Genomic DNA, 144,179 nt, shown 5'->3' with positions numbered 1-144,179 from the left:
TCCCATTTTGATGGTCTGGGTTTGTTGCATTTTCTCCTGAAAGTTTTGGAATTTAGTCATTTTCTTTAGATTTGTGTGTTTCTGTACCAGTTGAGGTGATCTAGGTCCCAACTTCAGATGTGCAATCTTGTATCAGGTGTCCTTGAAGTGGTCACAAATAGTATCTAACTCCTGTACTTGATCGTTTAAGTGGGTTCCCTATTGCATAAGAAACAATTTAGCACATTTTTAGGCTCTCTGAACAACAAATTTTTGCAGATGTAGTCCATCTAAAATTTGGATATTTTAAGAAGATATCCATCCTATGCATAACTCTGATATTCTGCCTCTGCAATGGTTAATTATATACTCAAGATCCAAATCCCATTGGAACAAAATAAAAGTATAAGGATTTGATTTCATGTGATATATCCAAGTGCATGTGCAGTTCTTACATAACAGAAAATGGAATAAAATTCATAGAAAAATTAGGAAAATTTTGTCATAGATAGAGCCCTCAATTGATTTTGTTATCACATATTCCATTTTCATATGTCAAAATTTTCACAAGTCAAATGTGCCTTTGATTTAAATAAAATTACAATATCTGGAGGTAGTGAACCCATTACAGACGTAAACCAATGTTCCAAAAAGCTACAAAACAATAGCCTCTACGGACATTGGGAGAAAAACATGTAAGACATGACCACAAACAAGATGGGTATATTTATGCTGCTTTCGGAAATCCAACCCTCAGCTTTCAAAAGTCGAACATGGTGTGATACTGATTTGGGTTTGGTGGTTGGGAATTTGTTGTTGAGAGTTTAGAGATTTGGGTTTTGCTTAATAAAATAGATTGCTGATATGGTATCAGTCAAGGCTCTCTACAACTGGTGAGATCTAAAAAAAAGATCACTAATTTTGGGGGGGATTTTTATAGCTAATTTTGTAAGTTATATCAAATGAGATTTGGAGATTGTGTGGTTTGGTGAAGATGATGTCTACATCTCCTTCTCTAAATTCCTTTCCTACTGTAGTCCCACCAACTTCTAGTACTACTAGTCCACCACCATCACCACCTTCAACTTCATCCCCTCCTCCAAATACTAATACTACTAGTCCACCATTGTGAATGAGACAATAGCTGCATTATATATATTCTATGTGTCATTCTTGTATATTTTGATTCTACCCACACACGCGCATTTATATGTTTATCTTTTGCTCTCATTTGAGCCAAACAACAATTAAATTAGTCCATGCAACTACTTGATTAATGGTTCCAATCATACCCAATTGTTTCGGGATGTCAAATTCCTTAATTCTATGAGAATAACTTAATGGATTGATAAGATTTATGATTTTGAGTCATGGGTAGTTCAACTTTTGTTCACCTTTCGCACCAAATACTATTAGATTTATCCTTGTACCTACTTGATCCAAGTTTCACTCAGAACCTCATTGCTTTTTATGTAATGACACACAGGTGAGAATTAAAACCCTCTCATGAATGGCTTTTGAGAACTGAGTTAAAATTGATGTTCTTATCACAGGTTTCGTGCTGACTAGAGTTTACTAGGGACTAGGAAGAATGATAGACATGAAAATGGAGTTTCTTGTTTTGTGATGGTCAAAATATTTGTGTTTCCTCAATTTTTAGTTCCATTGAATCATTTTGTGTGTTTGTGAGCTTTTGAAGCCAGTTAATGTGTCATGAACAATACTCAAGAAGCTTGCATTGATCTAACTTTTTCGTTTGGGTTCAAATTTTATTGTTGAGAATGATTTGTAATAAGTGGTCTGGTACTGTTCTTGTTGCTTTAATCTGATAAAGAAACAAGCTTTAAGGTCCTAATATTAGTTGTTTTCTGATATCCATGAAGACTAAAAGGAACAAATTGGATCAAAGTGTGCCCACCCTGAACAGAAAGTCCAAGTCAGCAGATAAGAGGGCTCCAGCAAATCAGTGAAGTCATAACGAACTTGCCCGTGATCACTTCAACAGTTAGATTGAAGCTCAAAATAGATAAGGCCTATATTGCATTCGCATATCATCTTTGGTCTGCTATCTTGTTGTACCGATTTGTTTGTAAGTATCTATTTCACTCTAGAACCAAGTCAATACCATACTGTTTAGGGAGGTTTTGTTTTTCAGCTATGGCTATAAGGGTGTCCTGAAAAAATTTCAGCTACACAAACTAGATATTATAGTTATTGAATATTTAGATTGTAATATTATAGTTATTGATTTATCTTTATTTTATCTCTACCAAGTCATCGCTGGATTCACCAAGTAGAAGTATGTGGGATTTGAGTTTTCGAATTGTGGGTAGCCCAGCCTGACTTAAGTTTATGTATTAGAATTTAGCATCTTCGATGATCCATTATAGACATTGTTGGTCTGCCAACTATAGATTTTATTCGTTGTGGTTATCACGCCCATTGGACTACAGAGTTTGCGTTAAATGCTGGAAGAATTCACTATTAATGGAATTTGCTCATGTCATACTTGTAGGATCGTATGCTAGGATGCTGTTGCAATGCTTCTTTAGGAAAAATATTAATGGCTGGGAGATCGATTCTTTAGTGAGTCTCATTAATCATAATCCTAAGATCTCCCTTTGTCCCTCTTACAAGAAAACAGTAGGATTATGCTCAAAGACTGATAATGGAGTTTTTGAAGTCAATTCATTTTATTGTTTCCTTGCAATTTTCATGAAGGGTGTTGTTATACTTCCATCTCCAAATAGAGCTTGGTTGTTGATTCTTTGAGTCATATATTGACATGGATTTTGGCACGACTGTTTTAGGTGAGGGGAATAATAGTCTTTTGACTAAAAATAATTTCTTACAGCTCAACTCATTTATCGACTCTTTAGTAGAGTACAATGGTTATTTGTAGATTATGAAGGGTATAATAGTCATTTGACCAAAAATAATTTCTTGGTATGATATTTGGTTGGAAGATGAATATTTATTATGTTCTTAAGTGTTTATATTTTGTATCATCGTACAAGTAGAATTTTGTTCTTTAGACTATGAAGGGTATACTAGTCATTTGACAAAATCATTTTCTTCTCTTCTCTTCTCTTCTCTTATGAATGCTAACCAAACAGGAGAAACTTGATTCTTTCTCTTCTCCTCTTTCAATCCAAACATGGTGGAGAAAAACTAGGTTTCTCTTCTCTTCTCTCAATCCAAACATAGCCTAAATGTATTTTGAGTATATTAATTATATTATTTTAATGAGTCGACTCTCGAGTTTTCGAGTTAACTCGACTCGTTGGACTCACGAATCGAGTTCTTGAATTTTAAACTAAATCCTCACACAGTCGACAGAGGGGTTCTCTGGATTCTCATCGACGGAGAGACCTTCTTGTAAGTTTCTCCAATTTTTTTTATTTGATTTTAGTTCTTCTGATTTGCTCGTTTAGTATCTTTTCACGTGTTAATCTCTCATTTCTCTTTGAAATTTACAAGTTTGATTCAATTTCTCATATTAGTCTCTTTAATTGTAAATCTAGATTCTGAGATTCAGGTATTTCAATGTAGATTTTGGAGCTTCAAATGCTAATGTTGAATCTAGGGTTTTTTTTGTATTTCTCATTTAGGAATTAGGGGTTTGTGATTTATTCTTGTTGGAAATATATTCAGATTAATTCATACAGATCGTTTTGCCTGTAAGTGGAAGGAAGAAATCACATGAGAATCTGAACTTCTGCAGTTTTCTTTTGTGTTTATGTTTTAGTGAAAAAATATTAGGTTTAGAGAAATTATAAGTTTCACAGATGGTGGAGTTTAGTTCTACATCTGGCTATAACACACAATCATATCTAGGCCTCCTTTTTGTTAATCAAGCCTTTCTTTTAGAAAAAAATTGGGAAGTTTCTGGGGTGACATCCAGAACTCTTAACTAGAGTTTCCTTTTGTGTTGCGGCTTATAGAAAATGTAATTGACAGAAATTACAAGTTTCTAGTTCTACATTCAGCCATAAATTTTTTGTTTTTGTTTTTTTTTTTCATTTTTTGTTTTGTGAATTAAGTTCAATTTGAAAAAAATAAAAATAAAAAAAGGGAAAAAGGGTTTTCAAGGTGACTATTCAGATCTCTTCATTGGAGTGGTGGTTTTTTTCTTATAAACAACCCTTTGGATTGGCCACATGAGCAATGATTTGTTGACATCATACCCCTACGATACATGTTTTCCATGCAGTAGTGACCTTGCATCCACTCATTTTACTGAAAAGGAAAGTAAAAAAAAATGCATTTTCCCATTTTGCATAGTGTTATTGGAATGAATCTAACAATAGTCACAAAATTCTCTGAATTGTTCCAAAAATTTGTAAAATTCTCCGAATAAGGGACTAGCCGATTAATTCGGCGAATTAGTCTATGACTTATCGATTGATTGCGACATATGGTAAAAACTTTTACTCTTCAGCCTCAAAATTTTATTTTCTTCAACACTCAAATCTCAAGAACAACATAGGGTTTTAAGGGGGTGAAGAATATGGATTTTGGTAATAAATCCAAAAACATCGTTTTATATTTCTTGAAATTTTCCCGATTTTTTTATAGGACTTTTATGAATTTATCCAAATTAACCGAATTGAAGCCCACCAAATAATTACTGAATCTGAACTTTGTTACTATGAATATAACCACACTAGGAGATGCTAATGTGGCAAAACTTGTGGGGTCTCCTTGGGGCCTGCTAGCTTAATTGCCATGTAGAAAAAAAACTCTGTTAGAAGTTGTATGTAGCGTTGTTTTAAAAAATTTGTCCTCTTTCAAGTTAACATGTTACTCCTAGATGACAAATCTTGTAGAAAGTCAATTTCAAAGGTCATGCCCAAGTTATTCTCTCCAAATGGGCAAGTAGTAATACATAAGTGATCGGACCCTCGCATATTCTAAGAATGCTATTAAGGACATGTACTTATCAATAACTAATCCATAAATCCACTTGATGTAGGGCAAAATGCCTTTGCAAATGAAAAAAAGTCCTTGCATTTTTTCCTTTGGTGGTTTAATATAATTTCTTTCATTCAATCGCAGGACGTAATTTCATCTTTCCCTAGTGCGGAAGATCTGTAGATTGATCACATCCCATGATGTTGATGAAGCTAACCCACTAAAGGAAATCAGCTCAAACTTATCAGTCTTTTCAAAATACGAGCTTACTCTAAGAGAAGTGTAAATCTTTTGGGATTGAAAGTCATTAAGAAATCTTTTCATTCTAATATTCTGTTGGTCCTCTTTCTGTTTACATTACTGTAGTTGCATCTTTCTTTCTCTGAGGGAAGTCTTCTGTCATTTCCTCGTTCTACATTTTAAATGGTGCCTAAACTTTATATTTGCTTGGTTTCACCTAATACCCAATATTAGCCATCTACGACTGCTAACTTTTATGTGTTTTACCTTTTTTGTTTATTTATGTAAGCATACATTTCCCAACCTGGCAGGAGAATGTGAAAGGGTATAAGATGTCTTCAGCTCAGGATCCATTTTATATTGTTAAAGAAGAGATTCAGGAATCTGTAAGTGCAAATTACATATGATTTTTTTCTTTCTTTCTGGACTTCAAGTAGTTCTGCTATTTGTTCGCATCAATCACGGTCGGTTGGAACTTTTTTTAATTCAAAATTTTCATTTTAAGCATTTTATTTGGCAAAAATTTTCTTGTTGCACTCACGGGATACAGGCAGATCGAAAAGCCTTCTGGATTGGCCACATAGTTAGTGCTCTTGCCCATGTCATATCTATACCTACATGTTGCACTTAAGTGGTGAGATGTTTGGAATGTTGTTCCCACGTCCTAGGTTCAGACCTCCTTGAACCCAACTTCATATGCTGACCACTAACCCTATACCTATCAAAAAAAAAAAAAAAACCCTACATGTTGCACTTCTCGAGTGTTGTCGATAAATTTTTGGAATTTTTTTTCAAATAATAAAAAAGGTAAAACAAATATGCCTATTTTTTCTGTCTCACTGAACTATTTGGCCCAAAATTACCTCATGAGGTGAGGATGAAGTTTTGAAACACACGAATACCTTTGGGCTTGTGACATCAGCTGCCACGTGTAGAAAGAACCTGTCTATGCAAACTTTCTTTTCCATATCATGTGCAGAAAATTCGTCCTCCTATTGTTATAAAATTTTCTTTTCTTTCTGGATTGACTCCATCTTTGTAATGGTACGGATAGGACTAGCAACGTGTGAAGAAAGGGTCGCCTACACATGTCATGGGTACCAAGTGATGCAGGCTCCCTACTTAAACCAAGTAAATGATGTTGGAGTGCTGTTGTAACAAACCATAGAAGAGGTGCAAGGGGAACCTAGAATATTAGTGAGGAAAGGGAGGAGAGGAGTACCAAGTAGGTCTAGGTGAGTGATGTGCTAGAATCAGAAGCCCTTTCCTTTCCCCCAATGGTCTATGAACTATTGCTTAGATAGGAAACAACGAAAATGCCACATGCACACGCTCTCTATCTCTCTCTCTCTCTCCTTATCTGTGCACTTTATCTAGCTTTTATCGCCTGAGTGGGTCCTTTGTCAATATGATAGCTCTTGGATTTTAATGATGGCTCATTTATTCTTAATGTCGATCATCACTTTCTGATCAACGCCCTCATACCCTCATACCCTCCTACGCTTACCTTCTTGCCCCCCTTTGTGCATCTGGAAACAACTTGTTTATATCACACTTTTTGGGAGTGCAGCCGGATGGAAAGTATATAATATCTTTGTGAGTCCTTGATAGATGCCATGCAACCGATACATGCTGTGTATTTGACATGCTAAAGTTGTGTGTTACTTTGGTATGGCATTCACATGTTAGTCTATTTTCCATTGACCACTGTCTAGTCTTTATATTGTAATGCTAGGATTGGTCTCATTGGTAGCTGCGTGGCACATTGTAAGGCTAGCAAGGAAGTGTTTTCCATATCATTATCCCTTGTAGATTTGTATTGTCAATTTGGGGTCATTTCCTTTCACTGTTCAAAATCAATCAGTGATTACTTCAATCGTATTCCTGGCAATCGTTGGAATTCTTATCAAGGGTAATGATTCTTTGGAGCTTAACAACCTTTGCAGTTTGTTGGGCCATTTAGAGGGAAAGGAATTATCTAGTTTTTGAATGGATGGAGCGCTCAATCCAGGAAGTGAATATAAGTGCTACAAAATTTGAGGATCTGTTGTTTATGTGGGATAGGGTTGTTATGATGCTTCCTAAGGGCAATGCATTCTCGACCTTGGAATGTTTCTTGTTTATGTGCCACTTGTTTTTGTTTTATTGTTTTTTCCCCTTCTTTGTAGGTAGGCCAAATGTCTCCTTTCCTTTCATCAATAACTCTCAACTTGCACACAAATATATATATATATATATGGTTTCACTTCTTTTAACATAAGTAAACCTAAATAGGAGCGGATGGTTCAACCGTTTGATCGAATTATTATAACCATTCAATTGACCAGGGGGTTGGAGAGTGGTTATAATCGTCCAAATTAATAGAGGGGTGCGAGTCATCTTTATCAACTCCTTTTAATTAGTTAAGATTTGGTACTTTTTCTTTTCTGTAAATTTATATTGCATTTTGATAAAAGAATCCACACTCAAGCTTTGGGTCCACTATCCCCATCATAATTTTCCTACTGGAAAGTCCTTCCTCTTTGGGCTGGTTGTGGGTGAGGACACCATGGTTTGTAGCTATGTGCTCTAATCCTCTGAACTACATGCCCGACCATCTCTGTGGAAGTTAGGTGCTTTGAGGTTGTATATGGTTGACAATGTCTTCATTTATTATTATTATTTTTCATCCTTTAGCATTTATATCCTTCTTTTTTGTATTTTGTATTTTCTTGGTCAGATCGATAAATTGCAATCTACTTTTCACCGATGGGAAAATATTCCTTCTAACACTGGAGAGCATGTTCATTTTACAAAGGAACTCCTTACCAGCTGTGAAAGCATTGATTGGCAGGTATGGCAGCCAAAGTCAGAATGATTCCTTAGTTACCTAATTTTGTATTTTGGGACAAAATTTTCACATATTTTCTTTCTAAAATGAAAAATTCAGAGGACAAGATAAGACAGAAATAGGCATAGCTCTTCAAAAATTACACCCATTTTACCTCTGTATGACCTACGAGTTTCACTTTTAAGTACCAATTTTCATTACCAGCTTACCTCGAATGGCAACTCTTTTGTCCATCTATAGTTATTTGAAAACTATTCAAGTCATAGTATAACTATTTTATTAGTCCTTTCTGTAGCTGCTGATCACTTTAGTTTTGTGATAGGAAGGTGGATGAATTGGATAAGGCAATTTCTGTAGCTGCTAGAGATCCTGCTTGGTATGGCATTGATGAAGCTGAGCTTGACAAACGAAGAAGATGGACCAGCACTGCTCGTACTCAGGTATAATCCATATTGTATTAGCAGCATTCGAAATTATTGTGGGAAATTATCAAAAAAGGATCAAAATCTTTGTTAATTATAAAAAAAATAACAAATTTTTTTTTTTAAATTACCAAAATCAACTTAAATTGTTGGACTGTCCAGAGTTTTAGTAACTCGTTGGACAGTCCAATGTTTTCTGCTATTTTATGAATTTAAAGGCAACTAAAAACCCTTAATAGTAGAGGGACATTTCCGGTGTTTTAATGCAAAATACAATATAAAACTGTTTAACCCCAAGTGGTTGGCCTAGTGGCAAGCCGAGCCTTGATAAGCTCCTCAGGAAGGGTAGGTCAAGTGTTCGAAACCCCCACGAAGCTATGAATTCCTTGGGAACACCCTCGGTTGACCCTTGACTCAACCAGTTGCACGTAGGACTTTCCAAGGGGGCGGTGTGTGTGACTGTGGGATTAGTCTCATCCGAAGGTTGGGGATACCCACGATAAGCAAAAACAACAACATAAAACACTGGAGTGTCCAGCGAGTTACTAAAACGCTAGACAGTCCAGCGATTTAAGTTGTTTTTGGTAATTTAAAAAAAAATGTTATTTTTTTTATAATTAACTAAGATTTTGACCCTTTTTTTTTTATATAGTAATTTTCCCAAATTATTAGCAGATTATTGCCAATTTGGTAAAAGATTTAGTGGTAGTACCAGAGACCTTGGTTCAAAACCAACCTTCACATGTCGCCTGCTGAATCCAATTTATCTATAAAAAGAAAATTGATTGTTAGAGAAATATTTGAATTTTGGACTTAAATTTGTTCGTTCATGGGCTTTGCTACATTTTTTTGGCATTTATCTGTGGTCTTCGTTTCTGTTCACTAGTTCTGATTTTAAAATGTATCTGGGTCTCCTAAAAGGTCGTAAATTTTGTTAGGTGGCAACCGTGAAGAAAGCTGTAGAATCTGGAAAGTCAGCCACTACCAGTGCAAATGGCATGCGCCAAGAGCTTATGAGGCTCCCAAATGACCTTCCATATCATGCTGGCAGATCTAACCAGTTTGCAGCCCAAGATACTGATGATTTCATATCATCAGAATCAGATAGGCAGCTGCTTCTCATGAAGTAATTTTTCTCCCTCTTTCTTTGCTTTGTTTGTTTGTGTTCTTCTGTGGATATCTTGTCGTCTCTTCGATAAAGTTTATATTTATCAAAAAAAAAAATGTAATTTTTCTCCCTTCCCTCCCCACCTCCCCATTTTGCTTTCATGCTGTTTACTACTTTTTTCGTCCCACTTTTACAATATTTATTTTCTGTGTTCCAATATTTGGTTCCATTTTTCTCATGAAAAAAGAAACAATAGGATTGGTTTATTGCTTTACCCTTGTTGCAATTTGCAATTTCTTATCTCTTGTTCAGGGTTCCATATGTTTGATCAAGGTACCTAGGTGAATGCATATATTTAAGGCCTCATGTTAGGCAGAACCAAATTTGCTTCTTACTCATGTTTCTTATCTGCCAATTGATTCTTATGTAGGCAGCAGGATGAAGAACTGGATGAGCTAAGTGCAAGTGTGGTGAGAATTGGGGGTGTCGGTCTTACCATACATGAAGAACTTACTGGACAGGTTACTATTCCTTCGTGTTATTTCTTAAGACTCATAATTGATGCAGTTATTAATTATTTAAGAAATATTGTTGCAGTCATTATTTTCAAAAAGATCCTTCTGGCCTTAGTTGCAAAAATTGAAGACAAAAACATAATGTTAGGTGGTAATGGTACTTTATATAGCTTAGAAAAATAACAAACTAAAACTGTGTTCACTTTTAGTAAATACAATGTAGTCAAATGTGTTTGTATACTGCAATATGCAAGCACATACTGTTCCAATGGTCAGATTTCTGACCGTTGGCCAATAATTGTTATTATTTTTCTTTGTTTTAATTCTACCACTTCCATAAATACCCCATTCCTACCATTGTCTAAGCATCGAATACTCTTGAAAGGGCTCACATTTATTCTCTAAATATCACATTTACACTCTAAATCTCTCTAAAACTGACATCTGTCTTATTTATCATAAAAAACTTGCATCTGTCTTCTACTAGATGTTTGAGTTTAGGCATTCTTGGCTTTTTTGCATGCTTGTTACATTTAAATTTGAAAATGTAATAAATTATAATCAAATTAGAAATAAAAGTTTACAAAAGATGTTTTTCTAGGTTGGTTTTAATAATTGCATTTTTTTTTTCTTCTATTTTTAATTTTTTCCTACTATTCCATCGCATACACTACGGGTGTCAACGGGTACCCAATTACCCATTGTACCCGGAACCCATTTATCAGTTTTGGGTCCACCATGAGAGACCCAATTAATTTTCGGTTTGGTTATGGATAGTCATTTTAAGGACTATTAAGAATCGGGTATCCATCTGGTAAACAGGTAAGCAGAGTGTTTTTTTACTTATTTAAGAGGATGCTTATATTTATTATTCAGTAGTATAATTAATTAAAGGTAATTACTAATTTGGTAGAGATTTTTCAATTTTCTAGATCTTCTCAAATAAGTAATTAATACAACTCTCAACCCTTTCTAAAATGTCTGTCAATATTCCCTTTTCTCTTTCAAGTTTCAACTTCAAAGTTCAAACAACTTCAAAGAACTCCATTTACGAGTTGTTTTCTTCTCTTTAATATTTTTAATTTAATAAGTATTTTATTTTGACTTACTCTCTAGGGCTCTAACAGATTTTTACTATTTCAAAGAACTCCCTACTAAGAACTCCACCTTATACACCTTATATGTTAGTTTCTTTTCCTCCTTGTTCTTTTTAGTAAATGTTTTTCTGATTTGCCCTCTATCCAACAGATTTTTGATATATTGAGAAAATAAAAAAATTCCTCAAAATGGGCAAAAACTCAAATTTTATTTCTGTGTCGTGGGTGGATTAGTTTTTTTTTTGTTTTGTTGGGGGGGGGGGGGGGGGGGGGGTGCTCTACTAATGTATTTGCATACATGTTTTTTCGTTGAATTTTATCATCATACACATCTCAGTTTTAAAATTTGATTGTATTATTCATTAGCATTCAATCTAATTGATGAATTTTTAATATTATATTTTAGATTTATTCTTTTCAAAATGTCAATGGAAAATAGCAATGCCATCCCAAGGGAATATTCAAATGAGAACTCTGTTAAGAAACGGAAAATGACATTTATTGTGTGAAATGATTTTGAAAAAATAATGAGGTTATTGTAACGTATAATCACTATTGTAAAAGATTGAGTGGTAGTAGCAATAATGGTACTAGTTCATTGCATGAGCATTTGTTGTCTTATGCACTTTATAAGAAATTACAATCACAAGTAGACCAACTAATGCTCAAAGCAGCAAGTGAATCGAAAAAGGATGAAACTGTCAATATTCAAAATTTTAAGTTTGATCCCATTAGAACAAGAGAGGACAGTACAAAGATCATTATCTTACATGAATATTTACTTTCCATTATTCATCATTCTGAATTTAAAAATATTCTCAGTTGGAGGCAACCAAATTTCAAGCCTGTGATATGTAATACTGTTAAGGCAGATTGCATAAATTGTATGAGAAAGAGAAGGTGTACAAGGGGATAAATTAGAATGTCGTATTATTCCGTCATCTGACTTGTAGACTTCGATTCAAAAGTTGAGTTATACAACTTTTACTGTACATTACATTGACGGTGATTGAAAATTATAGAGGATCTTAAATTTTTCAACAGTTGAAGGTCAAAATAGTGGAGAAAATATTGCTTAGGTTTTGTTCAAAAAGTTAATTGAGTGGAACATAAATCGAAAAATTGCATCAATAACCTTAGACAATAGTTATAACAATGATGTAGCAGTTCATGAAATTTTTTCAAAGCTTATTGGAACGGGAATACTAATGAATGAGAAACCTTTTCAAGTGTGTTGTTGTACAAACATAATAAAGTACACAAGACAACAAATGCTTATGCAATATACTTGTACCATTCTTGCTATTGCCATTGAATTTTCTATGGTAGTGATTAAGCTTTGCAATAACCTCCTCATTTTTCTTTCAAGATCATTCCAAACAATGGATGTCCTCTTTCGTTTCTTAAGCGAGTTCTCATTTGAATTTTCCACTAGGATAGTATTGATATTTTCCATTGACATTTTGCAAGAAGAAATCTGAATATAATACTAAAGGTTCATCAATTAGATTATTTACTTGTAGACACGAGATTTTCGAGTCCAAAGAAATCTCCTATTTGGGTTTGGAGTCACCACCATTCTTTTGTAGAAAAAGGGTGTGAATGGTCACCCGGGAAGTACTTTTCAAAAAGTCATTTTTTGTTAGTGACTCTCATACGGATAAGGTTCATTGGTCTACCCTAGATCTTGGTAAGGGGGTCCACATTAGGGAGTTAGGAACATGTAAAATAGGATAAAAGTCAGAAAAAATCGGTTTTGTGCCATTGAGTGTGAGTGACTTTGATTTCGGTTTAAACCAAGAAAAGCTTCCTTATTGAGGAAGAGGCCTTTCTATGGTCCATACATTTTGGCGATTTTGAAGAATGTAGACTTTTAGTTAAGAGCCCATTTCCATAGGGAAAAGGCCCAAGGCCTTAGTCTCTAACTTTTGTGGTGCATGCACTAGTGTAGAGATTGTGTAAGAAAATGTTTAGAAAAGATTTTTTCAACCTCTAACCTTTCGACCGAGCCGAAGCCCAATCTACCGGAGGTAGAAGAGGGTTTGCATCACATCAATTTTAAAGAAGAATAAAAACAAAAAAAGGAGAGGGGAGAGAAGGGGTTTTTTTTCTTCTTTTTATTCTTTTTTCTCTTTGACTTTTTTCCTTGATCTTCAAGTGGTGAGCTCCTTTGACTTAGTCTTGATATGCTTGTAGAGTAAAGATTGAGAGTTGAGAGTGAGTTGAAAGTGAATTTTGAGAGAGATTTTCAAGACTTTGGGGTCTGGAGGTTGTGTTGAGAAGGAGGGGGGTTTTATAGGATTTTGGAGGTAACTCTTAGGGTAAAGTGGGATGAAAGGGTGAAAAAAAGATAGAATGGTGTGAGGTTTATGAATATGATGTGTGTAATTTAAGTGTGGTGGAAGGGGGTGTAAGTGGGTAGTTTATGATCAAAATGGGTTGGATCTTGCAACCCATTTGGGTTGAGTGTTAGGTGAGTTGTGGATTGTGGTTAGAAGAATAGGGGTGTAAGGGAATGGTTGTAGATTGAGTGTTAGGTGAGTTGAAATGAGTGGATTTTAGTGAAAAGAATGGGGGTGTAAGGGAGTAGTTTTAGATTATCTTGGGAGGGTGGAGGATGTGGTGGCATGTCTCCCTTTATGATGATCTTTGGTGATTGGTTGTGATTGTTGGATTTGGGTTGAGATTTGGGCTTGGGATAGTGGTTGGGCTTTGAGTTTAATGGGCTTGGTGGTGAGTTGTGTGCGTATAGAGTTGGGTTTTAATTCTAATAGGCTTAGGTGGTAGGTTGAGTATGTATTTGGGTTAGGGTTGGGTTGAGTTGCATTTGGTTAGGGTTGGGTTGAGGGGTGTGTGATGATGGTTTAGGAGAGGGTGGGTTTCTAGCCCATGGGCCAAGCAAGAGGGGCCCCTAGACTATTTATTGGAAAAATGAGTGAATTTTTGTAGGATTGGGGCCTATTCCAATTTTTGTGGACTTTTGCATTTTGCATGCAGGGCCTGTCCAAATTGGGTGTCTACAATACTAATAAATAATATAATTAAAATTTAAAATTAAGATATATATGATGATATAATTTAACAAAGAAATATGTATGCAACTACATTAGTGGAACAAGCATCCCCCCCCAAACACCAAACTGATACACCCATGTCACACATACAAACAAAATTTGGGTTTTTGTCCATTTTGTGAAATTTTTTATTTTCTTAATATAACAAAACTTTGTTCAATAGGAGGTAAATCAAAAAAATATTTGCTAAAAACAAATATAGGGGAAAAAAAACTAACTTGTAAGGTGGAGTTTTTCTTTTAAATAGTAAAATTCTGTTGGATAGTGCCATAGATGGTAAGTCAATTTGTTTTATTAAATTAAAAAGATTAAAGAAGAGAATAAATTAACTTGTAAGTGGAGTTCTTTGAAGTTGTTTAAAGTTGAAACTTGAGAGAGAGAAGGAAATATGGAAAGACACGTTAGAAAGGGTTGAGAGTTAAATTAATTACTTGTTTGAGAAGATATTGAAAATTAAAATATCTTTACTTAATTAGTAATTATTATTAATTAATTATACTACTAAATAGTAAATATAAACATCCTCTTAAAAAAGTAAAATAATTATAATTAAAAAGTACCCCACTTAGCTGTTTACCCAATGGGTACTCGATTGTTAATGGGTCCTTAAAATTACTACCCATAACCAAACCAAAAATTAATCGAGTCTCTCATGGTGGGCCCAAAATCAATAAATTGGTTCCGGGTACCTCGGGTAATTGGGTATCCGTTGACACCCTTATATGTTCGAGATTTATGTTCAATGATATTCAATTATGTTATTCGTTTTGGTAAATTATACCATTATGGGGAAGTCTATGACAAAGAATCACTTCAGGTTTGCGATTTGCCACTCCGGAATGAACCCAATTCGTAGAGGTAGATAGAGATGAGAGCATTTGAAGCTTGAAGTAAAGAGTAGGGTAAAAAAGAGATTGGAGATGGTTGGTTTTGAGAAAATACAATTAAGCTTTTCTAAATTATTAGTTAAAGAAGACGGCATTTGGTAATTTTTCATTAGTCTATTAAAAAAGACTAGGTCAGAGGTGCATGCAGTCAGTTTGCGTTATGTAAAAGTAAGTTGGAAATACACAGTTCGCTAGGTTCGTTACACTTCACGACCCTAGTGAGAATTGTACAGTATTGGTTCGATTCAAACCGGTTCGCTGTTTGCTTTATGTCGAACGAATTAGGTAACCTAGCGCAACACATACATAAATTGGGGATAAGATTTTAAATGACATGGACATGCTTCCGGTAGGAAAGGTTTTGCCTTTACCATCACCTTCATCATACTCATTGAGAACCTGAACACCTTCTTCCAGCCTTGCATCTCCATTGGATGAAATTTCAGTACGAGATTTAGCATGGTGCAACTACAGGTTTAGCTAAAACCCCTACCCTGTTGTCCACCGGCTATCAAAGAAAACTTAGTGATGACAGGTCCAACAAATTTGACATCCTGGGGCTCGCAGTTTTCGCGCTTACCACCTCCTGCTTCTTACTCATGGAGAAATTCATCATGTTAATAGTTCTCAAGATTTGTAGCAAGATTAAATCCCATTCCGTCTTTATGTGTGCGTGTGTGTGTGTTGGGGGGGAAGGGGTTTAAAGGGCGTAGGTCCAATGTTGTGTTTTATTATTCGTAGCAAGATTCGTCTTTCTTATTCTTAAGCAAGCCCTTGAGAAGTTTAGTTGATCCATGATTTATGTTTCAGCTTTCTTACCATCATTTTTGCCGTTGTGCTTACTAATTATAATTTTTGGTGCAGTCATGCTTACTATAGTGTCTCAACCCAACCAACCAAACGGTCAAAAATTACATTCGAAAAAAAAAACATATTTCATGAAGGAAAGTGTTTTCCATTGCAAAATCTTTTATAGTGAGCGAAACTCAGCTTTATTCCATGGTATTTATGTGAGATCCCACTTTCCTATATATTCTTAAGCAAGCCCCCGAGAGGGTTTAGTTGATCCATAATGTATGTTCCATGCTTACTAATTGTAATTTCTGGTGCAACAGGAGAAGATAATACATGAACTTGGCTTGGAAATGGAGAGTACTTCAAATCGTCTCGATTTTGTTCAGGTTCCTTCTCTCCATATTTTGAAATAATACTTAGCAAGGGCTTACATATCTGTCTAATCTTATTATCTAATATTTTTAAAAAATTGTATTTCTTGCAGAAAAAGGTTGCACTGGTCATGAAAAAAGCTGGAGCAAAGGGCCAGATTATGATGATCGCGTTTTTGGTGATTCTGTTTATAGTTCTGTTTGTTTTGGTCTTCTTTATGTAGACAGAGAGATGAATGTTTATGCTGTTGGTTATATGTGTGAGAGACATCATAGTAGAAGGGCATACGATTAGGAATTTGGAAGGAACATAGATGTATTGGTCACTAGTTCTGGTTCTTAATAAATCCTCACATGGCGATACCTTCTGATAAGTGATCTACCCTTGTTGACGGGTATAGCTGCATTTTTATGAACTCGTCGTGATTAATGGTATAGCTTTTGTTGTTTGTGACAATCTATTATTGAAAATATAAACCAAGGCTCTTATGATTCTTCTTGGTTTTTTAACAGTTTTGTTTATATATATATATATATATATATATATATATATCCTGTTCACCACCCTTCCTTTACCAAACGTGTTTTGTCCTACATGGGTTAGAAGTTTTGGAATAGGCTGATTTTTGATGAGGATGATCTCTATGGTGAGGATGATATTTTTGGTGAGGATGATCTCTATGGTGAGGAGATCATCCTCACCAAAAATCAGCCCATTCGAAAACTTCTAACCCCATAAAAAATGATTTACAAAAAATGGACGGTCCACGATTTTTCAACTTGTAAACATGGGACTAGAAATTTCGGAATAGGCTGATTTTTGGTGAGGAGGGTCTTTTAATCGTAGAGATCATTCTCACAAAAAATCAGCCCATTCTAAAACTTCTAACCCATGTAGGACAAAAGTGCCCTTTCCAAAACTTCTAACCCATGTAGGACAAAACACTTTTGTCCTACGTGGGTTAGAAGTTTTGAAATGGGCTGATTTTTTGTGAGGATGATCTCTACGATTAGAAGATCATCCTCACCAAAAATCAACCTATTTTAAAACTTCTAACCCTAGTAGGATAAAACACGCTTGTTAAAGTGTAGGGTAAAACTTCTAGCCCCAGTTTACAAGTTGAAAAATCGTGGACCGTCCATTTTTTGTAAACCATTTTTGATGGGGTTAAAAGTTTTGGAATGGGCTGATTTTTGGTGATGATGACGTGAGATCATCCTCATCAAAAATCAGCCCATTCCAAAACTTCTAGCCCCAGTTTACAAGTTGAAAAATCGTGGACCGTATATTTTTGATGGGGTTGGAAGTTTTGGAATGGGCTGATTTTTTGTGATGATGATCTCCTCACCGTAGATATCATCATCACCAAAAATCAGCCCATTCCAAAACCTCTAACCCATGTTTTGTCAAAATGTTTGTTGCTGAACATTTCCCTATATGTATATGGGGACGGTTCAGCAGCCCTAAAGTTTGTCAAGTTTGGTGCCAAACATTTTTCAAAACATGTGTTAGAAGCTTTGGAATGAGTTGATTTTTTGTGAGGATGATCTCTATGATGAGGAAATCATTCTCACCAAAAATCAGCCAATTCCAAAACTTCTAACCCCATCAAAAGCGATTTGCAAAAATTGGACAGTCCACGATTCTTCAACTTGTAAACTAGGGTTAGAAATTTTGGAATATGCTGATTTTGTGTGAGGATGATCTCTTCACGGTAGAGATCATCCTCACAAAAAATCAGCATATTTCAAAATTTCTAACCCCATCAAAAGTGATTTACAAAAAATGTTTGGCACCAAACTTAGCAAACTTTAGGGCTGCCGAACCACGCCCTATATATATATATATATATATATGGGAAATGTTCGGCACCAAACATTTTGCCCAACCATTTTTGTCTTACATGGGTTAGAAGTTTTGGAATTGGCTGATTTTTTATGAGGATGATCTCTACGGTGAGGAGATCATCATCACTAAAAATCAGCCAAATCCAAAACTTCTAACCCCATCAAAAATGGTTTATAAAAGATGGACGGTGAGGAGATCATCCTCACCAAAAATCAGTCCATTTCAAAACTTCTAACCCATGCAGGAAAAAAAATGGTTGGGCAAAATGTATGCCAACATGTTTGGTACTGAACGGACCTATACATATATGTTACTGAACATTGTTATATTTGCATTAGAAAGATTAAAAGTCCAGATCAGAACAAAAGAAAAAGAAAGGTGTCCTTTGTCACCCAAATTTTCATTTCAACCTTAAGATTCTATCAAAATAGAAATTTGGTTTGGGTTTTTCATAAGGATTAAGGTGAGATTCAAAATGATGGATTGAAGATCAATTTGAATAGATAAAAGATAAAATTTACCATAAAGGTTGGAGAGCATGACCTATTTTGAAAAAAAAAAAATCTAGAGTTTTGACTAAGCTTAAAATGATGGTATTGAGATCATTTTTATTAATCTATAATAGAAGACCCACGAAGGAATGTCTCGTTGGCCTACAAACACATATTATCTCAAACATTTACTAAAATGTGAAGAGTCATGCCTAAACACCCTAAAACATTATTTCGAAAATTGTTGAGATCAAGGTGACATGGATGAATATATCTCATTTTCTTCTTCTTTCTTGTTCAGGGATCAAGAAAGAAGTTTTTGTCTCATCCAAATAATCGCAAGTTCTGATTGATTGAGTCGTCTCAATATGACTAAGGAATGTGCGTTTGATGGTGCGTTATAATTAAAATGTTGGAGTGGCAATATAAATTTCATACGTTAAAACCAGGCCCACCCAAACAAATTAAACATCAGCCAAACTAAAGCAGGTACTTTTCTATATGATAAGTATAGGTCCCGTTCAGCACCCAACATTTTGCCCAACAATTTGCCCAACATTTTTTGGTGAGGAGATCCTCACCAAAAATCAGCCCATTCCAAAACTTCTAACCCATGTAGGACAAAACATGTTAGGCAAATTGTTGGGTGCTGAATATTTCCCGATAAGTATAGCAAGAAAAAAATAACACGCCACCAAATTTTCTCTCAAATCAAAAGATGAAAACGAGAGCTGTTCATTATAAAACCCCGAAAGCAACGAAGAAAACCCCAAAAATAGGAACCCATCGAATTCGAATGTTAGTGATATATTCGATTGAATTCAAAATCCCTTTGAGACTGTACACGTGTCCCCTCCATTTAATGTACGAACTAGTGTTGTTCCCACAACGTCCGTCGATAGTGCAGGTAAGCAAAAACCTAATGGAAATATCAAATATCACAATTTAAAATTTAAATACGATATGATCAGAGTTAGCAATTCCGTGGAGTAAAAAAACAGTACGGAAATAAATCGGGTACCATTTGAAATAGCGATGCACCGGTTCACTCGAAAATTCGGTGAAAAAAATATAGGACAGTAAAAATACGATACGAAAATAATTCGATAATGATTCGGATTTAACAAAAACTTTCAAAATTTTGGATATATATAACATATGATATGACCTAATAATTCTAATTTACAAATCAAATTATCAAATACTTAAATTAAAAATATCTTAAGTAAACAATTCACAATCACATGTATCCAATAAAATATATATTCGCAATTAAAGATTTAATTTTAATCCATCTAATAATCAATGTAAATGAAAAGTATAAAACATGATATATTAATTAATGTCAAAATCATCATGTCCCATGACCTAATTAAATTCAAAAAAATATTTCTTGTTATTTCTAAAAAGTTATTAATGCAAAGTAGATAGATCAAATAGCTCGTCAAAAAGAATATCTTTATGATTAGGTGTAATTTCGTCTTCCTCTTCAAACTCTTCACAATCATCATCAACGTATTCTGAAAGGTCCCCAAGTTGTTTAAAATTAATTATTTTTATGGGGGCGATTTTCAACTTAGGGTTTTTTTTTTTTTCCTTCTTTTGAGTTTTGAAGTGAGAATTGAGAATAGGGAAATATGAAGTATTTTCTTAAAATACTTACGGAATATACGTACAAATCGTAATTTATTTGTTGAGATTCAAAGATCTGCGAATTAGTCCGAATCTTTGAAACCAACATCAGTTTTGATCGGAAAGAGTATTATTCGTCTAATTCGCGAATCAATCGCAAATTTACTAACTATGCTCATGTACTCCTGGGTGTGCTTGCAATAACACCTCTCCAACACCCAAATCAGAATCTTAGTACACAAAGTAGTGTAGAGTTTTAGAGATGAAGAATTGTATACCTTTTAGTGCTCATTACTCTTATGTTTATAGAGTTCAAATCCTAGGATCCTTCATGTTCCTATTTCTAAATTTAGCCTTATATGTTTTAGTAGTTTCATCTTTTTAGGGTTGTATTTACCCCTCATTCCATGTTCATTCATTCCTTTTATTAAGGGATCTTCCCTTTTCCCTACAAATTCCTGCTCTCACTATATTTGATCCCTAATTTTTCAGGAATTCATTTGATCAAATCCCTTTTCGATTTTCTGACCCTTTCCCTCCGAATTCCCAGAGTTCATCCTTTCATTAATCTGAATATTTCTATCATTTGACCTTCCCTTTTTTGTTGGGCCTTGTAAAGGGAAACTCTACATTCCCCTTTTATGATCCTTTTGCCACATGTCATTCCCTAATGCTTTACAAAAAATATCTTCCACAATACCCCTTAGGTTTTTGGATTGTTATCCAACTATTTTGTTTCCTTGACAACGTAATAATGACTTTTTTTTATTATGCATGTTAGTAATTTTCAAGCCTTATTCATTATGCGTTTTAATTATGGCGTATTTTTGTGTCGTATACACATGGCTTTCTCTCATTATTTGGTCGTACACGTGTGTTCGTACTTTTTCTTCGTTTCTTGTGCGTAATTAAGGCGTTGTCAACCCATTATTATCTTTACGATCAAGGCTACCTTGGCCATTGATCTTTTCTCATATCTCAAGGCCCTGAGGGTCTATAAATTCACATTTCACTTTTTCATTTTCTCTCATTTCTTTCCATTTTCCTCTAACGAAGCAGTAGTCTTTTACTTCATTCTCTCCTCCTGTACTTTCATTGTTAATTACTGGTTTTTGGTTTCACTGGGAGCTTTCAAAGGTTAATGACTATTTTCCCCTCTTTTTTCTTCCTCTTTCTTTTACTTTTTTGGCCATAGAAATGGAGAATCTTATCTTTTTGTTTGCTTTCCACTTTCCGAGATTCGGGATACCTATTATATCCCTGAGGAGAAGAACCCCCCATTCTCAGACGATCTCCCCTCTAATACCACTATGGTGTTCTTGGGGTAGTTCATAGTGGGATTTTGAGTTCCCCCAAGCCCGCTAACTTGTTAAGTCTTAAAATTCTACATGAGGGCTCTTGGGTAGATGAGCAGTAATTTTTACCGTCTTACCTATACAATTGAGCAAATTATTGCTCAATTGGATGAATGTTTGAAAGTTGGGTTGTAAGATATGAGAGCCCAATTTTCTTTAAGGAGGTACTCTAAGAGATCGGGGTACTTCTATTTGTCCAAGAGGAAGGGAAAAGACTCCTTAATCGAGCTCCTTGATTCGGATAAAGATTAGTTTTTTTATCTGATAAAGTTAATTGGTTAGAGGGAGCATGCGGTTGGGGAAAAGGTTTCCCTCATTTCCTTTTCAATACCTTCAATCGGCTGGTGAGTACCATTTCTTGTCTTTTGAGTTTACCTTAACATTTCTTGTTTCTTATATTAATCAATGTGTTTTCTTTCTTCTCAGATCTGAGTAAGGAAAAGAACATCCTCGACTCAATTGTTATAACACTTATCCTCTCCAACAAGGATTTGTACGAACGGATTACCAACTTTTTAGTTCTAACCGAGCCCCAAACTAGAGGGGAACGTCAAGAAGATTCAATGATGAGGATATCTCCTAACCTTCACTCTTTTCAAAGTTTACAAGAGGATCCCGAAGATGATCTTCAAGACATGGGCATCTTTTGCTATAATTTTCCAACTCCCGTAAAGTTGGAAGATTCGAATGTTGAAGTACAAAAGATTCCCAAGTATCTGTCGTAGGTCTCTGAAACCAATTAGCCTCCCCTAAAGAGGCTTAGGAAGGTCGTTCATGTGGCACCCCTGAAACAGTAACACAAAATCTTATATCAAATCTCAAGGTACTAGGTGGCACCTCGAGACTTCAGCGTAGTTTCCTTTATTTATGTTATCATTTTAAGGCACTCAAATACCTATTAAACTATATACATAATAGAAAAACAACGAAAGTCTATCTACATCTAACAATGTAAGCTAGATCAGAATGTAGAAGAAGTAAATAGTATACATGATTATACAGAAACTTCATTCTCTAACAACATCCTAACTCTCGACCAAAATCTATATTACAACTGAAAGCGTCCTCAATCCACGAGTGTAGATCCGATTTTTGGGTTTTGGAGTCGCCACCTAGTTTTACGGTCTAGGAATCGAAACATGAATATAAAAAGATAAAAAATATTGATTTACGAAAAAAATAGTGTAGACACCCCATTTTCGCACTAGCCTGATTAATCAACTCGTCAACTCGATTGCGACAGTTCCCAATCAATGATGGATAAATATTCCAATGTTTTTTATTTGTTACTAGATATGTTTTAGATATTTGAATAAGGTATTTTAAACAAGCAAAACTTTAAAAACTATGTTATGCTAAGAAAATATGACTCAAAACACAGAAATCATCATTTTGAGATAAAAAGAAGTTTTACGAGAAAAATCACTTTAAAATAATCAAATTACTAAAATACCCTTAACATCAAAATATCCCTAGAGCCTACATTATACTTAAGAAAACTCTTTCAAACACAAAACAACAAATTAAAATCAAATATATTGTTTCGTTAAATTTTACCAAATGACAAAATTACGAAAATGCCCTCATAGAGTCCAAGACCATTTCACCCAAAATACCCATAAGTAACACAAACCGATACTTCCATTGAATTTCTTACAAAAAATTGATTTCAAAACATCCTAAAATGTCAAAAATCAACTTCTCAACTCAAAAACCCTCTTTGAGGGCAAAACAATAATTTTTCAACCCTAAAATTTTAAAATTTTGAAATTAATAATTAAAATATTAATTAATGTAAAGTGAAATCTTAATAAATTGAATTAAAATTTTGAACAAATAAAATCAATTAATCAAGCCTACAAGTCAAATTTTAAGTGGTGACACACTTATTCAAGTGGGATCCACATGATATTTATAAAAGACCCCTCTATCTGGGGTCCTAAAGAATTAAAATATAATTAGGAGGTTCTCCAAAAAAAATTTAAAAATCTTTATTGTATGTAAGAATTAAAACCTTAATTAAACCATAATTAAACAATTTAAAAAGACCTAGTCAAATTGAAAAACTCCCAAAAAATTCTATAAAAATAAGTCTCCACAACCTAAACTTGTAGGTCAAGAAAAACTCTAGGAAGGATAGGTCAAAAACTTTTTCCAACCTTCCCAAAATCCTAAATCTGAAGTCCCAAGTCCCTACCTAACACCAAAATCCCATTTTTTACTCAAAAAACACTAAAGAATCCTCAAAAAATACCCAAAAACCTTCAAAACACCTAGAACATCTAAAAAATATTCTAACCTAGGAAGATAATACCTCATCTCAGAGATTGAAGCGGATTTAGTGACGGAAACAAAAGTAAGAAGACTCACACAAGGAACACTCTCCACCAGTCTTGAGGGAATCGACCATCGCAATCATTTAGGTAATTTTTTTTATTAGGTCATTTTTAGCAATGTAATTTTTGAAAAAAGTATAGACCGATATTTTTCGGGCAAGATTGATGCCTAATACCTTCCAATCCTGTAACGTGATCCCTGGACCTATAATTTCTTTTTCATAGATCAGTATTGTTTATTTTCTTAGAGTCATGATTCGGTTCCTAGACCGTAAAATTATGTGACGACTCTCAAACACCAAAAAATGGATCTGCCCACGCAAATCAAGGGCGCTTTCAGTGGCAACTTTACTGGGGATCGTTTTGAAGATCAAACTTGAAAATCCCAAATATCGGTGCATTGCCAAATTGACCTAGTTTTTTTATTTTTTTGATTTGTTTATTTTTATTCTTTTGGCTTGATTATAAATCATTTATTTGATTTTTGGGTTATGTTATTGTTGGTTTTTTTTATGATCCAATGGAGGGTCACTTATAATGATTCTAAATAATTCAAGATTTCAAAAAATTAATGAATTAAAATGGAATGATGGGGATTGAAATAAAGAGCCATAAATTTATTTTATTTTATTTTAAATTTGGATGGAAAAACTTTTAGCGCATTGCTATGCACATAGTTAGTAAATTAACGATTGATTCGCGAATTAGACGAATAATACTCTTCCCGATCAAAACTGCCGTTGGTTTCAAAGATTCAGATAAATTTACGGATCTTTGAATCACAACGAATAAATCGTGATCTGTATGTATATTTCGTAAGTATTTTAATAAAATATTTATTATTTTCCTATTCCCAGTTCTCACTTCAAAACTCAAGAGAAGGGGAAAAAAATCCTAAATTGAAAAAAGTCCTTACAAAAATAATTAATCTTGAACAACTTGGAAAACTTTCAGAATATGTTGATGATGATCGTGAAGAACTTGAAAAAAAAGATGAAATTACACCTAATCATGAAAATATTATTTTTGACGAGCTATTTAGTCCATCTACTTCACATTAATAACTTTTTAGAAATGACAAGAAATTTCTTTCTGAATTTAATTAAGTCATGAGACATGATGATTTTGACATTAATTAGTATATCATGTTTTATAATTTTTATTTACATTGATTATTAGATTGATTAAAACTAAATCTTTAATTGTGAATATATATTTTATTGGATGAATGTGATTGTGGATTGTTTACTTGTTTATTTAAGATATTTTTAATTTAAGTATTGATAATTCGATTAGTAGATTAGAATTGTTAAGTAATAGCATATGTTATATATATCCGAATTTTTGAAAGTTTTAAAAATTGTTGGGTCTGAATCATTTTCAAATTATTTCCGTATCATATTTTTATCGTCCTGCATTTTTTCATCAAATTTTCGAGTGAATCGATGCATTGCTATTCTGAATGGTACCCGATTTATTTTCATACCGTTTTTTTCCCGTCCATCGAATTACTAACTATGTACACGTGGAGGAAATCAAACTAGATGTGAGTATCTCTAGATAATGCAAATTTTTTGCATCTACAATATCCATATCCAACTTGTACCTAGATTTCAACTGGATATCCAAGTCGGATATCGGTTAGGCTATTTACACCCATCATTTTTGTGCTCATTGCACCCACTTTTAGCACAATTTAATGGGTGCATTGAGCATAGAGGTAGGTGCAAATAGAACAGTCCATTGAATATATTACATGTCAGTGTGAAGACGATGGAATAATCATAATTTTGAATCATACATATATATCTTATTATGAATTTACCGTATTAAATTCAGATAAATGGATATTTAGATACAATATATGCATATCCAACCTTCAAAGTTTGGATAAAATAATTACGAATAATTTTATCCGAATAATTAATCGGATTGTACCCATATCCCCAAATAAGTTGGGTTGGATGTGTCGGATAAACGGATATTATCCGACATTCGGACCCATTGCCAGCCCTGACGTTGACGCAGTGAAAGTCAAACTTCGTAGAGATAATTTCCGATACAAATGCTGTCTGACGTTTACGTCGCGCTAGTCATAATTTTCCATAAAAATGCTGACGTGGACGACTGATCTTAACAAATAATAATTCAACGGTTCAGATTCTGAAATTTGTCACGTGGCAGCACAAGAATGACCGAAACACGTATATATTTTACTTAGCCACGAAGCGACTTCTCCAAAGCGCCACTCGTCTTCATTACGGGGCTTCTCTCGAACCCCCGCGAACTTTCGAGGAGAATATTTTCTTATTACCAAACTACCCCTATCCTCTAAACAATTTCTCTATACCCTCATATATGAAACTTTCAGTAAATGGCCCATAGCACAGGGGTAAATATTATACTGTAAATTATAAAGAAGGAAAATTGCTCACCTCTAACTCTAAAAGCCTATATATATTAAACACCTCTCCCCTCGTTGTTTCGAATTTGACGTTTCTGCGAAGATATTTTCCTACGAATCTTTCTTCAAAAGCGATTTCGATTTCTGGTCTATTCTTTGCTTTCGATCATCGAAAGAAATGGACGCGTTTTCTTCGTTTTTTCAGACTCAATCGTCTTCTCGTGGTGGATGGAGTTACGATTCCTTGAAGAATTTGCGGCAGATCTCACCTGTCGTTCAGAATCATCTCAAGCAGGTAATTTTCCCAAATTATTATTGTTATTAGTATTATTTTTTGGTTTTTAGTTTGTTTGTGCGTTTTTATCAACTGATTTCCATAGGTTCTCTGCTTGGGTTGTTTGATTTTGATGTATTGTGATGACACATGTGTTTTGGTCCCACTTTTTCTATTTTTTCGTCTTAGGTTCATCGATTTGTATATTATTTTTATTATTATTATTATTATTATTATTTTTAATTTTTAGTTTTGATGTTAGTTTTTTACTCTTATTTCGAATCTTGGAATCTTGATTTTGAAGATTGCAAATGTAATGATTTTTTTGCAAGGATGATCCCCTCACCATAGAGATCACCCTCACAAAAAATCAGCCCATTAAGAACCTTTTTGACCATATAAGACAAAACACGTTGTCTACGGATCGGGACCCATATATATATATATATACATTCTGTTTGAGTTGATTGGTTCTAATTATGGTATATTAGCACTTTGATTGGTTAATTTGGATATGTTTTGTAAAAAAATTGGGGAATTTTTTGGGGAATATGTAAATGATGTTTTTGGGTTTCCTATCAAAGTCCATCATCTTAAAATCCATATCTTGTTCCTTCTATTTGAATGTTGAAGAAATAAAATTTCAAGATTGAAGGATAAGAATATTATCATATTCGGTCATCAATCGAGAAATTATTGATTAATTTGTCAATGTGCTGATTTAATGGTCTAGTCTTTTCTTTGAAGAATATTACAAATTTTTGGAAAATTTTGTGACATAAGTTGTAATTGGTGTTCTTTGGGGCCAAATTTGGGCTTTGAATTTAATTAGTTCATGTTCTTGCAGGTTTATCTGACTTTATGTTGTGCTCTAGTAGCATCTTCTGTTGGTATTTACTTGCATCTCCTTTGGAACCTTGGTGGGTTTCTTACAACAATGGGATGCATGGGAAGCATCATATGGCTACTTTCAACTTCTCCATATGAGGAGGTATTAATCCTTATCTGTGCTTCTTTTTTGCCCAGTTCTCCAATGTTACAAATTTTATTGTATTTGAGCTTAATTTGGAATGTCTACATTTGTTGATGGACAGAAGAAGAGAGTCGCTCTTTTGATGACAGCTGCACTATTTGAAGGAGCTTCTATAGGTCCTTTGATCGATTTAGTCATCAAGATTGATCCAAGGTACATATAGTTTACCCTTACTTGGAACTCTTTGTTGGTCTTATAATCGTGGTTACATAGATGGTTTTATTTTTTTTTTTAAATGCAAAAATCTTAATTCATGTTTTTGATGGACAAGTAATTGATGGAATTATGAATGGTGTTGGTGATTAGCCAGCTTCGATGGTACACCTTTCCCAATCATTAGGATCAGCAATTTGTGCAATGTTTAGCGAATCTTGGTCCCATAATCTTATCCAACTCTCTAAAACTATCGAGGGAACTAAACCCAAAACTCTAAAAGCGGTGTTAACTTCAATGTCTACACCTCATCTGATCATTACGATGGGCCTTACCAATTTTATGAATCATGGAGTAGAATCCATGATTAAACTTAGACCAACTGATTGAAGAATTCACATTTGGATCTAAACATTGTTTTTATGTGACTGCAGCATCCTGATAAGTGCATTTGTGGGAACCGCAATTGCGTTTGGTTGTTTCTCGGCTGCAGCCACCTTGGCAAGGCGTAGAGAATACATGTTCTTGGGAGGCTTGCTTTCATCTGGGCTATCCATTCTCTTCTGGTTGCACTTTGCCTCCTCAATTTTTGGGGGTTCCGCTGCCATCTTCAAGTTTGAGGTGAGGCTTCAAACGTTTCTGCGAGCATTTATTTATATATATTATAATATAAAGGTAGAAGAGAGGACCCAATTATACATTGTTATTGACATTGTTGTGGATGGTGTCAGCTGTATTTTGGATTGCTGGTGTTTGTTGGATACATGGTGGTGGACACACAGGACATAATAGAGAAGGCTCACTTTGGGGATCTGGATTATGTGAAGCATGCCCTCACCCTCTTCACTGATTTTGCTGCTGTGTTTGTCCGAATCGTCATAATCATGGTGAGTGATTCTCTGCTTCTACCACTATTGTTTCCATTGTTTCATGTACCGAGTCTGTTGTTGACATAGCTTTTTTCTTTTTCTTTGTTAATTCAGCTGAAGAATACGAATGAGAAGCAAGAGAAGAAGAGGAAGAGAAGATTCTGAACTCCTTCGGGCACATAAGGTTAATCTCCATGTGTAAATCAGTGGTATACTTACATACTATGTTTTGTACATGTTTTTGCGAAGAAATGAAAGTTGATAAAATAAAAATTCCTGTGGTTTTGTTATCTTAGGTTTAATCATCTCTGTTCTCAATCCCCTTTGGAGGGTCTTACTAGTTTTCTGCATCTGTTTTTGGTCATCTTTAAATCTTAATTGTCCAGAGGGATTCTATGGAAATCCCTTTCTCCTAATCTTCCAATGATATTTAGCTGTAACTGTATTTGTATCTCAGCAATTTTAGCAATTTCTAATAAGGGTGTTCCTTTTATTAATTTGTAGGTATATATGAGAGAGTTATTAATTATTTGCGGGCACACCAAATTTTATTTATAAAATCTTTTAATACTTTCAAAAGGGTTGGTGTGACAAAAGAATTTCTCCTTTGATTTGTACTCGTAATGTAATGGAATTTGCTAATAACCGTCAAACATAGTTTGGAGAAATGTATTATGAGTCGTGCTGGAGTGAACTTAATGTATCACATCAAAGTGTGTAGGAATCATAGGTGTTTTTTTGACTCATATCTCGATGAAAACATCTATGATTCCTCCACACTTTCACGTCCACAGTGTGATATGAGGTACACTGTTGAGATCCCTTCAGCATTATTCATATATTATACCTACGAATGTTAATTTTAAATTGACTTTATGCGAGCTGTTATTGGCACCTCAACTTTTACTTATTATACCCCATTTAGAAAACCAAAAAAGATATTAAAAAAAGAAGAAGAAGAAGACAACGTTGCCAATCTCTCTCTTTAGATTTCAATTTGGTTAGATATAGGATTTTTCATGATTCTGTTCCTTATTGTAAACTATTGTTGAAGTTCTTTGAATGTGTTATATTGTTTTTAAATGTTGAGGTAGTAATTTCAACCAAATTTTTGTAATGTTTCAACCGTGTGTCTTAAAAATAATCTAAGAAATTGGTGTGTAATAGTCATCTTTCTAAATATAGAAGGCTGGTTTAGGCCCATCTTGGTACCCTACAAATGATTTGCGTTGCAATTGTATTGTCATGAAAAATTTATTTCTTCTTAAATCATTTTTGTTTGTTTGTTTATTTGATTTTTTGCAATGCAAAATTTTGTACTATTTTGTAGTGATTTTTTGTTAAAACGTGAAAATAATTTAACTTAATTAACCTCATCAAAAAATTAATCTTATTGTAAAAGTACTTTTAGTATTTCCTACATTAACATACATTTAATAATAATAATAATAAATAAATAAATAAATCCTTATCAAAATTAATCTTATTGTAAAAGTACTTTTAGTATTTGCTACATTAACATACATTTAATAATAATAATAATAATAAATAAATAAATAAATCCTTATCAAAGGTATAGTAACCTACTAGAAGTTCAAAAACAGTCAGTCTAAAAAAAATAACCTATATATTCAAATTACAAATAACTTATGGTACTTGCTTACATGGTACAATAACATGCATATTGATTTATAAAAATTCCTCCATAATAAAGGATATTTCTAATAACACTCATGGGGTCATTTTGTAATTTTATATGTCAAATAAATTTATCTTTGATGAATTGTATTTTTGTGAATTGATATTTATGTTATTGTAACAAGTATTGGGGGTTGTTTTTTTTAATTTTAAAATTTATTTGATGAGGGTTAGTTATGCAAATTTATGTGCATATTATGACCCTTATTAACAATCTCCCGTTTAATTCTTGAAAAATTCACAAATTTTTCATTTTTTTTCAATGAAAGTATTATTCTCTGGATTATTGACCTATTCTGAATAATTCACGGATTTTAAGTATGAAAAGAAGAAAACACGATTTTTACGAATTTTACGACTTTTATGATTTTTTATAAAATTCATTGGAAAAAAATGCTACTATAACTTGTTGTATATTGCAAAGTGTAAACTTGTAAATTGTGATGTGTAACTTAAGTTGACTTTGGAGCAGTTATGCTTCTAAATTTTGGAATTTTGGAGGAATCTACATTTTTACGTGACAAATGTCCTGTTTTATGTTTTAAAAATGACATGACTTTCTACATTTATTTGAGATTACACCTTAATTTTTCAAATTGATGATTTTTCCCTTGACTTAGTTTTCTTTTAAAAATCAATGGAATAATAACCTCAATGTCCTCATTATCACTACCATCACTATTATCATTACCATTAACATCACCAATTTAATCATCACTATCATTTGGTCGAATTTTTGAAATGAAACGGATAATACACAAAGGAAGCATATGTCGCATATTTTCCATTTATCGAATTTTAGATTAGATTTTTGCAATCCAAAATCGAATAGAACTTGAATTTTTCACGAATCAAATTTTTGTCATATTCCGAATTGCTAATAAGGGTTATAACAAGTATATTGAAGATATAAGGGCTATTCAAGTAATTTTGATATGCATGCATAATTTTGCAAATAATTTACAGTACTTCATGTAATCCATGCAAATTTTTCGCAATGGAAATCATTTGCATTTGGTGCCCAAGCATTCATAAAATTGATTTTCAAAAATTATTTGCATTTGCAAATGATTTGCATCTATGTTACCTGATTTTTAGTTTCGTTCAGTTTGAATTCGAGTTCATGATTTGTGGTTCTTGTTAAAAATAAATATAATTTATATTTGTTTTGTGCTAATTCAAATAAAATTTTGAAAGTCACTTTTAAGGTGGTTGTATTTCTTTTAAGTAAAAAAGTAAGCGTGGTGATTTGGAGCAATCGTACTAGTCGTATGGATAGAAATTTATGAAAAATTTGTTTTGACTTTTTTTTTCAAATATTTTGTAAATCCCATATTGCTTTCTAAAATTTTTGGAAGGATTTTTAAAATCTATAAATCAAAACTTCTTTTCATCTCTTTCTTTGTTCCAAAGACTCTCCTTGAGAGCTTGCCATTTGAAAATTAAAATAATTTTTGGTTTTATAAATATATATATATATATATAGGGAAATGTTCAGCACCCTAAGTTTTACCACACACTTTAACAAACGTTTTTTGTCCTACATGGGTTAGAAGTTTTGGAATGAGCTGATTTTTGGTGAGGATGATCTCTATGATTAGAAGATCATCCTCCCCAAAAATCAGCCCATTCCGAAATGTTTAGCCCCATGTTTACACGTTGAAAAATCGTGGACCGTCCATTTTTTGTAAATCAATTTTGATGGGGTTAGAAGTTTTGGAATGAGCTGATTTTTGGTTAGGATGATCTCCTCATCATAGAGATCATCCTCACCAAAAATCAGCTCATTCCAAAACTTCTAACCCATGTAAGACAAAACGCGTTTGTTAAAGTGTGTGGTAAAACTAAGGGTGGCGAACGGGACCCATATATATATATATATATATATATATAGGGAAATGTTCAGCACCCTAAGTTTTACCACACACTTTAACAAACGTTTTTTGTCCTACATGGATTAGAAGTTTTGGAATGGGCTGATTTTTGGTGAGGATGATCTCTATGATTAGAAGATCATCCTCCCCGAAAATCAGTCCATTCCGAAATGTTTAGCCCCATGTTTACACGTTGAAAAATCGTGGACCGTCCATTTTTTGTAAACCATTTTTGATGGGGTTAGAAGTTTTGGAATGAGCTGATTTTTGGTGAGGATGATCTCCTCATCATAGAGATCATCCTCACCAAAAATCAGCCAATTCCAAAACTTCTAACCCATGTAAGACAAAACACGTTTGTTAAAGTGTGTGGTAAAGCTTAGGGTGCTGAACGGGACCCATATATATATATATATATATATATATGAGAGAGAGGTGTTATTGGATTTCAGTGTAAATAGTGCCTCCCAAAGGACACCTTCCAATGAGTTTCATACCTATTAAGTTCTTTTGTTCATTTTTGAATGGATGTGAGTGTTGAAATTGTTCTGACAAAGGAGATCTATCAAGAAATTTAATCTTTCCGTCTTTCGAACTTTCTTCTTAATTAAACATTTTTTTGTATTTTTACAAAAAGAGGCATTCGTGTATCCAAGATTAATTTCATGTGACAGATTTTTTCAAGATTAGTGCAAACTTTGAGGGAATTTATAGTTTTGAGCCTTTTGGCAAAGACTCCTTGAGAATATAGATTCTCACCTCTTTCTTCATCTTAAAGACTCTCCTTGAGGGCTCTTAATAGCTTTTTAGCTATATAGAAAATTAAAATAATTTTTTATTTTATATAATATATATAATAATATAATATAAAAGAGACAAAGAGAGAAAAAAAAAAAAGAAAGAAAGAGAGAGAGAGAGAGAGGAAGAGAAAAACGAAGAAGAGGGGGCCATCTAACATTGGATAGGCCCCAAACCGACCCAAAGGGTGCCTAATGGACCCACGGGGTTTCTAATGGGTTCTTGGATCCAAATAGCTTCCAAGTGGTTCTAAAAGGTGCCATTGGATTTTGGTATAGAGGGTGCCTCCCAAAGAACACATTTCAATGGGTTTTGTATTTATTAAGTTCTTTAGTCCATTTTTGAATGGATGTGACTTTTAAAATTGTTCTCAATATATAAAGATCAATTCTATCTAGAAATTTAATCAGAAAAATTCATTTTCCTCCTCATAAGATAGAGATGAAGGCATTTGAAGGTTGAAATGATTTGTAGGGTGAAAAAGAGATTGAAACTTGTAGATTTTGGTTAGAAAAAATCAAGTTTTTTTCTTTCTTATTTATTTATAGATTGAAAATGAGGTATTTTGATCATTTTCTTTAGACTATTAATAAATACAAAGGTCAAAGGGACATGCTATCAATTTAAGATTTTGAGAGATGTCTCAAATATTAGCAACAAGGGAGGGGCATGTAAAAAATTTAAGAACAATTCAGTTCGTTGAGTTGAATTCGCTGGATTTGGCGAGATGATCCTATGTCATATTGCACTAAAAACGACTGCTCTTAGAATCACAACAACAATCGTTTTAATAGTAATTTTTCATTTATGACAGACAAGCCCAACAGGAAAAGCATTGGAAAAACCGACTGCTTTTGATTAGTCCCCATAAACGATAGTCTATAGCCATTGTTTTCTTGGATTTATAAGTATTAAAAAAAAAAATTATTTTCTGGATGTGTTGCTCAAGTGCTCTTCACATAAACACCTAAAAATTTTCAAGCAAAATCATGGACACGACCATGACCTATGGGTTTTCTACAATATAAGCATGAACACCAATTATATGTGTGAATTTATAGGTACAAGGCGTGTCATCCAACAAGAACAAATTCATTTCAATTGCACTAGACTCCTAACTGAATGGATCATCAATCTACACTATTTGAACCACGTCGATGCATGCAACTAAAAAGTGAAAGAAAAAAATATATGGGAAGCTCACCATTCATTCCACTGTTTAAATGCCCTTATGTTGTTCCATAATATTTCAAAGAAAAAGCCTAAGTGGTAAGGGCGAGCACGTGAAGTGTGGGTTAGGCGCACATCATGGGTTCGATTCCCCTCTTGGATTTTCTCATGATTTATCTGGGGGATCATGGCGGTGGGTTGCTGTGGTAGTCCTCCCCGAGATTAGTCGTGGTGCGCGCAAGCTGGCCCGGACACTCGGTTAGCAAAAAAATATATATATTTCAAAGAAAATTGATGTAAATGGAAATTTCGGCTGACTCAAAACTATAAATAATTCAGAGCTTTTATAGTGAAGAAATCTAACTCCACACTATCCTCAAAGAAAAACACTTTTGATCTTTGACATACAAGTCTATATTCATTTTGTCCATGAGATAGTAAAGTTTGGCCCTCCGATCCTCACTTCCGTCTTGTCCAACACCTTCATTTCCTTTATGTTTGAAGAATATATGTCATCATCCGTCAAGTGGTTCTTAAGTACACAATTGCATTAATATTAAAAATAAAAATAAAAAAACAAATAATAATACCAGCCATAATAGGGCTTTTTCCTTGGAAGTCTGGGAATTATTTCTTCTATAAATATATACTCATGACATTTTGTCCTCTTACGAAAAAAAAGAGAGGATTGTTGTGATATGTAAGATTCTCTTGTAAGTGTGAGGATTATTTCTTCTATAAATAAATGCTCCCATCAGTAATGTCATGTGGATTTACCTTTCTCGAGTTAATTCCAGTACTCGTCACTTTAGTACCCGATTTTCTTGAAACATGAAAGACTAGCGTGAACACAGAGAGACACTAAGGGTATGTATGGTAGCAGAGAAAAACTAGTGGCCATGTTTCCAATATGGAATGACCTATCAAACTTGAGTCTAAACATCTTGCTCTTGTTCTTTTTTTTTTTTTTTTTTCAAGAATATCAGGGTTTTAAAATTGCTATATTACTGGCAGCGGGCAATGTCGAGACTATAAGGATACATGATTTTATGTATGTAACAGAATCAAGTTAGACAAAACATATTGAATTAAGTCATATCTTGGCAAGCATTTTCAGTTAGGAAGTTGTGGTACGTGGCACACAATTACGACTGAAGTAGAAAAGAAGAAAAAATGGAAAATGATGAACACCAAAAAATTTAACGTTGAAAACCTCCAAAAATTGGAGTAAAAATCACGGGCAAACTGTAGAAGGATTTCACTATTGCAAAAGAATTGCAACTCTTTCTCTATATAAATAAGGAGAGCACAATTGACAATACCCTCTCTCTTATCATATGAGAAAAATACGCTCTCTCTCTCTCTCTAACAAAGGAAAGGCTATGAAGATTAGGAAAAACCTCACATTTTTCTCTCTAAACTTTCTTTCCCTCTCTCTTAGTTAGGATGGGATTATAACACAATACGGGGATAATCTCAGGAGAAGAGGAGGCATGTATTTATAGAGGGAGATAGGTGGTTCTTCAGTCGTTATATTTGACTTTTCTTAATTGCCTTCAACCAACAAAAGTAGCATTATTATCTGACATTTTCTTAGGAAGCATCTCCACAAGTGTCGTTTTGAGAAAAAAAAAGTTTGGCTATTTTTAACCCTTTGATATCTGAAAGCACCCTCGATCCGCAGGGTGTGCGGATCTGCTTTTGATTTTTGAGATTTGGGAGTCGCCACCTAGTTATTACGGTCTAAGAATCGAGCATTGACTCTAACAGATAAAAACAACTAATCTATGAAAAAAACTATGGTTCGGGGATCACGTTACGGGGTTAGAAGGTGTTAGGCACCAACCCCGTCTAGCAAATGCTAGTCTCTACTAATTCCCAAAAAAGGGTTACATTGCTAAAAGACCTTAAGCAAACAAAATAATAAAACAAATAAAAAAGTAAGAAAATATACCTAGATGATCGCAATGATTTGTTCTTTCAGTACTAGCGGGGAGCGTCCTTGTACGAGTTTCCTTGCTTTTCCTCTATCACTCGATCTGCTTCAGATCTCCAAGTTAAGGTGTCTTCTTCTTAGATCTGAGTATATTTTATATTTTTTAAAGGATTTTTGGATGTTTTTGAAGGACTTCTAGGTGTTTTTTGGGTAAAAGCTGGGGTTTGAATGATAGGTAGGGAGTTAGGCTTTAAAATTAGGGTGTGGAGAAGGTTAGGGAGACTTTTTGACCTATTTTTTCTAGGGTTTATTTTGACCTGCGAAATTAGGTTGTGGAGACTCTCTATTTATAGAGTTTTTTGAATAGAGTTAGTGTTTGATTAGGTTTCTTTTAGATAATATAAATTAGGGTTTTGACTTCAGTCTTATGAGATTGACTTGGTCTTTTTAGATTAGGGTTTTGTCTTAAGTCTTATGAGATTGACTTGATCTTTTTAGATTAGGGTTTTGACTTAAGTCTTATGAGATTGACTTGGTTTAGATTTTTAAATTAATTTTATTAAGGCTTTACTTTACGTTAATTAATATTTTATTTATTAATTTCGAAATTAATTTTTTTTTTAAAATTAGAAAATTATTATTTTGCCCTCGAAGAGAACTTTTGCGTTTCAAGTCGTTTTTCGATGTTCCGGGATGTTTTGGAATCGATTTTTCGTAAGGAATTCAATGAGATTATTGGTTTGTGTCACTTATGAAATTTTTTAGCATAAAATGATTGTCAATCCTTATGAGGGGCATTTTCGTAAATTTATCGAATTTGGTGAAAATTGGAGAAATGGTTTATTTGATTTCATTTTGTTGTTTTATGTGTTCGAATGAATTTTCCTAAGCGTAAGGGGGCTCTAAGGATGTTTAGATGTTAGAAGTATTTTGGTAATTTGATCATTTTTTAGTGATTTTTATCGTAAAGCTTCTTTTTGTCTATAAGATGATGATTTCTATGTTTTTAGGGTTATATTTTCCTAACTTAGCGTGGTTTCTACAGTTTTGTTAGTTTGAGATATCTCATCTGAATTTCTGAAACATATCTAGTAACAAAATAGAGTATTGGAATAATCATCCATCATTGGGAACCGTTGCGATCGGGTTGACGAGTTGATTAATCAAGTGAGTGCAAAAATGGGATGTCTACAGATGCCCCTCTTTGGCAGAAGGTTGAAGCAAACTAGATAGCAAATCTATTTTGGTAGATAGTGCGATATCTGAATGCCAAAGCTAGTGACAGCTCATTTTGCAACTTGATTTAACAATTCGTCGAGGCGTTCGGATCCTTAAGGATAATACTCTCCCCGAACTAAAAATTTGTCCGGTCTTTGAGCACGAACTCTCACTTACAGCGTCAGATCCTTGAATTTTAGAAAGTTCTCCTTGACTAAAAATGTGCAATTGTGTGTACTCAAAATCTAAGATAAATCTCAAAGATGGTCTGAGCTAAATCTGAGCATAAATTAAGTAAAATTTGAGCATAAACTGAGCATAATTTTGAGAAAACCCTCGACGGTATTTGAGCATAATTCCGAGTTTTCTCGGCGGCATCTGAGCATAATTCTCAGAAAACCCTCGGTGGTATCTGAGCATAATTCTGAGAAAACCCTCGACGGCATCTGAGCATAATTTCGAGAAAATCCTCGATAACATCTGAACATAATTACGAGAAAACCCTCGATGGCATTTGAGCATAAAGTAAATCTAGGAAAGAATGGATGAATCTGATAAATCTGAGAAGGAATTAATGGTCTGGGAAAGAAAGAATGCTCTATCTCTCATTCTATACGGAAAGGTAATGAGTTAATCACTAGACAAAATCAAATATGAGATCAGAAACGCTTCTGTTTGAATCTCAAGGTTTTTACAAAATTTTACAAATTTTTTAACTTCTTTGTACCTCAGGGGTTTTAAAAAAAAATTGTTATCAAAAGGGTAACCTTAAATTACGGGGTTCTCATTATCCATCAGGATTAACATTGATCAAGTTTGAGAACAAAATGAGTCTAGTTTGACAAGAAACATTGTATTGAACATATCTTGTAAAAAAAAAATGACCCTAGTATAAGGGGAAAACTACATATCAAAGAAGAAAGAAAGTGCCCCTTGTATGAAGATTTGAAATATTTGATTAGCACAAACGCAATAAAGATTCAACTTTTAATTTTGATTGAAGATTTTGATTCAGGCTCAAGAGAGCAAAACATTTTCTTTTGAGACTCTTCATGGAATTCACCCTCTCCCCCTTGGTTCACTTGGGAAAGTAAAAATTTTCAGATCAATCGTAGATAAGATACTTGTGGCTTCTAAGTCGTTGTCTGATTTAAGCTAAGTGTTGAACTTGATTTTTCGGACTTCATATGTTTCGCTTCGAACCACCTTTTAGCTTTTCAACTTTATGGAGATTTTCTTATATTTTTCTTTGTTGCTCTAACTTTTACCTATATTGCCCTTTCAGATTTTCAAACTAGCGAGCATGCTCTAACTTTTGCCTAGATCGCCTTGTCAGGTTTTCGATCTAGCGAGTTTTTTTTTTTTTTTTGGCCAAGACCGTCCTTTCGGATTTTCAATCTCACGAGTTTGCCTTAATTTTTACTTAAGTCGCATTTTTAGGTTTTCAACTTAGCAGACTTTTTTCTTTGCTCTAATTATTACCAAGACCGTCCTTTCGAATTTTTAACCTTGTGAGCTTGCCTTAATTTTTGCCTAAGTCGCCCTTTCGGATTTTCAACCTAGCAACCCCATTTTTCTTTTTCTTCATTTTTGAACTTTTGGAATTACTGTCTGATCATGATTTGCTACCTTCCTTAACTTTTTCACATGGTACTTAGAAGGACTTTCATGAGTAAGCTAAGGACTGGGTATAAAAAGAAGGGAATTTTGAGGCTCAAATACCCGAATGCCCCTTGTGTGACATTTTCTCTTTTTTCCTTGAATTTTCTTCCTCATTTGACAATATCTTTTATTTTTATTTTTATTATTATTATTTTTTATTTTGATGTGGTCAAGTCTAAAGTAACTTCTCAGGTTGCCACGTACTCTAGAATTTTGGGATCAGACCAAAACGTAGTTCGAATTTTTCCCTCCCCTGAGTTGGGTGATCGGGCTGAGAAAGAAAAAATATTTTTTTTGTTGAAAAAGACTGTAAAGGGTTGAGAAAGAATATGTTGAACTGAGTAGCAGGAAAATTGATTCGGCCAAAGATGGCCTCCTTAAATGTAGTATCGCTTGATCTGGTCAAGGTTGGATGGTTCTAGTGGTTCAATTCTATCATGATCTTGAAGTCTGACGACTTTTCCCGGTAATATTTCCTTAATGATTGAATATCTTCAATTGGGTTCAGACTTCCTCATATGGACAAGGAGGAGTGCTCACATTTATTTGAAGTCTGATGGTTAAATCCTTGACTTGTAAATGTGAACTTTGACCTTCTTGTCAAATGTGCGAGTGACTCTTCTCTGATAAGTTTGCACGTGATACAAAACTTTAAGTTGTTTTTCTTCAATCAAGTTTAATTCTTCGTACTTATGACAGACCCAGTCTATTTCTAATAATTGACTTTCCATCAAGACTTTGAGATACGGGATTTCCATTTAAACTGGTAAGACAACTTCCATATCATACACTAGAGAGTAGGGAATAGCTCTAGTGGAAGACTGTATTGAAGTACGATATGCCCAAAGTATGAATGACAACTTCTCTCACTAATCCCGATGCGATTGACACATTTTTATGATGATTATTTTGAGACTCTTATTAGCTACTTCAACTACTCCATTAATCTGAGGACAGTAGGGAGATGATGCTGGATCTTAAACTTTGAATATAGAGTAATAATCTCGACTTTGAAGTGTGACCCGTTATCAAAGACTAATTCCAAAGGTACCCTGTATCGACTTATGGCATTTGCTTTGATGAACTTTGTAACTTGAGATGCAGTGAGGACAACATTGACATGTTTTGTAACATCTTCTTTTATCTCATTAGTATTTCCATTCCATCGAGTGAGTATCTATTCTATGTCAGATAACACCCAAGCTTGCATCTAACATATCCTCATCGGATCACGCGCATAGGTCTTTTGAATTTTCTGAGTAAATTCATTATCCCCTCATGTTCCTCTAGGGATAGGATGATTTCTATTTAAATCTCTTTAGGAATTATTTTCTATTCTGAGGTCAATAACCTTTGTTTTCTCGATTATAGGTTGAACCTGACCATTATCTTCTTGTTTAGGAAAGAAAACTATCCTTGAAATTAGATTATTAGTTAATCCGTTAATGCATTCGAGGTATGCAGAAATTTCTTTTATCCAATTAAATTCAAATGGGGCGACAGACACCTCTATAGACTCGACAACCTAACTTGACTCAATAGAAAAATAGTAGACTTGATCTAAAGAAAACATGACATTGAAAAATTGGACTCAAGCTAACCTAAATAATTCAAGACAAGTACCCACAACAGACTTGATTAGGAGTGAGATATTGCTTACAACTGGCAGGACTGAGGTACTGTGATCTTCAGGGAACAACTGTGTAATTTTGAGAGATATTGGGATCATTTCTGACGATTAACTTGGTGTTGATGTTCGTTCTAACTGATCGGACTTACGACCCTAGCAAAATGGTGAACGATTGAGCTTAGGTGCAATGATAACCTTGTAACCTTATTGAAGGTGAATTTAATCAATTTCAGTGTTACCCCCTTGATAACATTTTAAATGAACCTTGAGATTTTATTAAATTCTGTGCACCAATCCATTAAACAATTCATCAATTCAATGATTATTCAGAAGGAAAATAATTTTATTGCACTCTTGAAAATTATTGAAAAATAATATTTTTATTATATAAAATTTTTCACAAATCTGATTATTTTTTTCAATCATTTTCTTTTTAGAAAAATATATTTTGGTAATTTTTCAAGGTTCATGCAAAAAATAGATTTTTGTAAAAAATATATTTAAAAAAATTTTCATGCAAAAATAGATCTTTTGCAAATCATTTTTCTTTCCTTTTTTTTTTCTTTTGGAAAATATTTTTTCTGAAAAATATTCTTCTTCCGAAAAATATTTTTCTTCTTTTAAAAAGGATTAAAACCCGAATTAGTAAAGAATTTGAATTCCATTTTTATTTAAATGATCCGGCCCATCATGATCGTTAGATCGAGATGGACTGGGTTATTATGAACCATTGCCAAGTTTAAAATGGATTCTTTATTGGGTTGGTGCACCCAGTGATATGATAACCTAGAGTTAAATTAAAAAAAAATTTTGACTTGAGGACAAAATCGAAATTTCCTGATTTCAACATTTGAAAAGTCCATTTTCGAAAAGCAACTTGGGAACACCCACGTTAGGTTCGAGTTGTGACCTATAGGGAGGTTTCTAGACTCTAGGTTTACTACGTGCAATGCAATTTTTTTTTACCACCCTTGCCCAAATACACCTATATACCTCTCGAGCGTACTCAATCAGACGGTACGTGGTGACTTGGTTTGATATACCGTATAGGTGATAATCTAAAAGCTCCAACTCACTTCTCTGAAGTCAAAAGTAGCCAGTTTAATCCCCAGTTGAGAGGTGGCGCACAATGCTGAGCAAGGGCCCTCTTAAATACCTCTCATCTAGAATATACATAGTCTATCCCCTTCGTATAGTAAGGTACAACGGGACAAGATCTTGCTTAGACACTGATTTTGATCAAGAAGTGCAGTTGGTGAAGTTAGATTAACTTTGATATACCATATATGTACGAGTCTAGAGTTGGCAATCGGGACATGTGATTTTGCTGTTTACAATAGGACAAAGGCTCAGGTCGTGCAGCCTAGGTGCATTGATATACCTTTCAGTATCACCTGATCGAACGGTACTGATGCCCCAGTTTTATATACCATAAAGGTACGTGACTGGAATTGTGATTTTCATGCATGACATCGCATCCCACGAGGAGACCGGACCACGCACTAGTACCACGTTGGCTAGAAGGGACATGCAATCGTGCAATAAAATAAAATAAATGTGCTAGTGGTGTGTGCCAAGTAAGGTGGGGTGTGCCCAGGGTATTTTCCAAATAAATGGGCCCATGACCGGATTAGATCACAAGAGTATGGATTTCAAATATTGATCAAGACATACAAACATTATTCATAACATCAAGATCGAAATCAAGGCATGCACATCATAAATATATATCAATCAGATCATGGCCTGTTAGATAGACAATCAATCAGATATATCACAAAAATAATCAATCAAATCTAACAACATGCACACAATTTTTTTTATTATCCATGGTCCAATCAAGGATCAGTTTGGGCGACCTAAAATGATTCAGAATTTCAAAGAATATCGAATTAAGGATAACACGATAGTTGTTGAGATAAGAAGTGATGATTTTTTTTTTTAAAAGAAAAACTATATAAAAAAAAACTAAAAACACATCCCAAAAAAAAGCAAAGAGAAAGATCATGTTGCCACACCAACTTGTTTGTAATCAAACAAATAATTAACAAACACCAATTGTTTACTTACAACACACCAATTCTTTTAAAAATAAATAGTTCTTTACATATAGATGGGTGCGTTATAAATAAGAATTGGTGTGTTAATAGTAGCTCTCTAAAACTTTCATCAAGAAGCTTCTTGCCCCCCCCCCTGCCCCTTTTTTTTTTTACGTATACATGAGAATCACTTCATCCCCTAAACAAACAAAAACCCATTTAAAATTGGTTTTATTTTTCAAACAAATCGATTTTTTTTCAAAGAAAAGAGATTTTTCCTTCTTTTGTTTTTTTTTTTATCCCATGGAAATTCAAGACTACTGTCGCAACATAAAACAATTTTGAAGTCCAAGTTTCCATGGATCATGGAAAAAATAACAAAAAAAAAAAAAACCTTTCCATCTTGATGCAAGGGCAAAGCACATTTGTTCTCGAAAATGTTTCCACGGAGAGTTTCTTTCATCAGCAGAGATACGAATATAGAGAATTTTCGCATTGATTTTAATACCCAAATTGATCAATTTCTCGTTCCCTTGTTCATCTTTCAAAACCTTTCCACCAGAAATGAGTTTGATCAATGTGGGTTCGTGATTCGATCTTCTTGCAACCTCTGCTCTCAACATGGGTATCGTCCAAGTCCCCAATTCGACTTCCAAAATACCTGAACAAGTTCCTGCTAGTTTTAGTTTCACCATGATCAGATTACTGCATGAAGGTTTAGGCTCCATAGGAGTTGAAGAATGAAGAATTCTACAATCTTTGAGATTAAGCAAAGAGAGAGAGGGAATTCTATAGTTCCAGTAATCGATTGCAGCAACAAGGTTTTTTTTTTTTTTTAATTTCTTTTCTTTGATTTCTTTTTTGGTTTCCAACACGTTTGCCCCTTCCATGTCTGGATCTGAGATTGAATGAGTTGGTGGAAACTGAGTCTCCAAAAAAATGATGAAAAATCGATTTGAGAGAAAGGGTACTTGCGGATTTAGTTCAAAGAATCGAAAATCAGTCCACAAAATTGAGTCTCACAAACTAAAAGGGAAGAAGATGAGAGAGAGAGAGAGGGGAAGTTTTTTACATTGCTATTTTTTTCTTTTTTCCATTGGAGAAGAAGATAAAAATAGTAAAAAATATATTTTCTACTATCGGCACACCACGCAAAGATAAATAAATATTTTTTTTGAGATTTTTTTCTTGGAATCCCCTCCTCATCATGAACAACTTTAAAAAAATAAATTTTCTTGTTTCTTAACGCATCACTTACAAATAATGTATTTTCATAACTCACCACACATACATAGTAATGTGCTAAAAAAAAGATTTTTTATCACAAAAAAAATTCTTTTAAAAGTTTATGGCTCCTCATCCCAACCACCATCATTCTGTCCTCAATTCATATGTCAATTTGAATATTTCATTGTTTAGAGTTATCCCAAAATGACCCTAAATTGAATCATAGAAAATGATACTCCAAAATAACATACTCAAAATCAATCCAAATAATGCCTAGAGAAGATAATACAACCCAAAAATATAAAATAAACAGATAAAAAAAAAGGGTCAACAATCATTATTTCATATCATTACCCTCTTGAAATCCTGCATTATTTAGGGTCATTCCGAGTAACCCTAGATTGAACCATAAAAAAATTTGTTAAAACAAAATATTCACCATTCAAACAAGTAATTAATAATCGAGCCAAAAAAAATGATAAAAAAAAATAAATAAACAAAGAAACAAACAACTAAAAATAAAATAAAAAAGTTAGGTCGTTCTGGCAATGCTTTCCATACTTGGGATTTTTCAAGTCTGATCCTCAATAATCTCCAGTGGAGTCGCCACTAAAAGTGCCCTCAATTCGTGAGGTGTGCGGATCGACTTTTGATTTTGAGGTTTGGGAGTCGCCACCTAGTTATATTACGGTCTAAGAACCGAGCATTGACTCCAACAGATAAATATAACTAATCTACGAAAGAAACTATGATCCGGGAATCACGTTACGGGGTTGGAAGGTGTTAAGCACCAACCCCGCCATGCAACTGCCGGTCTCTACTAATTCCCAAAAAAGGGTTACATTGCTAAAAGACCTTAAGCAAACACAAAAGTAAAATAAATAAAAAAGTAAGAAAATATACCTAAATGATCGCAACCATTTGTTCCCTCTTGTACGAGTTTCCTTACTTTTCCTCTGTCACTCGATCTGCTTCAGATCTCCAAGTTGAGGTGTCTTTTTCTTAGATCTGAGTATTTTTTATATTTTTTGGAGGGTTTTTGGGTATTTTTGAAGGACTTTTGGGTGATTTTTTGGGTAAAAACTAGGGTTTGGATGATAGGTAGGGAGTTAGGACTTCAAAATTAGGGTGTGAAAAAGGTTAGGAAGACTTTTTGACCTACTTTTTCTAGGGTTTATTTTGACCTGCGAAATTAGTTGTGAAAGCTTTCTATTTATAGAGTTTTTTGGGTAGAGTTAGTGTTTGATTAGTTTTCTTTTAGATAATATAAATTAGGATTTTGACTTAAGTCTTATGAGATTGACTTGGTCATTTTAGATTAGGGTTTTGACTTAAGTCTTATGAGATTGACTTGGTCTCTTTAGACTAGGGTTTTGACTTAAGTCTTATGAGATTGACTTGGTTTAGATTTTTAAATTAATTTTATTAAGGTTTTACTTTACGTTAATTAATATTTTATTTATTAATTTTAAAATTAATTTTTTTTAAATTAAAAAATTACCATTTTGCCCCCGAAGAGAATTTTTGCGTTTCAAGTGTTTTTCGATGTTATGGGATGTTTTGGAATCGATTTTTCATAAGAAATTCAATGGGATTATTGGTTTGTATCACTTATGAAATTTTTTGGCATGAAATGATTGTCAACCCTTATGAGGGGCATTTTCGTTAATTTATCGAATTTGGTGAAAATTGGAGAAATGATTTATTTGATTTCATTTTGTTGTTTTATGTGTTCGAATGGATTTTCCTAAGCGTAAGGGGGCTCTAAGGATGTTTTGATGTTAGGGGTATTTTGGTAATTTGATCATTTTTTAGTGATTTTTATCGTAAAACTTCTTTTTTTCTGCAAGATGATGATTTCTCTATTTTTGGGATTATATTTTCCTAACTTAGTGTGGTTTCTACAGTTTTGTTAGTTTGAGATACCTCATCTGAATTTCTGAAACATATCTAGTAACAAAAATAGAGTATTGGAATAATCATCCATCATTGGGAACCGTCGCGATCGAGTTGACGAATTGATTAATCAGGTGAGTGCAAAAATGGGGTGTCTATAATATAAAGATCCCAAGCTAATAATAATTGATATTCGCAACAAAAGCAACAACAATAACAAGAAGAAGAATAATAATAAATACGAAGGATTAAAATAGATACTCTATTTACTTAGAATTGCAGATCTAAAACAGAGGTTAGCTTTCGTTACTCTAGATTCCATTCAAGTCTTCAATCCCCAGAAGGCATAGACATCTTTTCTTTCCTTTTTTTTCTGGCATTTAATGCAAGATTACAATTGAAGTTAGGCACTCATGCAATATCCCCCCCCCAACACACACAAATAATTAGCTCTCAAGGCTTTGGAGCAAGACCTGCTGGAATAGGATATTGTGGATGGTTAAAAATGCGGCAAATGACCGAAAAACAAGGCTAACAGATAGGGCATTGAAGAGCTTTTCAGGTATACCTTTGAGATTTGAGATGATGGGTTCTTTATTTTCCATTGCTAGTGAGAGAGAAAGATAGAAGCTTGAAGGTGTGAAATTGGGGGAGGTGAGAATTTAACGAAGTTACAAGATGGCTTAGAAGATTCTTCTCTCTTCAAAACTTTAAGAAAGTATAGGAGGGTATTTAATATCAAATGCATTTCTTGCTTTTCTTGTGTGAAACTAGATGGGGTTGCAGGGAAATGAATAAGGAACTACCACTTTATAATTTTTCCAAGTGTACCATTATTCTGAGTCATATTCACATTTTGGTTTCCTCATCTTTTTTTACAAAAGAGGAAAACCTACAAGTGCTTCTTATAAAGCACAAATGACAGTGAAATCAACGTAAAACTTTTAGCTGTCACACATCATATGGAAGTTTCATTTGCATAAGGAAATGAAAAGCTGCAAATCTTGAGTGACACTAAGTTGTCATCTAAATCATCTCATACTAAATTGAAAATGTGACGATGTTATGCTTCGGAATACGATGCTTATCGAGGGGTCAGAATCTAACAACTATCTAATAGGTGGGTACTTAACCAATGCAAATGAAACTGCATCAGTATGAAGAACATGCATCAATTTCCAAGGTTGTGTTTAACATGACTATAAAGGCGTCCCATTTTATAAAGAAAACAAGTCACACAGTAGTTGCAATTCCAGAAGAAACTATACAGGGGACCTACAACTTTTAGAGTATAGCACCTCTAATAGTAAAGAAAACTAAAATTAGGAAGGCTCTTATCGGTAATGTAAAACCATCTTTTTTTAAGAAATCCATAAAATTAGGAAGGCTCAAGAGAAAGTGACTTATTTGTTATATGTTCTTTTTTAGCTTTCCACTTGATTATGCTCATTTCTCTGCCATTTCCTCTTGTTACCCCTTGAAAAAAAAAACAGAATTGATTAAAATTCCTTCATCGTGTTGATATTTAAAAATAATAACGTTGTGGTCATGGAAAGAGGAACAAACCTTTTTTCATCATCTCGGTATTGATTTTGTCTTGCAACCCCTTGAGAAAAAAGACAATTGATCATTATGTTGATATTCATAAAGAACACCACCAAGAAACATACTCTTCAAACTGAAATGAATCTAACTAATAACAAAGGAAATGAATCTACGCAATTTTCAAAGGAGATAAGGATTGCCAAGTTGTAATAGATCCTCTTTCTTGTAAGTAAATGGTATCTGAATCATAATAGTTAAATGGCATGAGCCCCGAAACATTCAAGAGCGAGTGAAAGTTGTAGCAATAAAATAGAAACTCAATTAATTTTACTCATGGTTCCTTAATCAGATAATCTTCTGAGGTTGATTATAAGAGCAAACATGTTTACCCTAGAGATAGAAGAGTACAAATTTCAAGAGAACATCAAAGGTTTCTACCCAAGAGTGAAATCTCATGTATATGCAACCATGAAAGACAACTGTTGGGTTGAGAACACTGGCTATAAAGGCAACACCCTTCACTCCCATAATCCCATCAACACTGACCATCTGACTACAAATGCAGATCACAAAGTATTTGAGAGAGAGAGAGAGAGAACAAGTCCAAATTCCACTCATTCATTTGAAGAGAAAAACTGAAAAGTTAAAAAGAGAAGATAACAACAAGTCCAAATTCTAATCGTTCATTTGAAAAGAAAATCCAAAATAATTGCAAGTGGATAGAAAATAATAATAATAAAGAAAGAAATAAAAATACAACCAATCTAGAAGGATCTAGTAAGGGGTGAATAGGTTGAAGCGGTTACGACCTCATCTCTTATTAGTTATACAATGATCCTAGTGCTTAGAAACAGGGCCATAACACCAATGATACTTATACAGAAAAAATCAACAAAACATATACTCTGCCAACCTGAATGAACATGTGATAAAGAAGTAGGAAACGAAAATAAATCAGCACCTCGAAGCAACTATTGTCAGGGAGATCGATAATTGGGACAGAAGTTGCTTGATCAATTGTTGCTCTATCCCCAGCTTCCTTAGCTCCGTCAAACCTCTCTCCACTAAAAGAAGAAACACCTCATCATAAGTGATACACTTGTGTTTTTATCTTCAAATATTTATCAACGAGTCCAAATTGATACTGAATATAATACGTATGTACAAGTAAAATGGTGCATTCAATCAATGAATGTAAAAATCACAAGTTTACTTGTTTGTATTCATTTTTGTTATTTTTTTGAAAGGTCAATAGGGTTAAGGCAGACCCAGACCAGCCTCAACCTCAGGTATTGAAAACCTCTACGATTCTGATCAATGATAGAACCGAGGTTACAAGGAAAGCGCCACTATCTAGTTCAGAACATTTCACAAAGTCTTGAGAGGATGCCAAATAATATGCAGCTCGGTTAGCTTCCTTAAAAACACGGTTGAAGGTGTACCAATGGAAACTATGAAGGAGCTTTCTAATAGAAAGGACTAAGTGGATAACACTCCATGGAGTACTCCATCGGTCGTTAAGGATATTGACAGTCATTAAGGAGTCTGCCTGAACCTGAATGTTGAGGCAACCTTTTGCAATACATAATTTGAGCCTTTCAAGGATAACCTGTAATTTGTGATAAAGGATTGAGACAGGGTTCGCATGGTTTATTACTTCCGTTTGACAAGTCATTCGAGGGTGATACGTCGAGCTAGTTTTCAACTCTATTCCCTGTAATTTAAAAAATTCTCACCATAAAGAACTGATGAAAATTGGCTCCCTATCACTGACAATGACCGAGGAACCCCATGGAGCTTCATAATACTAGTGACAAAGACTTCTGCAATTTTTTTAGCTGAGAATGGATGACTCAAAGAAAAAAAAATGCATACTTTTAATACCACCAAAATAGAATTTTTTCCTATGGACATACGTAATCCATCAGTAAAACCCAAGCTAATGTCTTCCTATACCTGAGTGGGAATGGGCAAAGGTTGAAGAAGACCCGCCAGAGATTTTGCATCATATTTGTTTCATCGGCATACGTCACACTCTACCACAGTCGTGTATGTTCTTTTTCATAGATTCCCAATAAAAATTTTGGGACAATCTCTTAATGGTGCGTAATACTCCCGAATGCCCAACTAGTTTAGAATCATGAAATTTGTACAATAATAATCGTTTGAGAGGGGAGTTGGGTGCGATCACTACTCTGCCCTTGAAGATCAGTAACCCTTCACTAGTAGAAAATTGCTTGCAACTATTGGGCTGCTCTTTCAACCTTCTATGTCGTGCAACCATGTATGGTTCATTGGAATTTTCCCTTTTTAAGTCCTCATATATGCTAAATTGGGGTAGTGAGATGCCTCTCTTATTATATGCAACACTAGGCTATCCATGCAACATGAAAGGGAGTTAGTTGTTGTAATAGGCTTCCCTGGCCAGTAAACTATTTCATATTCAAAGCCTACAAATTTCGACACCCACTTTTGTTGTTCTGGAGTAACCACCCGTTGCTCTAGTAAAAACTTTAAACTCTTTTGGTTCATTTGGATCTGAACTTTTTTACCTAAGAGATACGGTTTCCATGTCTTGATTGCTTCCATGACGGCCAAATTTTCTTTGGCATATACGAACCAATTCTTCTTGGAAGATCCTAAAGATCTACTTATAAATGCAATGGGTCTTCCTTTTTGGTATAACACTGCGCCACTTCCATAATCCGAGGCATTTGTTTCAACAATGAAAATTTCTGAGAAATTCGGTAGGGCTAGCACCATAGCTCTTTTTAAGTTTACAAATGTTGTGCCCGCTTCTTGGTTCCACCCAAAATTGCTTTTTTTATGGAGATTGGTTAATGGCTTTGCTATGATTCCATAGTTCTGGGCAAACTTGCGGTAATATCCTATGAGGCTCAAAAACCCTCTCAACTCCGTGATGGTTTTTGGTTTGGACCATGATTGCATTGCTTCTATTTTCCGATTATCCACCCATACTCCTTCATGAGGGATAATGTGTCTCAAGTAATCCACTTCCCGTGCCCCAAAATTACATTTAGAAGGTTTCACAAAAAATCATTGGGCACTTAAAACTTCAAAGACCAACCTGAGATGACCCATGTGTTCTTCCCACAACTTGCTATAGACCAAAATATCATATATAAAAAAAACAAGAGAAACTTTCGTAGATAGGCCTAAAAATGTTGTTCATTGCTGCCTGAAAGGTAGATGGTACATTGCATAGCCCAAATGGCATAACCACATACTCATAATAGCCACTATTAGTCCGAAATGCGGTTTTATGAATATCTTCGGGGTTGGTGGTAGCCTGTGCATAGGTCAACTTTGGTAAAATACATTGTCCCATGCAATTCATCGAGCATGTCATCCACAGTGGGTATCGAAAATCGATCTTCCCTCCCCTAGGTTAGGTGATCGGGCTGAGAAAGAAAAAGGCATCATTTTTTTTTGAAAAGGCTGCAAAGGGCTGAGAAAGGAGATAATGAATTGGGTAGCAGAAAAATTAATTCGGCCAAAGATGGCCTCCTTAAATGTAGTACCATTTGATTCAGTCCAGGATGGTTGACTCTAGTAGTTCACTTCTTGAAGTCTGACGACTTTTCCAGACAGTATTTTCTTAATGAATGAATTTCTCCAATTGGGTTCAGACTTTCTCCTATAGTCGAGGAGGAGTGTTCAATTTTCTTTGAAGTCTGATAGTTAAATCCTTGACCTGTAAATGATGAGCTTTGACCTTTTTGTCAAATGCACGGGTGATTCTTCTTAGATAAGCTTGCACATGGTACAGGGCTTTAACTCGTTTTCTTCGATCAAGTTTAATTCTTCATACTGCTGACGAACCCAATCTGTTTCTAGCAAATGATTTTCCAACAAGACCCTGAGAGACGAAATTTTCATTTCAACTGGCAAGACTGCTTCCATGCCATACACTAAGGAGTAGGGAGTAGCTCCAGTAGAGGATCGAATTGAAGTTCGATATGTCCATAGCATGAATGATAATTTTTCTGACCAATCTCGATGTGATTGACACATTTTCCTGATGATAGTCTTGAGACTCTTACTAACTGCTTCAACCGTTCCATTGATCTGAGGATGGTAGGGGGATGATTTGTGCTTCCGGATCTTCAACTTTAAACATAGAGTAATGATTATGCTTTGAAGTACGACCCATTATCAGAGATCAGTTCAAAAGGTACCCCCATATCGACTGATAATATGTGATTTGAAACTCAAGATGTAGTAAGGATAGTGCTGATACATTTTATAACATCTTCTTTAATTCCATCGATATAGATGAGTATCTATTCCGTGTTGAACAACACCCAAGCTTGTACCTAACATACCCTCATATGATCACACGAACAAGTCTTTTGAAATTTCTGAGTAAATTCATTATCCCCTCGTGTTCCTTTCGGGATAAGATGGTTTCTATTTGAATCTCTTTAGGAATTATTTTTTGTTTCAAGGTCAAAGACCTTTCCTTTCTCAATTAAAGGTTGAGCCCGACTCTTATCTTCTTGTTCAGAAACAAAATCTATCAAATTATTAGTTAATTCGTTAATGCGCTCGAGGTATTCAAAAATTTCCTTTATCCAATCAATTTCAGATGGGACAACAGACACCTCTATAGACTCGATGAACTAACTTGACTCAATAGGAAAGAGTAGACTCAATCTAAGGAAGACATGACCTTACTGGAAAAAGGGACTCGAGCTAACCCAAATGACTCATGAAAACTCAAGATAAGTACTCCCACAAGTTTGATTAGGACTGAGGACTGAGATATTGCTTATAACCGGTAGGATTGAAGCACTATGATCTTCAAAGAACAACTGGACGATGTTGAGAAATTTTGAGGTCATTTCTGACTATTGATTTGATATTGACGTTTACTTTAACTGACCGGATTTACAACCCTAGCTAGACGATGGACGATTGAGCTTAGACACAATGATAATCCTTAAACCTTTTTTAAGGTGAATTTAACCAATTTCAGTGTCACCCCCTTGATAACATTTTAAATGAACCCTGAGATTTTATTGAATTTTGTGCACCAATCCATAAAACAATTCATTAATGTAATGATTATTCAGAAAAATAATTTTATTGCACTCTTGAAAAATATTGACAAATAATGTTTTCATTGAATAATAACTTCCACAAATATATTTCAATAATTTTTCATGCAAAAATAGATTTTTTGTAAATCATTTTTTTCTGAAAAATATTTTTTTTCCTTTTCTTTTTTTTAGAAAACATTTTCTTTTAGAAAAATTTTTGGGAAAGCATTTCCTTTTGGAAAATCTTATTCTTCCGGATAATATTTCACTTTTGAAAAGCATTTCTCTTCTGAAAAATATTTTTCTTCTGGAAAACATTTTTCTTCTTTTAAAATAGGTTTAAAATCCGAATCAGAAAGAAGTTTGAATTTCATTTTGATTCAAATGGCTCAGCCCATAATGATCGTTGGATCGAGATGGACTGGGTCATTATTGTAAAAGAATGGATTCTTTATTGGGTCGGTGCACCCATTTTAATTTTCAAAAACAACATTTGATCCTTGAGGACAATCATACACTCTAATCTACACCATTCACATCACTCACATACATTCATCAATCAACAGGCTCCATTTAATAAACAACCCGGGAACACCCACGATAAGTTCGAGTCATGACCTACTGGGAAGATTTTTAGACTCTAAGCTTACTACGTGCAATGTATTTTTATCTAGCCACCATTGCCCAAGCACACCTATATACCTTTCGATACGTGGTGACTTGGTTTGATATACCGTATAGGTGATAATCTAAAACTTCAATTCACTTCTTTGAAGCCAAAAACAGCCAGTTTGATCTCCAGTTGAGAGGTGGCGCACAATGCTGAGCAAGGGCCCACTTAAATACCTCTCGTCTAGAATAGACGTAGTCTATCCCCCTCGTACAGTAGGGTACAGCGGGGCAAGATCTTGCTTAGGCACCGGTTTTGACCAAAAAGTGCAATTGATATACTTAAATTATCTTTTATACCTACGGGTACGAGTCAAGAGTTGTAGCTTTCATAAATGGTTTAGCATCCCACGAGGGGATCGACCACGTACTAGTACTACGTTGGCAATTGGGACATGTGACTGTGTGGCTTACAATAGGTCAAAGGCTCAGGTCGCTCCAGCCTGGGTGCATCAATATATCTCTCGGAATCACCTGATCAGACGGTATTAATGCCCCCAGTTTGATATACCCTAAGGTACGTGACTGGAGTTGTGATTTTCATGAATGACGTCGCATCTCCGAAGAGACCGGGCCACGCACTAGTGCCACGTTGGCTATATGGGACGTGTAAGTGGGTAAAACAGTAAACGTGCTTGTGGTGTGTGCAAAACAGGGTGGGGTGTGCCCGGGGCCTTTTTCAAACACATGGGCCCATGGGCCAGATTACGTCATCACATATGGATATCAAATGAATATTGATCAAGAAAATAATCCAAAACCATCACATCGAAATTAAGATGAAATCAAACACATCACAAATATATCTGTCAAGATCATGGCAAATCAATTAATGAGTATGGCATATAATAATTGATCAAACAAACATTGCAATAGGCATAATTTTTATAATTTTTAAGGTCCAATCAATGATCACTTTTGGGTGATCCAAAATAAATCGAGATTCCAATAGGTGTTATATTGATGATAGAATGACAATGGTTGAGATGAGCTCACTCTCAAGAACATTAATTGTGCCCACATTAGATAAATTCAGATTTTCTGTGAATTAGGAAAATACAATCTGAACTTGCATCGATGATATCTAAGGCTTTCGATAACGAAATCGAGTGAACTCAAGTTCTAAATTAATCTACTCGATGAGATCTACATTTTATTAATAGGTGTCAAGACTTAGTTCTCACCAGAATATTCTGTAAAAACGTTTTAACGTTGCTGTCCCAACTTTCATTCAGAAATAATTCCAGATTTACAGATTGAACTTGCATCGATGATATCTAAGGCTTCCGATAACGAAATTGAGTGAACTCAAGTTCTAAATTAATCTACTCGATGAGATCTACGTTTTATTAAAGGCTCCTGGACTTAATTCTCACTAGAATATTCTATAAAAACGTTTTAACGTTGCTGTCCCAACTTTCATTCAGAAATAATTCCAGATTTACAGATTGAACTTGCATCGATGATATCTAAGGCTTCCGATAACGAAATTGAGTGAACTCAGATTCTAAATTAATCTACTCGACGAGATATATGTTTTATTAAGAGGTTCTCAGACCTAATTCTCACCTGAATATTCTTTAAAAACGTTTTAATATTTCTGTCCAACCTTCATCATTCCATCATTTTCATAGGTCAATTTGAATCTTTCATTATTTATAGGTCATCAAAAAGTGATCCTTAATTGGAAAAAAAAAATGTAATACCCAAAATCATCTACAATCAAGACAAAAAATAAATAAACAGAAAAAATAAATAAAATAAATCCAACTAAATAATAAAAAAAACTAGGTCATCTTGGCAATACTCTCATACTTGGGGTTTTTCAAGTCTGATCCTCAATAGTCCCCAGTGGAGTCGCCACTGAAAGCGCCCTCGATCCGCGGGGTGCGCGGATCCGCTTTTGACCCTTGAGGTTTGGGAGTCGCCACCTAGTTATTGTGGTCTAGGAACCAAACTGACTCTAAAATGGATAAAAACTACTCTACTACAGAAAATCTGAATCCGGGGATCATGTTACGGGGTTGGAAGGTGTTAGGCACCAACCCCGCCCGGCCATTGCCGGTCTCTACTTATCCCAAATAAATCTACATCGCTAATGACAAACCTAGATTAAAAAAAAAATAAACAAAAAAGCTTACCTTCGATCTACAAAAGTGTTATTCCCTCAGATCTGGCGAAAATGGCTTCTTGTATCGTATTCCTTACTTCGTTCTATCTCCGGATATGATTTCTGATCTTCGAGGTAAGGTATCTCCTTCTTGGATTTGGGTGCTTCGAATTTGTTGTGAATTTTTGGGATGTTTTTGAGAGGATTTTAATTTAGGGTTTTGACTTTTAGTCTTATGAAATTGACTTGAATAGTTTAGATTAGGGTTTTGACTTTTAGTCTTATGAGATTGACTTGATTAGTGTTTTGATTTAGGGTTTTGACTTTAGTCTTATGATATTGACTTTAATACTTTGACTTTAGTCTTTTTTGGTTGACTTTAATGTTTTGACTTTAGTCTTACTTGACTTTAGTCTTACTTGATTGACTTTAATGTTTCTTTTTACATTTTTTAATGATTTATTTATTAATTTCGAAAATTTTAATTATTAAAGTTGTAAAATTACCGTTTTGCCATCGGAGAGGATTTTTTACGTTTTAAGTCGTTTTTCAATGTTCCAGGATGTTTTGGAATCAGTTTCTCGTAAGAAATTCAATGGAAAAGTTGATTTTTATCATTTACGAAATTTTTTGTGTGAAATGATCGTGAATTTTATGAGAGGTATTTTCGTAATTTTGTCGAATTTTGTGAAAATTGGTGAAATGATTTATTTGGTTTTGATTTGTTGTTTTATGTGTTTGAATGGGTTTTCCTAAGCGTAATGTAGGCTCTAAGGTTGTTTTGATGTTAGGGGTATTTTGGTAATTTGGTCATTTTTAGTGATTTTTATCGTGAAGTTTCTTTTGATTTGCAAGATGATGATTTCTATGTTTCTGGGGTCGTATTTACCTAGCGTAGCGTGGTTTCTAAGTTTTGTCAGTTCGAGATACCTCATCCGGATTTCTGAAACATATCTGGTAACAAAATAAAGCATTGGAATAGACATCCATCATTGGGAACCTTTGCGATCGGATTGACGACTTGATTAATCAGGCGGATGCAAAAATGGGGTGTCTACACCCTTATATCTTCTTTTAATTCTCCAAGAAAAATACCCACAAGCGTTTTTTGAGGCCATCCACTTACATGATTTTCAAGTCTTTTGAACTCACGTTGGTATTCTCTCAACGTCTCGTGTTGATGGATTCTTGATAGCGCTTCATCATAATCCACTATTTCGGTTGCCTCGAAACGGATTATTAGCTCCTTCTCAAATATCTCCCATGTGATAAGGAGTTGCTTTTCCCAATACACCTTCTCCATCCATCTTTTGCATCCCTTCTTATAGTTCCAGGATCTCTGCTTCAAGTTTCTCAGTACGTTCTTTGTTTGTCAACATGGCTCTGATACCCCATTGATGGATACCCACAACAAGGAATAAAAATATGCTAGAAATAATAGCTCCTTTTAGGTATGAAAGACCATAATATTCCAATTGGGGCTAGAAATAAAGCACAAAAGCTTAATAATTATTCAATGATCATCCCTTACACATAGAACCTATTTATAATACTTGTTCTACTACTACCAAACGTAATAGGAAGACCCTAGACTTTCAGTTCTATTATAGCTCGTAATAGGACCAAAACTAACGACAACAACAATACCAAAATAGAAAGACAACTCTAATCCCAACTATTATTAGGATTTTGACTAGGACTCCAGGACTTCCTTGTCAGCCATGATGACCTCTTAGCCATTTCTTTGGATCATAGAATCCTTCTTTAATTCTTCCTTTACATCTGTAGCTTCAATGATTATGTATTTGGGATTAGGTTGCGCTGGCCTTGTAAACCTACGTGGTATTGGTGTGCCATCACACCAATCCCTTTATCCTTTGGATATATGACTCACTCTAAGCCAAGAAAATAAAATTTTAAAACTCATTTTTAATGCCCATTCACACCCGAACTCATTGAATTGTGGCGACTCCTTAACCCATGTAGATGAGATTAAAACTTTGAAAAGTTTTGAACCTCATATGTCCATAGCTTGGCGACTTCACTGGGGAGTTCGGAGGCTCAAACTAGCTCTTTATTTGACCATTGGTGAAGTTTACAACACTAACTTGCTAATTTCTGCAACTAACTTGTTGTTTTCTATTTTTTTGTGGTGAATGTTGTAATAATGTAGGAATGATTTATTTATCTTTTGTGGTTGATTTCTTTGTCAAAGTTGGCGCACTTTTTGATTTTAAATTGCACTTGATGTAGACACTCCATTTTTGTACTTGCTCAATTTCTCGACTCGTTAATCCGATTAAGGAGTTTCCCAATAATGGATGGATATTCTTAAGATTTTTGTTCGTCATTAGACATGTTTTCAAAGCTCGAATGAGATATTCAACGCAAACAAACTTTATAAACTACACTACGCCAGGAAAATATGATTCAAAGCATAAAAATCATCATTTTGGGACTAAGAGAAGTTTTTTGAGAAAAATTATCAAAAAATAATAAAATTACAAAAGTACTATTGATGTCAAAGTACCTTAGAGGCTACATTACACTTAGGAAAATCTTTTTAAACACATAAAATGATAATTTAGAACTAGATAAACTATTTTTTCAATTTTCCCAAAATTTGACAAAATTACCAAAATGCCCATCATAGAGCTCGCATCTATTCCAAGCAAAAATTTCATAAATGACACAAATCAATATTCTCAATGAATTTCTTATGAAAAATCAATTTCAAAACATCTCAAAAGGACTTCCCAATGCAAAAAAAACCTTTTTTTGAGAGTAAAACGATAATTTTCCAACCCCTAAGACACGTAAAAATCCTAAAAAAAAACACCCAAAAAAGTTTTAAAAAAAAAACATTTAGATATAGAAAAAAGAAGTTCTCCTATTTGAGTTTGGGAGTATATCTAGAAGTAGATACAGATTAAAAAAATTTGCATAAGAAATGCTTACCACCAATTTCTGAGGGAACCAATCGCCACAATCACACAGGAAAAATAGGTAATTTTCTTATCTCTATTCTAGATTTAAGCTGTTCTTACAATGTAGATTTTTTTAAGAATAGTAGAGACTAGTAACCTCATCCCTTTTGTAGATTTTTTTTAATCATGTTTAGAATCTATTTTTGATTCCTAAACTGTAAAATTAGGTGGCGACTCCCAAAAACCAAATCCACACTCGTGGATCGACGCATTTTAAGTAGCGACTCTACTAGGGACACTGAGGATCAAACTTTAAAATCCTAAATATTGGTGCATTGCATGATTAGCACATTTTTTTTTAATTCTTTGGACATGTTTGTGGATTGAATAATTCTTTTTATCGTTTTTGGGTATTTCCTTTATTTTTTATTTTTATGGTCCCAACCAACCAGGATTTTTTTTATTAACCCAAAGATTTAAAAAAAAAAATAACGAATATTAGGATAGCATGCTGGTTATCAATATAAGAACCAATGAAAAATGGATTGAAAAGAGGTGAGTGAAAGAATTAAGAAGTGAGTGTGGATTGAAAAAAAACAGGGAAAGAAAGTAGTGAAATGTGTGGGGTTGTGTAGAGTAAGTTGAGAAAGTTTTAATATTTGGGGATTCTTGTAAATCAAGAAAATAAGAAAGAGAAATAACAAAGGGAAAGTTAGGGGCAGCAAGGGTTGTCTCTAATCTTTCTATTTCTTTCTCACAACTTTCTCTTCTTTCACATAATCTCTCTCACCCCTCTTTCCCTCTCTATTCATCTCTTTGTGGGCCACGCCTACCTTAATTCCCTCTTGTTCTCATTCATCCATCTTCCATTAGAAAATCTTCAAATAAAAAAGGAAACAGAGAAGATAGAAGGCGAAGATAGAAAAAAAATCATCAAAAGAGTGCTTCCATCCATTGAAAATTTGAGATGGTTGAAAAAAAAAAGAGTCATGTTGTGATACATTGTGGAAGCAATTGTTGTGTGTGCAGAAAAAAAAAATGGGTGCATTGTGTTGGGACTCTCAATTGGGTGAAAAAAACTGATTTTTTTCCTTTCTGTTGTATTTGTTCTGGGACTGGGACATGCACATCAACCTTGTAAGTACACATGTCATAAGTTGGTGATTGGGTTTAATATGTTCCTCCCTAACACTCAAAATAATCAATCTCAAGTCGTTGAATTACTTAACATCTAGGGCTTGAAATTTTTGTTGGTGAAGGTGGTTTGTCCAATGGGCAATGAATCATAACTAAACTTGAATTTTAAAACAAATATCAACAACTTACAACGTGTATACATTCCATCCCACAAAGAAATAAAGAAAGAAAATAAATATTACAGCATTCAGCATAGAAGAAATAAGCTTACAAACAACAGAATTGTTATGATCATATCAGTTTTTGCTATACTATTTTCGAGTTTGAAGATTGACATTACATGAATTTAGTGTCGCCACCATTTTTTATTATAAAAATGGGTATGAATGATCACCTGAAAAAAAGTTTTAAAATTTTGATTTATTTCGGCATTATAGTGATTCCTGTACGGATAAAGTAACCAATCTACTTGAGACCTAGGTAAGGGGTTTAATTAGAGATCGGGGAAGGTGTTAGGCACCCCTCCCTTCACCTTAAGTGGTAACCTTTAAAACATGACTATTTTTGAAAAATTAAAAAGAAAATAAAATTCAAAGAAGTGACGATTTTGCACCCTTAAACGTAAGAAGATTTTGATGTTGGCTTAAATCATGATGATCACCTCATTGAAAGAGATGATCCTTAAACATGTCTTACCTTAATAACACAATTTTGATCGAACCAAACTTCAATCTACTAGGAGTAGGGGAGGGTGTTCATTGCATTGTAAAGCCTTCTAAATTAAAATTAAAAAAAGAGAGGAGGTAGATGAGAGATGGAGAGGGGAGGGAAAATATAATTAAATTACACCTTAATTTAACCCACTTTGAAGCTTTGACTTCTTCTTTTCCTTCGTCTTCTTCTTCTTTTCAAGTTCTTTATTAAATTCTTTTTGGGGTTGAGTTCTAAGATTTTTACGAGAGAGTTAGTGATGTATGGAATTTAGTTAGCAATTTGCAAAAGCTTAGGATTTTTTGAGGGGGACTTGATAGCATGAAATTTTTCAAAGGAAGAGAGGAGTTTTTAAAAGTATTAAGAGTTGCTTTTAAGATTAAAAATGTCAAAAATGGAAGGTAGGGGAAAAAAGTCATGAAATTTAGACATGAAATGTTTGGAATTTGATATTATGTAGTAAGTATGATGGTTAAGTTAAGCGATGTGGTGTTCGGTTGAAAACATGATTAATGTAAAATGTAAAGTAATTAGATTTTGAAAGGGTGAGTATGGTGTTGACTTGTGGCAAAAAGTATGAAGATATGTGAGTTAGATAAATTTATTAAAGAGAAGGTATGTGGGAATGACTTGTGATGAAAATTTAGATATAATGATGGTATTTGATAATGGCATGTGGTGGGTAATGTAGCTTTTCAAGGTAATGATAAGGTTATTAGATGGAAATGATATGGGAGGTTGATTACGGTGGTGACATGTGTCTACTTTTGTGACCATGGACTTTTAAGGGTTTGTGGACTTTGACCTTGGTCAATGAATCTTGATTAGGTTTTAAGGTAGTTTTGGGCTTGGATTTGGATTTAGGTAGGGTATAGGACTTGGGTAGGACTTTAAACATTGGGTATAGGTAAAGATTTAAAATTGGTTAAGACATGAATTTCATTGAGGATTTGTATTGGATTAGGTTAGGTTAGGTTAGGGTATTTTTAGGGATTGATTGGGATTAATTTGGGTTGGATCATGGAGTAAGATTATGGATTTGGTTTGGCTAGAATTTGAAAGAAAGTTGAGGTTGTGAGAGGATTTTGAAATGAAAAATTATTCATTTTAGAGCTTGTGGATCAAACAAATGGGCCTTGGACTTTTATTTTTATAAAAAGATTGAGTTTTTTGAAATTTTGACCCATAAGCCTTTTGATTGGTAGAATGATTTTAAAAACACATTTTTATAAGCCTTCTCAAGATAGACCCATGTAAATTTGGGTGTTTATAGTTATAGTAGCCATAATAGTAGTAGTATCAACTATTAAGAAAGAACAGGAGAATAAGAAATAAGATCATTAACAACTAAACATGAACATGAATAGTAAAAGGAGAAGAAGTAGTAACTGTAGACGTGAGATTTTCAAGTCAGAAGATCTCTCTTACTTGGGTCTGGAGTCTCCACCATTCTTTTTTGAAACAAAGGTGTGAATGGGCACTCGAAAAGTGGTTTTTGTAAAAAATTATTTATTAGTAATGATACTCGTATGGATAAGGTCCATTGATCCACCCTAGATCCAGGTAAGGGGATCCATATTAGGGAATATGGAAGGTGTTAGGCACCTTACTTCCTCCACCATTGGTGGTAATCTCGGATTCAGAAAATTTTAGAAAATAAATAAAAATTCAAAAAAATCTGATTTGTGCCATTAAGTGTGAGGGACTTTGATATCGATTTAAACCATTAAAGACTTCCTTATTGATAAAGGCCTTAGTCTCAAAACCTTTTTTAGTGTGTGCACTAGTGTAAAGATTTTTTAAAGAAAATATTTTTGAAAAAGATTTTTCAAATCCTATCTTTTCGACCGAGCCGGAGCCCAATCTACTAGAGGTGGGGGAGAGTATCCACTACATCCTAGGGTTGTTCTAGTAAAAGATGAAAAAAGAAAAGAAAGGAGAATTAAAAGAGGGAAATGTTGGGGGAGAGAAAATGAGGAATAATTTTTCTTTCTTTTTGTCCACACCTTACCTTATTCTTCTTTAATTTTTCTTTTTGATTTCCACTTGATGTGTTAGAGGTGTAAAACTTTTAGTGATTGGTGGATGTGAGTATTGTAATAGTAAGAGAAGCGGGAGTTGACAGTTGAGGGAGTTAAGAGTTTTGAGGGAATTGAGACTTAGTAAGGAGGTTCAAAGGGTTTTATAGGATTTTGAAGGTACTTTTTAAGAGTAAAATAGGATAAAAGTGTGAAAAAAGGTAGAATGGTGTGAGGTTTGCGAGAGGTGTGCATATATTGAGGGTGGTGGAAGAGGGTGTAAATGGATTGTTTATAATCCAAATAAGTTAGATCTTTCAACCCATTTGAGTTGAGTGTTAAGTGAGTTAAATGGAGTGAGCTTTGATTAGTATCCATCGCACCTGATCGTTCTGATCAGGTACTACCTTGATCCAACGCATCGGATCGTTCTCGATCCGATATTATTTCGATCCATCGTATCCAATTGGGAACCGATCGGATACTAACTTGATCGTGCAGTGCTGATCGCACCTGATCCATCACATGTGACGGATCAACCACAACCATTGGATGGTTTCGTATCCCAAAAATTTTAAGGTTCCCTAGCTCCTCGCGACGATGCGTGCGCGCGAAGTGATAAGTGCTCCTCAAAGCGCTCTAAATGCTCAATAGCCCTTTCACAGGTCGGACGTGCACGTGCGCGGGTGGTGCTTCGCACCACCTCAAAGCATTGGATCAAAGCCTAAAGGTGTAACACAAATACAACTAACTATGTTAGCTATTACTTATAAGGTACACCACTTTCTTACTTGTGAGCGATGTGGGACTAAACCTTGTATACACAAAAAACCTCAAAATCTAACTTAAGGAAAAACAAACTAAAAAACCACAAAATACTTATTTTATTTTGAAAATATTCAACAAATCCCTCACTATTTCAAAATATAAATAATTGAAATATATATATATATATATATATAATATAATATTAAAACAGCTGCACTACTTAAGTGGCTGCCTACATACCCAAATAGGGGTCAAACTTCCGTAGTTCTTACAATTAAAGAACGATTAAACGATTACATCAGTTTACAAAAAAATTTGGCATCATCATATAGACTAGTACATAGATGAGAGGTATCTTTTGGATTTGAACCTTCACTTAGTGTAAATATTCAGAGATTTTTCAAGGTGCTGTGGTGAACGTATTTTGAACCAAGAACCCTTAAAGACGAGTCAGATTCTTCACACATACTTTTCTCCATGAGGTTGAGTGTTCTATTTGCTTTGCAAATTAATGGCCATGCGCTATATCCTATTTTCATGAGTGTTTTTAGAAACGGTATAGTTTTCATAAGAAATGGCCTGATTTCCTCACTCATATAAGTAAGTTCACTTGAAGTGATTCTGCGAGTCACTAGTTAAAATTTTAAAACTTATTAAGGATTTGCATCCATCCTTTATCTTGCAGAAACCAACACTAGATTTAGAAAGTGGGGTAAATTAGTTCTAGTGTCATGCTAAACCACTTATTTGACTTGTTTGTACCCATTGAACCTTATCTATCTATTTCAAGACAAAGGTTGGGTTCCCATCAAAGGTGATTGATTTATTTTATAGATCTTAGCCCCATTCCTTTAGAAGTTCTAGATATCATATCTCTTGGAAGTCCTTTAATTAAAAGATCCGCTAAATTCCTATTGGATTCCACATAGTCGACTGTAATTACTTCATTTTTGAGTAATTATCTCACAAAATTGTGTTTAAGGCTTATGTGCCTTGATTTTCCATTGTTCGCTTTACTTTTAACTTTATACAATATTGTCTGGCTATCACAGTTGATCATTATAGCTGGAGTGGGTTTCTTCCATAATGGTATATCCATTAATAGATTTCTAAGCCACTCTGCCTCTTTACATGAATCTGCCAATGCTATCATTTCTGATATCATGGTAGAGTCTGAAATACAAGTCTGCTTCTTAGATATCCAAGAAATAGCAACTCCACCTAACGTAAAGATCCAGCCAGTTGTAGACTTTGAATTTGACTTGACATTATTCCAACTTGCATCACTGTACCCTTCAAGTACATTTGGATATCCTTGATAATGTAGTCCATAGTCTAAAGTCCCCTTCAAGTACCTTAAAACTCTAGATACAACTTCCAATGCTCGGTATTTGGATTACTAGTAAAACGACACAATACACCTACTACGTGTGCAATGTCAGGTCTTGTGCAATGCATAGCATACATAAGACTCCTAATAACACTGGAAAATTCTAATTGAGCTTTAGCACGACCAGTGTTTTTGATTAATTTGATACTAGGATCCATAGGGGTAGGGGCTGGTTTATGATCAAAATGACCATATTTCTTCAAAATTGTCTCAATATAATGAGATTGTGACAAAACCATTACATTATTTTTCCTTAGGATTTTAATTCCTAGTATTACGTCAGCCTCCCTTAAATCTTTCATATCAAAATTAGCAGATAGAAACATTTTGGTTTCTTCAACACATTCAATGTTAGTTCCAAATATTAACATGTCATCAACATAGAGACAAATAATGACACCAATATTATTTTCAAATTTGTAGTAAATGCAAGCAGCATCATTTACTTTGAAACCATGAGATAAGATTATTTTATTAAATTTCTCATACCATTGAAGAGGAGCTTGCTTTAAACCATAAAAAGATTTAATAAGTTTGCAAACTTTATTTTCTTGACCAGGTTTAACAAAACCTTCCGGTTGCTCCATATAAATTTCTTCTTCTAAATCACCATTTAGAAAAGTTGTTTTTACATCCATTTGAAGGATAACCATTTTATGAATGGAAGCAATAGAAATAAGTAGTTGAATAGATGATATCCGAGCTACTGGAGCATATATATCAAAATAGTCTATCCCGTGTCTTTGTTTAAAGTCTTTAGCAACTAATCTAGCTTTAAACTTATTTATTGATCCATCTACGTTCAATTTCTTCTTAAAAATACATTTACACCCTATAGATTTCGCACCTGGGGGTAAATCTGAGAGAACCCAAGTTTGATTAGAAATAATCGAATTCATCTCATCATTGATGGCTTCTTTCCAAAATAATGAATTTCTAGAGTTCATAGCCTCAGAAAATGTAGAGGCTTCATCTCTTTCTACATTTAATAAGAACCTAGCAATATTCTTGACTTCATATTTATCTCCTTCAACAAGATATACCAGAAAGTCAGGTCCAAATGTGCGTTCAACTCTAGCTCTCTTACATTTCCTAGGTTTAGAATCTTGTTGATTAGAACCTAAGTCACCACTAGTGTTATCTTGAACAGATTTATGAATCTGTTTAGGAATAGAATTTTCAGAAATTGGATTATGAGAACTTGACTTAGTTAAATCCTCAAAAAATTCTTCATCTACAGATTCAATGATATCATCAATTTTCAGATCTAGAAAATGATAAGTTAGGTTAATCTAATAATAACGAATAAACACACATTTGTAGGTTCTAACTCCTAACTTTGGTCTCTTAGGACTGGATTTTCTTACATAGACAAGACACCCCTACACTTTAAGACGATTAAGATTAGACTTCCTTTTGAACCAAAGTTCATAAGGGGTAACATTATTTTCTTTGTTGGAACTCTATTCAAAATATAACAAATAGAAATAATTGCTTCACCCACTAACGAGTAAGATAATCCTGAACTAATAATCATAGTATTTACCATTTCAATTAAGGTTATATTCTTTCTTTCTGCAACTCCATTTTGTTGCAGCGTGTAAGGAGCCGTAACTTGATGAATAATGCCATGAGTTTCACAAAAGTTAATGAACTCATTTGGATAGTATTCACCACCCCTATCAGAACATAGAATCTTAATTTTATGGTTAAGTTGATTTTCAACTTCTGCCTTAAAGATTTAAAATTTCTCAAAAACTTCATCTTTAGTTTTTATTAAATAAATATATGCGTACTTTGAGTAATCATCAATGAAGGTATATTTGTTGCCTCCACGTGTTTTACTATTAAGATCGCATACATCACTATGAATAAGCTCTAAGATAGTAGAAGTTTTTTTAATGGATTTAAAGGATTTTCTAGTTATCTTAGATTAAACACAGGTTTGACATTTATAAATATTCTCTAAGTTACACTTAGGAATAAGTCCTAGATTAATCATGCATTTAATTGAATCATAATTAACGTGTCCTAATTTACCATGTCACAAACATAATGAATCAACAATATACAAAACAGAAGAAATTTCGTTATCTAAATTTAGGCGTATTATGCCATTACAAGAATAACCATGTCTCACAAATTCATTGTTCTTGGACAAGGTAAGTCGATCCGATTCATACACAAGCTTGAAATCTGATTTATTAAGCAGGTCTCCTGACACGAGATTCTTAGAGAGTTCTGGAACATAGAAAACATTGAAAATAAGTACAGTTTTCCCATAAATGAATCTAAGACCTACAGTCCCAACTCTGAGAATGTTGAAAAGAGATCCGTTTGCCATTTTTACTTTTGTACCTTCACCACAAGGTTCATATCTTGTGTAGAGAATTCTATCATTACAGAAGTGATCTGTTGCTCTAGTATCAACCCACCAACCACTTTTGTTTGACACAACATTTGCAAGTGAACAAGTATGGGAAATTGTTGCAACCATTGGTTCCTCTATCACTACGGTATTTGCTTCTTTCTTGAATTCCTTCTTTCGATGTTGGCATTCTCGTGCATAATGACCAGGCTTATTACAATAAAAATACTTGTTGTTTTTCTTCTTATTTTTATCAGATTTCTTCTTAAAGGAGGAAGTTTTCTTAGGTTTTAACTTAAAATCAACTTTCTTAGGCTTATCACCCTCAATCAAGTTAACTTTAGTTTTCTCTATTTCTTCATCTTTATGTTCTCTATTACGAACATCTTCTTCTATACTAAGGTGACGTTGTAGAGATTCCAAAGTATACTTCTTCTTCTCATGCTTCATTTTCTTCTTGTAACTTTTCCAGGATTGAGGAAGCTTTGATATGATAACTCCCACTTGAAAATCTTCTGGAAGATCGATTCCGAAAATCTTAAGATCCCCAACGATTAATTGAAGTTCATGTACTTGTGACAGAACCGATTTGTTGTTGGACATCTTAAACTCAAAATAATTACTAATAAGAAATTTTTAATTACTTGCCTCTTCTATTTTGTATTTGTTTTCCAGGACTTTTTAGAGATCTTTGGCTGAGTTGACCGTACGGTAGATATCGTAAATCGAATTAGAGAGAGCATTAAGAATGTAGTTTTTGCACAGAAAATCATCCGCCTTTTGTTTCTTACGCCTTTCTTTCAATTCCGTACTGTCTTCTGGAGTAGCCTCAGGAATGAGTTCTAAATCATTATCTAGAACGTAGGCTATGTTCAATGTAGTGAGAAAGAATAACACTTTTTGTTGCGATCTAGTAAAGTGTTGTCTATCAAATCGGTCAAGACGAAACATGTCTTGATTCATCATTTGGAGAGAATGAAATGTCGAAGTCTCAATCAAATAAGAGGATATTTGTCTAAAACTGTTGGAAAATTATTGGGAGTAATTCGATGAAGAAAAATAACTTCTAGGCTTGAAAAGATTCGATCTCTTTTAGACAAATATTCTCCCCTACTGGTTAAACCAAATTACACAAGGGATCGATGAACAAATGCCTTCAAGATACAAAGAAGCCTTACACTCAATTTACTAAATCAGATTATGTACGATTTGATTTAGCCTAAAACACTCAGAAAATTAAGAAACTGATGATGCCTAGATCTTAAGCTTAGAAAGAGGAGAATACAGAATTTTTCAGTGAAGAAATCTGAATTTTGATTGGCTTTTTATAGCTATTTTTGTGTCTGTTGACCAAGAGTCATGATTTAATGTCTCTTAATATAGTAGCCATTAGATTGTGTCTTATATGATATCTAACGATTCAGATTGCACCCTATCAAAGGTATGTGTCTCATGCCTTTTAACTAACACCTTTTAGTTAAATCTGTTCAAGCTAGTGACTCTGATCTCGTCCGATCAATTGCCATTTGATCTAACGGATCCGATCTTTCCTGATCGGATACCAATCATGAACCAACACACCTGATCGATTCTGATTAGGTACAATCATGAATCATCACATTTGATCATTTTTTATCAGGTACAATCATGAATCAACGCATCTGATCGTTCTGATTAGGTACTATATTGATCTATCGCACCTGATCTTTCTGATCAGATACTACCTTGATCCAACGCATCGGATCGTTCTTGTTCCAGTATTATTTCGATCCATCGTATCCGATTGATTCTCGATCGGATACTAACTTGATCGTGCGGTGCTGATCGCACCCGATCCATCACATGTGACGGATCAACCACAACCGTTAGATGGTTTCGTATCTCGAAAAATTTAAGGCTCCCCAACTCCTCGCGACGATGCATACACGCGAAGTGCAAAGTGTCCCTCAAAGCGACCAATGCACCCTAAATGCCCAATCGCCTTTTCGCATGTCACATGTGCGTGTGCGCGAGTGGTGCTTCCCACCACCTCAAAGCACAGGATCAAAGCTTAAAGGTGTGACACAAATACAACTAACTATTGAAAGCGCCCTCGATCCGCGGGGTGCGTGGATCCGCTTTTGACCCTTGAGTTTTGTGAGTCGCCACATAGTTATTGTGGTCTAGGAACCAAACTGACTCTAAAATGGATAAAAACTAATCTACTACAGAAAATCTGAATCCGGGGATCATGTTACGGGGTTGGAAGGTGTTAGGCACCAACCCCACCCGGCCATTGCCGGTCTCTACTTATCCTAAATAAATCTACATCGCTAATGACAAACCTAGATTAAAAAATAAAAAAAACTTACCTTCGATCTGCAAAAGTGCTATTCCCTCAGATCTGGTGAAAACGGCTCCTTGTACCGTATTCCTTACTTCGTTCTATCTCCGGATCTGATTTCTGATCTCCGAGGTAAAGTATCTCCTTCTTGGATCTGGATGCTTTGAATTTGTTGTGGATTTTTGAGGTGTTTTTGAAAGGTTTCTAGGTGTTTTTTAGGCTAAAATTGGAGTAGGGGTGTTAGGGAAGGAGTTGGGGCTCCAAAATTAGGGTTTTGGGGAGGTTGTGGAGGCTTCTTCACCTACTTTTTCTAGGGTTTTTTCTTTGATACGAAAATAGAGTGTGAAGGCTCCTATTTATAAAGTTTTTAGAAGCATTAGGGTTTGATTAGGGTTTCTTTTTAGGGTTTCTTTTTAGGGTTTCAATTAGGGTTTAGACTTTGGTCTCATGAGATGGACTTAGTCTTTATGGTTTTGACTTTAGTCTTAGGAGATTGACTTGATTAGTTTAGATTAGGGTTTTGATTTAGGGTTTTGACTTTAGTCTTATGAGATTGACTTGATTAGTTTAGATTAGGGTTTTGATTTAGGATTTTGACTTTAGTCTTATGAGATTGACTTTAATACTTGACTTTAGTCTTACTTAATTGACTTTAATTTTGACTTTAGTTTTATTTGATTGACTTTAATATTTTGACTTTAGTCTTGTTTGATTGACTTTAAATTTTTGGAGAACCCCTCTCTATTATATCTTTAATTCTTTGGACCCTCAAATGGATATCTTGCGAACCCTCAACAATTTTGCCTGAAAGCCTGATTGATCGATTTTTTGTTCACATTTTAAAATTAATTTTATTAATGTTTCACTTTACATTATTTAATGATTTATTTATTAATTTTAAAATCTTTAATTTTTAAAATTGTGAAATTATCATTTTGCCATCGGAGAGGATTTTTTACGTTTTAAGTCGTTTTTCCATGTTCCAGGATGTTTTGGAATCAGTTTTTCATAAGGAATTCAATGAGAATGTTGGTTTTTGTCATTTATGAAGTTTTTTTGTATGAAATGGTCCTGAACTTTATGAGGGGTATTTTCGTAATTTTGTCGAATTTTGTTAAAATTGGTGAAATGATTTATTTGGTTCCGATTTGTTGTTTTATGTGTTTGAATGGGTTTTTCTAAGCGTAATGTAAGCTCTAGGGTTGTTTTAATGTTAGGGGTATTTTGGTAATTTGGTCAATTTTTAGTGATTTTTATCGTGAAGCTTCTTTTTGATTTGTAAGATGATGATTTCTATGTTTCTGGAGTCGTATTTTCCTAGCGTAGCGTGATTTCTAAGATTTTGTCAGTTCGAGATACCTCATCCGGATTTCTGAAACACATCTAGTAACAAAATAAAGCAATGGAATACACATCCATCATTGGGAATCATTACGATCGGGTTGATGAGTTGATTAATCAGGCGAGTGCAAAAATGGGGTGTCTACAACTATGTTGGCTATTACTTATAAGGTACACCAGTTTCTTACTTGTGAGTGATGTGGGACTAAACCTTATATACACAAAAAACCTCAAAATCTAACTTAAGGAAAAACAAACCAAAAAATCACAAAATACTTATTTTATTTTGAAAATATTCAATAGATCTTAGTGATTGGTTGTGATTATTGAGTTGAGACTTGGACTTAGAATAATAATTGAGTTTTGAGTGTAATGGGGGCTTGGGATAATGGTTGGATTTTGAGTCTAATGGACTTGGTGGTGGGTTATGTGTGTATAAGGTTGGATTTTAAGTCCATGGGCAAAGCAAAGAGGAGTTCCTAGATTATTTATTGGAAAGATAAGTAAATTTTTGGAAGGTTTGGGCCTTATGGTCCATTCCAAGTTTTTGGTCTTTTGCATTTTGCATGGAAGGCCTGTCCAAATTTAGGTGTCTACAATAACATTAGTTATTGAGTAGGAGCAGGAGAAAAAGCAGTAACATCAACTATTAAGCAAGAATAAGAAAAGAAGTAGTAACATCAGCTGTTGAACATGAGAAGGAGAAGAAGTAGTAGCATCAGTCATTAAGCAAGAGCAGAAAAAGAAGAATAAGCAATAACATTAACTATTGTTGCAGATAAAACTTAGTCAAATCACTTTAATGTTTGAGAGAAGGATCGATCACAGTAGTCGAGCCTCATGTGAATTGAGAGGGGTGTTGGACATTGTGTCTGAACCTCTAGCGAATTGAGAATGAGATCAACATTGTGTTTGAACCTACATTGAATTGAGAAATGATCGAACATTATGCCTCACCCTTTAATGAATTAAGAGGCAGTCAGACAATTACTCTGAACCTCTTGGAGAAATCAACAAAGAGGTTCATCTAAGGTGGTTGAACCTCTATTTATTTTTCGAAGTAGATCTATGGGATGGATCAGGGTTATGTTTATCCATTCATCTTAATTTAGTAATTTTAATAATCCCTACGAAGGAATATTTTTAGTTCCATGTGATCCTAATATATATTTATTAATTCATAAAATACAAGTGCAAGTTGTCTTTAGGCAATATGGAAAATTTTCAAAAAGGTTGAGAACATTTTAAAAATTCAAAACACAATAGATAATTCATTTTAATTTCTAAAACTATAAATTACTATTTTCACAATTATAATATTTTGGTTAATGTGGAAAACAAAATTCTATTTTATAGAAGAGTAAATACTTTTCCTATTACAACTTTGTGTAAATAGTTAAAAGAAAATTATGTTTTATAAAGTAGTAAATTTGGTCTACACTTTTAACAAAACTGTTTTAATTTCCAAAAACAAGAATTTACCATTTTTTTCTATTAAAATGAATAGTCTATTGGTTTTGAAAATTCTCAATTTTCAATGCATGTTTCAGTTCTTGTCGGTTTTAGGTCTGGTTAGAAAATAAATGGAATTAGAACCAAAACGGCCAAAAAACAGAGGTGTCCATTGTTTTTTATTATCAAAAATCGAATGAGAAAAAAAAATATTCAAATCAATATAAAACTATTTTACTTTCAAAAGATTAATATATTATCCACAATTATTAACGTAGTTATAATTTTTGGTTAACTAAAGATATATGTTAAAGCTTTTTTTCAAAAATAAAACTTCATCTTTTTCTTTTGATGGGTAAGTTGGATTTGAAACCAAGGCCTCAAAATTGTTTTGCAATACGCTAAACCAACTAAATTATGGGTCTAAGCCCAAATAAAAGCTTATCTTATTTAAAGGTAATAAATATTTAGAAGAAATAGCTCATTTTAAAGGAAAATGCTAAAATGACAAAAATTATTTATTGCGATTCTCACAAGTCTAACGTGGGATGTGCACATAACCATATATGTGTTTCCTCACGATAAGAGTAAAAAATCATCTACGGTTATGTATGCATGTCCACGTCAAAATTGTGAGAATCACAGTAAATCCTGTGTCACCCCAGCACGACTCCATTTTAAATTTCAATCTACAATTTACATGAAAAATTGAAGAACTTTAATTGACATGCATTAATTTTGAAATAGAAGAATACTTTAAAGCATCTATATTATAAAAAATATGACAAAATAAGTCTATTTTGAGTATCCATTGGACAGAACCTAATGGTTCCAATTCCTATCAATTTGGTTCCATGTTAGACCCTACTCTAATCGATTTCAATAAAAGGGAAACTAGCACTCCATTTTTGTAATTTTATAAAAAAGGATAATGTTGAAATAACCTCAGGCTGGAACCTCATATCGCACTTCTTGACGTGAAAGTGTATGGGAAGTATAAACACTTTTCATCATGATACGAGTGAAAAAATATATACAGTTCATATCCACTTTCACATCAAGAAAACCCAATCTCTCTCACTACCACAACTTTTATAAAATTATTTAACATTTTTTTCTGCGAAAATAAAATAATTTTTGTGCTTGAACGCGTCGTACTCCGGGACTCTAAGCACTAACTTAGAATTATCTTGGAAACCTAAGAATTTCAATACCACATTTGCTCTGTGATAAGGGTAGAATCGGTATTTCATTGTAAAAGTCAACTTATCAAAGTTGAAAAAGACAACTTGTTACGGCTTCGTTCTTGCTGAATAAGAAAGGTTTTCTTGGTAAATAAGAAAAGAAAACCCAATCTCTCTCATTCGCTCTCGCCTTGAAGTCTTTGGTTTCTTTAACATTCGAAGGAAAAGCTTCTGGATCTTCAAGAAGTCTCGGTCGCACCAGCCATTCCTACCCTGCCTTAACATTTATGGATTGAATGAAACGCACTCCACCCTCCCCCAAATCGGTGTTTCCTCTGTCTTCCAATTTGATGTTAAGCTAGGGTAGTAATGTTTGATGTGAATCGAGTCCGCAATACATTCATCTTCAACAAGGCTTCTCTCTCTCTTCTTCGGGTATATTTTCTGTTTTTTTCTTTTTTTTGACGTTCATATTTAGATCAGGAACAGATTAACTAACCATTAACGTTCACCTTAATAATTATCTGACATGTCTTGCTTAGCTGTACGGGTGTTTGTTGTAAAACCTTAGGAAGGGAGGAAAAAGAAAAGATAAAAAGAAGATATACATGTGTGATGGATATGCATAATTCTCACCATATATATGTAAAATCGATAAACAAAACCAAATATGTACAAAATCCGTCTGATTTCATTCTTTATATAATTGGATTAATGGGGTTGCTTTTCATTTGTTTTCTTAATTCTATAATTTTAGATTCTACCATCTCCAATTACTGGATAATTTCCTGTTCAAGCATTCAATTGGAGGGGTAATTCTGGTCATTTCCAACAAGGTATCAAGAAAGAATACAGAAACTCCTCTGATTTCTCTTTCCAACCCCAAACAATGCCTACTACAAGATCGTCTGGATCGTTCTTTCCGACCTCTAAGACAACAATTTCTTTGGTATATTTCGTTCTGTTTTTAACTATTCTCTCTGTTTTTTTTTTTTTCTAATTAAATTATTGTCTAAAAAACCCTGAAGGTTGAAGAAGAAGATGAAGAAGAAAAAAAGAAGAGGGTTTTGGTTCAAAACCAAAATCTGTCAAGAGTTGGAACAGGTATTTTTTTTCCTCTTCTCTGTATCAATTCCTTGCAATACAATTGGTTTTGAATTTTTTATTTATCATTAGGGTACAACGCTGATTCGAATTTATCTTTTTATTTTTCAAAAAATTTGATTTAGAGTATTTGGTTGATCCCAGAGAACCAAATCTCCTATACTTCTTCGTTCTAGTGTTCTCTCTATATATATCATGTAAGTTGTCGCCCCTCTTCTAAAACCCTTTCTTCTTCTATTTTTCATTTTTATTTATTTTTATATAATGCTTTTTATTTGCTTCTGTTTGATCGTCTACTGTGAAAATGTACGATGCTTTGAGTTCTGATTTTCCCTTTTCGTGTTGTTTTTGACATAATTTGTAAGATAGTCTGTGCTGTTTTTTGAAGAAAAATCGGAGGTGTATCCTAACATTAACATTTTTCATTTCAAGATAAGGAGTATATTTCTTTGTTGGAACATTTGTGCTTATAAGTAGGCTGTTCTGTACATTTCCCTTTCTTCCTTCCCCAATTTATGAATTTTTTTATTTTCTTTCCATTTTTTCATGTTATATGGACCATGAGTTTTCCTCTACAAATATGCCTGAGTACTATTTTATTTTGGAGGTAAAAGATTATCTTGGTCTCAATGGTGACATGTGGATTAATCTTTGTAATGTTTGAAGAATGTGTTATAATCTTTAATTGCGGTGTGATAAATAATTTAGGAAATTGGGGTGTAATAAGTTAAAGTTGGGTACCAATAGTAGCTCTCTAAAAGTATGAGTCCAACTAGCCTTACTAAGTTAGTAAGGATCTCATCGGGCTCACTTTGTGGAGTCTAAAAACATTATATGATGCTCCAGGGTTAGAGATAACAAATTCTATCAATTTTGAAAAAAAAAAATTTATTTTTCACTGTTAGATTTTATTTTTAAATTTGAGACTTAAGTGGAAGTTCACTACCCATCAATTTTAAAAACATTAGACCAAATCCTAAAGAAAATGTGAATTTTTTTTTTTTTTTTGGGGGTGGGTTGTTGGATTGTTAATCCATTTGAACAAATCAACCCCTAGTAAGACTTAAAATATTACTATATTAGTAAGGAAAATGTTTCTCTAAAAGTATTAATTTTTTTAGTTCATGATTTAAAAAAGGGGATTTGATCAACTCATGGGAACAGATCCCAAAATAAATGGTTATATTTACTCATTTTGTTATTATTATGTTAAATATTTAATTTTGTAAAACAGTATGCTTTTACACTAAAATACCCAAAAATGTTATTCCGTTGCATTTCCTACCGTGGGAAGCTCCTTTCTTATATAAAATCAGTGTAACCCATCTTATTTGTTGGGTGTCGTATATGTTCAATCAACTGGTGAAATTAGGAATTTTCCTACCATTTCTTATCACGTTATAAATGGCAAAAAGCGTGTAAGTTTACTCATTTGCTGAGAAACAATTTCTCTAGAAAGTGGATTATTGGTATTTGTCTACACTTTCAAAGTTATGGAGAATGGGATACAATAATCGAACTTTAAGTGCCTTACTGTCTGAGGTAGTAACGACAAGTCAAAATATTAGTGTTCACTTGGCAGAATATTAGTGTTCACTTGGCATGTGCTTGTAGATACATTTGTTGCCACTGGCTTTATTATTTATGATAACAATGCTTATAATTGCATCCTTTCTCAAATACCGTTGAAGAGAAGGCTAACTTGATAGTTTACAAGCTTAAAGGTATGGAATTACTTTTAACGTAAATCTTCTTCTCGGTTTAAGTAAATAGAAGGCAATTATATGTAATGATTTCTTTCTAAGTCCTAAATATGCTGTCATTTATTGAATTCTACATCAATTATATATATACACACACACACACATATATAAAGGGAGGGAAATCTCTTTAGTGGGCAAAGTCTTATGATCCTAGCTATTTTAGTTGTCACGTCATTAGACAATAAAAAAATGTATGGAATGGATGCCCTTAACCTGTTATTCATGGATGTGACAATTAGATTAATGGGGTGTTTTTGTGGGGGCTAGTCAGTCGGTTTGTTTTTAACTATGACCTTCTTAGGTAGGGAGACAAGATGTCAAGGGCTTACTTTCCCACATCGAATATGACCATAATGAGGGGTCTGAACATTACATTTAATAGTAAAGCTCTGTCACCAACAACACACAAGGAGAATAACTCAACATAATAGTTGGAATGCTTTGCTAGTAGCAACAGTTCTAGAAGTAGGAGAGAGGTTTGGTATTTGTTGAATTTGAGTTATATTTTTGGGGGGTTGAGGGTCTGATTAACTAAGTAAATGGAAAGGGCTGTCACTGTTTGCAAATGAAGAGTATCCAAATATTACTAAATGTATTGTAATATGCTGTATTGTCATACACAAAATCATGTTTTTATGTATTGTAATATGCAATAAGAAGATTCTGGCTCACATGAATCTGACCTGCAAAATTTTAGAAAATTGTCAGTTTGATACAAAACTGAGCTTGAAATTCAATTAAGGAATTAGTTGTTAGTTTTGGAAATTAGTTGTAATTTGATAAGCCCGTTGCAATTTGAATTTCAGTTAGATACTTTCCAATATTCAATTTGTTACATGCATTTTTGTTAATAAGTGCAAAATCCCAATAAGATTCTTTAACTTGTTTTGACGGGGTTAGAATTTTCGGAATGGGCTGGTTTTTGGTGAGAATGATCTACTTATCATAAAGATCATCCTCACCCAAAATCAGCACATTCCAAAACTGTAAACCTATATAAGACTAGTTCAGCTATGTGACTTGCCTTTCTTAATTTGTGGGGTACCTTTATAATTTCCTTGTTATTAGATGTGATGATGATTTCTATTTTCATTGACCTTATTAACAACAATAGGTATGTTGTATAGATGTTTGGATTTTAAACTTGTTATTACTTAGCCATGGTAATGAGTTTGGTATATTTGGTTGATTCATACTGTAGGTAATTCTACAAATACTTCATGGATGATGAGTAAGCTTGTCTTTTACTTGGAGGCAAGTATGAAGTTTTAGGAATGTCATGATATAGAAGTTAGAATATATCTAACTCTTTCTCGTTTCTCCATTTTAATGTCAGTTTCTCTGATGGATGTTGGATTCCCAAACACACCCCTAATGGACAAGAGTTGAATTCCTTGACTTCTAAACATATTTCGGATTCCACTTCTCAACTACTGCACCCTAATACATTCCTTCCACTCCTTGCAATTATGTATATGTTCTCTTAAGATCATATAACAAATGTTTAAATCTTGTTTTGAGGTAATTCTTCGGTCGTGGAAAAAACTGAAATTCCAAGACATTTTGAAATATTCCCAAAACATTCAATGGTCTGGTTTCGGCTGAACCAGATGTTCTCCTGAAACATTCTGAAACAGCACACAATTTTAAGCCACATATAATTCTACTTATTCTGCTTGTCCATTGTTTTCTTTATTGTTTAGAGTGTCAATTTTTGTATCATAATAGTCTATATCTTAAACACTTGAACTGCAAATTTTGACTGCTTGATGATGCGTTCTATATCTTTCTTAGACTTGGGAAACATAGCAAATATGTGCAACATGAGTTTGAAGGCCCATGGAGAGATGTTATCACAGGGAAATGGTTTGAGAGAATTTACGTTCTTCTAATTATAGTGGGCAAGCCATGTCTATCACCAGATATAAGTGAGATTTCTGCATTGAACCTGCATGGCATTGCCTTGACAAGTTTGAATATCATCCTTACATTCTCACTGGTTCCTTCCCTAAAGTTCAAGGGGCTGTTTGCCTTTTCATATATTGGTTCACTGACTCTTGAGATCTTAGGGACTAAGTCCGGCTCCTTGCAAGATATGGATTTACATAAAGGGCACAAATTTACAATAACAGGAAGCCTTTCATGGATAACAACTGTTGCTGAACATGTTATTGATATAGGGTCTGATTGTTATTGTTGCATTTATTCCCTTAATGCATCTCGTTTGTATAAACTGATCAATAGGAGTCCGTGGAATAAAGTTTGCATACTTAGATTTATTTTTCGGATTGCTTTATTATGAATGAAACAACATCAAACATGACCTTTTGTTTTATTTTTCATTAGTAATTGATTTTCGAATTCAAGACCACGTTACTCTGATATCAAAGGTTTCGGGATAGATATTTTAACCCCAAGCGATTCGATTGTTTCACGGTAGAGTTCAACAACGTGAGGGTCCCCATATGACTATGTCACCACCGAGGAGCGCGTACTTAGTCAACTGCAATCCAAGATACACCTTGTCTGCATTCATGCATACACATCATGCACACGCTACTTTCTAAAAGATTATGAGCTAAGGTGTGGATCACCATAGATTTATATTAGTACTTTCTTGGCCAATAAAAAAATAGTCCCAAAGAGGATACAAAGCAGGTATAAAAAGTCTCTAGTCTTTCAATGGTGGTGTCCTATTCATGGATGCCTCCTAAAGACTGAACCAACAAAACGATTCTCCCGAGTGAGCACATAAGTCTCTAATAGTGCTTGAGGGCTCAAAATGATAAAATCCAAGTAGATTTCCACCAAAGTCCCAATCCCACAAAAAATTCCAGCAAGCACCTACTTATACTAGTGGCTTGCTCATTGACGTCATTTCTATATTTTTCAAAACTAAATCGTAGTAGATTTTTTAAAAATTCTCTTTATAATCCCTCTATCTTCAGAATCCAAAAATTGAGTTTCTTACTTCACCTATGGCCAATAATGGTAAGCATCTTTGGATGGGAGGGATAAGGTGCTTACCTTGTCCTTCAATCGAACCTCCTTGCCTAGTTCTTTAGGTACACCATGATAGATACCCACAACAAGGAATAAAAATATGCTAGAAACAATAGCTCCTTTCGGGTATGAGAGACCACAATATTGCAATTGGGGCTGGAAAGAAACCACAAACGCTTAATAATTATTCAATGATTGTCCCTTACACAAAGCACCTATTTGTAATACTTGTTCTACTACTACCAAATGTAATTGGAAGACCCTAGATTTTAGTTCTACTACAACTCGTAATAGGATTGAAACTAACGACAACAACAATACCAAAATAGAAAGACAACTCTGACCCCAACTATTATTAGGACTTTGACTAGGAGTCCAGGACTTTCCTACTAGCCATGATGACTTCTTAGTCACTTCTTTGGATTATAGAATCCTTTTTTAATTCTTTCTTCACATCTGTAGCTTCAATGATCATGTATTTGGGATTAGGTTGCGTTGGCCTTGTAGACTTACGTGGCATTGGTGTGCCATCATTCGCCCCTCCTTGAAGAGGAACCTTGTCCGCAAGGTTTGATCAATGGAAATTGTTGTTGAAGTTGTTCTGTCTCTTCCCATATAGCTTCCTCAGGAGGTAGGAATTTCCATTGCACCAATGCTTCAGAAAACAAACTTGGCACCAAGCTTAGTCCATCAAAAATCTAAGAGATGTAAGGGCTTAATAAGAGGACTGTTATTTTTCGAGAATGATGGCACTACTGGCGAGATAGTCACATAATCACCTATTTTTTATTTAGCAAGGACACATGAAAAACTGGATGGACTCTTAACACCGCAGGTAATGATAGTCAATATGCTGCAAGACCCACCACTTCAATGATCTGAAAGGGTCTGAAATACTTGTTGGCCAGCTTCCAATAAGCTCATCGAAGTATGGTACCTTGCATGTATGGATGATGCTTAAGATAAACCCATTCACTTACGTGAAGTTGCAGCTCCCTACGCTTAGCATCCGCATATTATTTCATCTGATTATTTGCATGATGTAGGTGAAGTTTGAGGTTGTGTAATACGTCATCACGGACATGTACAGTCTGATCCACCTCGTTGATAGGAGATGCCCCACTCAAATAATTTACCAAACACGGTGGTGGCCGCCCATAAAGTGCCTAAAATGGGGTGGTTCCTGTGGTTCGATGATATGTGGTGTTATACCAGTACTCTACCCTTGCTAAAAATGACTCCTATTGTTTAGGATGCTGATTTGTGAAACTCCTAAGGTATTGTTCCAGGCAACGGTTTATTACTTCCGTTTGACTATTCGTTTGAGGGTGATATGTCCAGCTAGTTTTCAACTTTGTTCCCTGTAATTTAAAAAGTTCTCGCCAAAAAGAACTGATGAAATTGGCTCCCTATCATTGACAATGACCGAGGAGCCCCATGGAGCTTCATAATACCAGTGGCAAAGACTTCTGCAATTTTTTTAGCTGAGTATGGATGTCTCAATGAAAAAAAAAAATGCATACTTTGTTAAACAGTAAACTACCACCAAGATAGAATTTTTTCTTCCTACGGACATAGGTAATCCATCAATAAAACCAAGCTAATGTCTTCCTATACCTGAGTGGGAATGGGCAAAGGTTTAAGAAGACCCGTCGGAGATTTTGCATCATATTTGTTTCATCGGCATACATCACGCTCTACCATAGTCGTGTATATTCTTCTTCATGGATTCCTAGTAGAAATTTTGGGACAATCTCTTAATGGTGCGTAATACTCCCGAATGCCCAGCTAGTTTAGAATCATAAAATTCCTTCAATAATAGTTGTTTGAGAGGGGAGTTGGGTGCGATCACTACTCTGCCCTTGAAGATCAATAACCCTTCACGAGTAGAAAATTGCTTGCAACTATTGGGCTGCTCTTTCAGCCTTCTATGTCGCTCCACCATGTATGGTTCATTGGAATTTTCCCTTTTTAAGTCCTCCCATATGCTAAATTGGGGTAGTGAGACGCCATCTACAGATGCCTCTCTTATTGTATGCAACACAGGGCTGTCCATGCGACATGAAAGGGAGTTAGTTGCTGTAATAGGCTTTCATGGGTGGAAATCACACCTCATCCAGGTTTTGTATTCGTTAATCTCTTTCCGATACTGAGGTAACCCAGTTTGATTTCATTTCTTTTAAAAAAATCTGATTTTTCTACAAAAATTCGTAATCTCTACGATCTATGGTTTAAATCGAGGTAACATTCGATCACTCTCCCCCAGCACATTGAAAGATCTAAAATTTATGAGATTTTGAGTAACATAAAAGAGGAATCATGGCTTTAAAATTCTTGAAATCTCAAATTCTTCATGGATCCATAGCTAGACGTGTTCTCCTTCATGTTTTTCTCTTTTCATCGGCTATGGCGATCTTTCCTTTTCTGCAACTTTTATGTGAAATCGGGCCAAATGACCTTTTCATGGTGAATTCTGATAGATCTCATCTCCCCTCCTATTTGATCTTTCAACCTGTCTCTGATATCTCAAAATGATCTTTCATATCTCGATCACATTGGTCACAAGGGCACAGTTACCTGCTACATCACCTCATGTGACAAATCAGGAATCATCGCGACTTCAGGCTAGGTATTCTCTCTAATCCCTCTTTTCTTTATATAGATTGTATTAGGGTTTTTTATCCAATATCTTCGGATTTGGATTGAAGATTTAGGGTTTTTATCTAATATTTTCGTCATAATTTCAACATCTTTCAGCTTCAGAGATTCATTATTTGTGTGGGGACCTCGACTTAATTTTAGTTTCTTTCAAGCTGTGAATTTTATTTCAATGCTATAGTTGTTGGTTTTGATTCATATAGATATCTCAAATGTTTAAAAAAATATTAAGTAGAATTTTTAATTTGTTTAGCGTAAGATATCATACTCCTCATTTATTAAAAGAAAATCAGTAAGAAATTGAGGGAACACTGTGTGTCCTTATCTAAAATTGAGTTTCTCGTTTGCAATAATTGGATAGTTTGATTGATTGATTGTAGTTCTTCTGTTGGAGAATTGGAATCTTGGAAATTTAGGTGTTTTTAGACGACTTTTAATGCATGTCAACAACAAAATACAAGTCTTCCATTTTCCTTTATTGTTTAAATCATTATTATTATTATTCGTTTTTTACTTTAGGGATTAAATCAATGAGAACTTGTCTGAATGCATGAATTGTATATATACAACCAGTAGGAATCTTATATTATATGGGTTAAAATCTGAGATCCCAAGATTTTCTGAAGTTATTATATGAGAGGTTATATATTTATCTAACAAAAGATCTAGTAATTTATATATGTATCATATATGGAGCTAAATCTAAGATCAAAGGCTTTATTTAAACCAGATGATGTGTAACTATTTGCTTATAAATTCTCTTTAGTTAAAAATATGAATATTTCTTGTGAAGTAGAATTTTTGTAATCACTGCTTGTCTGCCTTTCATATTTGCAGTATTTCCTAAAGACAGGAACTTGCAAATTTGGAGCAGCATGTAAATATCATCACCCACGAGACAGGCATGATGCAGGATTGGTCCCACTGAACATTTTGGGTCTACCAATGTGTCAGGTGCTTGCTTTTCTTTGATTTCCATTTTTTTTTTGTCTCTGGACTTGCTAGTGTATGCATACAAGCATGCAAGGTCCCCAGAGCTATACGCCTGTTGTTCTTTTTTCTTCCCAAGGCATCATTCATGTATGTCAAGGCTGGAATACTTATACTATCAGTAGTTTATCTCATAATTTGAACGAATTATTAATTTGACATGTGGATGCTGATATAATCTCCATTTTGTGTAATGTATGTGTTCATTTGCAGCTGACTTATTTATAGTTTTCAACCTCTTGTTTTTGGTTGATTGTTTATGTATAATGAAAAGCCAATTCAAAGTTTGTTTATACATTTGATCCAAGTTTGTCAAAATGTTTGTTTATACATGTGTAAAAGTTTACACATTTACAGGTACATTTATTGAGCTATGCTTCAGACATTTCACCTATGCCTACCAAATGTTTGGTTGTTACTTATTAAAAACCTTGTTATACTTAATTGTGCGTCGTGCCCTATAGAATTCATCGATTTCATATCTTGATAAGGAGAATCCATGGAAGACCATCCTATCTAATGTTTAAGAAAATTGCTGGTGGCCATTGATACCTACACACTTATATGTGGTGCATGAACATGCCTATGGGTGATCTTACACTATTACTACTTTAACAATCTTGCTCGATGCACTTTGCCTTTAATCTATGCAAGACAAGGATTGCAGCCAAGCTAAAGCTTTTCAAAAGTGATATTAAAGAGCTCTTGATTGGTTAAGAAATTTTTTCTTTAGTTAAGAAATTTGTGAAACTTTATAATGAGATTAGTTTAAGTGTTGGGGAAAATTATTAAGGAGTCTTAAGTGGTGAATAATCTTTTTATCTCTTGACCAGTTCAAAGTATGGGTTGTTGTGGAGATCAATTCTCTTAAAATAAGAAAAAGTATCAGATAAGGGTCAATAATTTATTTTAGTACTTCTGTATCCCCTGTCATTTGTTTAATTTATCTATTTAAATAATACTTTGGCAAACACACATCAGTTGAATATATATCAATGATTCAGATAGAGTAGCTCAAGGGTTTAGAAGAAACCAGGGTGGAAAATCAGAACAGCGATCACCATAAATAGTACATATGGGACTATTTGTAAAATAAATAACGTCTTTCAGGAACTTATATTGTGCTGGGTTGTTTTGCTTTTGAAAAAACTCAAACCCATAGCCTCTTAAATGAAATATCTATTGGTGGGAACTTTGAAATTTAAAAAAAAAAAAATCGTTTTCCCACATTGGATAAGTAGAGTTTTTCCTTCAACTGTATAGATAGACCCTCACCTTCCATTTCGCATTCAGATATGTGTTTGTCGTAGTTCGTTTGGGTGTGTTTTTGAGTTGCACCTTGGATCTCCATTATCACTGATGAGCTGGGCTACAATTCTTTAATTAGAGGTTGTGGTCAAAATCTGTACCTCCCTAGACATATATTGTTGGGTGTAGTGCTCATTAGAATTTTGATTGAATGGGCAATCTAGTTCGTCAGAACTGACCTCATCAACACAAAGTCCTGTGCAACCATCTTTAGCAAGAATCTCTATAAGGAATGTTGGTGTTAGAGTTAGACCAAATATCTATTCACTCTTAGATCCTACTAATGGAAATGGCCTCAAGGTGGATTATTCATTTTCATCCGAGAAGCGTATCCTCGTTACTTGTATGTGTGGAGATTTCCTTAGAAAACTGCTTCGTAGAACCATCAACAAAAATAACTTTAACAGATGAAGAATCTATTAATGAATAGTGATCTATTTGTAGGAATGAATCTCCTAGTTAATTGTTGCAGATTGGTCCAATCGATAAACAAGAGATTGCTATAAATGGATCATGTTCATGGCACTTCGTCAAATTTTCCCATATTTTTTCAAAAAAAGGGACAAAGATGGATGAAATGTCATGAACAATGCTCTCTTTGTAGAATGATTTCTAATAGGATTGGTAAGTAGAAAGAGATGGATTGCTGCAGGTAAGTCATGAATTTATTCTTGTTTTGTATTAATGCCTTATTAAATGAAAATTAAGATGTTTAGCATTTGTTTTTTCAAATGCCGTTTTGCATGCTCGATTTGGAATTATTTCAATGTTGCGTTCAGGGATAGTTCAGGTCCAATGAATTCTTTCCAGAATATTTGCAGTTGGTGAAGGTCTTCAATAACTCAATTTGGTTATTTGTTGAATGCTGCTCAATGGGTGATTTTATGGTCACTTTGGACAGCTAGGAATCTGTACTTGTTTGAAGGGATAAAACCTTCAACACTAATGTTGAGGTGACACAGCTGCGATTCTCACAATTCTGACGTGGGATGTGCACATAACCATAGATTTGTTTCCTCGTGATATGAGTAAAAATCATCTACGGTTATGTACGCATCTCCACGTTAGAATTGTGAGAATCGTAGTAAATCCTGTGTCACCCCAAGCACGACTCAACCTTCAATCAATAGAGAAATTCAGAGGATCTTTTCTTGGTTGTTAGAGCTTAGCTCAGTTGGGCATTTCAGACATAATTGTTCGGTGCTTGAGAAAAGAATCTTGCAGTATATGGGTTTCTCTATTAGTTCTTGTCCTTCGAGAAGAGCCGTTTCAATTTCTTGGTCTCTATTAGCATTGCTACTGAACGAAGCTTACCTCAGGGATGGTCAATGTGTTGAATGATTTGAATATTTTGGATAAATATATGAACAAGCTTGTCTAGTAAACTTAAATATTCTTGTCCCTTTTGTTCAACAATTCTTGTCAAATGTTTAAAATGGATACTTGTTAAAATTTTGGGCCTCGTAGTTAATCGTTTATATTTAGTTTAACAACTGTATATAGTCCATAGTCAGATGCCTGATATTTATTTTGATTGTCAGGTTGGAAACGATGTGGCAGAATGTTTACAACAAGCAACGACCAGGAGAGGGCTGGATATGCGAGTAGCAGCACTGGTAAGTACTTACTGTCAATCTATAAGTAACAATGTTGTTCTAAAAGTTCTTTGTGCTTCATGGACCTCTTCAAAGGTTTGTTCCGAAACTTCTAGTAGAGCCCTTTTCAATATCTTTACAGCGTAATGGTATTGGCACCCATTCTTGGTGGATCTGTACGGACCCACAAACAGTAAGTGATGATGATCAATTTGGGGAGAAATTGGAAGATATTGCTTGTTATGGGGACTTCTCTTTGATGTATTTATTTATATTAGTTTTTATATCTGATATTAGCATTGTATTACAATTATGTTTATGCTTTGATATGGTTCAACGAGTTTTAAACCTGCACTGGGATACTTTGCACATAAAAGAATAAATGATTGCTTAGACCCATTTGCATTTTGAATATGAAATTCTAATTTCTGTTTATATTTTTCAAACATTCTTAAAAAAACTTATGACAAAGATGTTGTATTGGAGAGAAGCTTTGAATCCCATCTACAACTTCCATTGGTAGAGAATATTGATGATGAGGAAAGAAACTCTTATGTAAAAGTATGGAATTATGACATTTGCGACGCGGATGTCCGTTACAAACTTATAACAGAGATGATGTATTGGGAAGGCTAAAAGAAAAAAGGCTTGCAGAACAACTGAAGAGAGGCATTCAATGTTGTTAAGTAAGAGTTGTTTCCAGGATGTCCCATAGATGATATGAACTTTATCTTATACAAATTGTTGGATCTTGGTTTGAAGCAATCATAAGCCCAGCTGTATGTAGTGATATATCTACTATTTCCAGTAGAGGGTTTTGTTTGTTGTGTTGATTCCCATCCCTTGTCATTCTGGTTATGCTTGAGCTTATGCTTTGAATCTAGCTTGTAGGCATGATGATTTTAGCAAATCAGGATTTGGTTGACACAGTTATTCTCTGTGATCAAGTATACTTCTGTTCTCTTTATATCCCCATGCTCAGCTAATGTTCTAAATAAATTGGCCCAGAATCACCCATCGATGGAGTTGAGTCCGGGATTTGAACTTGACCCAGGCCGCCCAACTTGCAGCCTTAGCCGCGGGCCAGGTGCCATAGTTTCAGGGCTTTTTCGATGGGCTGTTACATGTTATTTGTTTCTCGAAGCCCATGATGGGAAAAATTCACGAATTTATGCGTACAATAAAACAAAGCACCAACATCATTCTTCAAACCTCAATATATATCGAAGCACATACGTCATAAGTGGGTACTTGGGTTTGATGTGTTCGTCCTTGACATTCAAAATAATAGATCTCAAGTTGTATAACTACTTAACATCTAGAGTTTGAAATTTTTGTTGGTGAAGGTGATTTGTCCACTAGGCAATGAATCATAAGTGAATGTGCATTTTGAAACAAGTATCAATAACTTACAACTTGTATACATTCAATCCCACAAATAAATAAATATTACAACATTCGGCACTGAAGAAATAAACACACAAACAACAAAGCTTGTTACAAAGAGATTTTATTTTATTTTGTTGGAAATTGACCAAATCAAAAAAAGGATTGAACCTACTTGTACCCCAATTGGGTCACTAGTTTTCGTTGTACGATTTTTGAGTTCAAAGATCGACATTGAAGTCAAAGTGCATGGGAAGCATAGATACTTTCATCAAGATACGAGTGAAAAAGTATTTATTTTTTCAAATCCACTTTCACCTCAAGAAATGCAATATGAGGTTCCAGCTTGAGGTTAATGTAGCACAATTTTTATAAAATTATTTAACATTTTTTTTTTCTGGGAAAATAAAATAATTTTTAGGATTGAATACGTGACGTAGAATTATCTTGGAAAAGGTAAGGGTAAAATCGGTATTTCATTGAAAAAGTCAACTTACAAAGTTGAAAAGATTACACGTTAGGACTTTGTTCGTGCAGAATAAGAAAGGTTTTCTTGGTAAATAAGAAAAGAAAACCCAATCTCTTTCTTTCGCTGTCTCCTTGAAGTCTTTGGTTTCTTTAACATTTGAAGGAAACGCTTCTGAATCTTGAAGAAGTCTCGGTCGCACCAGCCATGCCTACCCTGCCTTAACATTAATGGATTGAATGAAACATACTACACCCTCCCCCAAATCGGTGTTTCCTCTGTCTTCCAATTTGATGTTAAGCTAGGGTAGTAATGTTTGATGTTAATCGAGTCCGCAATACATTCATCTTCAACAAGGCTTCTCTCTCTCTTCTTCGGGGTATATTTTCTGTTTTTTTATATTTTTTTAAATTCATATTTAGATCAGGAAAACTTGGGCGAGAACATCAAATGCATCTTCGAGTTGACATTAAAATCACTCATTCATATTAGAAAATTTATGGAATCATGTGTTATATTTACATGGGGTAATTATTAAAAAAAACTTAATTTAAATATTATTTATAAAAAAAAAAATTAGTAATTTTTGTAAATTTATGGATAGGAACCTATTTATTAACTTAAACCTTCATAATTTTTTTTTATATTTTTTTTAATTCAAATAATCAAACGAGGTTCCTGTAGCACAAAATAATTTTTTTTTTTTTTTTGGGTTGAACGCATGTGCATCTATGGTAAAGGTAAAATCGGTATTTCAATGTACAAGTCAATTTACATAAAGTTAAGAAAACCACATGTTGCGGCTTTGTTCTTGGTCTTGGTAAATAAGAAAAGAAGATCCAATCTCCATCCCTCCCTGATGTCTTTGTTTTCTTTAAACCAAATGTGCTCCCCTAAATCCCAAAACACCCTTTCCTACTTCAGAAACCCATATCTCGAAGTAATATAATAGATGAATTTGGTCCATGATGTTAAAAAAAATTAAAAATTCTAGTGGATTCTTGAAACACCAATGCTCGATTGCGGTCCAAAAAAGTGTGCATTATCTCATTTTAGTCATCATTAAATCCACAATGACCATTTTTGTAACTCGATTCTTCCATCAATAATATGATTTTTCATTGGTATTTGACGATACGATGCCTTGGTGATATTTGACAATCTTGCACAACATCCTCTATTTCCTTTTAATTATTAATTAATTAATGCTTCTTAAAAGATAGTAAGAAAAAAATAAATGATACTAAATTAAATTGATATATGTGATTATTCAATTAAAAGATAATAATCTAATTAAATTGATATATGTGATTATTTTATTTTTCTGGGTAATAAGTTTTTGCAGACAAGCAGTATTAGTGTTTTTTGTTTTGTGGAAAGAACACATTTCAGATAGTCAATTAAATTTATCTATCCCATATTTTTGTGATATCTAATGACTTATAAGAATATATTTAAATAGAACTACGAAAGGCTTGATTCGTAGATAGATGTATGTAGCCAGCCTTTTCAAGTTCCAGCTAAAATATATAGAACAAATTAAATAAATGATACATATGCAATCATTCTTATTATATGTGTAACCAGGTTTTGCACTAATGTAATCTGAGTGTTCTTTTTTTTCTTGATTTAATAGTCATTTTTCATATTTAATTAAACTTATAAAAAAAATTAATCATATTTTTGACATTTTTATATTTATTAATATCTTTTTATTATTAGAAAAAAGTGAGGCTTGATCCTACTATATGGAACACAGAGTCATATAGATAGCCTTTTCAAAGTCCAACACAAAATTCTAAAAATCTAAATAACATGATAAATGTGATTATTCTGTGTAGATGGTTTATCAGTTTTAACTCTATAGAACTAAACTAAAGGGGAATCAGTCAACCACATGATTGAGAACTTAAACAGAATTAATTGATGGGATTTCATATTTGTTAACTTGCTTTTGAGAGTACTGTAAATAAGATTTGTACGTTGTAAAGATGAAATTACTATGAATAAAAAGGAATCCATTATTATATAAACATACAACAACAACAAAAACCTACTTAATATTACTTAAATACACAAAACAAAGTAGAATTGATGTATTACCCGAAAATGCTATTTCTTCTAAGGGGATGAATCTGTTTCTCTAACAAATCCACAACATAACATTTGCTTGCAAAAGCAAAACAATAAATAAAAAAGCTCTTATTGTAAACATTGACACAATTGACTCACAGATGAGGGGAAAAAAACAGAGTAATTAACATCTATCGGACAAAGAGTACCATTTTGGTTCATCCAAACTTCCAAAATGGTGTTCATTGCTAGCTTGAACTAGTAGAAGCATGCGGAGAGCTTCTCCTCTTTTTACTAGAACCCATTGATCCCTTGTTGGGTACAGTGCAGTAGTTTTTTTTGTTCAAATCATCAGAAGAAGAGCAATCATCAGATGAACTAGATGATGACATATCTCGATGCTTCCTTTTCCTCCTCTTCCTTTCATTGTGAGTTTTGTGATGCCTTTTATGACCCTTTGTCTCATGCCTTCTAAGTTTCCCCTCTTTAAGGCATTTCTTCCTATGATCATCTTCTTCTTCAGACTCTACTCTTTGGCGCCTTTTATGGTCTCTTTTGCTATGTTTTCGTCTCCTCTCCTTTGACCTTGCCCTCAGTTTACATCCTTTTTCTCGAAATTGGGACATGTTTGGAGTCATTGAAACATGCTCGGAATTAAAAACCATCTCTTTCCCATCTTTACTTTCATTAGCTTCGGGCAAAGGATAGATAGCACATTCTCCAGGAATATCTTGATGTCCACCTAAATCTAGATCATGATTACGGGTCCCTCCTTTTGTGGATTGATTGGTCTCATCAATATCCTCCTCCACAGTAATGACATCTGAACCATTCCCTCGATCATTGGGTGGCAGTTCATGTTCAGCTATGTTCAACTTCAAGCTCTTATGTGTGGGTTCCTTGGATTGATGTCTCTCTCCAGCTACATATTTATCGGCATCTTTGTTTTGTGTTTTCTTGTTGGAATAGTTCTTCTGGCCTTGATCACTAAGATCAGAAAGAAAATCTTCTGTAGAATGGGAAGTCCTGTTAACTTTGTTGTCCTTCACGAAAAGATTTCTAGTACTGGGACTTGGACTGTTCTCCGAAGATGATATGCTTCTAACGATTGGTTTTCTTGGACTACTGCTGCTGCTATTAATGGGACTTTTAGACATATTGTGCCTGTTTGTAACCCTTGAAGATATCTTGCGCCCCGACTTGAGTGATGGTGATCTAACATGATGATGCTGAGGAGAATGAGAATCATAACGATGATACCTTGAGGACCGGAATCTAGATGGAGATCTCCCACGGTAATAAGAATAACTTCTGCCACCAGACCAATCTACATCTCTTCTATAACTTGATCTTGAATGCCCCCTATGATCATCATAACGAGTGTAGTAATTGGAATACCTACTAGTCCTGTAATTGCTGCGATCCCTTGGTGAGTAATCGTTATGATCCTTGCGTCTATTTCGGTACCTGATTGGAGATCTAGAGGTTGATTTTGAAGATAGAGCAGACGGAGACTGGGAATGAGATTTAGATTCTGGTTTTTCCCTGTTCAAAGATGAGATTTGTCTTGGGTCAACCAAGTAGATTAAATGGGATAAGTTTTTTTTTTTTTTTAAGAAAGAAGGAATTAAACTCATTAATCTCTAGTAAAATTGGAAAAACAAAACGAAAACCAATACAAGCATCAGTATTTGCATGGCATAGGTTGGGTTGGAGTGTCGTAGATGCTTCAGCTAAATAATCAAAACGAGAAACTAGATTGTGTATCTCAACTATAAAGGCCTTTTATGCATGAACTATATTCCACTCCTTACCGTATCATTCAGTATATTTGTCTATCATATCCTTAAGATACTTTGAAGTTCAATCTCGTATTTAGCTGCCAATGACTCCTCTAAAAACAGGAACGCTCAACACGTGAGGATGGTAGAACAGAATTTTAGTTTAGTGGTTGTAGTATTTAGGGAAATCCTGAACATTAACAAAGTACAGAGTAATGGATCTTTCTCTAATTCCACGGCCATCACACTGGATCTAAAGGTAGAACTCTTACCACAATATGATTCTAGAAATCACAATAACTGATAAGTGCCAGACGTGTGTAAATTCATCCTAATTATGAAGGCACTTAACAGACCTTCTAATCTAAAACTTAGGGTTTTAAGAATAATCCTGCATTTCTGTCTAAATTAGTTTGCATTAATAAGTTAATTAAATAGGGCATAATTGCATATTTTATCTGATTTTTGGAGAGCCTAAACTCATGTGGGTTTAGTTTTGTAGGTTATCTGCCAGTCCAAGCCCAAAACTCAAGAGCCCAAAGCAATCAGGAGGGCAAACCAAGGAAAAGCATGAAAGACCAAAGCCAACCTCCACCAGTTGACCACGGTGCAGTGGAAGCAGAGAGAGTGGCATTGAAAATTGAAACACGTCTCTGACGTGTAATTTGGATAGAAACCTTAACCTTATCTTGAAGAAACCCTAATTTGAGGTCAGACATATCTATAAATAGGACCCCTCTGGTCCTCAAAAGAGAGATCACATCCCCGGTTTTAGAAATAGTTCTTCTCCCTCTTTTCTGTTCTAGTTTTTAGGTTTACTTTTATGCTTTAGTTTTGAGAAAAACAGAAGTGTAATTCTCTTTCATTTCAATAAATTTGTTTTCTTCTCTTGTTTCTGCTACGACAGGAGGTTAATCTCCCTCCATTAGAAAGGTAGAGGAAGCCTAGAGCAGATTATTTACTGTTATTTCAAGTTTATACCTTTGTTTTAGCTCTCACTGTTTTAATGGGTCGTTTTCATAGTTTAATCTAACTCCGGTGGATCAAAGGTAAATTAGTGGTTTCCCTATGCATACCATGCTTAAGCTAGAAGACCATACATAAATCAGATTCAAGATGGGCTATGCTTAAATTAGATAGTTTGCCGTTGGGCATTTCAGTTCTTGATTGAAAGGATCCTAGCTTTAGATTCAAATATCTCATTGCTTAAAGATTGTTATTTTTTTACCAGCAATGCTTAATCTTGTCATTCCATGCTAGAGTTAAATTCTTAGATGGTCTGTTCTTAACCTAGATTTCTGGTCATTGGAATTTCATACCCTTAAGCGATTAGGATATTTCTTCTTTTGCTTAAAAATATATTTTCCAACCCAATGACATTAAATTGTGCGTTGGGTTGAGTATAAAAGAGGTAAGAGTTAGAAATAATTGATAGATTTAATCTAAACTCTAGGTGGAATCCGTATCGCTAATGATTTATTTTATTTTTGTTTAAAGTTTTATTTCTGATTTCCAACTTAGTATTTCAAATCGACCATAAACTGTTTTAAATTGGTTACTTACCCACGGTTAGATTTCATTCCTCTTTTCCCTGTGGTTCGACCCCTTGCTTGCCTAATCAAGAAAGGAGAAATTTTATTTGTTCTGCAACAAATCAGCACATCAATCTACAGACGAACAATAATGCTCATCATCACCAATCAAACTATATTTGAATGATTTTTTATTTTCATTTGAATATATAAGAGTGAAGGCGGGTTTTTGATCCCAGGTTTATTGTACTACCACAGACAGACTTTACAATCTTATCAAGGTGGCACCTATATTAGTTGCGTAAATTTTCATCTTTTCTGATAAGTATTAGTGACATATTAGTTGTATTCATTGTATAAATTTCAGCCAGTGATGCCACCCCAGCAAGCGAACCTCAAAAGCTCGTGGTTATTTTTGCAGGTCCAATAAGAACTGGACAGTTTTGACATCCTAATTTGACAGTCAATTAAGGTGGTAAGGGCAGACCCTTCACGGCATCTGTTCCAGCTTTTTATTCTGTATGGCCAATGTATTGTTGATCATGAAGATTGTATTCAAGCTATGAACACAGAAAACATGCAAACGAAGTACACCATAGAAAGTTCAAAGGATTTCCAACATGAACATTAGTGCTAGCCAGGCCTGAGAGCCATGATCAACAACCCATACCCAGATTCCTCTTATATAGGCATGAAGCATGCCGTAACAGTTCTCCAAGGACCACATAGATCATGTCCAATCCCTCATGCCATGCCAAAATACAAAAATCTGTGGCAAGAATGCCCATTGGCTTGATCAAATTCCTAAGTTTAATATCACAATTTTTAGGATAAAACAAATAGAACAACAAGGAGGACAATAGAAAGTATCATTTGTTACCCTAAAAAGAAATATTTGGTTAGCAATTAGAGGTTTGAAAAGAACAAACTAGGTTGGCGGTTTGGGGAAGAAAGAGGGAGTTATGGAGAAGAATTATCAAAGCAAAGTATGGGGAGAAAAGGTTTGGTTTGGGAGAGTGAGGAGGCAAAGTCTTCTTATGACTGTAGGCTTGTAGCTTGTGGAATGGTGTCCTTAAGGTGTCTCAACAATTTAATAGGGGAATCAAATTTAGAGTGGGGAAAGGAAATAAAGTGTGTTTTTTAGAAGACAGGTGGTGCAGAGGATCATCTTTATCTAAAAACAATTTCCTTCCCTTTATGCAGTATCTTTCCAAAAAAAAAAAAAGACAATGTTGTAGAAGACTATCTTACTCGCAACAGGAGTGACCTCAAGTGGAATCGGAGCTTTGGAGAAACCTCAATGATTAGGAGTTGGTGAGGTGGCTTCTCTTGTAGATATTCTCAACTCTATGCATGTTGTGTTGTCAGAGGAAGATAGAAGAGAGTAGAGCAAAAATAGGGAAAGAAGATTTTCTATGCACTCTTTTCATAAAGCTTTGTTGCCTCCTTTCAATCCCATTTTCTCTGAGCCTTCCATTTCGTCTTCCCCTATTTCCATCCAAGATCCCTTTTTATCATTTGGTTGGCATCTCTAGAGAAAATTCTAACCTTGGACAACTTGATTAAGAGGGACTTGCAAATTCCAAATTTTTGCTCTCTTTGCAAGGCAATGAAGAGTCGAGGTGTCATATTTTGGTCCATTGTTCCTATGTTTTCAAAGATTTGGGCCCATTTTATTTCACTCTGCCGTATGGATTGGATTTTCCCTAATTTTGTTTGACCTCTTTTCCTTGAATGGAGTTACAATGCATACTTTAATAGGAGAATATATCACTGGGCCATTCTCCCATGTGTAATTTTTTGGGGTCTTCAAAAGGAGAGAAATAAATGAGTCTTTCAAAGTTAGGAGAAATTGTCTCATGATGTGATCTTGGATATTTTGGGATCACTATTCTTTTGGCGCAAGTTGAGCAAGGAGTTTGAAGGAGTGACCTTTGAAGACTTTGTGTGCTAATGGAATGAGTTGTGCTCTTTATAACTTTGAGAGTACTTGTTTGCTTAGTTTTTATGTTGTTGTTGAAACTTTTTTCTTGTTATGTCATTTAGTCTTTTGTACTTTAAGGGAGTCACCTCATTTTTCATAATTTTGATTAATTTGTACTTATCAAAAAAAAAAAAAAATCAAGAGTCATTATTCAATATAGGGATGTTATTTGAATATATCATAATTCCGATGTGTTAACAAACACACTAATATATAGGTAGAGGAAATATCATGAAAACAAGAAATACAACCAGCATAATTTTTTATTTTTTTTTAAAGTACATATATAGAAGGCAGTGCGTAGGTCCTACCATGCACAAGTTTAAACAACAAACAAATGGCAAGAATTGAATGAGTTCAGAATGAAATAATTACAAAGAAGAAAAAAAGGTATAGTTACTTTTTAGGGGATGTTTCTTCAGACTTCTCTTTAGGTAAATTGTCTGTTTCGCCTTTCAAGAGTTTGCTGATCTCAGCAGCACGGGCTGCAGCCTGTTCGGCAGCCGCTTTGATGCTTACAGCATGAGCGACTGCTTGTTGCTGTGCCAATAACTGTTGATTCACTAGCGACTGTTGAAACTGGTGCTGCTGCAAAGCTATAGCATAATTAAAAGCTGGCACCCCTGCTCCGGGAAAAGGAAGGTTGGCACTGCAGCTCCTGGCAAAGGTTGGCTTGATGCATTCGTTGTTTGAGAAGCATAATTTGATTCTAAGTTGCTTGTATTCATCATGAAATTCAATTATCTGAAACAAGACAAGAATCTTCTATCCTTCCCCATACCTACAACTTCCAAGTCCCATGCAGTCAAAACAATGAAAAAGCACTATTTAAGACATATGTAGCCCCTACATGCCAAGTAAATGAAAAAAGCTCCACTAAAACCCTAAACTTAAAGAAAAAAATGAGAAGCTTTTCATATATTTATTTTTTTAAATCCAAAAGCCCCATCAATGAATGTTCTATTGATTTTTTGAACTAAAGGTATTTTAAAAGAGGGTTCATGACTCTTTGATGAATGAAAAAAGGGTTGCATACACTACGTTGTTTGATATTATCCCTTTACCTTTTATAAATCTACTTTTATTTTTTTCCTCTGGAGTATGAAAATGGTTGTGTCAACTTTTCATATATTTTTTTATTTCCTTATATTAATTATAAAAAATTTCATATTTGAAATTTAACTAACATATTATGTGTATGCTTCAGGACTATATCAAACACCCCATATTTGTGTTGGAAACCGGCTAGCATGCCCATGTCATTGTTAAATGGTGTTCGTATTAATAACACCTCATTCCTCAATTAGGTATTAGGTTGCAGGGCTCAAAATATCAAATTGCGTGGTGTCACTCCATAGAAACCAAAATTTTCTAAGCGTATGAAACCCATTTGACTTAGGGAATGTGCTTACTGGATATAACAAAATCTAATGCTATTTAAACCCGCGAAAATGTTTTTCAGTTTTGCTAAAAGCATCACAGAAATCACTAAGTTGTCTAGCAAAAAGAAATGAGGATACTGAGATGAGTCTGCTATGGTGTAACAATACCAAAGTTGCATTATGATCATGTAAAAATCTGGGATGAATAGAAGAACTTTATTAAAATAACACTAGACAGGACATCAACAAGATATGGACTGTGTATGTTAACAAGACGTTGATTATGTACAACCAGTTCGAGAAGGTCAGTCTCCTCTTCCTAGAGGATATTTCAAAATATTCAAGATGATCTTCTGGTGGAAATATCCTACCTATATGATCACAAGACTTACTCTCCCAATATCTAGTTAGAGAGTCCATCTACCAACAACAGTTCACTAGGAGGAGAGTAACATAAATACACAAGCAACACAAGTTCTTATATTGGAGAAGCTTGATGGAGTGCATATATCACACATGGCCGTGCATGAGTCATACAAGGGCATGACACTCCCTCCCCCCATAAGAAACACTTGACCTCAAGGGTTAAGATTGAGAAAGCATACATGATATGTCATGTCTCCACCTTGAATCTTTCAGTGGAGGCTTTGTCTTGATGACAAACAATACTACGACCAAGGATCGCTTGAGAAGCCACCTTGGACATGCCATTGGCACTGAATTAAATCAGCTGGTCTACTACCACCTTTCTTTTTTAGGCAAGAAACATGAAAAAATGGGTGAATTCTCAAACCTCATGAAAGTTTTAGTTAATACTCCACCTATTTGATCTTTTTAGTGAGAATATATAACAGTGAAAATCTTGAGGTCATAAGAGGAGGTAAGAATTTTCACCCCTAGTTGTGGGAAGGAATCAATGGTTTATGGAAATATGTTGAAGGTGAAAGGCCTTGCAATCATTTTTCTCAGTCTCTAACGGAAGACCGTGGACAAGGCGGTCATATCATCAGTTTGAAAATCTGGAGATATCTCAAAAAAAAAAAAAATTTTAATAAATAATTATAACCAAAGAATTTTATTGAAGGGAGGACCAGAAGTCCTCACAAAAGGAAAGCAAACAAAGGCCAAGGCCAAGAAGAAAGAAAAAGAAAACAACCCAACTAACCCCACAAAAACCTGAGGAAATCCTCCTCTACACATAGAATCCCACATAAACAAGAAATCTTCAAAGAAAAACCCCCTGAACTCGTGAAATTGCTTACTCCAATAGAACAAAGAGCCCACAATGCTAAAGATAATTTCCTGTAAAGAAAGGTCTTTTCCATAAAAAAATTCTCTTGTTACTTTCCTTCCATAGGCCCCAACGAAAATTTGGAGATATCTCAAAATTACCTCAATTTTAAATATATATCATAAAAAATAAGAAGATAGCCAACCCCAAATATTTAGGAGAAGGCTTTGATGATGATCAACATCAAAATATGAGGTTGGAACAGTAGTAGCATCTTCAAAGATGTGATTCATGAGGCCCTAAAAAATTAGTTGGAGCATTAGGAAGGCCGAACAACATCACCAAAAAATCCCAATTTACTTCATGAATACAAAAGGTGATTTTGGGAATATCTTCCTGACAAATTTGGGTTTGGTGGTACCCAGACCTCAAATCTAATTTTGATATATATGTGTACCCATGAATTCATCCAACAACACATCTACTACTTCAATCAAAAAATTTGTCTTTCATTATATGGTTAAGGACACGATAACCGACGCACATGTGTAAAAAGTCCTATCTTTCTTTTAACCTACCAATGAAGAATATGCACTCATACCGGGGAGAATAACTCTAGTGTGTAGCACCTTTTATATGATCCTTTTAACCTTTTTTTATGAAATTAAGGATATTGTAAGGTTGTACATAATGGACTTACTATGTGGAACAAGCTTGATATGATGATTGTGTGATCACTTGGGAGTGGTGTTTTTTACTAGGAAAGGCACGGATGGAAAAGAGTATAAATTGTGCATGAATGCTGGTATATTACTAATATTTATCTAATTGTCACAATAGGTGGAAGGGTCTAGTACCCTCATCAGCTCTTAGATCTCTACACCTATTATAGCCTAACAAGCCTTGCACGTGTGCCCGCGTGTGTATTTGTCACTGCAATTGAAGCATAGCCCCTTTCTCCTCAATTCATTCCATTTCAACTTTGTCAACAATTTTAAGGGAAAGGAAACTTCCCTCAACAACGATGAGATTCAAATTTGTTCCTCAAAAGACACTTGACTTCGGATCATTGTGCCAGCAAAATGACTGGTGAACCTCAGTGGGGGGAACATCTTAACCCCTACCCATATATCTTCTTGCAATCCCAATATAAAACAACCAATTAGGTATGATTCTAGTAATTTTGATATGCAATTTGAAAGCTTTTCTATTTGAGGTTGATAGTGGCAAAGAAATGATACATGATGTAAATTTGAAAGTGTCATTAGTATTGTCAAGCTCAACCGTCTCAAAGCGAGTGCATAACAACTTAAGGTCCCAAGTAACGGCACCAGACATAGTCTTTTTTTTCCTTTTTGATAACAGAGGGTACCTCACACCCTTTGAGATGGGACTAGTCCCTACGGTTGCATGCCCTGACTATAAGGAAGTTTCCCAACATGCATCAAAGTACATGGAATGCAGTTAAGTCATCCACTAATACTAAGGAATTAAAAGAAAAAAAAAAATTAAGTAAGTCTTAACGATATTAACCATTGGGCATTCAAAAGGTGATAATAGTTTTTAATTCCTACCTATTTCTAGAGTTCTTCTGGAGGAGAGCACATCCACTAACATTTATCCATGCATTAATCATGTAATGCCATAACAAACAACAATGAAACCCTAAAATCTGAAGAAACCCTCAAAATTCAAAAATAAAAAATAATAGTCCAGACAGGAAGAGAGAATGAGCTAAAAAGAAGAATCTAAAACTCCAATAAAAGAAAAATAAAATGAAATCGAAACAAATCACCAATAATATAACTTCACCTAGAAATATAAGGGGGAATAAATACCGAAAACAGTAGAACATATTACAACACAATATGTATTCGAGATAGAACTGTTGGGAGATGGCAATAATCAGGAATTTTATTGGGAATTCGAGATTTGAATCGAAAATCGTTAAATTTCAAAGAATCTAAGGCAGTAATTATTGAAGAGCTTTGAGAAAGATAAATTTTGAGTAGAAATCACATATAAACGAACCTCAATAAGCATCAGTTTCCAGAGTTCCGAGAGAGACTGGTTTCGGTCCGTAGTCTCTATCATTTTATTTGGGTGATTTAGAGGCACCCCTCCATAATTTAGTCAATATTCGATATATTACCCTTTGTTTTAAAAACTAGTGATATTGAACCCCTTGATGTCGGTCTTTCCTAAAAGCCTAGTAAAACGACTTGCATACCCTCATCTTCCAAAGATACGATTTTTAGGGTGGCCGAAGATGGTGGATTATCTTTTGGGTAGAAAAAATATAGGGTATTTATAAGAGGTATAGATTAAAAATAATTTCCTAGAAGTTAAATGTGATTATCTTGAGAAGAAGCAGAATATCGAGCCATGGCCAGATCTATTCCAAAACTTGTATAGTTGTCATGGAATTAGATTTTATATAAAAGTTGTCCATTGAATTATAGTGTGATAATCGAGTAGTCATGCACATCACATCTAATCCAATCTAACATCAGAGTAGATAGCCACTAGAATGTGGTGTTAATATTAATTATTATTTCAATAAAATAAATATTTATTAGATTTAATAAAAAAAAAAATTATAGGTTTATTTATTTTTAAAGTTTTTGTATTAAATTGGATTTTTTTTTGTATGTTGAGGGGTATTTTTATATTTTGTATTTTAGAGAGCATGTGGACTTAGGATTTTATCTCCTAAAATCGTATGGTCCTACGTCGAAAAAATAGAATACTCTCCTTGAGGTTATATGAAATCTCTCAAATAACTAATTTAGTTATGTGTTTTAGAGGTTACACTTCGTTGTTAAGCGGCGACTCACCGTCACGATTACTTATTCGTGTTGTGCACACGTGCGTCAGGTGTTGGACTTTGTTTGGTGAACCGAATGGGTTAAATCAACATCATGGAAGTTGGTCGAAGGGGTTTGACCACAGAAATGTCTATTGAACTGTTGGTTAATGGAATTTGACCGCTTGTCAAACAACTTGATAAGTAGTCATTAGAGTTTGATCACACTCCAATGGGTATTTTCTTGGTTCATGAAAAGTCACAACTCTTCGGAAACATCTCGCTAGAGATCAGATTCAAGAACTTTCATTTAATTTTTCCAACAATTTTAAAACATTATTATCATCCATTCAAATGGCCTTAAATATGAAAAACATGGGTTAAGATTTCGTCAAATTGGAACACTTCAATGACAACAACTTCTGAAGATGACAACAAAAAATGCACTTCCTCCTGACAACCCTTGGAGTTGTTTATGTTTTAAATTCTCCAAAGCCTAAAGAGACAGAAGAAGAAAAACTAGCTTATGCTCGTCTTCGTCAAAAATAAGAACAAGACAACCACATCTGCAAAAATCACATTTGTGGACTCGTTGTTCAATGTTTACCAAAACACACCTTCTGCAAAAAGAACTCTAGGAGACTTTGAAAGCCAAATTTCAAATTGAAAATGCATGAACCAAAAATTTCTTAATAAGTCAATTTTAAAATTTTAAAATGATTGATAATAAACTAATTCTCAATCAAGTTCACCAATTTCAGTATATTATCAATCAATTGGTTCAAAAAGATATAAAAAAGGATAATATTTTCAACAACTATTCTATTATCCACAACTTATTTCCTTCTTGGAAAGACAACTGCAAAGACCTCAAACACAAGGGAAGAGCTCACTTGTGAGGAGTTGTACCACCATCTTCGAGTCAAAAAACAGTTACGTCTTCAAGACAAGAAGGATAAGCATTCTGAATTAACTTCAAAGGCTCATATAGTAGAGGTAGGCACGTCTAAACCAAATGGAAAAGGAAAAAAGGGTAAATACAATTTTAAGTTCGATAAGACAGTTCAAAAAGATAAGCCGCATAAAAATAAAGGTGATTGCTACTACTATGGCAAACCCGATTACTTTAAAAAAGATTGCAGAATATTCAAGAAGCACAAAGAAAATGGATCTCAAGTTGATATGATCAAAGAAAAGTTCATCGCCATGATTTTTGAATCAATTCTGTAAAAAGTAACAAAGATTGGTGGATCGATTTGGGTGTCACTAGGCATATTTCGAACAACAGGTCAACGTTTTTTAACTACAAAGAGGTGACAGACGACCAGGAGTTCTTCATGGGGAATGCATCCACTGCAAAAATCATGGGATTTGTGATAATAAATCTAAAGCTTTCTTCTGATAAGATCTTGAACTCATATGATGTTTTGTATGTTCTAGAGATCTGGGATGTATTAGTGTGCAAGGGATATGTTTGTAATGGGATGTTCAAAATTAATTCAATGATGAAATATTTTCTCCTGTTTATATTGTTGACTATTTTTCTTTATGGCATGATAGGTTAGGACATGTTAATATTGGTATAATGAATTCTATGGCTAAATTAGGTTTAATCCCTAAACTTGAAAATACTATTTTTGATAAATGTAGAATCTATATACAAGCTAAAATCACTACAAAACCTTTTTAAGAGTGTTGAAAGAAATGCTAAGATTTTAGTACTCATACATTTTGATATTTGTGATATGAATAATATTTTAACTAGAGGTGGAAAAATGTATTTTATAACTTTTATAGGTGATTAGTCAAAAATATTCTTATGTTTATCTTCTAAGTCATGCAGATGAAGCTTTAGCTAAGTTTAAAATTTATAAAGAAGTAGAAAATCATTTAATTTTAAAAATTAAAACTTTAAAATCTGATAGAGGCGAATACATTGAGAATGTAGTTGATGACTTTTGTGAGTCTATAGGGTTAATACATCATTTGACTGCCCCTTACTCTCCTCACATGAATGGAACTGTTGAGAGAACAAAATAGAACATTAATTGAAATGGTAAATGCAATGATTTTAAATTCTAATTTGACTATGAATTTTGGAGTAAATCCCTTTTAAGTATTAGTTGTGTTTTAAATAGAGTTCTCTTTAAATTTTTTAATATTACTCCTTATGAATTTTGAAAAAATAATAAGTCAAATTTGAAATATTTTAAAGTATGGGGGTGTCGTGTTCTTGTTAGACTCCCAGATCATAAAAGGCCTAAGTTAGGGAATCATGTTCTTGAATGTATTTTTATAGGTTATTCTTTAAACAATAAAACTTATAGGTTTTTAGTTACTAAAATTAATGGTGCAATTAGTCAAAACAACATAATTGAACCTAGAGATGCAAAATTTTATGAAAATTATTTTTCAAGAATTCCTAAGATAAATGAAAATTCTAAAAATTCATCTAAAAGAAAATTGGTAATAAATTCTGAAAATGTAGATAAATCTGAAATTAGAAGGAGTAAAAGAATTAAAAAAGAAAATAATTTTGGATCTGATTTTTATATGTATATAATAAAAGGATCTGGATCAAAATAAATCAAAGAAACTATGATTGTTCTTAATATAGAAAATGATCATTTATCTTTTTCAGAAGCTATGAAATCTCAAGATGCTGCATTTTGAAAAAAAGCAATAAATGATGAAATAGAATCAATAATGTATAATAAGATTTGAAAATTAGTTGACTTACCCAAGGGATCTAAATTCATTAGTTGTAAATGGATTTTCAAAATAAAATTAAGAGCCTATGGCCCAATAGATAAATTTAAGGTCATATCAGTGATTAAGGGATTTCTTTAAAGAAAAGGAATTGATTTTTTCGATACTTACGCTCGAGTCGGTAGAATTTCAACTATTCGTATTTTAATTTCTCTTGCTTTTGTTTGTAAATTAGAAATTCATCAAATGGATATGAAAACTGTATTTTTAAATGGAGAATCAGATGAAAAAATTTATATGGATCAACTTGAAGGTTTTATTATACTTAGTTAAGAACACAAAGTATGTAAAGTTAAATCACTTTATGATTTAAAATAAGCTCCTATAGTAGATTTAATGGAAACAATGGTGTTATTATATGTTTATATGTTGATGACATGCCTACGTTAAATCATTTTTATCTTCCAGTTTTGATATGAAAGATTTGGATAGAGATAATGTGATTTTAGGAATTAAATTCATTAGAAACGATAATATGGTTACATTAGCTCAATCTCACTATGTAGAAAAAATACTTAAGAAATATGATCATGCTGATTGTAAACTGGTTTCTACTCTTATGATCCTAGTATTAAGCTTTCTTACAATAAAGGTAGATCAGTAAACCAATTGGACTACGCTAAAGTAATTGATAATTTAACGTATGACATGCATTGTATAAGATATGAAATTGCATATGTTGTTAGTAAGTTAAGTAGATATACAAGTAATCCATGTCAAGGTTATTGAGATGCAATTTCCTATGTTTTTAAATATTTAAAATGAACTACTAATTTTGGATTGTGTTACTCTGGTTATCCCTCTTCTTTGGAGGGATATAATTGTAAACACCCCAATTTGAACGGACCCCGTATAAAAAGGGCCCAAAAATAGTATTTTTAAAACTAAAAAAGCTTAAAGGCCCAAACCCACAAAAGGTTTGTTTTACAATTCAAATAAAAGCCCAACGTTCCAATGAACCTATAAGGTCATTTCAAAAACCCTTTCTTCAAAAAATCTCTCAAAACCCTAAATTCCTTCATTCCAACCCACCATCAAGCTTTAAGCCCATTGCCAACCCACCAAAAATACCTTAACTCTAACTCAATCAAATCTCAATGTTACCCTATCCAATCAACTTTAAACCAATTCCAACATAAACTCAACTCTAACCTAAACCAATTCCGACCAAATCCTAAGCCCAACATACACAAAAGCCCATTATAAACTCCTACTCACACCCAAAATCATATCCATAATCTCAAACAATGACCACAAAAAATCAATGACCATCAAGATGGACATTTGTCGTCACCACAACCCACCTCCCTAAATCAATCTATCCAACCTCATCATCATCCTCCTCAAAAAGTTAATTAATCCACACCCCATGTCATAACATACCCCTATCATTTTTTCCCAACTCTTATCACAAGCAATTCTCACACCCCTTCTCCTTAATCAACTCACTTTACCCACACTCCTCAACTTTATTGTCATATGTCACCGTATCTTTCACCTTTCCAAAATCAAAATACCTACCCCTCTTATATAAACATTCTTATGACCAACACTCACACCCCTTAACTTCACCTTACACTCAACCCATATGGGTTGAGAGATTCAACCCATAGGGGTCAAGTAATCCTTTTTCACCCTGTTTTTACCAAGTTTACTCTCTCCCCCAATTACAAATTGTTTACACCTCATTTACAAACCCCATGCCATTTTCCATTTTTATCCCATCCTACCCCTAAAAAGTCCATTAAAAACCTATAAAAGCCCACCTCTCTTTCACAACCCTCAATGCTTGAACTCTTCATCTCAAGCTTCATCTCTCATCTCAATATCTCATTTCTCTCAACCTCTAAAGAAACCTCTCAACTCACCACCCTAACCTACTCAACTCTTAACCTAAAAGCATATCAACCATCAAACTCTACATTTCAAGCTATTCAACTCAAGATCAAGAAATACTTCAAAGAAGAAAAAATCAAAGATAAAGAAACAAGACAAAGTAGAGTCAGGATAAAGAAATAAAAAAAATCCCCCTTCCCTCCTTCCCATTTTTCCTACTTTACTTCTCTCCTCTCTTCTTTATTTTTGTTTTTAGATCAACCCTAGGATGTAGTGGACACCCTCACCTATACCCTGTAAATTAGGCTTCGACTTGATTGAAAGTGTAGGGATTGAAGACATTTTCAAAAGAGACTTTTTACAAAATCCCTACATATTTGCACCAACCACAAAATAATTTTGAGACTAAAGCATTGGATCCATTTCTTATGAAAATGGACCCTTGACCGATATATCCATAATTTTCAAACAAAAAAAATATATGTTCAAAGGCATGGATCATAATACGGTTCCTTCCTTAATTGGGAAGCCTTCATTGGTCTAGGTCAAAATTGAATTCCCTCGCACTTGAGAGTAGAAAACCAGGTTTTATCAATTTTCCTTTTTAGTTTAAAAAAATGATTGAATCTAAGATTACCACCCAAGTTGAAGGAAATAAAGTGCCTAACATCTTTCTTATTTCCTAAGATGGATCCCCTTATCTAGATCTTAGGTAGATAATTATCATTTATCCGTATGAGAATCACTAACAAAAAATGATTTTTCGAAACTATTTTCAGAGTGTCCATTCACACCCTTTTCTAAAATATGAATGGTGACGACTCAAAGTCCAAGTAGTAGTGATCATCGGACTCAAAAATTGCATAGCTACAGTTGGCGATTACACTAGGGAATACGTAGGCTTAATCTTTTTTGATTCAATCATTTTTTTCAAAAAAAAATGTATGTTTTCATTTCATAGTTTTTATTATCTATTAATGTGTGTTATATTTCTTATTCATTTTTGTTCTCTTTTGTGGATGAATGTATGTAATGTTTATTTATTTTTCCTAGTTTTTTTTATTATTTTACTTTCGAACAATATGTAAGGATCGATACACTTTTCAAAATGCACACGCACTTCACAACCTCTTACACAACTACCCCCTTCCTTGTTAAAAAATTAACCCCATATGCTGGTATTCTCAAGTCCTCGAGATCGTTATTTTGGATGGAAGGGGGGAAAAAATCTACCCCATTCACCAACCTAAAATGTGGACACTTCGATGTATATCAAGATTTGAAAAATTGGAATCTGAAAAATCACCTATGAGCCTGCATGCATTAAAACATGATTAATAGACTTAAGACACTAAGATTTTCAAAATCAAGTACGTATCGATCCCATGTTCACATTTTGCAAGTTTCGAAGCCTACGAAGGCAAGTTGTGTAGATTTAGGATCTCCCTTCACTCCCTTAGGTAAAAGGGGAAAATTGTTTAATTGCTTTAAAGTTATGCATTTCAGGTTTAAAAAAATGTCATTTTTTTTACCCAGCCAAAAACCAAAGGCAATGTCCCTCAAAATCCAAATAATAGAGGCTTAGAACAAGGCATTGTCCAAAACAAATAGTAGAAATAGTTCTACTTGGACAGGAAAGCTTCTGGTCCATGTTTACAACACGGACTTTAGTGACTCGATTGAGTTTGTGCTTAAAATACGGACTAAAGAAATATTCTTAAGTTCGTACATAAAACATCTACTTAAGAAATATTCTTAAGTTCGTACATAAAGCACCTACCAATGATTTAAGTTATGATCTTGGTGTAACAACACAGACCAGAAATTGGAACTCTCATGCTCCTATTTTGGATGACATTATTCACGAGTTTGTGGCCCATTGGCACCCAAAAACAATTCAAAAAAAGGGGATTTTAATCCTCAAAGTCTCGTAAAATTTTCAAAAAAAAAAAAAAAATTAACTTCAAAATAAAATTGGGCCAATTCCTTTTGGAAAATCTTAAATAGGCCCCAAGGGGTCACAGGGGATCGAAGTCGAGCTTTTACGTTGCAAGATGCCCATTTGAAAATAAGGACACAACCTAAAGAAAATGATCACCCCATGATTAAGTCGAAGCTCTGAATGATATAAAGTTGGGACGAGGAGCCTACTCGCCCTTTGTTGGACCTAAGTTAGATCCACGATTCCCACAAGGCACATCGAATACCCCAACTCAAGTTTATTAATTCAAAGTTTTAAGGTCTTCAAGTTTTAGGCTGATTATTCGCAACCAATCCTACTACGGACCTCAATGAGGTCAACAATCCCACTACATGACCAAAAGAGGTCAACAACCTACAACAGACCCCAACGAGGTCAACAACCCACAAGAGACTTCGATTATGCCCCTTTCTTGTACAAAGTTTGAATAAAAAATGATCTTGATCATGTCCCCATCTTTTCAAAACCAAACAAGGGACACAAGAGCCCAAACACAAAAAATAGTATCCGACTTCACACGAACATACTTTTACAAAACATTTTTCCCGCTCCATGTTGAGAAAGTATTTTATAAAAATACTCAGCTCCGTGCTGATGAATTCTCTTATCATACTTCTAAGAGAACTTTTCCAGCTTCAAGTTGATGCCAGTTTTGTGCTGATGAAATCTCTTAAACCTTAAGAGTAGTATTCTAGCTCTGCATTGATGAAACAACTCAAAAGACATCCAAAGAAATATGCAGCTCTGCGTTAATGCTAGTTATGCATTGATATAACTATCTTATTTCAAGAACACACAATCCAGTTCCGTGTTCATGCCAGCTCCGCATTGACTCCAACACCATGCTGATGTAACCTCAATTCAGAAAACACATAATCCAACTCCATGTTGATGGTAGCTCTATGTTGACGTACCCAACCCAATTTCGTGTTGATGCCAACTCTGTTTTGATGAACCTTACTTTAATTTTATTTATCTTAAAAAAATTGTGTGACATCCTTAAATAATTGAATCAGACCTAATAAAACATCATGCATCTTATTTTTTTTGTAAGCAATATAAAGACACTTGATTTTTGTACTCACAGGTGGCCAAATGAAAGAAATATAAACACCCTAAAAAGCCTCTATATTTCCTTCGATCTTCACCAGCTATAAGTACCTTAGAAGACCCACAACCTATGGCAACTAAATTGGTAGAGGCCAACGCAAGAATATCAACGTTATTGAAATAGCAGAGAGATAAGAGAAAATGTTAACTACGGTGTTGGCCAACACCAGCTTCATACAAACCCAAGCCGTACAACACCAAACATCCGAATTGAACCCTAAACTCCCAAAACAACAACAACCGTGGCTTCTCCATTTTAGCTTCTTTTTTTCTCTTTCATGTTGTAGACACCCATTTTTGCACTTGCCTGATTAATCAACTCGTCAATCTGATCGCAACGGTTCCCAATAATAGATGTCTATTCCAATACTTTATTTTGTTACCAGATATATTTCAAAAATACAGATGAGGTATCTCGAACTGACAAAACTTTAGAAATCACGCTACGCTAGGAAAATACGACCCCAAAAACATAAAAATCATCTCGTAAACCAAAAAGAAGTTTCACGATAAAAACCATTAAAAATGACCAAATTATCAAAATATCCCTAACATCAAAACAACCCTAAAACCTACGTTACGCTTAGGAAAATTCATTCAAAACACATAAAACAATAAATCGAAATCAAATACACCACTTCGCCAATTTTCACAAAATTCGACAAAATTACAAAAATACCCCTCATAAAATTCACGACCATTTGACACAAAAAATTTCATAAATGAAAAAAACCAACATTCCCATTGAATTTCTTACGAAAAACTGATTCCAAAACATCCTGAAACATTGAAAAACGACTTAAAATGTAAAAAATCATCTCCGAGGGCAAAATGGTAATTTTACAACTTTAATAATTAAAATTTTCGAAATTAATAAACAAATCATTAAATAATATAAAGTGAAACATTAAAGTCAATCAAGTAAGACTAAAGTCAATCTTTAAGTCAATCAAGTAAGACTAAAGTCAAGATATTAAAAGCCAACCAAGAAAGACTAAAGTCAAAGTATTAAAGTCAATCTCATAAGACTAAAGTCAAAAAACCCTAACCTAAACTAATCAAGTCAATCTCATAAGACTAAATTCAAAACCCTAAATCAAAACCCTAATCTAAACTAATCAAGTCAATCTCATAAGACTAAAGTCAAAACCCTAAATTAAAATCCTAAAGACTAAGTCCATCTCATAAGACCAAAGTCAAAACCTTAATTAAAACTCTAAAAAAAATCCTAATCAAACCCTAATGCTTTTAAAAAACTTTATAAAAAGGAGTTTCCACATCCTATTTTTGTATCAAAGAAAAAATCCTAGAAAAAGTAGGTGAAAAAGCCTCCACAACCTCCCCAAAACCCTAATTTTGAAGTCCCAACTCCTTACCTAACACCCATGCTTTGATTTTAGTATAAAAAATACCTAAAAGTCTTTTAAAAATATCCCAAAATCCACAACAAATTCAAAGCACCCAGATCCAAGAAGGAGATACCTTACCTCGGAGATCAGAAATCAGATCCGGAGCCAAAACGAAGTAAGGAGTACGGTACAAGGAGCATTTTCACCAGATCTGAGGGAATAGAACCATTACAGATCGAAGGTAAGGTTTTTGTTATTTTTTTATCTAGGTTTTGTCATTAGCGATGTAGTTATATTCGGGATAAGTAGAGACCGGCATTGGCCGGGCGGGGTTGGTGCCTAACACTTTCCAACCCCGTAATGTGATCCCCAGATTCAGTTTTTTCTGTAGTAGATTACTTTTTTATCCATTTTAGAGTCAGTTTGGTTCCTAGACCGTAATAACTAGGTGGCGACTCCCAAACCTCAAGGGTCAAAAGCGAATCCGCGCACCCCATGGATCGAGGGCACTTTCAGTGACGACTCCACTGGGGACTATTGAGGATCAAACTTGAAAAATCCCGAGTATGGGAGCATTGCCAAGATGACCTAGTTTTTTTTATTATTTAGTTCGATTTATTTTATTTATTTTTTTCTGTTTATTTATTTTTGTGACTTGATTGTAGATGATTTTGGGTATTGCATTTTTTTTCCCAATTAAGGATCACTTTTTGATGACCCCTAAATAATGAAATATTCAAATTGACATATGAAAATGATGGAATGATGAAGGTTGGGACAGTAATGTTAAAACATTTTTACAAAACATTCTAGTGAGAATGTAGTCTAGGAACCTCTTAATAAAACGTAGAGCTCATCGAGTAGATTAATTTAGAACCTGAGTTCACACAATTTCATTATCGGAAGCCTTAGATATCATCGATGCAAGCTCAATCTGTAAATCTGAAATTGTTGTTGAATGAAGGTTGGGACAGCAATGTTAAAATGTTTTTACAGAATATTCTAGTGATAATTAAGTCTGGGAACCTTTAATAAAACGTATATCTCATCGAGTAAATTAATTTAAAATCTGAGTTCACTCAATTTCGTTATCGGAAGCCTTAGATATCATCGATGCAAGTTCAATCTGTAAATCTGGAATTGTTTATGAATGAAGGTCGGGACAACAATGTTAAAACGTTTTTATAGAACATTCTAGTGAGAACTAAGTCTGGGCATCTATTAATAAAATGTAGATCTCATCGAGTAGATTAATTTAGAACTTGAGTTCACTCGATTTCGTTATCAGGAACCTTAGATATCATCGATGCAAGTTCGGATTGTATTTTCCTAATTCACAGAAAATCCGAATTTATCTAATGGTTGCACAATTAATGTTCTTGAGAATGAGCTCATCTCAACCATTGTCAAACAATCAAAGCCAAGAAAAAAGAAAGAGCTCGCTAGATTGAAAACCTGAAAAGACGATCTAGGCAAAAGTTAGAGCAAGCTCGCTAGATTGAAAACCTGAAAAGGTGATCTAGGCAAAAGTTAGAGCGACAAGAAAAATAAAAGAAAATCCCAAACTGAGAGCGGTCCGAGCTGAAACATCAGAAGTCCGAATAATCAAGGTCAATAGTTAGCTTAAACCAGGCATAGACTCGGAAGCCACAAGTATCTTGTCTACGATTGATCTGAAAATTCAATTGATCTGAAAATTCTTACTTCCCCAAGTGAACCAAAGGAGAGAAGGGTGAATTCTATGATGAGTCTCAAAAGGAAATATTTTGTTCTCTTGAGCCAGACTCAAAATATTCAATAAAATTAATCAAAATTAAAAGTTGGATCTTTATTGCGCTTGTGGTAATCAAATATTTTAAACCTTCATACTAGGGGCATTTTCTTTTTCTTTTAAATATGTAATTTCCCCCCTTATGATAGGGGCATTTTTTAATGATGCGTTCAATTATCTTCAATGCCATGCTTATTGTCAAACTAGGAACATTTTGTTTTTGAGCAATGTTAATCCTTAAAGGTAATGGGAACCCCAAAGTTAAGGTTACCCTCTTGATAACAATTTTTCGAAAAACTCGTAAGGTTCAAACAAATGCATTTTGGATCTCACATAGGAGATGGGGCATCCATTCTGTCCTAGATCTATTCATTTCCAGATTCAACCCCTCTTTTTCAGATTTCATTTATTCTTTCCCAGATTTATTCCTTCATTCTCAGTTTTACTCAGCCAGATGCCGCCGAGGGTTTTCTCGAAATTATGTTCAGATGCCGCCAAGGGTTTTCTTGGAATTATGCTCAGATGCTGCCGAGGGTTTTCTTGGAATTATGCTCAGATACTGCCAAAGGTTTTCTTGGAATTATGCTCAGTTACCGCCGAGGGTTTTCTCGGAATTATGCTCAGTTACCACCGAGGGTTTTCTCGGAATTATACTCAGATGCCGCCAAGGGTTTTCTTGGAATTATGTTCAGATGCCGCCGAGGGTTTTCTTGGAATTATGCTCAGTTCCCGCCAAGGATTTTCTTGGAACTATGCTCAGATACCGCCAAGGGTTTTCTTGGAATTATGTTCAGATGCTGCCGAGGGTTTTCTTGGAATTATGCTCAGATACTGCCAAGGGTTTTCTTGGAATTATGCTCAGTTACCGCCGAGGGTTTTCTCGAAATTATGCTCAGTTACCACCGAGGGTTTTCTCGGAATTATACTCAGATGCCGCCAAGGGTTTTCTTGGAATTATGTTCAGATGCCGCCGAGGGTTTTCTCGGAACTATGCTCAGTTACCACCGAGGGTTTTTCTCGAAATTATGCTCAGATGCCGCCAAGGGTTTTTCTCGGAATTATGCTCAATTGCCGCCAAGGGTTTTCTTGGAACTATGCTCAGTTGCCGCCAAGGGTTTTCTTGGAACTATGCTCAGATACCGCCAAGGGTTTTCTTGGAATTACGCTCAGATGCCGCCGAGGGTTTTCTCGAAATTATGGTCAGATGCCGCCAAGGGTTTTCTTGGAATTATGCTCAGATGTCGCCGAGGGTTTTCTGGGAATTATGCTTAGATACCGCTGAGGGTTTTCTTGGAATTATGCTCAGATGCTGTTGAGGGTTTTCTCAGAATTATGCTCAGTTACCGCCAAGGGTTTTCTCGGAATTATGCTCAGATGCCGCCAAGGGTTTTCTCGGAATTATGCTCAATTACCGCCAAGGTTTTCTCGGAATTATGCCGCCGAGGGTTTTCTCGGAACTATGCTCAGATACCGCCGAGGGTTTCTCGAAATTATACTCGGTTTATGCTAAGCTTAGCTCAATTTATATTCATTTGGTGTTCAGATTTTACTCAAATTCTTTGAAATCTATCTCAGATTTTAAGTCCACACACTTGCACAGTTGTTACATCAGTCAAGGAGAATTTTCTAAAATTCAAGGATCTGACACTGCCAGTGAGAGCTCGCGCTCAAGGACCTGAAATTTTTTTTTTAGTTCGGGGAGAGTTTTACCCTCAAGGATCCGAACACCCCGACGAATTGCTAAATCAGGCTGCAAAATGAACTGTCATTAGCTTTGACATTCGGATATCGCACTATCTAACAAAATAGATTTGCTATCTAGTTTACTTCAACCCTCTACCAAAGAGGGGCATCTGTAGACACCCCATTTTTGCACTCGCCTGATTAATCAACTCGTCAATCCGATCGCAATGGTTCCCAATGATGGATGTCTATTCCAATACTTTATTTTGTTACCAGATATGTTTCAGAAATTCAGATGAGGTATCTCGAACTGACAAAACTTTAAAAATCATGCTACGCTAGGAAAATACGACCCCAGAAACATAGAAATCATCATCTCGCAAACCAAAAAGAAGCTTCACGATAAAAACCATTAAAAATGATCAAATTATCAAAATACCCCTAACATCAAAACAACCCTATAACCTACGTTACGCTTAGGAAAATCCATTCAAAACACATAAAATAATAAATCGAAACCAAATAAACCACTTCACCAATTTTCACAAAATTCGACAAAATTACAAAAATACCCCTCATAAAATTCACGACCATTTGACACAAAAAATTTCATAAATGACAAAAACCAACATTCCCATTGAATTTCTTACGAAAAACTGATTCCAAAACATCATGAAACATTGAAAAACGACTTAAAACGTAAAAAAATCCTCTCCGAGGGCAAAATGATAATTTTATAACTTTAATAATTAAAATTTTCGAAATTAATAAACAAATCATTAAATAATATAAAGTGAAACATTAAAGTCAATCAAGTAAGACTAAAGTCAATCTTTAAGTCAATCAAGTAAGACTAAAGTCAAGATATTAAAAGCCAACCAAGAAAGACTAAAGTCAAAGTATTAAAGTCAATCTCATAAGACTAAAGTCAAAACCCTAACCTAAACTAATCAAGTCAATCTCATAAGACTAAATTCAAAACCCTAAATCAAAACCCTAATCTAAACTAATCAAGTCAATCTCATAAGACTAAAGTCAAAACCCTGAATTAAAATCCTAAAGACTAAGTCCATCTCATAAGACCAAAGTCCAAACCTTAATTAAAACTCTGAAAAAAACCCTAATCAAACCCTAATGCTTCTAAAAAACTTTATAAAAAGGAGCTTCCACATCCTATTTTCGTATCAAAGAAAAAATCCTAGAAAAAGTAGGTGAAGAAACCTCCACAACCTCCCCAAAATCCTAATTTTGAAGCCCCAACTCCTTACGTAACACCCATACTTTGATTTTAGTCTAAAAAACACCTAAAAGTCTTTCAAAAACATCTCAAAATCCACAACAAATTCAAAGCACCCAGATCCAAGAAGGAGATACCTTATCTCGAAGATCAGAAATCAGATCCGGAGACAGAACGAAGCAAGGAGTACGGTACAAGGAGCATTTTCACCAGATCTGAGGGAATAAAACCATTGCAGATCGAAGGTAAGGTTTTTGTTATTTTTTTATCTAGGTTTTTTCATTAGCGATGCAGTTATATTCGGGATAAGTAGAGACCGGCATTGGTCGGGCGGGGTTGGTGCCTAACACCTTCCAACCCCGTAATGTGATCCCCGGATTCAATTTTTTCTGTAGTAGATTAGTTTTTTATCCATTTTAGAGTCAGTTTGGTTCCTAGACCGTAATAACTAGGTGGCAACTCCCAAACTCAAGGGTCAAAAGTGGATCCGCGCACCCCGCGGATCGAGGGCACTTTCACATGTGTATATCAACCTTTACAAATCCCTATGGTCAATTGGGTTAAAAATTAATCTGTTAAAAGATCAAGAATTTCTGGTCCCTGATTCAAATAGACTTTTTATTTTGTGTGGAAATGGTATAGATGCAATTTCTTGCACTACCTCGAGATTCTTCTTTGCAACTTCATATCTACAATTTTTGAGCTCCCGGTATGCCTGCAACACAGTTTCTCCGATGCCTTAGTCATATTTAGTAAAAAGTAGCAAAGTTTTTGTGTACCAAAGAAAACCTAACTTTTTAGGGCCTCTCCCCCAGTATTTATAAGAGTGAAATCCTAATTCCCTACATTGCTCTACTAAGTAATCATTTTTAGGAATTGTGGTCCGAGTTAGTATGTACTTGGTTTGGAATGTGTTTATGTTCATTCCTTGATTTAGGGACGTCTTCCTTCAATCAAGGATGATCCCAGGCATTTCGAATCAAATCATATCTTATTTCATCACAATTCCTTGATCTCTTGGGATTCAAATCTTTAGTCATTCGCCATATTTACAGAGTGTCTTAACTGTTTTTCCGAGTCCGAATTATCGTTTGTAATTTGAGACAGAAATACTCCACTACTTGTTCATTGGGCCTTGGTGCACTTTTACCTCAAATTTAGATTTAAGGTGTGCTGAATCGAAACTTTGGTATCAGGTGTTGCTATCTCGTGCGCCACAAAAAATATCCTCCACAGTCATACTATGGACCAAGGTATCCAGACCTCTTAGAGCACCTAACTAATCCTCGGGACAAGTGTAATTCCCTCCCCAATACCCACCAGGTAATTTTTGGGACAAATCTATAAGGGTGGCCCCTAAGGTGGGATTCGAACTCAAAACCTTCGCTTTATAATGTATGATCTTGGCCATCTCACAAACCCTTAAATCGTTATCTTCGTGGTATTTGTCCAGTTGATTGTAAATGCCATTAAGGCTCATCACCCCCATGTTATAACGGGCATAACCTTGTATCGTACACGATACATAATTTTGTACATAAATGCAATCAATGGTGGCCTAAAGGGTCTATACAAGTTTGTAAAAACAGGACTTTTATTTCTCAAAGGCCCATGGACAGTGCTACGAACTCTAGCTTATATCAAACAATTTCCTTGATTACTAGACAAGTTCACTATTAAGCATTTCTAATGCTAATACTTCTTTAATAATCAAATCCTTTTATTTATTTATTTTCCAAACCTCAATGATACACATTTAATATATTCCCTTTTTATAAAAATAAAATAAAACAAAACAAAATTAAGAAAAATATCACCCCTACATAATTCTTTAATATTATAAATTGATCCAACCAATTTGACAAATTTTCTGTCTGATCATCAAACTGACTGAGCTATGGATCTAATGCGAATTCATTTTTGCCTCACCATTGACATTTCCATTGCACCACCCAGCAGATTGTGGTTGCTCATTCGAGGGTGCATTCCCAGTTGATGGATCCAAGTGAAGTGCACTTTTCAGGAAAAAAAAATCGAGTGAAGGGGGTGGGTTGTCCTAGATTTTGATTCTCTTAGAGCAAAATCAAGCTGCACAATATCTGAACAGAGTAGAACCATGTCAATTCTCTATTTATTTGTATGTTTTTTTAACTAAAATAATTCAAAAATAAAATATAAAAATTCAGTGGACACATTATTCATCAGTCATCCCCTACAAACTGTTTTTAGAATCTGTGTCCACCTTGAGATAGAACTAACGAATAAAGCTTTTAATGAAACCTTGACAACCACCACTCATGGAGGCAGCACAACTTCTTGGCACAATATGACATCTGACATGGTCTTCCCATGCCGATCAATCCTCCGAGAACAGTTTACACCTCCATCAAGAATGTTTCGAACCACAACATTCAAAGAATGTATCCCTTTCACCTCGTAAATTTCCACCTTCACATGTTGGTTGACCCAATTGTTTCTCTTCTCGATGGCATCTGTATTGGGGAATGGCGATGCATCTACAAGAGCAGACACCACTTTTTTTACCCAATCGGGTGTGATTATCACCTTCAGCCGCTCAATATCGGGTGGGAAATGGGGGATAATGGAAAAATTCAAGTCGTTTCCTTTATCTCCAGCCCTGCTATGTGCTACATGATATAGAGGAATCTTCTGGTCAGATAGAGCAGGAGCAATGTTGATTTCAGGTGACGTTAACTCCATGTTATCTTGAACACTTTTTTGTGCGATCGGCTTCAAGAGTAATGCACGTGCAGCATGGCTTTTCAATGAATTCTCCTCTTGGCCTTTCAATTCCATGAATTCGGTGTGATTGGCTCCTGTTTTCCAGAAAACACACTCACGTTGAACCTGAATGACCAACCCAGCTCTTCTTAGAATTAAAAAAATTTTAAAATTAAAAAAATTCAGGATGTGTGAGGTAAATCATAGTTTTCTCAATATGAAAAAACTTAATCAACCAAAGGCTTGAGAAAATATGAGATGCTAAATCTTTTATTTATATAATAAAACTGTAGGGCCCACTTTGCTACAAAGTCCCATCCAGTTACAGTTTTGTGGAGTCCACCCTACTCACTTTATTGCCTTTCCTTTTCATCCCCTCAACTTAATTGTCTTTTGTCTCTTCCCCTCCTCCCTTTTTTCAATAACATCCCTCCAATTTTAGTATCTTTCCTCTTCTACCCCCTTTTCAATAATAATACTCTTAACTTTACTATCTTTCCTCTTTTATCCCTTTAACCTGCTTTATTGAATTTCCTCGTCTCCCCTTTTCTTAATAATACCTATCCAACTTTATTAGTTTATCTCATTTACCCCCCTTAATCTAATTCTTTTTTAATAATACCCCTCCAACTTTATTATTTTTCTATTTTTACCTCCCTTAACCTTTAAGAGGATGCCCGTGCCTGTTTATAAATTTGAGCTATTTGTTTTATATAATTCAGGCGAGATTATAGTATAAGATCTAAGTTTCATGTTTAACAAAAGATGGGTCAGTTAGATTAGGTAAGTCTTAAGTTCACTTGGGATTTGGACCAACACATCCTTGAATAAAATAAATTTGGACTATAACAGTAACCCTTACCAGATGTTTTTCAAGAATAATCTCCTTTTTGTAGCCTGTGCTGCATGTCACAAACAAAGAAACAATAATGAACATAGAATATAATAATCCTTAAGGGAGACTTTGACTACAATCATCCCAGAAATATTTCTAGACCAAAAATATCTTCAAAAAACAAAAAACAAAAACATTTTGATAGAAATGCTTGTTGGACAAAACTTGACAGACAAGAAACAAGTCTTTTTTTAAGGCGAAAGGTTCTAAAGGACATTTAGTTGATTCAATCAACTATTTTTAAACTGCAACCATGCATTATTTGGTGTTAACCTCAGAAAATTTCAGTTTGTCTCGGCAATTTTTCCATCATCCCATGAATGATTCTCTTTTCCTTGGGTTTGTACAAGTTTTTCACCTAACAGAAAAGCTTTCGAGACAAGATTTTAAATCTTGGTAAAAGAGAAACGAAGAGAGAATATGATGTTTGTAGAGAAAAAGGAGAGACTATGTGAGAGCAAGGAGAAGATTCAACAGGTTAGAAGTTGTTCATAGTAACGTTAACACCTTCAAGTGTTATATCCAAGGTTTAAAATCTCGTTTCAATGCAATGTTTTGCTCAGGAGAAAACCAAAATGTTCTCAACTGAAACATTCCGAGACAATCCAAAACATTTAATGCTTCGAAGTCATTGTTTCATTCCAGTCTCGACCAAATAGCACCAGCCCTTGGCATTTAACATTATGTAAATAAAAAAATTGACCACTATAAACATAAAAAGCTATTGTAGGCTCTAAAAAACGTTAAATCTTTTGTTCGACACCTTCAGTTTTTAATAGTGACAGTTGCAATTTTACTTAAGATTAGCAAGCCTGACCTGTTATGATTATGCAAACATACATACCAACTACAATGAACAGGGAATTTCTGTACAATCATTTTGTGAGAATTTCTGTACACTTTAAAACAAAGTGAGCATTTCTGTAAAATCTTTTTGAGATTTCTTTTTTTATCACAAACAGGGAATTTCTTGCAAAAGAAGGGAGGGTAATAGCAAGGAAAGATATTCCCACACCAAACTTAAATATAGATCAAAAGAAAATAACAAGGAAAAGCACTAAAAACCAATAAAAGAGCTATCCCAAAAAGTTACTGGAATAAACTTAATACAGGAGCTCGTTCCACTAATGGAAAAGATAATTGAATTTAATATCAATGAACTCCTTCAAGGACATGGACCAGTCCATAATCAAGTGCCCAATATAACGACAAATCTCCTTTTGCTCCGAAGTGCCTAACAATTTGTCTAATCCTCTCCTTCAATAATCCCCAACAAAAAGCAAAGGGAACAACCTCCCAAAGAAGAAATATTTAGAGGCCTGCGTTAAAGGCGCCACAGTTCTTAGTAAGGGCACCCATTCTACCAAAGGCACCCATTGAATTGGTTTGAAGATTAGAGCACCCCAGTTGGATCACAACACCCCACCTTCTTCTTCGTTGAGACTTAGAAGCTCCCTCCCTCCACCACCGTTAAGTCATCACTGCCGGAGCAGCCACAAACACGCCATCTTCTTCCCTACTACTACCTCGTTTTCTTCCCCACTACTACCGGAGCACCCACACAATTAAGTATTATTGTTTTCTTCATTTTCTTTATGTAAATCAAGGTAGAAAGGTTTGGTGTTGTAGTATGTTTTAATAGAGGCTTGGTGTTATGTACACCAAGTATTCGAAGAAATGTGTTAATTATAAACATATGTTGTATGCTTTAATAGAGGCTTGGTGTTACGTACACCAAGTGTTTGATGAAATGCCTCAACTATAAACATATGTTGTAGTACGTTTTAATATAGGCTTGGTGTTACGTACACCAAGTGTTTCATGAAATGCCCCACCTATAAACATATGTTGTGTGATGTTGGAAACAAATATGGACTAACATACACGTTTTTCAGCTGTGTTTAGGCTATAGGTAAAGAAAAAAAAATAAAAATGTCTTCTTCCAGTACACAACCTTGCCGGGTTCCTCTGACGGTTTCTGAAAGGAGGCGTCGTGAACAAGTAGAAGAAAAAGATCACGAAGAACATGAAGGAATAGAAAAGAATGAAGAAAATGAAGATCAAGAAGAGGGAGTAGAAGAACAATCCGGTGGACAAAATGAATCATTCCCCAGAGGTCCAGAAGATTTATCAATACTAATGAGTTTTAGAAATCACATGGCTTTCTCAATTTGGCATAACAAAGTAAGAATATATTTCATTTGCATGTCATTTAAATTATTTTGATTATGTATATTATCTCTAACTTAGAACATTTTCTTATTTGTAGGAATGCCTGATTTTACGATGCTTTAATCATTCTCAAAAGCTCAATGCATGGAAGCTTAAGAATGTGTAGTGCAGTTAGAACTAGGGTGAAAAATTCAGGACTATACAACTAGGTCATGTATGGATATAAATCCATAAATAAGACAATCGTGTCCACTATCGTTGAGAGGTGGCATCTAGAGACGAAAAATTTTCATCTTCCATTTGGTGAGAAGACTATTACTTTTGATGATGTGGACCACAACATAAGATTTCCTGTAGTGGCTAAGACAGTTAATGGGCTGGTGTAGGTATTGGGGAGGCGAGACAATTGGTACTCCAAAAAAAGCCTACGCTTTTTTATCGACTTTAGCCTGTGGTTCTTCCAGTTCAGTACGCCTTTGTAGATTGTCCAATCTTAGTTGCGTTGAGATTGTCCAGTTCCAGACTAACTTCTTCTCCAATCTATGTCTCTGCAAGTGTTTTGTATCTAGATTCTTGGTTTCTGCTCCAGCACCTAAGAAGGGGCAATGTAATTGAGCTTTTTATTCTTATTCCTGCAGCTACTATTAGCCTTTCATTAACTACAAAACAAAAATCACTCTGTTAGGCTGGAGTGGTTGCAAGCATGGTTTAAAATCTCATTTTGATTTATTGTTCTGATTTTTTTTTAAATCGAAACGATACTAAAACTGTTGAATAATTTTGTTTTTATTCGGTTTTTCAGTCTATGTATCCTTTTTAGCCTTTTCCTCTTCTCAGACTATGTAATCCTTTTAAAGCCTAATTAGGGCTAACTAATCTAATCAATTTTTCCTCTCGATTCAACTTGGTATCAAAGCCTCCATTGTTCTCCTCCCTGCGACAACCTCTGTCAATCCTTGTCTCCATTAAAACTCCTTCCACTACATCTCTCGTGCTCGATAACCATCTCACCCCTACGGGGTTTCTTCCTACTCTTTAATCGCACCATGCGATAAGGTTCTCTCTTCAGATCTCTATGAAGTGTTGTAAACAACAACAGAGTTGCTGTATGGTGAGGTTGCAGCAACAATAGGACTGTTGTTTGGTAACCAACAAAGGCATGCACTGTCGCAGCCGACTATTGAAGATCGTAGCAACAACTGTTTTAGGTTAAAATAGGTCAAGCGACACCTATTTGACCTTCACAGTGCCTTGCGACACAGCAGGTTGCTGTTTTTTTAAGTAGGCGATACCCATCTGACCTCCACAATGGATTGCGACACAGCAGGTTGCTGTTTTTTGAGCAGGCGACTTGTGTTTTGACCTCCACAGTGGCTTGCGATCACATCAGGTGGTTGTATTGAAGCCTGCGATCACAGTTTGACCTCCACAATGGCTTGCGATCACAACAGGTTGTTCTGAAGTTTGCAACACAGCAGGTGGTTGTTCTAAAGCCTATGATCATAGCAGGTCGACTATTTGAGGGTTGCGATAGTTTTTGAACATCTACGGGTGCTTGCGATCACAACAAAGTGTTATTTTGGGTTGTTTTCACAACAGTGTTGCCTCTTGGTGCCCTACGATTGCGCTAATGACTACTCAGATCACCCATAGTCGTGTTTGATCACCTTTCACGCCTCTTACGATTGTGCTTTGTCACCTTTAGGGTGTTGCGATCATTTTATCGTTGAGAGAAGTACCCTTGTCTTATTTGAACTCCCTTCAAACCAAAGTACACCGACTTCTTGATGGTCTCCGAGATGTCCTTTTCCTCGATCACCGGTAATAGTAATGGCTTGAGTAGTCTTCCTTCTCATTCAACTGACTTTCCAGGTATTCAAATTACCACTATGAAGTTAGATAGTCCTAATTATCTTCTTTGGGCAAGATCGATTGAAATGTTCATTGGTGGGAAAGGAAATATCAGTTACCACATAGGGGCGAACAAACAACCTGCACAAACCGACACTTTTTATTCCCATTGGTTTGCTAATGATTATATGGTCTGTTCTTGGCTAGTTACATCTATGCAACAACATATTGCGGCTGATTTTATGTTCTCCTCAACAACAAAATAGATATGAGATTCCGCAAAGAGCATTTACTCGCAACATCAAAACAACGTCTGGATCTTTAACTTAAAGCGTGAGATTTTTCGTCTATCGCAAGGTGACTCTTCAGTTACCATCTATATATCACAGCTACGTGCTCGGTGGGAAGTGTTGACCTTCTATTCCTCATCCTACGCTTGGAAGGACCCTCTTGATGAGGCATTATATGCGTCGATTCTAGATAAGAATCGAGTTTTTAAATTTCTAGCTGGTCTCCTGGATGAGTTTGAGCACGCAAAAGTTCATCTATTGGGTATGGATTATATTCCGCCCCTACAGACTACGTATTCTTATGTCTTAGCTGATGAGAGTCGTCGTGCAGCTATCCTACCTCATTCTTCAGAAGACCACTCCGCTATGCTTGTTCGCCTACCTTCTCCACAACCTCCCAATGGGTCTATGCCTACCCGTCAATGGCACAAGTGTGATCATTGTGGAAAGTTGGATTATGTGAAGGCTCATTATACGCTTCATGGTCGTCATAATCAACAATGTCAACAGTCTTAACGATCTTCAACTCATGTAATCTCTCACTCGATTACTGATTCAGCACCTTTTTCAGTTGCTACCTCCTCCTCAGATTTTGTATCTCCATCCCAAACTGAGTTTGACAAGTTCAGAAATTCTTCAATCAGATGGAGACTTCACCTCAGCCGGTCTTTACTTTCGCTCACTCGGGTACCCTTGTATCTGCACACAGTATTTCCACCACTTCTTCACTATAGATCATTGATTCTGGTGCCTCAGATAACATGACCGGTACGTCCTCTCTGTTCAAAACCTATAGTGTTTGTTTTGATCATCGCAAGTTTCGCCTGACTGATGGTTCACCTAACTGATGGTTCTTTATCTCCTATAGCTGGTCAAGGTCATTTTCCTCTTATATCTTTTTTATCCTTAACTAACACATTGTATGTTCCTCAACTTACAACTAACCTTATCTTTGTTAGTAGAATTACAAAAAATTTGAATTGTAGTGTAACAATTTATCCCTTTCATTGTGTCTTTCAAGGTCTAGGGTCGAAGAGGACGATTGGCACAGGACGTGAAGTAAATGACTTGTATCTCTTGAACGTACCCATTCTATTTCTCAGCTTAGTAGTAGTAGTCAGTCTAATAAAGCTCTTGTAATGTGTTGACACTTACGCTTCAGCCATATTTCCTTTGGATATTTGAAACAAATATTCCCTATTTTATTCAATAATAACAATTTGCTTGATTTTTCTTGTGAAACTTACCAATTAGCTAAACATGTGCGTTCTTCTTATCCTATTAGTAAGAATACTATTGCACCTGCTATGTTTGACCTAATTCACTCTGATGTGTGGGGGTCCTTCCCCTGTCACATCCACTCTTGATTTTCGCTATTTTGTCTTGTTCATCGATGACCACAGTCATACCACTTGGGTCTATCTTATGAAAGACAAGAGTGAAGTATATGGGATCTTAAAGCAATTTCTCGTTATAGTTCATACCCAGTTTGGTTGTACCATCAAGACCTTTCATTTTGATAATGGTACTGAGTACATTTATAGTAAGGTCTTGAATATTTGTTTAGAGTCTGGCATTGAGCATCAAATGTCCAATGTTAAGACCCCTTAGCAGAATGGTCGATCCAAACGAAAAAATCACCATATTCTAGAGTTAGCCTATGCCTTCTCTATTGGCATGAACGTGTCACAATCCTATTAGACCGATGCAGTTCTTACTACTATTTACCTTATTAATCGGATCCCCTCCTGGATTCTTCAGTTTGCCACACCCTTCTCTCAGCTCTATCTGAATCGTCCCTTGTTTCCACTTCTTCCCCGTGTATTTGAGTGCATTTGTTTTGTTCACATTTTTGACCAAAATCGTACTAAACTTGACCCTAAGGTCGTAAAATGTATCTTTTTGGATTATTCCTCTACCTAAAAAGGATACCATTATTACCATCTTCCTTCTCGACGACGTTTCATTTCTCACGATATTTATTTTTTTAAGCATATCCCATACTACAATGGGTCCGTTGGCATTTAATCTGAGTGATTTCCCCTAGATTCCCTTGATGATCCCTCACCTTTTTTATTTCCTGTTCCCATGCCTGATCCTCCTTCTCTATCCCTTGTCAGTTAGTCACCTCCTTCACTGCAGGTTTTCTCTCGACGGCCACACAATACTACTATCACTCCTATGCCAAACCAGCTCACCTCCTCGCCTCCAACTCCGCCTCCTTCAATCCCCTGTAATGATCGTCTTATTACCACTCATAAGGCGTACTTGTACTTATCCCATTTCTAACTATATATCTGATTTTACCCTTTCACTCTCCTATCGAAATTTTATTGCTTTTGTTTCCGTTGTTTCTCTTCCTACTACTATTACAGATGCTATTACCCATCCTGAGTGATGAGCAATTATGATTGATGAGTTGAGTGCTCTTGAAAAGACTCAAATTTGAAAACTTGTTCCTCTTCCACCTGGGAGGAAGGCTGTGGGATGTCGCTGGGTTTTCACCCTTAAGTATAATCCTGATGGATCTATTGCTCATTATAAAGCACATCCAGTAGCAAAGGGTTATGCTCAGACTTATGGGATTGATTATCAGGAGACATTTGCTCTAGTTGCCAAGATGACCACCATTCGAGTTCTCTTTTCTGTTGCCATTATCAAAAGATAACCTCTCTCTCAGTTAGATGTCAAGAATGCATTTCTTAATGGTGATCTTTAGGAAGAAGTTTATATGGTCCAACCTCCTGGGTTTCTCACATTGCTTCTCCTGCACATGTCTGTCATCTTCGCCGTTCTCTTTATGAACTGAAGCAGTCTCCTCGCGCATGGTCTGAAAGCTTTACTAAGGCCATGCATCAATTTGGTTTCCATCAGAGTTTTACTGATCACACCCTTTTCTTGTGTCACTCCCAAGATAAAACTGTCGCTCTAATTGTTTATGTGGATGATATTGTTCTTACTGGAGATGATAATGCTGGCATTACCAAGGTAAAAACTAGAGGTGCAACTTGGTTCGGGTTGGTTCGGTTTAGAGCAAAATCAGAACCGAACCGACCTTAATTCGGTTTAGTTTGGTTCGATTCCATGGGTTGCCAAAAAAAAGTTTTTTTTACACAAATTTATCAATAAAATTATGGAAACACAAGAATTATGAAAAATTAAAAATCCAAAAAGAAGATTATGAGATCACATAAAGATTAGATTAATTAAAAAAAAAAAAAAAGATTGGGATTCCAGAAGTCATCCAAAAAAATTAATTTTTCTCCAAAACTATAATATCCATCCCAAAACAATTGGGTTTCCATTAATCTCTTTCACAACCAAATAAGTTTATAAAAATGAATCTAATTTGTGATATTTGAGAGATTGGGTTCACTTCCAAGGGAAATTGGAAACTTGTTTGGATAGATTGGTTTCGTTTTGGTCCTCAACAAAATCGCTAGAGTTGAGAGGCAGCCGCACCTCAACTGCAAGAAAGAGAGAGAGAATGAATAATGAAAACATCTTCGTTACAGAACGCCCCAACCCACCACGCAATTGACGAATCCTAACCGTTGATTTCTTCGAAACTCAAATCATCACCACCGTCACATCCACCCCATCCGTCATCAAAAGATGAATCAACACCACCATGTACATAAACCGCTCCCCCAACCACCACCTCGTCGTCGATCTCGGCATCTAATGGCGTTCAATTGGAACCGACGATCCCACCGCACTCTGCAACTCTACGTTGACCACATGCCTTACAAGTTGCAAAAGAAAGAAAAAGAGAGTGAGTGAGTGAGGATGACCCCAACCGCTGGAGTTGAGAGGCAGCCCGCAGCCCGTAGAGACAACGGAGAGAGAGTAGAGGAGGGAAAGATAAGAAAGAAAAAACAGGTTTAGGGTTTAAAAAAAAGAAAAAATAACTTATATTTTATTTAAAAATATTTGTTGGTTCGGTTTTTGATTTGGTTCAGTTTTTTATCAAGTCTGAACCGAGAACCAAACCGAACCGAACCGAACCCATCGGTTCTTCATTTTTTTAACTTGAAACCGAACCGTATTTAGTCTAAACTGAACCAAATCAATCCAAAATACAAGGTTGGTTCGGTTCTCGATTTGAACCGAATTAACTTGAACCCTAGTAAAAACTTACTTTGGACATCAATTTGCAATTAAGAACCTTGGGCATCTTTGTTATTTTCTGGGTATTGAGGTTGCGTAGTCCCATTTCAGTATATTTATTTCTCAGCGTAAGTGTGTTCTTGATTTTCTCAGTGACTCAAGTCGGCTTGGTTCTCGTCTCGCTAATACTCCTATTGAACAGAATCACAGGTTGGCTGATTCTAAGGGGGAGTGTTTGTCGAATATTGGCCAGTATCAGCGTCTTGTGGAAAAATTGATCTACTTGTCTATGACTCGCCCTGACATTACTTATGCTGTTAGTGTTGTAAGTCAGTTTATGCACTCCCCTTTAGCATCTTATCTTACTGTTATCTATAGTATTCTTAGATATCTTAAGGGATGTCCTAGTCGAGGTATTTTATTCAATAATCATGGTTCATCTTAGTGTTGAGGCATGGACATATACAAATTACACTAGTTCAGTGACTGATAGACGGTCCACTTCTAGGTATGGTACTAAAGTTGGTGGTAACTTGGTAACTTGACGTAGTAAGAAGCAGGATGTGGTTTTTCAATCCAGTACTGAGTCAAAATACAGAGCTATGGTGTGTAAGTTGTTGAGGCTCAAGACCTTGCTAGCTGATTTGTGTCTTCCCGTGATAACCCCCTTCTCACTATATTGTGATAATAAATCAGCTATTAACATAGCAACAAATCCGGTTCGGCATAACAGAACGAAGCATATCGAAGTTGATCGTCATTTCATTAGAGAAAAGATTGTTTCTGGGCAGATTTATACTCCCTTTGTTCTTACATCTCAACAACTCGCTGATATTCTTACTAAAGGTGTTAGTAAGACTGCCTTTAAAGGTGTCTTGTCCAAGTTGGGCGTTGTTGATATCCACGTACCACCTTGAGGGGGAGTGTTGAATAATTTTATTTCTATCAGGTTTTTCAGTCTGTGTATCCTTTTTAGTCTTTTCCTCTTCTCAGACTATGTAATCCTTTTTAAGCCTAATTAGGGCTAATTAATTTAAACGATGGGAATCTCCGACGGTGGTACGCATCTGGCAACGATGTCAACCAGGTTCCTCTCTCTATCTCTCTGTTTTTCTCCCCAGATCTGCCTTGTAGATTGTAGATTAGGAAAAATAAGAAGAAAAAAATTATCGAAACCCTATTGTTTCATGAAGAGCTGAAGGCAGCGATCAATGCTAGTAATGAATCTTACGCAACATCTCAGCCAACCAACAACGGCATGCAAAGGATTTTGAAAAAGGGAACATGGTGTTAATGAATTTGAGGCTAAACAGATTTTCTAAGGGCACCTACCATAAATTGAAGTCAAAAAACTTTGGACCATGAAAAATGTCGCAGAAAATTCGTTCAAATGCCTATATGTTAGAGTTCCCATCAGTTTTGCAAATTAGCCATATCTTCAAATTATCTGACTTGTATTCCTTTGAGGGCTTTGATGGAGAAGCAATTTCAACAAATGTTCAAGTTGAAAAACTTCCAAAGGTGAAACTAGTTGTTGTTGAAGATGTGTTGGACGTCAAAGAGGTGAATTCAAGGCAGGGCAGCAGCCAGTACAGGAGTTTTCCAGTGAAATGGTTGGGCAAACCGGCAAGTGAAAGTACATCGATTCCCGAGGAAGGCTGAGAAAGATTGATCCAGAGATATATGCTGAAGTTGTTAAGACTTTCTCGCCGGAGTCGAGTTTTTCCCTACCCGGAGGGATTGATGCAAGAGCTCCCAAGAAATGTACCAAGGCCAAGCGGGCCTACTAGTGGACTTAGTTTGGGCCCTAGTTTGATTGGATTTTAAGTTTTAATTTACTTTTACTATATTATTATATTTCCAAAGTGTTTTATGTTTTATGTTAGTTTTATAGATAGTAGTTATGCTCAAGTCTTTTTAAACTAGTCATGTGCTTGCCCTGTGAGTCTTTAAGTATTTTGAAGGGTTAGGATTAAAGCTGCTAGGGCTGTTGTAACCCTAGTATAAATACCTTACTATGAGTCTTTGTAAGGAGTTTTTTTCAGTATTTTCAGTAGAAATCAGATTATATGGTCCTTCTTGGCTCTCTTTTGCCCTAAAAACTCAAGGTTTCTTGTTCCAACTTTGATCTTATAGCTTCCTATAACTATTTTTTTGTTGCCTTTGCTGCTGAGAATTCATTAATTGCATTTTTCTAATTTTCTACTGCACCACCTTCAACTAGAAAAATTAGAGGGAAACCAATTAAGAACTAAGTCATACATCTAACAGTCACTGCCTAACAAAGAATCTCATTTGAACATGAGAAGAAAGGGCAACGTAACTTGTGATGGTTATTAGACTAGGTACATATAACCTTGGACTGCTAGGGTACAACATTCAAAATCTCCTCCTTCCCTCAAAGGTTTTATGGAAATCTTTCTAAATACTCCAAGAAACTATGAATGCCAACAAATCTCCAAAGAAATCTGATAAATGCATGATTGAACCAACTACTAAAGATGGTTGAGACTGAAAAAGAAATGTCATTAAATGTGGAAGAGTGAGAAAGTAGGACCATATGCTTTTACCCTATGGCAATGGATGAGGAAATGGCTAACACTCTCACCGCTCTCTTCACACATAATATAGAAATTGATGATGACTCTTCTAAGAGCAATTAGTTGGTTAATAGCTGGTATTTTGTGTACAGTAGCTGACCAAACAAAGATTACTTTGTAATGAATTTTTGACCCCCCAAATATAAAACATTCTGACAAAAATGATCCATCTTGGCTCCTCTTCCACACTCCTTAATCCTCTTCTTTTTGTAATTGCACTTTTATCAGGTCAACTCCTCTTCTTTTATGATATATATTTATATTCTTCCCTATTTGAAACTGTATTTTCCAGTGTGAATAAGGTCAATACATTGCAGTGGAAGTTAAGAATCAAACAGCAGCTGTTATCAGGGCTTTCAATCACAATATCGATATATGTGCATATTTGTAAGTGAATAGCTAAGAAACAAACTCAAGTGCTATCTATAACAGCCTATGGTCATGTAACTTTAACCAAGTTATGAAGCACTATGAAAATCATTATAACGCCAGTACATACAAATGATTTCGAAAGGTAACACATGAGCCGATAATAACACTTACCTAATGCCACCACCACCGGCTGGTCCATTTGTGTAGAGAGCTGTAAACTCTTTAACAAAATGGACTGCATGATCCTTTAGCTCAAACAGTCCATCCATGCGTAGCCTTATGTCTTCAATACCCCTCCCAAATGAAGTCCCTTCATTGTTGGTTGCCTTCAAGCTATCGAAGCCAATAATATAGGAAACAACACAGTTGTTAACACCAGGATATATTTCTTCCATCCATGACCGAACCTAGTGAAAAGTTATAATACATTAGCATAAATTATGGTTAAGAAAAACAAATTTACGAGTGAAAATTTGTTTCAAAAATAACGAAATAATGCTGGAGTCAACATTTGGAACGGTTTATTTCACCGAAGCACACTTAATACTCGCACAAAGCAAAATAATTATATCACTTCACTCACAAGAAATTCAGCTGCTTTTGCACGCTTTACACATTCATGACCTCCATAGGATATCTCTCCCCAGCCTTTCCATCCACAATCCTGAAGGGGTTTGAGTTAAGAATTGAAGTCGGAAAAACAAAACAAACATTAACCATAACTGAAACGAGATGTCATCATCACATATATGCAATTCTGCCAGATTTAAAAGAAAATGACACTTAGGTTTCCAGAGGACTCCAACACTCTTGGGACATAAACAAAATAACCCAAACGAATAAGGAGTTGTAGCATAATATTTTTATCAATCCTCCTATCCCACATTCAATCAACAGTTCTTAATAAAATGATGATATAAATAATATGAGTATCCGAAACTGCCAACTGTGCAGTATAATAGCAGATGAGCAAAGTACAATTTACACTTTTGCTTTCCTAGTCATTTTTTGTGATGAATTAAATTTATTAAGAGTAAACAAAGAAAAGGGACCATAAAGTGGTCCACAAGACCAGCCTAAAGGACCCAACAGAACAGACCGATACAAAAAATCCAACCTAAAGGATCCCAGTACAAAATTAATCTACGCTCCTTTACAACAAACAAGCTCCCCCCAAACAAGAAAATCCTCAAAAAAAGAGGCCCTCCATGAATTTAAAATGATGATGTTATCAGGATGTTACCTTTGGAACCAACTGGAGAAGTTTATCAGGAATGCATCCATCTGATGGTTTAGCTCCACTGCAGAGAACTTCATCACTCGATAAAGAGTTGAAGGAAACATCTCTAAAATCTACAATCTGTTTTTTCAGGAAGAAGGTCAATACTTGTTCATTGTACCACTACTACAAAACATATTAATATGCAGATGTTACATACCACATCAGGAGTAATATAGGCACTTGGATCTCCAACCTCGTATAGAAGTTGTTCAGCACAAGTATTAATATTTATTACCCCTCCACTGCCATCAGCCTTCGCTACACAAACATTCCCATCGAAACCAACTTCAACAAAAGGAAGTGATAAATCTAAAAGATGTTGGAAGGGCATGTCTCGGTACTTATCCCCTGCAATCGGTATATAAAAAGAACATTAGTCATCTACTGATTATGGTGGGATGGTGCTTTTGGAACATAACATCGTATAACTTACTAGAAGGTGGGAGGTGCAAACGCACATAAATCAAAAGGGCTTATTTGTAATTTAAAATATTGATGAAGATTACATAGTAAAAAAAACAAAGGATACTTTTGTAATTTTGAAAACTAAGCAACATGATCATACAGTAGTGGGATGCAATTTTCATGGTTTTTTACCAAAATGACCCTGATTATATTAAATTGAAATATAAAAGTTGAGTATTTATGACCACTCAAATTTTGGTGTCGAACCACTCCTACTCCACCTTCTCTCATTATAATAGTAATGTATTAGAATGAAGTTACACTCGATAGGATTAAAAAAGCACACCTGGATGAAAGAAGTAACCTCCTGTGAGTTGGCAACCACACTCTAGAAGATGGCCAGCAAGAGACCCTTGTGCCAACCGCTGTAAGTCATTCCAGTTCCACCCTAGTTCATAAACCTGATGGTAAATTATTTCTCCAACCCAAGGGGGCAAAAGAAAACTATGCTCTATATAAGCTTATACACTTAATGGTTGATTTTGATAGAGAAATGTATGGTTAAAGAACCTACATGGTTCCTAGAGCAAGTTCGAAGGTTCTTCCTTGTCATCTTTGTCAAATCATTATTGGAATCGAATGTTTCATTTTAGTCGGGACTAGAGTTCATCTGTGCCAATGGCACGAGGGTAAATATAATAAAGTTGTAGGGGTATTATTGGAAAGGGAGAGAAGAGGAAATAGAATAAAGTTGGAGGCCTATTATTGGAAAAGGGGGAAAGAAAATAAAGTTGGAGGAGTGTTATTGGAAAGGGGATAGAAGAGAAAAGGCAATAAAGTTGAAGGGGTATTCTTGGGAAAGGAGGAGAGAAAAGGGAAGAAAGTTGAAATTGTTCCTCAAGATGCACGTGAGGTTGAATCAGAACCGCTCTTTATGGGGGATAAACATTGGAAAAAGACAACCGTTTTGTTCTATTATATAGATAGTAGATTTTCCTATGCATGTTCGCTTCTGTTTATACTTATCCAAGTTTTCTGATAAAGTTATTAACTTCTCCAAAGATGTTCTGTTTAATACGTGTAAGCTAAATACCTTAACCAGACAATCCTTAAACACAAGCTGGGCATGAATCTTCTGGATCATTTTAATAGATGATTTTGCATCTTGAAGAGAAGCCAATGCAATTGTTCAGAATAACCAAAACAATCATAATAACTGCAAAACACAACTACCCTCCAAATGAATTAACACAATTTCCTGCTAAAATTCTTATCAGAACTGGAGATTTCCTCTTTAATCAAGAAGGAAAAAAACAGAATCCGGCTCTATTGCTTCTATACTATGCCTTCTTTCAATGGCATGAATCATTAGCCAAAGATTCAATTCTTCATCAGTTCAATATCTTATGAGAAAAATAGGAAAAAGACCTTTTAAATTGTTAAACACACAAATGACCACTGTATTCAGTCTGTCTCGTAATCAAGCTATAAGGGTCATGTGAAGCTAAATATATTTCAGCTGGGATTGTCTACGATGTGGTTATGGAGATGATCAAATCTTGAAACAGTATAAAAGATAAGCAATACTGCCACAACCAGTGTATTAAAAGTCGTACGCCTCGGGCTTAAGCCTCAGCAGAAATTAAAGAGGCTTACGCCTCAAAAGTGTAAGGCGTATGCCTCATGCCTCACGCCTCAAAAATAACTGAGGCTTAAGCCTCAGTTTGTTCGGCAGACCCCAATGCCGTCAGTCAAAAATTCAATTTTTTTATTTATTTTTCTTGCTTTATTTTACACAAATACCCCACACCCCATGTCTTTTATTTATTAAAGACTACTAAGAAAACATGTTTTTGTCTCCTACACCAAGATTTCTTCCTAAAGGTTCCAATACTCATCCGATTACGAATCTGTCGGTTCCTATAACTTTCTTACGAAGATTTTGTCGAATAGAACCAACAAATCAAGGATTTTCTCAAGTTTTGAGGTATGTGGCTTTTCTACGTACTTTCTTGAACTTTTTACTTTTTACTTCTTTTCTTTTTCTTTTTCTTTTTCTTTTTCTTTTTCTTTTTCTTTTTTTCGAAATCTCATATTTCTCTCACTTTTTTTTTTTTAAGTTCTTCTCTAGTTTATAATAGGGTCTAAAACTTCATACCAAGGCCTAGACTAGTTATTTATTTGATGTTTGATACTCTATGAGTCTATGTGTGATGATACATTGCTACTTCCCTAAATTTTTATTGTTTAATGTTTATTTGATGCTTGAAGGTTGTTTACTTGTTTTTATATATTTTTTAAATGTATTATAATTTTTATATATTTTTTATGATTTTTTTTAAATTAATTGAGGGTTATGACTAGCCTCAAGTGTGCCTTAGGTACTTTAAAACACAGGCCACAACAGATGAAGATATAGTTTTAATAATCTGCATTAGCAAAGGCACAGATCAAATCTCAGTGCCACACAGAAAATAGAAAGGATTTAATAGATCAGACTAATGGATAGAAATTGCCATACCATTGGACCTAAGAATAATGCTGCATCAGCAACCCTTGAAGTAATTACAATGTGTGGGTCGTACTTCTCCAGACATTGAACAATAGGAGCTGCTCCCAAATATGTGCTGACACCCTTCATATATTAAACAAAAAGGTTAGATCCAAATTAATATATATATATATATATATAGAGAGAGAGAGAGAGAGCGAGAGAAAGAGAGAAACTTCAATCGATTCGGTATGGTAAATTAAGACAATCATAAAGATACTTTCTAAAATTAGTGCCAAAAATGTTTCCATTGATTGCTTTCCTCTGATTTCTGATCTCAGTCCTTTCCCTTCAGTTAAGACTTGTTGAGAAGTGATTGGTGAATAGAAAATCCTTGTTTCAAGGATTTAGGGGACAAAGAAGTTTTTGGTGGATTCCCAACTCTTTGAGGTGGAGAGGAAATCGGGTGTGTATGTATTAGCACTACCGAGGAGCATAGTATTAGATTTTGACATAGTTCCACGAAATATACCAAAATATCTCCATTTCCACAAGGTTCGACACAAAATTTAATTCAATATTTCCCTTTGTATATATTTTGGTGGAAATCTATATTTATTTCGCAAATACTTCAATGAATAGTGAACTTAGACCAAATTATAAAAAAAAAAAACAGTAGGTACAAAAATGTCAGCTTCAATGGAAATATTATTCCAATCAACAATAAACTTTGACAGAAATATATTTTATAGAGAAATGATTGCAAAAAATTGATAAATTTAATATTAAAAAGAAAACATAAATTGCTTGTAGAAAGGACTTGTAAATTACAAATAATAATAATTAATAAAATTATGCATTAGAATGAGTTATGGTTTATTTTGATGTATTCTAAACATAAGAATACTTTCATAGAAGCATGCACACACAATAGTCCACATTCTACTTAATTGGATATATCAGTAATCTATGTATACATATTTTAAAAGAAAGTTATACATACACATGGGGAACAGTTAATGGGACAATAATTGTGACAAAATTTATGATGATGGTTTTTGTCTTATATGGGTTAGAAGTTTCGGAATGGGCTGGTTTTTGGTGAGGATGATCTCCTCACCATAGAGTTCGTCCTCACTAAAAATCAGCTCTTTCCGAAACTTCTAACCCCATCAAAAGTCGTTTACAAAAAAAATTGATGGTCCATGATTCTTAAACTTGTAATTTTGATTGATAAGATTAAAAAAAGGGAACAAAGAAACATGGGGAATGTTGAGAAGACCCTCCCAAAAGAAAAGAAAAACAAAAAGAGAACGAGAAGAACAACAAGCCACTAAGGCATTTCAATGTTACAAACGAAATCCCATCGAGACAAAAAGTCCTTGAAAAAAATCCCTCTAAACTCCTTAAAGATTATGTACCAAAGGAATAAAAACCCGAGAATTGATCTAGTCATCTCTTGTGTCAACTTCGTCTTTCCTTGAAAAGTTCTAGCATTTCTTTCTAGCCAAATACACCAAAGGATCACAAACAGCGTTAAGCTCCAAATTAACTTCTTGGCATGATGAAAACTCAATTCCATCTGAAGCCATTCCTCAAAGGTACCTCTAATGGTGCCCGGAACACAACATTCCACCCCAAACAAGGAGAAGACATGATCTCATAAAACTTTTACTACCTCACAATGAACTATTAAATGATTAGCGGATTCCACGTTAGATAAACACATGCAACACCCGTTTGGACCGCAAAAACCTCATCTTCTAAGAAAATCATGTGTTTGAATTCTATCCCAAACCACCATCCAAAAAAAAAAAGCAATTTTTGATGGCACACTTGGACCCCAAACCGCAACATGAGGGAAAGTCAACTGTCCTCTCCTAGTAAGGTCTTTGTAGAAGTTTTGGAAATTGGGGTTAGAAGTTTTGGAATAGGCTGATTTTTGGGGAGGATGATCTCCTTACCATAGAGATCATCCTCACCAAAAATCAGCCCATTCCGAAACTTCTAACCCCATCAAAAGTGGTTTACAAAAAATCATTGTCATAGATTTTGTTACAATTATTGTCCCATGAACCGCCCCCACAAATTTATATATATATATATGAGTCAGTCTATAGCTACTCCTCATTTTTACTCCCTGATTTTACACCCTAATCATACCCTTCAATGCATAAAATTCATGGTCTAAAATAATGATGACGTGGCAGCTGTATATTTTGCTCTTTACACAGCTTGGATGGAACCTAGCCGTTTTATATATAGATCTAATAAATCAGTTACCTAATAAGAAGGAAAGAGATGTTGTCCTTCCTTTTAAATCTCTATCTCCATTTTTCCAGAACAGGAAAATGTCGACTACTTTGATATATTGCTGAAAGACCTTGTGTCATGTTTCAATGTAAAATCTGATCCATGAAATTATATAATGGTGATTGCCTAAATTAATTTGCTGATATTTTAACAGTTTTGGGTTTTGATGCACATTTTTAAATCTTGAAACCTTTTAATGAAACAAATATGCATCATGTCATGCTTTCCCCCAACTTGTAACAAACTGGTACAATGAGTTTTACATTTTTTAGATCTGAACAAACTTGGGGGCCTAAATGTGGTGATCATTAAGAGTTGGATTTAGTTTTAGCCAAAAAATAAAATAAAAAAATAATATATATTAATTCGTCATCAAAATAATGGATATTGTTTGTTTTATTTAAAAATAATAATAATCATTCAAAATGCAATTACCTCTGCAACAAGGTCCTTAAGTTCTTGTGCTAAAAGCTCCCCCCTCAAACAAAACAAAAAAAATCATCTATAGATAGTTCTAGTTCTCCTACCTCAAAAGATCAAACATCAACAACATCCATCTTCTAGGAACTATTTTTTCTGATTATGATATACAAATCATTCTTAAGAAGCTTGTTTTGTTGTATGACCTAAACATAACAGGCTTATGGGTGGCTTCATGTTATTGGACTAGATAATTTTTCCGATAAATTGAAACTTTTCTTATTGTGATCATTGATGTAAGAAATTTTTCTTTTTTTTTTAATTTTACATTTAAAGGTTTATGGGCATTTGAAAGTTCAGAACATTAATTTTTTTAAAGAGCATCAATTGTTTGATGTATAAGACTACAACGAATTTTTGCAAATTTGATGATGCGTCAAATATGAGCATCTGAGCCGTTCATTTGGGAAAGGTGGGGAAAGGAATCATGCTTCCACGTAAAGTCCTTTTTAGTAGGTGCTACATTTATTAGATGTAAACAGCTCAATAACATTCCAGCCAAGCCGAGCCGTGTAAAAAGCAAGCTATATAACTGCCACATCATCATTATTTTAGACCATGGATTTTACACATTGAAGAGTAGGATAAGGGTGTAAAATTAGGGAGTAAAAATGGGGAGTAGCTATATATATAGATATATACATGCATACATATAGGGTAGTGTTCTTTTGCCAAATTCCTAGCCAAAGTGTTTTGTCCTGTATGGGCTAAAAGTTTTGGAATGGGCTAATTATTTGTGAGGATGATCTCTATGGTAAGGAGACTATCCTCACAAAAAATCAGCCCATTCTGAAATTTCCAGCTAGTTTATAAGTTGAAGAATTGTGGACTGTCAATTTTTAACCGTTGGCTCATAACCATTTTTCCAAGGGTTAGAAGTTTCAAAATGAGCTGATTTTTTGTGAGCATGATCTCCCAGAATAGAGATCATCCTCAAAAACAATCAGCCCATTCCAAAACTTTTAGCCCATATAGGACAAAACAGTTTGGCTAGGAATTTGGCAAAAGAACACTCTATATATATATATATAGATATGCGGTTCATGGGACAATAATTGTGACAAAATCTATGACAATGATTTTTTGTAAACCACTTTTGATGGGGTTAGAAGTTTTGGAATGGGCTGATTTTTGGTGAGGATGATCTCTATGGTAAGAAGATCATCCTCACCAAAAATCAGCCTATTCCAAAAAATTTAACCATTAGTTCATAGCCATTTTCATGGGGTTAGAAGTTTCAGAATGAGCTGATTTTTTGTGAGGATGATCTCCTCACCATAGAGATCATCCTCACCAAAAATCTGCCCATTCCGAAACTTTTAACCCATATAAGACAAAAGTTTGGCTAGGAGTTTGGTTGTTGAACCCGACCCATTTATATTTATATATATATAAATGCATGAATATGGTACTTAAGAGATTGTTCGTTAAGCAAGTGTTTTACATATTGAGCACTAGTTAATGTGACATTATAATTCACATTTCCATGTAAAATATTGTTAGTTTCCACTCTCAAACTCTCAAATACTTGCACATACACAGAGAAAAAATTGTTGATCTTCATTTTCATAGTTTATATGCTTGTTTTTTATTTATTTATTTTTTATTTTTGATAGGTTAAGGGAAAAAACAATAGGAAGAGAAGGTCAAGCTGACCAACCCAAAAAAATGAAAAAAAGAAAATGGAAACGATGAGCTAAGAGTCGTGAATGTTACCAACAATGTCCCAATGAACTAAAAGTCCAACACCTCTTTGAACTCTTTAAAGATCTTACACCAAAAAAACGAGAGCCCAAGAACTGATAATATGATGTCTTGGCATGAATGAACCTTCCCTTAAAAAATTATAGCATTTTTTTTTCCTTTCCAAATGCCCCAAGTTATCACAAACAGAGTTAAACTCCAAATTAACCTTTTGAAATGACGAAAACTTGTCCCCAGTTGAAGCCATTCCCCAAAGACATCCCTAACCGTACTAGGAATGCAGCAATCCACTCCAAACAATGACAAAAAGTGAGCTCAAACCACCTTAGCCACAGCACAATGCACTTGCAAATGCTTCACCGATTCCTCTTCAAACATGCACATGCAGCAACTGTTCGAGCCACAAAAGTCCATTTTCCTCAGCTGATCAAGGGTTAGGATCATTTCCCAGACTATTGTCCAAACAAAGAAAGCCATCTTAGATGGAACCCTTGGTCCCCACACGGCAACATGGGGAAAGGTAGGATCCCCGCTCCTATTAAGATCATTGTAAAACTCTCGAACCGACAACAAGCCTTTTCTATTGTTTATTATATTTTTATGACTCACAAATCACAAGTGCATTTTAATTTGTTTGATCTTTCTATAGTCTTAATAACAAAATCCTTGCTATTTCCATCTTGTCCATAAAGATGTCTCTCGCAAGATTGTATTCCATGTTCTTTTCCCTTTTCCAACAGAAAACAAGTAGTTGGTGCACGAACCTATGGTCTGGATGGGGAAGACGTCTCTTGAATTCTAGCTTTAGAAACAATACTAATGATTGGGAGATTGATTTCATAGCAAGCTTATTATCTCGCAGTGGCAGTTTTACCATCTTTCCCCTGAATGAGGATAAGCAGTTGTGGGCTTGGAACCAAGATGCTTTATTTTATTTATGCTTCTTTCACTCAATCTTGGATACATCTACTAGATCTGATTTATCAGATTCCTAAGTTTGCGATTCTAAAAGTCCATCCAAATTGGTTTTCTTTATGTGGACCACAGTTTAATATTTTGGGTTGCTTCAGAATATTTTGGTGACACATTCCGACTTCAGCCAAAACCAAATTGAAATATTGATTCCAAAACATTCAATGTTTCGATTGAGTCTGTTTAATTTTTCTCCTAACTGAAATATTGTATCAAAATGAGCTTTTAAACCTTGGCTTGAACCACCTCTGTAGATAAGATTTTAACAGTAGATCATTTTTTTTAGTCTTGTAAGAATCACTATTGATCATTTTTGTGTGTAAGGCCAGCGAGGAAACTGTGAATCACCTTCCGTTGAAGTTTGATCTGCCGAGAGAAGTTAGGGGATCTTTCAATAATTAGTTCAGGATTTGTTGGATCGGAGCTGATATAACATGTCTTTCACAGCCAGAGACAGATTATAAAGGAGATTCTTACCATTTGCAGTTGGTTGGGGTTGTCAAATAGGAGAAATAGGAGGTATTTGAAGGCATAGAGGAAGAAACTCAAGCATTATTATAATATTAAAGTTATTATTTAGTTATTTACATCAGCGTAAGATAAGTTATGGATGTAGAGAGCCATTTTTAGAAGAGTTTGAGTTCATATCAGACCTTATTGTATGTGGAGATTTCTAGTGTTTTATTCATAATCCTTTGGTTGTTCTCCTTGACCTCTGAGAATTATTTGAATTTCCTCCATTTTTATAAGATTTATAATTTCCATAAAGAAAAAATATATATTATACATATTCTTTAATCTTCTATAAGTAAATTGATCATTTAATAAAATATTAAAAAAAAATACATATAGAGAGATAAGGGGAAAACCCCTACTAAGGACTAAAAAATAGAGGAAAAGAAAAGAAAGTTCTCGAATTGAGAGTCATCCCCAAATTAATGTAAACTCAACCAACTTGAATGTCTCTAGAACTAGGAGCCCCAATTAAAAGAGAAAGAATAAGAAGACACTAGAAGATCCAACTCCAAAATACAATTTCAAATTCAAATGTCTTAATGAAATGTTCTCCAATTGGATATTTGACTCAAAGATCTTAGTATTTCTTTCTTTAATAAAAGTCCAATATATGACAAAAGGAAGGATTCTCCACAAAAAATATGAATCCTATCCCAAAACCAAAAAACTATATTAACAAGCTTCACATACTATTCCATCATAAACTTATAAAGCAAGGGGTCATGTTTAATTTGGTTTGTTCATGCAGTGGTGCTTGTGGATATTCGTAACTTGCATATGTTTGTGTAAACAAGGGCATATACATCTTGACAATATAAACTACTACAGAATAGCAGACTTTAAGGAAAAGTACAAAATGTTATAAAATAGTCCATGCAAGAGGGCCAGTTACTTACGCCTTCCATGGTATAAGATTTCTCGAGTGTGGACCTTGATCCTAACATACATAAGCAAGATGACAATAATTATTCTCTAGGCTATAAGGGCTTTGATCATATAAGGGAAAGAAATTGTACTTGGCATTCAAGTTAAATATTAAAAATCTCAACCGAGCTACGAATAATGAATATGATTTCTTTACTTAGCTCCCTTGTGAATCGGGCAAACTGGACATGTATCCCCTTATTTTTTATTAAAAAATACAACCCTTGACCATTGAATTTGAAAATGTCTAACTTGAACTCACAAAACTACCCACTGTTTCTAAAATTCTACTTTTCATCCCAACTGCTTTTTATCTCACAATGATAGGTAATTTTGTTAAAGACAATAGTCAAGGAAGGCAAACCTAAATCTTCCGAATTTAGGGAGGCATGTAAAAATATGGCCAATAAATGGAGGAGCTAATGTAAAAAATGACAAAACATGAATGTATCAATTAAGACAATATTGTCATGTCCAAAGGGTCATTGACCTTGCAAAAGGACCATGTGGAACTCTTTCAGTCCTGATACATAAAATTTTGGGACAACCATTGGTCTTTTGATGAGAAAAAATTCACTTGATTGGTAATTTGGGGCCGTTGGGATTAAGGATCTTTTACCATGAGCTTAATGGACAAACACATGGATGGGTACCAAGCCCATGCTGAAACAACGCTCAAATCTAAAAGATAATAATCATCGGTTGGTTGATACCGGTGTGTAGGTCCTCCAAGGAATGGGCGGGGAATTCGTGGGGTTAGTGCCCTAAAAGGGTGTGACATGAAAATTTCCAGGATGTTGGGTCATCAAATAATCAAGGGCAATGGTTTCAAGTCTCAGTAGTGGTCTCAAGACCATTTGGCTATGAGAGAGAGATGTCTCAAAGATTCGGAAAAGATAAGCCCAAGTCAATGTGAGATGCTGCAAGACGCACTAAACACGGGTGTCGTCAAGAAAAAGTAAGATACACGAATGTAGAAGGACAAGGGACAAAAGGAAAGCGTATGCATGTAATTTAACTAGTAACGATTCACTTGAGAGCTATATGTATTTTTTGTTAGAGGCTCATTAATGTATGTATTTTAGATATAATCAAACGATTACGGATTCTAGTCAAACATGAATGAGACATAACCCATATAGCAATATGATACAAATGAGACGAGGGAGATAGGAGCGATTTAGCTGATACAAATAATCATCTGGTGTAAATCATGAAACAAAGGTGTCTCAATCAATCCCTACTCAAAACCAAGAAATCAGATAATATGGTCACGGTGTTGGCCAAGAATTGAAGCTGTGGTCCAATTAATTAAGTTGGTGCTTAGTTACAAACCACTAATTTAAGGGTACTAAGTAACTGTCTTTTGTGTATCCTCCTAGTGTAAAGCATACCTGATTTTGTTTGAGCAACCTCATAAGCCATGGCTACAGTAACACTAAGCCCCAAACTGCTAGCAATATCTAGAACTTTTTTCTGTGCACCAAGCGGATCGACTTGCATGCATAAAACATGCAAAGAAGTTAGCTGAGATTCAAAATAAAAAATAATGGTATTAAGAAATCAAGATTAATTTCACAATGTATACCCAAGTGAGAGGTAGAAAATTCAATCCCATAATGAGCCAGTTTCCTAAATGGAGTTGAAATCACCTAATTCACTAGTTGTTAGCAAGGTCAAACGTTGTGGCTACAACCTTAGACAAATCATCTCACCTACTGGGGGTAAATTTTTTGGTTTGTCTTCACCTCATCGAGATTCACTGCCATAATCATATTTCCTCCCCCCACCACCTACATAGTAGAGGATGTCTTTTTATACTCCCTTTATTAGTAATCACTCCCTTGAATTGAAGGGATTTGTAACCCCTACTAGATTAAGGGGATTTATAACTCCCATTTGACTTCAAGATACATGATGCATTTCCTCAAGATCATGGTTTAAAACACAGTGTCTATTCACCCAGGTCTTGAGTTTATTCACCCAGGTCATCTTTTAATTGGTAGACTCATGAAAGTGAATTCATATGCTCACCAACAATCCCTACCGTGTATTTGTGAGATTCAACGGTTGATAGTTATCTTAGAGATCCCAAATATATTCTCAGGATACATCGATTATCCAAACCATTGGATCTCACATATACAAGATTGAGATTGTGCGTGAATATATGAGTTCACTTTTCATAAGTCTACGGATCCTAACCCATTATTTATTAATATACAGTTATATTCAAATAATTAAAAACCAAACTACAAAATAAGGTGGATAGAAGAAGCTCAATCACAAAATCATATTAATATCTATACAATAAATATTTAAATCATTAAAAAAATTATTTCTTTATCAAAATAATACGCATCTTAAAATACCATGTGTGGATTAAATACCAAAATTTTAACCCCAGCACCAATAATTAAAAATTAAATAAATAATAAATTCATGAATTGGTTGGTTAACGATTCTATTTTCTTACTTGCACCCATGTTAGTAATTATACATGTTCCTCTCTCCACAGCCAATGGTAGTAGCAAATACATCCAATCAGAAACTGTATAAAAATAGAATTTGTCAGTGTTAAGTGAGTGAAAATCATAAAATAAAAAAAATAAAAAGAAACAACAAATTTTAAGACAATCGAAGGAAAACATACTTCGTGGATCATAGCCTTCACCACCTGAAACCATCATAAGCTGGTAACGATCAGCCAAAGTTCGCTCTGCAAGACATTCGAGTACTAAATAGTCTAATTTTTCGACTCTTTGAAGTAATTTGAGAGCTGCAATTGGTCTGTCTCCTCCGAATCCAGCTCCGCAACCAATGTAAACTTTCTCCTTTCGCCTCAGAGGATTCTCTCTCTTCAAATTTCAAAATAAATTAATAATAATAAAATGATTGTTAGGGTTCATCAAATTTCCGATTTGAATTTGATTGAGGAGGAATTAAATATAAGATTGATTCGCTTACCAGCTTCATCTCACAATTGTAGATTTCTTCTGTTTCTTTGATTTCCATTGCCCCCAAGCAAATGAAGAAGATTAGGAAATAGCACAGATCGATCAACAAAGAGATAAACGATTCCGATCAGTTGTAGTTCAATTGGATAATTTAGGGCTTCATTCTAATTTCTCGAGTCTTTTCCATAAGTAAAACCAGAAATTTGGAGCAATGTTTTAAAAACCAAAGCGACGATTGAACCGAAATTTTGCTAAATTGGTTAGATTGGGGTCTGACCGGGGTTTAATTTGGTCCGAACCGATCCACCATTTACCAACTAAAATATAATACAAATATATATATATATATATAGGGTCGGGTTCTGCAACAGACATTGCGACACACATATAGACAACGTGTTTGTCTTATATGGGCAAAAATGTTTGGAATGAGCTGATTTTTTGTGAGGATGATCTCTGTGATGAGGGGATCATCCTGGAAAAAAATCATCCCATTCCAAAACTTGTAACCCCATCAAAATTGATTTACAAAAATTGGACGGTATATAATTTTTCAATAAAAATTGGACGGTCTAGAAGTTTTGGAATGAGCTGATTTTTGGCAAGGATGATCTCCTCACCACAGAGATCATCCTCACAAAAAATCAGCCCATTCCAAACATTTTTGCCCATATAAGACAAAACACGTTGTCTATATGTGTGTTGAAATGGTTGTCGTTTGAACCTGATCCATATATATATATATAGGGAAATGTTCAGCACCCTAAGTTTTACCACACACTTTAACAAACGTTTTTTGTCCTACATGGGTTAGAAGTTTTGGAATGAGCTGATTTTTGGTGAGGATGATCTCTATGATTAGAAGATCATCCTCTCCAAAAATCAGCCCATTCCGAAATGTTTAGCCCCATGTTTACACGTTGAAAAATCGTGGACCGTCCATTTTTTGTAAATCAATTTTGATGGGGTTAGAAGTTTTGTTGTTGATCTGATTTTGGTGAGGATGATCTCCTCACCATAGAGATCATCCTCACCAAAAATCAGTTCATTCCGAAACTTCTAACCCATGTAAGACAAAACGCGTTTGTTAAAGTGTGTGGTAAAACTAAGGGTGGCGAACGGGACCCATATATATAGGGAAATGTTCAGCACCCTAAGTTTTACCACACACTTTAAAAACGTTTTTTGTCCTACATGGGTTATAAGTTTTGGAATGGGCTGATTTTTGGTGAGGATGATCCCTATGATAGAAGATCATCCTCCCCAAAAATCAGCCCATTCCAAAATGTTTAGCCCCATGTTTACACGTTGAAAAATCGTGGACCGTCCATTTTTTGTAAATCATTTTTGATGGGGTTAGAAGTTTTGGACTGAGCTGATTTTTGGTGAAGATGATCTCCTCACCATAGAGATCATCCTCACCAAAAATCAGCCCATTCCAAAACTTCTAACCCACGTAAGACAAAACACGTTTGTTAAAGTGTGTGGTAAAGCTTAGGGTTCTGAACGAGACCCATATATAT

The 144,179-nt window shown here is 34.7% G+C and overlaps 5 protein-coding genes across 28 annotated transcripts in view; 3 read left to right on the top strand and 2 right to left on the bottom strand.

Annotated features, from left to right (window-relative positions):
* Positions 1 to 16,726, top strand: part of SYP61 (syntaxin of plants 61) — a 17,380-nt gene extending 654 nt beyond the window's left edge. The window contains exons 2-10 of one of the 7 annotated variants that reach the window (XM_086457686.1): positions 1,863 to 2,068; positions 5,038 to 5,175; positions 5,445 to 5,519; positions 7,853 to 7,966; positions 8,290 to 8,403; positions 9,324 to 9,511; positions 9,924 to 10,014; positions 16,182 to 16,247; positions 16,346 to 16,726. In XM_086457686.1, the coding sequence (XP_086313812.1) occupies positions 5,466 to 5,519; positions 7,853 to 7,966; positions 8,290 to 8,403; positions 9,324 to 9,511; positions 9,924 to 10,014; positions 16,182 to 16,247; positions 16,346 to 16,456 (738 nt within the window). In that variant the 5' untranslated portion in view covers positions 1,863 to 2,068; positions 5,038 to 5,175; positions 5,445 to 5,465 and the 3' untranslated portion in view covers positions 16,457 to 16,726. Of the gene's footprint in view, positions 1 to 1,862; positions 2,069 to 2,126; positions 3,358 to 5,037; positions 5,176 to 5,438; positions 5,520 to 7,852; positions 7,967 to 8,285; positions 8,404 to 9,323; positions 9,512 to 9,923; positions 10,015 to 15,930; positions 16,069 to 16,181; positions 16,248 to 16,345 lie in introns of those variants that run through there. The other 6 variants (XM_086457688.1, XM_086457689.1, XM_086457685.1 and 3 more) reach the window with 6 other exon arrangements.
* A 9,608-nt stretch (positions 16,727 to 26,334) lies between these two features.
* Positions 26,335 to 28,918, top strand: LOC147391338 (bax inhibitor 1-like). The gene is made up of 6 exons (XM_086459956.1): positions 26,335 to 26,594; positions 27,421 to 27,564; positions 27,668 to 27,759; positions 28,194 to 28,380; positions 28,491 to 28,646; positions 28,743 to 28,918. Exons 1-6 carry the CDS (start codon positions 26,478 to 26,480, stop codon positions 28,791 to 28,793), a joined length of 747 nt encoding a protein of 248 aa, XP_086316082.1. The 5' UTR covers positions 26,335 to 26,477; the 3' UTR covers positions 28,794 to 28,918.
* Positions 28,919 to 72,968: 44,050 nt separating this feature from the next.
* LOC147391337 (uncharacterized) lies at positions 72,969 to 86,787 on the top strand. 11 transcript variants are annotated; one of them, XR_015183293.1, is made up of 8 exons: positions 72,969 to 73,217; positions 73,540 to 73,731; positions 73,811 to 73,886; positions 74,031 to 74,083; positions 76,851 to 76,903; positions 76,986 to 81,281; positions 82,148 to 82,264; positions 85,150 to 86,784. XR_015183293.1 is itself a non-coding variant. In XM_086460147.1 (8 exons), exons 2-6 carry the CDS (start codon positions 73,672 to 73,674, stop codon positions 76,992 to 76,994), a joined length of 270 nt encoding a protein of 89 aa, XP_086316273.1. In that variant the 5' UTR covers positions 72,969 to 73,217; positions 73,540 to 73,671; the 3' UTR covers positions 76,995 to 81,281; positions 82,148 to 82,264; positions 85,150 to 86,785. The 11 variants fall into 11 exon arrangements, 6 of the variants coding, with proteins under 6 accessions (XP_086316273.1, XP_086316271.1, XP_086316270.1 ...); XM_086460147.1 differs by having other exon boundaries at positions 74,012 to 74,083; positions 85,150 to 86,785; XR_015183295.1 differs by lacking the exon at positions 76,851 to 76,903 and having other exon boundaries at positions 77,459 to 81,281.
* A 2,299-nt stretch (positions 86,788 to 89,086) lies between these two features.
* Positions 89,087 to 99,188, bottom strand: LOC147391336 (uncharacterized). 4 transcript variants are annotated; one of them, XM_086460139.1, is made up of 3 exons: positions 99,070 to 99,188; positions 94,826 to 95,206; positions 89,087 to 90,673 (listed from the first exon to the last, which is right to left on the bottom strand). In XM_086460139.1, the coding sequence occupies exon 3, from the start codon at positions 90,283 to 90,285 to the stop codon at positions 89,377 to 89,379; it is 909 nt and encodes a 302-aa protein (XP_086316265.1). In that variant the 5' UTR covers positions 90,286 to 90,673; positions 94,826 to 95,206; positions 99,070 to 99,188; the 3' UTR covers positions 89,087 to 89,376. The 4 variants fall into 4 exon arrangements, with proteins under 4 accessions (XP_086316265.1, XP_086316267.1, XP_086316266.1 ...); XM_086460141.1 differs by having other exon boundaries at positions 94,826 to 95,212; positions 99,070 to 99,178; XM_086460140.1 differs by lacking the exon at positions 99,070 to 99,188 and adding an exon at positions 98,851 to 99,063.
* A 16,492-nt stretch (positions 99,189 to 115,680) lies between these two features.
* On the bottom strand, positions 115,681 to 142,864 carry LOC147391335 (propionyl-CoA carboxylase). 5 transcript variants are annotated; one of them, XM_086460291.1, is made up of 13 exons: positions 142,667 to 142,863; positions 142,353 to 142,557; positions 142,176 to 142,250; positions 141,094 to 141,195; positions 139,672 to 139,712; positions 132,821 to 132,934; positions 130,646 to 130,760; positions 130,052 to 130,242; positions 129,856 to 129,972; positions 129,196 to 129,276; positions 128,784 to 129,019; positions 117,185 to 117,224; positions 115,681 to 116,448 (listed from the first exon to the last, which is right to left on the bottom strand). In XM_086460291.1, the coding sequence occupies exons 1-13, from the start codon at positions 142,712 to 142,714 to the stop codon at positions 115,876 to 115,878; spliced, it is 1,938 nt and encodes a 645-aa protein (XP_086316417.1). In that variant the 5' UTR covers positions 142,715 to 142,863; the 3' UTR covers positions 115,681 to 115,875. The 5 variants fall into 5 exon arrangements, with proteins under 5 accessions (XP_086316417.1, XP_086316418.1, XP_086316419.1 ...); XM_086460293.1 differs by having other exon boundaries at positions 116,240 to 116,417; positions 142,667 to 142,864; XM_086460295.1 differs by having other exon boundaries at positions 116,279 to 116,417; positions 117,185 to 117,219; positions 142,667 to 142,864.
* Positions 142,865 to 144,179: the final 1,315 nt, after the last annotated feature.

This window comes from Akebia trifoliata, chromosome 11 (assembly GCF_017979445.1).
Source record: "Akebia trifoliata isolate Shusen 1 chromosome 11, ASM1797944v1, whole genome shotgun sequence".
Classification (NCBI taxonomy): Eukaryota; Viridiplantae; Streptophyta; class Magnoliopsida; order Ranunculales; family Lardizabalaceae; genus Akebia; species Akebia trifoliata.
Note: the sequence above shows the minus strand (reverse complement) of the source record. Positions and strands in the feature narration are given on the sequence as shown.

Coding starts and splice junctions, on each gene's coding strand:
- LOC147391338 (XM_086459956.1), top strand. CDS start 26,478: ATGGACGCGTTTTCTTCGTTTTTTCAGACTCAATCGTCTTCTCGTGGT. Junction 26,595..27,420: donor TTCAGAATCATCTCAAGCAG/GTAATTTTCCCA, acceptor ATGTTCTTGCAG/GTTTATCTGACTTTATGTTG. Junction 28,381..28,490: donor CTGCCATCTTCAAGTTTGAG/GTGAGGCTTCAA, acceptor GGATGGTGTCAG/CTGTATTTTGGATTGCTGGT.
- LOC147391337 (XM_086460144.1), top strand. CDS start 73,672: ATGCCTACTACAAGATCGTCTGGATCGTTCTTTCCGACCTCTAAGACA. Junction 73,887..74,011: donor TCTGTCAAGAGTTGGAACAG/GTATTTTTTTTC, acceptor AATTTGATTTAG/AGTATTTGGTTGATCCCAGA. Junction 74,084..77,443: donor GTTCTCTCTATATATATCAT/GTAAGTTGTCGC, acceptor TATCTTTCTTAG/ACTTGGGAAACATAGCAAAT.
- LOC147391336 (XM_086460139.1), bottom strand. CDS start 90,285: ATGTCTAAAAGTCCCATTAATAGCAGCAGCAGTAGTCCAAGAAAACCA.
- LOC147391335 (XM_086460291.1), bottom strand. CDS start 142,714: ATGGAAATCAAAGAAACAGAAGAAATCTACAATTGTGAGATGAAGCTG. Junction 129,973..130,051: donor CCTATATTACTCCTGATGTG/GTATGTAACATC, acceptor CTGAAAAAACAG/ATTGTAGATTTTAGAGATGT. Junction 116,449..117,184: donor TTATTCTTGAAAAACATCTG/GTAAGGGTTACT, acceptor TTGGTCATTCAG/GTTCAACGTGAGTGTGTTTT.